Source organism: Hibiscus syriacus, unplaced genomic scaffold (assembly GCF_006381635.1).
Source record: "Hibiscus syriacus cultivar Baekdansim isolate YM2019G1 unplaced genomic scaffold, ASM638163v2 tig00110785_pilon, whole genome shotgun sequence".
NCBI lineage: Eukaryota > Viridiplantae > Streptophyta > Magnoliopsida > Malvales > Malvaceae > Hibiscus > Hibiscus syriacus.
In genome coordinates, this window is record NW_024062862.1 from 506,550 (window position 1) to 629,030 (window position 122,481).

General features: G+C 33.5%; 13 protein-coding genes and 2 pseudogenes across 17 annotated transcripts; 6 read left to right on the top strand and 9 right to left on the bottom strand.

The window, feature by feature from the left end:
• The first annotated feature begins 5,332 nt into the window (after positions 1-5,332).
• LOC120140472 (protein PSK SIMULATOR 1-like) lies at positions 5,333-6,767 on the top strand. The gene has a single exon (XM_039155459.1). It carries the CDS (start codon positions 5,391-5,393, stop codon positions 6,729-6,731), a length of 1,341 nt encoding a protein of 446 aa, XP_039011390.1. The 5' UTR covers positions 5,333-5,390; the 3' UTR covers positions 6,732-6,767.
• Positions 6,768-12,115: 5,348 nt separating this feature from the next.
• Positions 12,116-12,720, top strand: LOC120140554 (CDGSH iron-sulfur domain-containing protein NEET). Its single transcript, XM_039155526.1, has 2 exons — positions 12,116-12,452; positions 12,535-12,720. Exons 1-2 carry the CDS (start codon positions 12,214-12,216, stop codon positions 12,635-12,637), a joined length of 342 nt encoding a protein of 113 aa, XP_039011457.1. The 5' UTR covers positions 12,116-12,213; the 3' UTR covers positions 12,638-12,720.
• An 11,364-nt stretch (positions 12,721-24,084) lies between these two features.
• Positions 24,085-25,765, top strand: LOC120140399 (xyloglucan galactosyltransferase XLT2-like). The gene has a single exon (XM_039155387.1). It carries the CDS (start codon positions 24,253-24,255, stop codon positions 25,678-25,680), a length of 1,428 nt encoding a protein of 475 aa, XP_039011318.1. The 5' UTR covers positions 24,085-24,252; the 3' UTR covers positions 25,681-25,765.
• A 1,517-nt stretch (positions 25,766-27,282) lies between these two features.
• On the bottom strand, positions 27,283-30,453 carry LOC120140427 (MADS-box protein AGL42-like). 2 transcript variants are annotated; one of them, XM_039155415.1, is made up of 8 exons: positions 30,349-30,453; positions 29,943-30,186; positions 28,446-28,530; positions 28,252-28,313; positions 27,992-28,091; positions 27,854-27,895; positions 27,726-27,767; positions 27,283-27,577 (listed from the first exon to the last, which is right to left on the bottom strand). In XM_039155415.1, exons 2-8 carry the CDS (start codon positions 30,122-30,124, stop codon positions 27,488-27,490), a joined length of 603 nt encoding a protein of 200 aa, XP_039011346.1. In that variant the 5' UTR covers positions 30,125-30,186; positions 30,349-30,453; the 3' UTR covers positions 27,283-27,487. The 2 variants fall into 2 exon arrangements, with proteins under 2 accessions (XP_039011346.1, XP_039011347.1); XM_039155416.1 differs by having other exon boundaries at positions 29,943-30,127; positions 30,349-30,446.
• A 4,392-nt stretch (positions 30,454-34,845) lies between these two features.
• On the bottom strand, positions 34,846-37,192 carry LOC120140447 (protein HOTHEAD-like). Its single transcript, XM_039155436.1, has 5 exons — positions 37,050-37,192; positions 36,323-36,964; positions 35,827-36,224; positions 35,206-35,747; positions 34,846-35,135 (listed from the first exon to the last, which is right to left on the bottom strand). The coding sequence occupies exons 1-5, from the start codon at positions 37,129-37,131 to the stop codon at positions 35,078-35,080; spliced, it is 1,722 nt and encodes a 573-aa protein (XP_039011367.1). The 5' UTR covers positions 37,132-37,192; the 3' UTR covers positions 34,846-35,077.
• Positions 37,193-51,676: 14,484 nt separating this feature from the next.
• LOC120140434 lies at positions 51,677-52,576 on the bottom strand (annotated as a pseudogene).
• A 3,507-nt stretch (positions 52,577-56,083) lies between these two features.
• Positions 56,084-56,804, bottom strand: LOC120140411 (ethylene-responsive transcription factor ERF027-like). Its single transcript, XM_039155396.1, has one exon. It carries the CDS (start codon positions 56,802-56,804, stop codon positions 56,118-56,120), a length of 687 nt encoding a protein of 228 aa, XP_039011327.1. The 3' UTR covers positions 56,084-56,117.
• Positions 56,805-62,673: 5,869 nt separating this feature from the next.
• LOC120140412 (ethylene-responsive transcription factor ERF027-like) lies at positions 62,674-63,415 on the bottom strand. The gene has a single exon (XM_039155397.1). It carries the CDS (start codon positions 63,398-63,400, stop codon positions 62,726-62,728), a length of 675 nt encoding a protein of 224 aa, XP_039011328.1. The 5' UTR covers positions 63,401-63,415; the 3' UTR covers positions 62,674-62,725.
• A 7,610-nt stretch (positions 63,416-71,025) lies between these two features.
• Positions 71,026-72,714, top strand: LOC120140542 (protein DETOXIFICATION 49-like). Its single transcript, XM_039155511.1, has 2 exons — positions 71,026-72,595; positions 72,626-72,714. Exons 1-2 carry the CDS (start codon positions 71,057-71,059, stop codon positions 72,674-72,676), a joined length of 1,590 nt encoding a protein of 529 aa, XP_039011442.1. The 5' UTR covers positions 71,026-71,056; the 3' UTR covers positions 72,677-72,714.
• A 6,544-nt stretch (positions 72,715-79,258) lies between these two features.
• On the bottom strand, positions 79,259-85,631 carry LOC120140547 (BAG family molecular chaperone regulator 1-like). Of its 4 annotated transcripts, none has more exons than XM_039155517.1 (5): positions 84,754-85,000; positions 84,417-84,673; positions 84,176-84,322; positions 83,781-84,078; positions 79,259-79,283 (listed from the first exon to the last, which is right to left on the bottom strand). In XM_039155517.1, exons 1-4 carry the CDS (start codon positions 84,998-85,000, stop codon positions 83,782-83,784), a joined length of 948 nt encoding a protein of 315 aa, XP_039011448.1. In that variant the 3' UTR covers positions 79,259-79,283; position 83,781. The 4 variants fall into 4 exon arrangements, with proteins under 4 accessions (XP_039011448.1, XP_039011450.1, XP_039011447.1 ...); XM_039155519.1 differs by lacking the exon at positions 79,259-79,283 and having other exon boundaries at positions 83,563-83,937; positions 84,004-84,078; positions 84,754-85,631; XM_039155518.1 differs by lacking the exon at positions 79,259-79,283 and adding an exon at positions 85,290-85,631 and having other exon boundaries at positions 83,782-84,078; positions 84,754-85,090.
• A 4,831-nt stretch (positions 85,632-90,462) lies between these two features.
• On the bottom strand, positions 90,463-92,328 carry LOC120140403 (DNA-directed RNA polymerases II, IV and V subunit 6A-like). Its single transcript, XM_039155389.1, has 6 exons — positions 92,208-92,328; positions 91,837-91,870; positions 91,581-91,756; positions 91,444-91,495; positions 90,835-90,902; positions 90,463-90,717 (listed from the first exon to the last, which is right to left on the bottom strand). Exons 1-6 carry the CDS (start codon positions 92,240-92,242, stop codon positions 90,648-90,650), a joined length of 435 nt encoding a protein of 144 aa, XP_039011320.1. The 5' UTR covers positions 92,243-92,328; the 3' UTR covers positions 90,463-90,647.
• Positions 92,329-92,711: 383 nt separating this feature from the next.
• On the top strand, positions 92,712-93,736 carry LOC120140519. Its single transcript, XM_039155491.1, has 2 exons — positions 92,712-93,089; positions 93,656-93,736. Exons 1-2 carry the CDS (start codon positions 92,712-92,714, stop codon positions 93,734-93,736), a joined length of 459 nt encoding a protein of 152 aa, XP_039011422.1.
• A 5,210-nt stretch (positions 93,737-98,946) lies between these two features.
• On the top strand, positions 98,947-99,382 carry LOC120140451 (protein 108-like). Its single transcript, XM_039155439.1, has one exon. It carries the CDS (start codon positions 98,947-98,949, stop codon positions 99,247-99,249), a length of 303 nt encoding a protein of 100 aa, XP_039011370.1. The 3' UTR covers positions 99,250-99,382.
• Positions 99,383-99,720: 338 nt separating this feature from the next.
• On the bottom strand, positions 99,721-103,366 carry LOC120140499 (CEN-like protein 1). Its single transcript, XM_039155478.1, has 4 exons — positions 103,125-103,366; positions 102,986-103,047; positions 102,791-102,831; positions 99,721-99,992 (listed from the first exon to the last, which is right to left on the bottom strand). The coding sequence occupies exons 1-4, from the start codon at positions 103,323-103,325 to the stop codon at positions 99,775-99,777; spliced, it is 522 nt and encodes a 173-aa protein (XP_039011409.1). The 5' UTR covers positions 103,326-103,366; the 3' UTR covers positions 99,721-99,774.
• A 4,614-nt stretch (positions 103,367-107,980) lies between these two features.
• Positions 107,981-109,159, bottom strand: LOC120140498 (annotated as a pseudogene).
• Between the last annotated feature and the right edge of the window lie 13,322 nt (positions 109,160-122,481).

Sequence of the window (122,481 nt, forward strand, 5' to 3'; positions counted from 1 at the left end):
TTGGTGAGAGGCGAAAGGCCATAGAAGTCTCGATGGCAGTTCCCAAAAGTTGAAATAGCCGGTGTCTACCCTTCGACGAAGTTCTCGACTGATTTTTATGGAAGGAATAAAAATTGTGTAGTGGATTGAACTGATGATGGCAACTAGCGATGGAACTAGTGGTGGGTGGGTGTTCGTTGCCGGTGGTGACAACCGATGGCGATAATGGACTTTGGGTTAGAGATTTGGAAGTATTTAGGGTTTTATGATTTCTGGGTGTTTCGTAAAAGATAGGAAAAGATAAGGGTATTTTATTATTATTGTTTTGAAAATTTATAAAATTTATTTTTTAATTAAAGAAAAGTAAGAATTAGGCCACATATCAAACATTGATTAGTTGACTAATTTTAGTGGATTTTTTTAACGATCGTTATAACTTAAACATTTAATCGTATAAAAAAATGTTAGACATTTATTTTAATGAAATTTTTTAAATACTCAAAATTAAGTTAAGATATAATTTGAACACTTAATTTTATATTAACCAAAAATGAGAAAGATCCGCCCTTCCAAAGATTAAACAAGAAATTGTTGCAGGGATTTTATAAATGGCGATTGCCAAATCTCAGGCTGTCTCTCTAGTCTTTGATAAGTGATGACCCCCACACCCAACCCATGTGATTCAATGAGTTTTAGGTAGAGTACACCCAAGTTATTAACTTATATTTATGTTATTGTTTGGATCATTGAATTTTTAATAATTATAAAATAATTATTTTAATATTATAAAAAATATAAAAAATTAATGATATGTAATGTTTATTAATACTAGTCCACTGTGGAGCCATATTATCCAACTTTTACCATTTTCCTCGCCTGAGATTGAAAATAATTACTTGGTTATTTTCATTAAAAGAAAAGATGCTTCTCACATCGGATGCTTGTGATCCCGAATTTTCGGGCAGAAATAAATAATTATTTGTAAATGATGAAAAAAGGGAAATATTTGAAATAATTAACAACATTATAAAAAATTCTCAAAAGTATGCGTTCAAGATCCACTCATTCCTTTTTAAACTATAATAATCATTTTAAAGTATTCTGATTTCTAATTCAACCCTTTCAATCTTTTGTTTAATTACAGTAAATACAACATACACATAATTCATCATTAACAGTTTATCATGTAATCACATACTTTTATGGTTAACCTTTTCAATCAAACACTATACACACACAACATCATATCATTTCTATAACATCTATCATACCACTAACATATATTTGTTCATATCTCTGGATTAGCCCATGTACATATGTGAGAACTATCGATATGTGAGTCTATAGAGGTTGTGCACTAATGTTTCACCACAGCTCGTATAATTGCACCGAAGTACCGCGTTAGAATTGCACCGTAGTGCCATATAAATGTCCATAAGGACCACATATTATCCTTAAGAATCAATACATATACTAGGGATCATTGTGTCTTTCAAGACTTCACACATGTTCCAAAGAATATACATATGTCCCGAAGGACCGCGTAGAATTGCACCGTAGTGCCATATAATGATGTCCATAAGGACCACATATATTCCTTAAGAATCATATACATATCTAGGGATCAAGTATGTGTCTTTCAAGACTTCACACATGTTCCAAAGAATATACATATGTCCTGAAGGACCGCGTAGACCCTCGCTCTTGGCATGCCAACTATACCCTAGCTCTCATGACATAACATGGGCGTTATTATTTATTTCATTTCAAATATTCACATAAACTTGTAATTCACGTATCACATATCACGTATCACACAGCTTCTTTTCATATTATCACATAGTCACGTAGTTCACTTACACGTAGATCATTCCATATAATTCAGAACACCTTCACGTAGCTTATAGTCATAGGTCTTATCTCATAACATATACTTGTTTTCACATATATTTCATATCATTTCTTATACCCTCACATAATTCATTTAACATACATAACATATCATGTAACATTATAATAGAAATACCTATAAGTCATATCACTTAGAGCACATATACTTATATTCACATTGCTTATATCTTAATCTTATGCCTCTCTTAGACATATATATATATTCACATGTTCAGGTAATCCACCATTTCATCACATAATTATGTCATATAACTCATTTCATTTCATTCATATCTATCTATATATATATATATATATATATATAATATATCTCAAGATTTATCCTAATATAAATCATATAGCACTCTTATAATTCATATTCATATTCATCTATGTCAGACTTATAAACACATCTCACTTCTATATTTCTTTATATATATAATCTAATATGTTTACTTAATTCAATTTCATATAACTCTTATAATCTTCTCATATAGCTTCATAATTTCTATCATACAACCCTGTGTTATAGTTTTATTTAAACATATGAATCTTTCCCATCTAGCTTATCTTATATGCTCATATTATCATTTATGTTCAAATCTCCTAGTTAGTGTACTATTCTCACATTATCCTATAGATCAATATTATCTAGCTTATTTCACTTATCATTAATAATATAATTATATTTACTATGATCACATAGTTAATCTCATATAATTCATAACCTTTCTTATGTAATCACTTATACTTTATCACCTAACACATAAAAGAACAGATCAATCCATATAACAAGCATACATGCATATTCAACTCATGCCTTTAATCATGAATTCATGTGTAACACTTCAGGAAATAGACTCATCGCAAGTCTTATTCCCATCGCACATCATATACTATTGAATATGCACTCACCTGGCCTCACTAGTCAATTCCAATCTCTTATCTTTCCCCTTGATCGATCTTACTTGTCAATGATTCCGGAACTTGATTAGGCTCTGAATCTACATGATTATACATTTTGAGGCAATCATTAGATACCTACACCTTGTAATTGGATACTAGCAACTTAAACGAACTTATTAAACCAATATTCCCATTTTTCCTTTAGGGGGAATCGGTTCCCTACTATGGGGGTATCGATTCCCTAATGAATTCTGGAAATGTTGTTCGTTTGAAGGGGTATCGGTTCCCCTTGAATGGGTACCGATTCCCCTTGCCCAGAATCATATTCAGCCCGAAAATTACTTCATTTTCTCTCAAACACTTCATATATCATCCCCTTTTTCATTCTTAACTCTAGTACACATACTTAAACCAATCTATATTCATTTATTTCATCTTAAACCTCAAAATCCTATCTTCCATATGAGATTCAAAAATCATACCAAATTTTCAATGTGTTCTAATTCCAATTCTAACACTTCATACTTCTTAATTAGATTGATGACAAGTCAAATTCATCCATAAAACTTCAACAACCATACCATATCAAAATTTCATCTTAAAACTCATATTGCAAATTCCTTCATAATTCTTTTATCTTATTGTTTAAATCCCATATAAGCTTTCCTTAAGCTTATTTAATACCCAAAGAATCAAAACTAAGCTTAAAACTCAAGAATTAACCAACTGAAATTAAACTTACCTTTGCCTTGCTCTCCCACGTATGAAGAAGAAGAAAGGAGAAGAGAACTCTGGATGTTTCTCATATTTCCCCACGTTTATATACCTTTAAAAGGAATATAAAATCTTTCTGGTCAAATGACCATTAACCCTTAATTTCCTTTAATAATTACTAATTAACCTTCATCGTATATATCCAATAATCATTGAACTATTTCATTCTTATACTTTAGTCACCAAATTCTGAAACTTTACAATTTGGTCACTAACCCGGTATTGAGGATGTTACAGTACACCCAAGTTATTACCTTATATTTATGTTATTGTTTGGATCATTGAATTTTTAATAATTATAAAATAATTATTTTAATATTATAAAAATATAAAAAAAATTAATGATAATGTAATGTTTATTTAATACTAGTCCACTGTGGAGCCATATTATCCAACTTTTACCATTTTCCTCGCCTGAGATTGAAAATAATTACTTGGTTATTTTCATTAAAAGAAAAGATGCTTCTCACATCGGATGCTTGTGATCCCGAATTTTCGGGCAGAAATAAATAATTATTTGTAAATGATGAAAAAAGGGAAATATTTGAAATAAATTAACAACATTATATAAAAAATTCTCAAAAGTAGTGCGTTCAAGATCCACTCCCTTTTTAAACTATAATAATCATTTTAAAGTATTCTGATTTCTAATTTCAACCCTTTCAATCTTTTGTTATATTTTCGTTAATACATATATATAATAAAACAAATCCTATAGTTAGAGATGATCAAAAAATTTAAAACAAATTTCAATTCGATTTTATAAGATTAAATTCCTTTTGACGTTTTTCAATTCAATTTATCTAATTGATGAGAAAGTTATTTTAAATTTTTAAGAAGTGCGATCCATCTATGACATGAAATTAGTAAGAATTAAACGGGAAAAAAGTCTTTTTTCCAAATCAGGGCTAAGACCGTTAAAAATCTATTTTCATTCTATGACTAGAAATATCTACATTTCATAGACATATAAAGTCGGAATTAAATTTAAATAATATTTTTTTTTGAATAAATGTTACATTTTATGTTCAAACGAATGAAATCACTGTACAATTGGTCTAAATAATAAGCAAACACCATAAACATTTAGATAATAATAAACTTACATTGTAGAGTAGAATTAGGGTTTTATATATCCTTCCGGAATAATGGAAAATTAATGCAATTCATTAAAAAAATATTTGGATTGTGAGTCCACAGAAGATAAGATAAGTGGTGTATTTTTGTTGTGACCAAACAGTATAATGCAACAAAAACAAAGCAGCTAATAAGGAAAAGGCTACGCTTGTAAAAATTCAAAAAGGAAAAGGCCAATAATCATTGGCACAATCATTTAAAAAGGAAAAGACCTTAAAAAAAATCATGTAATCACAATCGTTTAGAAGATATATTTTAAAGAAAAATTCATGTCGACATTTTAATCGAAATAATTAACCGTTTAAATTAACTTATAACATTATAAAAAATAAAGGATTTAACTTGTGTTGAATTAAAGTATAAAGATTGCATCCCTAATTTGAGCATAATAGAAGGACTATATTTTGAATTTTACCTGAAAATGTCACACGCGCTGTCAATGTATCTCTCTATTACTCTCTTTATATTTTTAATTAAAAAAGTGAACTGTTTATAATGGCATTGCTATTTGTATAATGGTCTCAACATCCCACGAGCTTCACATCTGCAAAAAATTCAAGCTTCGGTCTCTTTCTCATTATCCTTATCTCTCTGCAACCTTCATTCTTCAATTATCTCTCTTTATACAATCTGTGAGGCGTGCTTTTCATTTGTTTCAGTTTGATCTTCACCTTCAAATCTCTTTTTCCCAGGAACTGGAATCCATGGCACTTGAAACTTGGCTGATTAAAGTGAAAAAATCCATATCCAACAGCTTAGATACTGCAAGAATTTCAGTCCCGAACTCGAAAACTTCGAAGCATAAATCCACCGTTGGTGTTTTATCCTTTGAAATCGCTGGTCTTATGTCAAAGCTTCTCCATTTATGGAATTCACTTTCAGACAGGACCGTAATTCGTCTTCGTGACGAATCAATATCTCTCGAAGGTGTCCGCAAGATCGTGTCCAACGACGAGTCTTTCCTGCAGGGACTGGCGTGTGCCGAGATGGCGGAGAACGTTAGGGTGGTGGCTAAGCATGTTTCCAGGCTAAGCAAGCGGTGCCAGGACTCGAATCTTCAGTGTTTCGATCGGTGGTTCGATGAGTTCGCCAACTCGGGTCACGATTCCCATGGCTGGGTTCTGAGTTCAAAAGAGATAGAAGCTAAGAACAAGAAGATGGATCGGTACGTGACGATCACGGCGACTTTGTATAAAGAAATGGAGGAGTTGTCGACGATCGAGAACAACCTGAGGAAGTGTTTTCAGTGTAAAGAAGCGATCAAAGAGCAAAAGATTATCGATCTACAGCAGAAGCTTTTATGGCAAAGGCAAGAGATTAAGTATTTAAAAGAAAGATCCTTATGGAACAGAAGCTTTGACATGGTTGTTTCCATGGTCGTCAGATCGATCTTCACTATTTTAGCCAGGATCAAGCTTGTTTTCGGCATCGGTCCTTCGTTATTACCTCGAAGCCTCTCCGCTTCCGCCACCGTTCATCCCACCGATAACCCTAAACCTGAAGAAAACAAAGACTCGATGCTCCAGTTCTTCGAGTCGAACTCGAAACTTCTCAAGCCACCACCGAGCACGTTAGGTGCGGCGGCGTTAGCCTTACACTACTCGAATTTGATTATAGTCATGGAGAAAATGATCAAGTCGCCACAACTGGTGGGCGTCGACGCAAGAGACGATCTTTACTGCATGTTACCGAACAGTATCCGATCATCTCTAAGGGGTAGGCTAAAAGGAGTCGGGTTTTCGGCCAGTGATCCGGTGCTCGCCGGTGAATGGAGAACAGCTCTGGGAAGGATCTTGGGCTGGTTATCTCCATTAGCACACAACATGATCAAATGGCAAAACGAAAGGAACTTCGAACAGCAGAATCTGTTGCCCAAAACGAATGTTCTTCTTTTGCAAACTCTTTTCTTTGCGAACAAAGACAAGACCGAAGCAGCCATTACCGAGCTGTTGGTGGGTTTGGATTACATTTGGAGATTTGAAAGGGAAATGACAGCCAAAGCATTGTTCGAGTGTAGCAACTTTAACGTGCAAAGTTGCAGTTAATTTGCTTTACTGTTTCTCTTCCCTTTCTGGGAATTTTTTTTTATTTTAATTTCTCTGCAAATTTGTATGTCAATGGCTTCGGATCTTTCAGGGTTTGTTTCACAATCTGTAAACTGTATAATTAAATATTACAGAAATGAATGCAATTGTCATGAATGAATACTGCATGGCGTTTCATTATCATGTGAAAATATTCCTCTTATATTAGTCATACACAGACTTGTTTTGTTTTGTTGTTGTTATTGGAATAAAATATGTGGATCCAGATTCACTTAGCTTAATTATTAGATTATGTTAACTATTTCTATTTCGTCATGGCATGGCTTGACTCATTGTATTGAGCATATAGCTAGGATGGTGGATACTCAAATTAAATTAGTTTTATATATTCGGATGTAGCTAAGCTTAAACTATGAAAATGACTCCATTATTCTAATACACATATATCTCTATGGACCATTTTGTTCGTGTCTTTTTATATATGTACTTTGTTAGTTATACAACTCATAGTTTCACATATGGCTAGTTAAGTTTTCTCGTAAATGTTGCCACCTTTTCTCTCGTATTTTAAATACAATTAAGATTTATTTCAATAATAGCAGTGTTAAAGAGATGAGATGTGATGCGCATCTTATGATACACATTTGCCCCACCCCCCATTCCATGAATTCTTTTTGCTTGCTTTATGGATATAAATATTATAGTTGAAATGGATGAGTTACTTTTTGGGGTTATTTAATACTAAAAGTTGAAAGCCAGCCAACCGGCAAAGATATATCTGGACCAATTCCAATTTCCATGGGACATACAAATTTGATTGCGAGCGTCCACCAGGGGCTGAAGCAGCGTAACCCTTGCTTCGTTGGATCTTTCATGTGAATTATTAATACCATCTTGTACGGTTGTGAAAAGTTAAAGTTACATTTCCAATTGTGGGAACTAAGAGAGATTTTTCAACTTGAGGCCAGAAATGGCATTGCCGGTGAAGGATGTTGGTAATAAGTTGGACAAAATCTGTAATGGGAAGATGGGAACTCAGAATTCGAGGGTGGGGATGTTCATCATAAGTAAAGGATGGACCAGATCCCAACATTCATGCCATAAGGCTACAATTTGCGTTTAAAATAATACCCTTAAGCTCTTGCCAAACTGTCTTGTACCTTCATCGGAAACTGCTTGTACAAGCAGCTATGCAACTGCCACTTCTTCAAGCATTGTAGCTATGCAACTGCCATTGCTTCTACCTCAGCTTGTGCTGGTTGGAGTTATAAATCACAAGCACGGTCATAGCTACGAATGCGATGAAGCCAGAAATCATATAAGCTACCACAACCCTCGAAATCATTTAAAGACAATCAGAAACAAACTGGAATATACGTAGAATGAAGTAAAGTGGATGAAAAACTCTTACAGATCAATCTTGAGCTTCAAAGTGATCAAACTTGAATGTGGGCTGCTAAACCTAAACAAGCCATTCAAATTTGGGCTCAAGGTTCATCTATGTGTCCCCAGTCACGACTCAGAGTCCAAATGGTCCAAAATATCATCAGTGTAATCGACTATAAAGAAACCAAACCATTTGGAGGTAATTTTGATGATTAAGTGGTATTGAAACTTTTTATACAAGATTTAAACATAAACTCCTCCTCTCGTGGTAAAAAACCGAATGTTTTTTCTGTTACACCCCAATTTAGGGGCTAAAATTTATTAATTTTAAAGTATCGAATTAAAGTCGTATCAAGGGAGAAATTGAGGACCAAATTGTAAAATTTTCAAAGTTTCAGTTCGTTTTAGAACTTGTGGAAAATTCAAGGACTTGAACCTGAATTATCCCATTTTTGTTGGGTAGTGAAAAATAACCCCATCGGTGATACTCGAAAATGCCCAAGAACCCAAGCCTCCCTTTCGCCCCTTTCCCAAACCAACTTCGACCAGCCTCCTCTGGCTGACGGTGCTCGACACCGCTAAGATCAATTGGCGCGCCTGGTCGTCGCGAACTAACCCCTCTCCGGTTGGTCTCAACGTTCACCGTGAGAGATGCTCGATGCTTCGCCGAACCCATTCCCGATACCCCTCGGATTTTTCGACCTTTCCGGCCGTTCTAGGTGTCGGTTAGATGCACCGCCCACATCGGTGTATCCCCCTCGCGATTCCGGTCAAAACCCAAGTAAGTTCGTCGTTCCTCCATCGCTCCTCCGTTCGGTCATCGAGAATAAGTCGTCGGTCACCTTCTTAATTAGTTTTAAATTCAATTTTGGCCTAGATTGGATTAAATGGTGTTGTTTGGATGTTTCGAAGCAGTTGGAGAAATCGACCGACCCTCGACCTCTGTCATCGTTGCACGCGCCACCACGAAGGAATTTTCCAGAACCAGGTCGACCCGCCTGTCTGATCCGATCCGACTGGTTCGGTTCAATCACTGGTCAACTCACTGGGTCAATTCGTTGACTTTGACCGAGTCAACACGTTGATTGTTGACTTTGATCGGCATAACTGTTGACTTTGACTGGTATGACCGTTGACTTTGCCGAAAAAGTCAAATTTTCCAAAAAAACCCTATTTTATATTTTTATACGTCCTGAGTCTGAATCCGAAGTCTGTTTTACCAAATTCGCACCCGGTAAGCCGTTCTTCAATGTTTTATCTTCGGATTCAAGTTGGTTTCTCATTTAAGTTCAGTTTTGACGTAAATTTGTTTGCTATGTTTCCGAAGAATTATTGGACATTGAATTAAAGTTCGAGGAAGATAGAATGGAGTTTAAATGGTCAATCAATATGACACAAAATCCGAGGTAATACTTTACTACCTTTTATATGATTTTCGAAACTCACTGATAAAATGGTAAATGTATGAATGGAAATGATCGGTTCATTTGGGTAGTTAACTATCTATGGACTCATATGGAAATTCGATTAAAGATGGAACACCATATATGACTTAGACGGCTCGTAAAAGAAATTGGTAGATCGATCAGAAACAAATCTCAATTCAAAGATTCAATCAGTAAATCAATAAATCTCAAAACGCGTAAATTCTTATTAATATCCTTAAAGGTTAAATGTTGGAAATATTTTAGAAAGAAATTTATCAAAAATAACACCATGAGATAAAATTAAAAAAATGCCCTTGTACTGAAAAAGGATCAAGACTTCCCCTAGTGGTAAATTTAACCTCTAGTGAGTAAATGAGAAAAGTACTCTGAACTCTAAAGGAACTAGAATACTTTCAAGCCTAAGTTATCAGAAGTAATGCCACTGACAGAATTGAATGAAAGGACGATAATACATTTAAAGAGTAAAAAGGACTATGGATGAATATGATAATGAAAACTACTTGAGAACTTAAATTATGATCCACTTGAATATTGGAATTACCGAGTAAATTCCTAATTTAGTTGGAATGCCCCTGAAGTGTAATATGATTCAAAGCACGTCCAAGATCTGGAATAATTAATTACCCTCAACTCTGAAATGAACAAATCAACCTCGTATATTATATGACCAAGTTAAACGGAATGGAAGTAATGTATGTAATCAAATTTGCGGAAACGACCGAATTACTCAGGAAACTTCTAAGCGACCGAGATAACTTGAATAATAATTGAATTAAAATGAATAACTTGGATAAGTCTGGAACATTGATGATCTTATAAGTTGTACTGTCTATAAGGGTTTGAAACCATGAATCAAGCACGTCGACAATTCTTAATAGCGTTGCAATGCCGAATTGGAATAAAGACCATTAGAATACATATTCGTCTCCCTAAGATCCATTCCGCGATGATTCTGAAGATGATCAATTCGATAAGAATTGTTTTTATTAAAAGTGAATACTCTAGAAGTGCAACAAATTGATCGGTTGACAGGTATCATTGACGAGACTTGTACAGTTCGAGTTAACTCTATATTCTGATAGATTGACACAAATCGTAAATGCCCTGAATCTTCGTTTCTCCCTTATTAGCTCAAATCACTAAGAATTCTCTAAGAACCTAATACCCAAAAATGCCTCTGATTTCCTGGATAATGAAATTACTCTTGTCATATATGAAAACACGAGCTGATGCAAAAGATTTTGAATACCCTTTTCTGATTACATAGTGCCTCTGAAAAATATTCGAATACTATATAATCCTGATAAATTAAGTTCTGAATAACTGATGAATCTGTCAACTATCAAACCCTTTTATGGGGATCTCGTTTCTGAATTTAATCAGTTTACAAAAGTTTCATGACTCTCTATTTGAAAAATATCAATCACCTCTGAATAATATCTGGAACCTCTAGTGTGTTCCCTGATCATCATGGATGTTTTCTATGATTTTAAAAGTATGACTCTTTTATCTGGAATAAGTCTAATCTCTGATCTCTGCTCATATTACTGATATCTCTATTTTACTGATTGAAATTATTTTTATACGAGGTACTCTGGGACTCTGGTATGACTGAAGATATTGGCAGGTTCAATCGTTGTTGGTAATTCCTTGTATAGGTTCAACAACGACTGGTAATTCCTTATGGACCTAAGGCGACACTTTGGATGGGCTCCTGGGCCTAATAGGTCTAGTGGTAAGACCTTATGGACCCTAAGGCACTCCCTTAGGGATGGCACCATTGTTATGTGCTTTTGGGCAAGACCTTATGGACATGAGGGCACTCCCCTCAGGTGGGCACCTATGTTGCTAGGGTAAGGCCTTATGGACCCAAGGTGTTCCCTTAGATTGGCTCATACGCCCTTTTGGGCCTAGGGTAAGTCCTTATGGATGCAGTTCTGGGGAACTGCATATGGCTTTCGGTTGGAGGGTTTTACTATGGTTTTTAAAAATAAGTTTTAAACTGCTACTGTTTTAAAAAGATCTGTATATTTTCACTAGATTTGTGGGAACACACTAGACACCCTGTTCTAATCTCCTGAACCTAGTCCTCCGAACGTTTACTCTGAACGGAAAGTTTTATGTCTTTTACTACCTGAAATATCCATGGAACCTCAACTCATTCCGAAAACCTGTAGATGTTTGGATCGATAAAGAAGTTTCGCCGGCGTTGCTTGGAGAGTACGGTGCATGTGATTAGGGGGCATGTAGGTTGTATTATATTTTATATACGAGTCTGAACTCTGTTTTATTTCTGAATATTGATAAATTTTACTTTTGTATTTATAAATTATTTTATGATTTTATATATTTTAATAAAAAAATTGATTTTTTCGAGATTTTACAGTGGGAATAGCACCGGGTACCAAGCATATAAAAGGTAATTCAGTAAATTCAATAACAAAAGGTAAGATTTTTAAGAACCCGTACAAAACAACGTGTCACTACTTGCAATCACAGCATTTAGGGAGTGCGTGTTCACCACAAGTTCGTCACCTACTTTCGATCCCCAAAAGATAACCCCTCTCATCTCTCATCTGCTAACGCAATTCCAGATTTCTCTAAAGCAATCCAACGCAGTCTGAAAAACACTTTCAGTGGCGTCCACTATGAGCACATTCGGGTCTGGCATCTGCCAAAACGTATCCACAACTGCTTTGGGGATGAACCCCAAGCCAAGACTCGCTTTTGGTGTCGCTACCATCAATCCAAGGCCTCGGCCATCATCGGCTTTGGTGGTCAGGGCTGAGGGACAAACCATAAATCCAGAAATTAGAAAGACTGAGGAGAAAGTGGTTGACTCAGTCGTCGTCTCAGAACTCTCCAAGCCGCTTACCCCTTATTGCAGGTTGGTTCTCTCTGTTTTATATATTTAATTTTTCTCTCTTGAAGGTTTGTTTATTTGGTTTTTGCACTTTGTTTAAACTTAGATGTTGGAGGTCTGGTACTTTCCCTCTTTGCGATGGAAGCCATGTGAAACACAACAAGGCTACAGGGGACAACGTTGGCCCTTTGCTCTTGAAGAAGCAGTGATCATAATCTCTTTAATTTTGATTTGGTTTCTCCATCATGACTTCGGTCTTTTATTTTGATTCCCGTAATGTAGAAACCGTTTTAAGTTTGTGTCTTTTGGTTTATGTGAATGAATGAATGTGTTATTTTCCATACGGTTTGAAGTGTTATCCATACCTTGTTTCAAGCAAATCCCTAACCATAATCGAGAACGCCATAATCATGACAGAAACTAAAGTGTTTGGCTGTGTTTGTTTTTTCATATTGTTTGAATTCGATTCACATTACCATCAGCTGTTGTCAAAGTTAAACTAATCAGATGTTAGTTTATACCTCTGTTATTAGTGTTAGAAAAGAGTGATGAATCAACTGTGTATCAGAGTTTAACTAATCCTACAAGTGTTCACGCCATTTGTGAACAAGCCTAACTAAAGTATAACCTTGAAAACCATAATCATGACAGAAATAAAAGTGTTCGACGTAATGGTCCTCCACCTTGAATCTGATTACGAGAAATAAACCTCATCCGCCGTATGCCGATGATGTCTAGACCTACATACCGTCACAGTTGAGATCCGATCCTTAATTATTGCTCCGTTTTTGAACTATTCAAATTTATGGTCCTTTTTGTTAATAACACAAAAATGAAATATTTTTCCATGTATAGAGTAGGAATTATTAACGTTTTAATTTTTGTAGTTAATAAAATATTAACTTAATTGGTATAATTGTTGTAATAACTGAGAAAATTATGGATTTGAGTGTGTTTACGCATATATTATCATTTGTAGAAGAATTTAAAGTACAAATTATTTATGTATTATATCGAGTATATATTTAGTTTAATAATAAACCTAAGAATCACCTAAGCCCCTCGTACTAATTCGCTCCTCAACTAACATCTTGATGTAATTTAATTTATTATTTAGGGTTTTATTCTTTCCAAAAACAAATACAAATGCAGGGTTTTGAATGTTTGGAACTCGATGCATTATTCTGGAAGGAAAAAAAGATGAAAATGTCATATTAATATTTTTAGGGTAAAGTCAAAGTGTGGTTATTGAATTATGTTAAATATGATATTTTAGTGTTAAAATTTTGAAAGTTACAAAATAATCATTAAATTTATTGAACAATTATAAAAAAAAAATTGAATTGAAAGAGGATAAAAATTACATTAAGCTCGGAGGACCTTTTATGTCCCTGACAATAAGATGTTGAATCAACGATGGAGCGACGTGAAGTAAGGTAACACCGGCAGCATCTGAGGTTCTTGATTTGGCGAGAACATCCGCTATCATGTTTGCTTCACGGGGAATTCACTGAACAAGCGTTTCCCAGTGTCGTCCTCGAATATTAGCAGTAGCCCTAACCAGCGAACAATGACTTGTATCGCTAGGGACAGGTTCAACAAGCTTTATAGATTCAATGCAATCAGACTGAATAACGACCTTCCCATAATCAAGATTCTATGCAATATTAAGGCCTGTGTATATTCCCCAAAGCTCAGACTCAAGTGAAGTACAGCAACCCCTGTAACGTTGAAATCCCAAGATCCAAGACCCGCCGCAATCCGAAGAACTCCTCCAGCAGAACTGTAGTTCGTTAATGGCGAATTGGAAAAATAATTATTTAAACCTAATTTAATGAATTTAGAAAATTAAAATTAATCCCAATAATTGAGGAGCAAATTGTTGATTAGCATATAACATAATATAGGGAGCAAAAGCATGTGCAACATCGATGATGTTTCAAAGGGTATGGGCAATCCACCATTTATATTAATCCAAGTGTCACAAATATAAGGCACGCATCCAATAATCTGTCTTCACTGTCAGCTTCACAAAATTTGTGGCCATTGAATTCCATATGAAACAAATAATGCTAAAGGTCCCATCCGTCCTTTGGAACACATCTCATTCATGGTCATCTCATACAAGCTACAGCTAGCCGCCGCTCCGACGGATGCGCGTAATCGGATTGTCCAAACCCACTAAAGTTGGTTCAACGACTGAATTTAACAGGGTGTAAGGCCTTCGCTATGCCCCACCTTTCGAACTTTACGCATATGTCGGTGCAAGTGTTTTTTACCGGCAAAACTCACGACATAATGGATTCAAAAAAAATATTTTACGAGATGATGCACTAGGCAGATTAATTGCTCGAATGGGGTGAATTCTACAGTGGCAACATAGGTCGCCATGCACGCCCGGCGTCCTTATAGGTCGCCATGCACGCACAGCGTCCTTATAGGTCGCCATGCACGCCCGGCGTCCTATAAGGACGCCATGCACGCCCGGCGTCCTATAAGTTATTTGCTTGGGGTGGCCGCTGTTGTGGCCGCTGCTTTGGGGTGGCCGCTGTTGGTGGCCGCTGTTGCTCGTCCATCATTATTTGCTGCTTTGGTGGCCGTTGTTGCTCGCTGATGCTGCTTTGGTGCTATGCATGGGCCATGCACGAGGCATGGGATAGGTCGCATGCGCTTTGTTCACGTGGTCTGATCTCGGCAAACCTCTGCATGGGCCATGCACCAAGGATGACCAAGGATCAGTTCATGCATGGGGCACTCGGGGCGACCAAGGATCGGTTCTAGGTTGCCGGCGACATCGCGACATGGTAGGTCGCCATGGAGTCCCGACGACATGGTAGGTGGTAGGGTAGGTGGTAGGTCGCCATGGAGTCTCCATAGGGAGATTCCTGCATCGCGACCCAGCTTTAACTGTAGCACTCATGCATGCAACGACCAAGCTTTAACTGTATCACTCATGCATGCGTTGCATCCATAGCTAGCTGGGAGATTCCTGCATCCGTAGCTGCATGCGTTGCATCCATAGCTGTATGATGGCAGCGTTAATTTAGCTGTTAAATACAGCAAATATTGCTGTTCAATTGAAGACTTTCAATGCTCAATAGTTATACGATTCAATCCTAATAATATTTTATTCAATAGTCAAATTTTAAAGACTTTGTACAACGATTTTTGCTTTATATAAATGATATGGGGTTTAGGATAGAAGGAGAAGAACAACCAGGAGTATAAGCATAAGCACGTATAAACTTTGCCGAGAGAAGGAAAAGGAAGAAGAAGAAAATAAGATAAAGGATCAAACATAGTTTGTGAGGTAATTTTTTATTGTTTAATTTAGTTTATTATATGAATTATTAGTTTGTTAGTTTAGGGTTTAGGGTAAAACTAAAATCTAGTTAATTAGTTTGTTAGTATAAATTATTAGTTGGTTAGTTTAAGTTATATATTATATTATATAAAAAATTAGTTAATTAGTTAATTAGTTTAAGTTATTAAGTATAAAAATATTAATTAATTTGTTAGTGTCTTTAAACATATATTAGATTGTTCATTGAAGTTGAAGTTATATTATAAAAAAATTAATTAGTGCTTAATTAGTGTGTTATTTTAACTAAGTTATATTATAATAAAGAAATAGTTTATTAGTTTAAGTTATATTATAATATATTAGATTATATAAAATTAATTTGTGGGAGTTATTGCTGTTTAAATAAATTAAACGGTTTACACATACAGGGCATTATTCCACAACATTTGCCCATGTTGAAATTGATTCGAATAAAGAAACAAAGAAGGAAAAGAAAGGAAAGGAGGAAGGCATAAATACGTGAGTAATTTATTATTTTTGTTGTCTATTTTTGTTGTTGTGTATGTGTAAATTAGTTAGATAGTAAGTTTATATTAGATTATATAAACTAATTTGTGCGAGATAATTTTTGTTTAAAAATTATATTGTGTTTAAAAATATTTAGTGTTGTTTAAAAAAATATTTTGTTTTATTTATATTGTATGTGTAAATTAGTAAGGAGTAAAAATTAATTGAATGAAATAATCCGGCCAACGAATTATTACGATATTTTGCCTAACAAATTTGTTTGATATTTTTAAAAAATAAAAAAATTATCAAACTAATCATGATTATTAGTAATAATAACTAAATAATTAGTATCAAATCTAAATCATTAAATATTTATAATAAATAATTATTAGTAATCATGACTAAATCATATTATTATTAAATCATTAAATATCAAATCATTAGATTAATAATAATTATTAAATCATTATAATATTAGTAATTAATCAATTAATCAAGTTAAAATAACAAATTTATTTGATCATTAATATAATATAATAGTATATTATATATTTTAATGATTTAATGTTTTATGAAATTATCTTATATAATATTTTAATCTAAATTAATTTATTTTTTTATTTGTAGAGAAAATGAGCAACAACTTTTTCACGATTGTCCATTATAATGGACAGATTATGGAAAATGAGGTCGGAGTAGCTTTTCAGTCTGAAAAACCAATAAATATGATGTTCAAAAAAGACATCACATTTATAGAAATGAAGCATAAGATAGAAAGAAAAATTCGAGCTGCAGTTGATGGTTTGAGGTATAGGTTTATGATATGCCCCAACCCAGTCAGATATGCTGCAGTTCCACTTGAAGAAGATGATGATATTGGAACCATGGTTGGATTGCATGAGTCAACCAATATAGCAGTTATTGAGTTATTTGTTGATGTGTAACATATGTGATGTTCATGGGTCATCAAGAGGTGTGGCTCAAAATCCATCTGAAATGGCTTTATATAGTCAGTTTGAGGAGCCGACGTACAGGTTCCCGAACAGTTTTATGGCACTATTGGAAAGTGTAAATGAAGTCGGCGGGACATCTGCAACAGCAGAGTATGAGACGAGAAACATATCGAAATTGGTTGTTAATATTGACGCTGAAAATCGATGGGGAGAAATTCACGATGATTCAAGCGAAGATGAAGAAACCGAAGAACCCGTTTTGGGCGACGACGAAAATATTTTTGGTGGAGGTGCAATTGATGAAGTTTCGGCACCGTATGAAGCTACTCCTCACATGTACGAGATAGACTATGATGCAATGAGGGCACCTGAATTCCCAGACATGCCACATTTACCTCCGTACCAAATGACTGAATCATTCGATAATTCTGGTGAATTTTCAGTTGGGGTGCAATTCAGAGGAAAAAATGAAGCTACGCTGGCGATTAAAGAGTACTGCATCAAATGCCATGTTGATGTCCATGTTGCAGAGTCCAACCAGAAAACCCTATACGCAAAGTGTGTAAAATATGGCCCAGAGTGCAAGTGGAAGATCAGAGTGTCGAAAAATCAAAGGCACGATGTTTGGGTCATCACGAGGTACAATGGTTCGCACACATGTTTGCGAAACTCCATCGAACAAGACCACCGACTATTGGACTCCGATGTAATATGTGAATACGTGAAGGCGATGGTTGAAAAGGATCCAAGGATATCTTGTTCAGTGTTAGCTGCATCTATTCGAAGCCAATTTGGATATCAAGTAAAATATGGCAAGGTGTGGAATGCGAAAATGAAGGCAATGAAGTTGACGTATGGAGATTGGGATACATCGTACAATGAGCTACCACATTTGCTACAAGCAATGAAGCGATTTATCCCAGGAACTATAGTGAAGTCTCAAACCATGCCCGCATATGACGAAGAAGGTCAACTTCTGCCAGGGAAGAAAATATTTCATAGACTATTTTGGGCATTCAAGGCATGTATTGAAGGATTTCCATTTTGCAAACGTATGATCCAAGTAGATGGTACGTGGTTGTATGGTCAATATAGGCATGTACTTTTGATGGCAGTTGCTCAAGATGGTGAGCGAAATATCTTCCCAATTGCATTCGCCATTGTTGAGGGAGAGACAACAGAGGCTTGGGATTTCTTTCTGACCAATCTACGTCAATATGTCGTTCGTGAAGATGGAGTTTGCTTGATATCCGATAGAGGAACGGGTATTTTGGCGGCAATTGAACGACCAGGAAGTCGTTGGATACCTCCGTATGCATATCCGACATTTTGTATCCGTCATATTGGCAAGAATAGTATCGACCAGTTTCATAACGCACATATTCGTAGCGAGATAGTCAGCATGGGTAAGTTTTAATTTCAATATTTGTGTATTTTTTACGTGGTTTTTTAATTGCGGTTTAACAATATATTATGGAACAGGATACGAACTACGTCGACCAAATTTTGACAAGAGATTGGAGAATTTGAAGGTATTTTACGATGATCAGCGTGTTTGGAAGTGGGCTTCAAAAATACCGCGGGAAAAATGGTCGCAAGCATACGATGAAGGTCGGAGATACGGACATATGACCACAAACCTTGTTGAGGCCATTAATTCGGTACTAAAAGGTACACGCCATCTCCCAATAGCGAGTGTGGTGAAAGAGACGTACTTTAGACTGAGTAAAGTTTGGTCGGACAAAGGCAAGGAAATTGAGAGTCTCATAAATAGAGGTAAAACTTGGGCTCCTACAGTGGTGGAATCAATGGAAGCAAATGAGCGATTGGCAACATCAATGGTTGTTCATAATTTCGACCGAGTTGGTCATACTTTTGTCGTGTCGTGCATACGTCGTAACGTCGGAGGAGAAGACCAAACATTTAGAGTTGATTTACGACACAAATGGTGTGATTGTGGTCGTTTTCAGGCATGGAAATATCCATGTGCTCATGCAGTCGCTGCATGTATGTATGCTGGTGTAAGCGCATACACTTATGTTGATGAATGCTTCCACCTACGTAGGATATTAAATGTCTACAGCTATGTGTTCAGACAGATCCCGAATGAATCATATTGGCCCAAAAAGGATCATGATGAATGGCTACCAAATCCAATGCTTCGCAGAAGTCCAAAGGGTCGACCTGAGTCCACTCGAATTCATACCAGTATGGATTTTCATGCTAAAGAGAGAGGTCAAGCAAAGAGATGCGGATTATGTAGAGGTGAAGGCCATTCAAAAAACAATTGTCCTAATTTACCAAGATATAGGCCTCATCATTAGTAATCATATATGTATTTCTATGTATTTATTAATCATTATAAAAATGATTTAATAATGATTTAAATATTTAATGATTTGATGATTTAGTAATGATTTGATAATAATCATTATAGTAATGATTTGATAATAATCATTATAATAATGATTTAGTAATAATCATTATAAAAATGATTTAATAATGATTTAAATATTTAATGATTTGATGATTTAGTAATGATTTGATAATAATCATTATAGTAATGATTTAGTAATAATCATTATAAAAATGATTTAATAATGATTTAATATTTAATGATTTGATGATTTAGTAATGATTTGATAATAATCATTATAATGATTTTATAATAATTATTATGTTATTATTTAGTAATTATTTATAATAATGATTTAATACTAATGATTTAATAATTATTACTAATAATTATAGAATACTAACAAAGTAGTGTACAAGTGTGGATTACTGAGTTTAAATTTATACATAGTCGAATTTATTAATGATTTTTAAATATTTAATGATTTGATACTAATGATTTACTAATTATTACTAATGATTTAATACTAATTATTTGATACTAGTAATTATTTGATACTAAACATCATTGTTAAGGTTAAAAAAAGTAGTCTAATTTCAATAAATAATTTGTAATAAATAGCAAACGAGTTTACAATTGTTGTCGATGTCGGGGTGTTGTTGAATGATAATGTCGTGGCGGACGTCTGATACGTTGTGGCCGTTGTGGCTCAGGAGTATTGTACTCATCCCCCTCATTCATTGGGGTATTTGAACTGTCATGTGTTCAAAGTCATACGTCGACGAAAACGTAGGAGAATAGATGGGTGCCTCAGGCTGCACAAACTCTGGTATGTATGCCGGGCCAGTAGAGTCATCAACTGCGTGATGCAACGATTGTGGTGCACTATTATCCACATCGGTCATTTCCGCTTCAGTTTGTAGAGATGAACTCCCACTCCCACTCGGTAGAGAGTATTCAGCTTTACCAAATCTTTTCTTAAACCTCAAAAATTGTCGCCTCTCTACTATTGTTGTGAGGAACGGCTTTCCATTATCCAAAAAATAAGCAAGGTAAGCCGAAGTCTCAAAATTAAAGTCGTCGTCTTGAATGGCGTCAAGAGTTGGCATGAATGAAGCCCTATTGTTCCAAGCATTAATGTAGGTTGCATGCTTCTCAACCCAATTAACGCTTTCTTTACGACGACCATCAAATCTGTGCAGGTCGTCATGCGTCTCAACCCAATTCACTGGACGACGACCATCTAAGTTTTGGAGGAGGTCATGATCCCATGGACTCCGCGGAATAGGTTGGTGGAAGTGGAATTGCCTCAGCACTCTATCCCCAAATTGGATCTCAACAAAAGCAAAATTGATCAATGGTGTAACAGCACACCAATATTGAAACCCATCTAAAATATCGTGCGGTATCAACGCAAATAATTCTTCATTCATGTATGGTCTCCAATTAAACTGTAAAATTACAAAAACAATAAAATTTATTTAAATTAGATAATATAGTTAATTAATAATAATTAAAAAATACAAATTATGCATACCTCCTTTTTGGCCTTAATGTCTATCTTCAACCTGAACTCTTTAATGTTGTTGTGCACCAACCCTGTGCCTTCAATTTTATGCCTCCATCTGTATATCAATCAAAACAAAAATAGAGACATTTTGTTCAATAATTTTAATCAAAATAAATATTTTTAATTAATATTTTATATTAAAATAGAGGATTCATATTACCTTCCGGCAAGTGGAAAGTCAACCGCAGTCCGACTAATCGGTGTCAAAAACGGAAGTCTATGCCAAGCCCATGATTGTAGAAGCAACAGACATCCACCGATTTCTACTGTATTATTATCATTCACGACTAATGACGCCTTGCACATCTCACGATACAAGAACGCCAATATCGCCGAACCCCAGCTATATTGCCTACAATTCTCAAAATTTGTTAAAAAAAGAAGATACTGAGTGTGAACATAACTACCGGATTTATCAGGCATCAAAATTCCCCCAATCAATTGTAATATATATGCTCGTGTTGCATATATAATTTCGTGCTCCGTACTATTTGATTGAAGTTGAAATTCATTCTTCAACCATGACAACCTCACCCGCCACCCTTTACACTCTGGTGGTACGGGCGCTTTCCCAAGAAACAAGTTGCAAAGTTGTTCCACCTTATTAAACTCATGTGACATTACCACCGGCATCCCATTAGTTTGGACCCCGAGTTGCATTGCCACATCCTCCAAAGTTATCGTGCATTCGCCACACGGCAAATGAAACGTGTGCGTTTCTGGTCTCCAGCGTTCAATCAACGCACTGATCAAACCTGGGACCAACTTGTAATCTCGCACAAATGTGATATACCAAAATCCAGCCTCTTGCAAATTTTCTTCTATTAGTGGGTGTGGCTTGGGCACTTTATGTAGTCGAAGACGAAGGACTCGCTGCTCGTCCTCCTACAATTAAATATTTCAAAAAAATTATCACAATCATAAAAATATTTAAATATTTATTAATTATAATTCATTAAACAAATATTTATTCACCATTATTCCCAAATGACTTGAAATATGTTCATTGTCAAGCCTCAACAGTGGAATTTGGTCAGCCATTGGAATGAATCTGTAAAAAAAATTAAACAACAATATTTAAAAAATCATTTAATATAATCTAATATAAACTAACTAACTAATTTACAACACTAAACTTTAATATAATAACTTATAATATAATAAACTAATAAACTAACAAACTAAATTTTTAAAATATAAGTTAAACGTAAACACCAAACCCTTAAACAACTAATAAAATATTTTTTTATATAACTAAAACTAACTAATAAACTATTTTTTCATTATAATATACTACTAATAAACTTACTAACTAATTTTTTATATAATATATTCAACAAACAAATATAACTTAACTATTTAACTAACAAAACTAATTAAATAATTTTTTTTATATAACTAACTATTAACAAAACAAACTAATTAATTATTTTTAACTATATAACTATCAAACATATACTAATTAAATAATTTTTAATTTATGTATACTATAACTTAAACTAACAATCATATAACCCTAAACTAATAAACTAATTAACATTTATAATAATAAACTAATTTAAATATAAACAAATTTACCTTATCTCCCTTTCTTCTTCTTACTTTCCTTTCTTTCTCCCTTTCTTTCTTTCTCGGCTGCAATCTCTTCTCCCTTTCTTTCTTTCTTTTATGTGTGATCTTTCTTTTATGTTCTTGCAATTTGCACACCCATATATAACCGGCTGCCTCAATTATTTCACCAACAATGGTTCAATTATTGTGCATGCATGGTCTCGTGAGCTAGGATCACATGGCATGCTGTAGGCATGCAGCGGGGAGCAGGAGCACGTGAAGTTATCTTGGCATGCATGCAGGCATGCAGCGGGGAGCAGGAGCACGTGAAGTTATTTGGCTGCATGTGCATGCATGGTCTCGGGAGGCAGGGGATGCCGGGGCGACCTACAAGGTCGCCGGGACTACATGGCGACCTACAAGGTCGCCGGGACTACATGGCGACCTACAAGGTCGCCCAGACTGCATGGCGACCTCTCTATTGGCTGGCTCGTTTGCATGGCGACCTCTCCGTTGGCTGGCTCGTCTGCATGGTGAGTATATGGCTTGTATGGCTCGTCTGCATGGGTATGGCTCGTCTGCATGGTGAGTATATGGCTTGTATGGCTCGTATGTCACTCGTATGTCTCCCGTATGTCGCCTGGATTGCATGGCGTCCTACAAGGTCGCCTGGATTGCATGGCGTCCTACGAGATCACTGTAGAATTCACCCCATACCAGCAATTAATCTGAAATGTGCATTATATCGTGAATAAAAAAAATCGAGAACATTATCTCGTGAATTCACCCGTTTTTTACCTATCCCTAGATACAATCATAAATAAAATTACCTTATAAAGTAATTAAAATAAAATATACTACAAATCATTTCATTATCTTTTCATTTACAAATAATTTTTTTAAAAATTTATAATTTAATCATTTTATTAAAATATTATTACAAATAAATTATTATATATTTAAAATTAAAATGACGTCTAATGTGTTGTAGCTCAAAAAATTTATATATTTTATCAAATTAGTAATGAAACAAACGACCTTAATGATTAAAGATTATTATTATTCTTTAAATTCTTGAGTTCGAATATAACACTTACAATGATGTATGAACATACGTAATCAAATAATTAAATCTTTCAAATATATTCTACTTTGTATTCATCCTAAATTAACTGTTACGGCAAAAAAACAAAATTAGTTTTGGTGCAATACCCTGAACCGAAATACTTGCAACTTAAAAACGCTTTCCAGTTAATGTACAACCAGGTGTGAGACCACTGATTATTCAACATCCACACACTGTCGGTAGCCATTGTTGATTTCTTAAGCTTTCAAAGTTGAAACTTCCCCTTTACACATACCTTTCTCGATTATCCTCTCGCTTGCCATTGTTGATTTTCATTATTTATTAGTCTTCAAGGTTGAAACCCCACCTTTAATTTATACAAATACAGTTCCCTTGTCTTCCTTCTCCACTCAAAAGCTCCAACTGATAAACAAAACTGCAGTCTCCACCTTCTTTTCCGGTCACTTACATCCGCCGAAAACTTTCAAAAAAGGCTGCGTCCGTTAAGATCTTAATGCTTCCAAAATCCAGCACCGTCTCTGCAAAGCTGAACTCAATCGAACGCACAAGCTCCTCCAACACACAACAAACGCCACCTTTTTCCTTTGTATCACGCATAAATCGCTTATGGCTACTCCTTTTCATCGTCTCGCTCCAGATAACCATCCTCTTCATGGCTCGTTCCCTCCCTTTTCACCACCGCCGAACCCACCTCGCCGACCCTGAACCCGACCCGTGCTCCTCCGGTCGTATCTATGTCTACAACTTGCCGCCTGTTTTCAACCAAGAGTTGTTGAATAGTTGCGATGAGCTGAACCCATGGAGTTCGAGTTGCGAAGCATTATCCAACGGTGGGTTAGGAAGGAAGGCCGTCGGATTATCCGGCGTTGTACCGGAGGAGTTGATCCCCGCTTGGTATTTGACTGATCAGTTCGCCATGGAAATTATTTACCACAACCGTATCTTAAACCACAAGTGCCGTACCATAGATCCTAATTCCGCGACGGCGTTTTATATTCCGTTTTACGCCGGACTCGCCGTTGGGAAATACTTGTGGTCCAATTATAGTTGGAAGGATCGTGATAGGTACTGCGACATGATACTGAAGTGGGTGCAGGATCAACCGTATTGGAACGAATCCGACGGATGGGATCATTTCATGACGATGGGGCGCATCACATGGGATTTCCGGCGAACCAAAAACGAAGACTGGGGCACTAAATGCATCTACATACCGGGCATGAGAAACATCACGCGTCTCTTGATCGAACGGAACCCCTGGGACTATTTCGACGTCGGTGTGCCTTACCCCAGCGGATTCCATCCTAGGTCAGACTCCGACATCTTCCGATGGCAGCACTTCGTCCGCAACCGCCGCCGCAAAACCCTCTTCTGCTTCGCAGGAGCGCCGCGTGGGGCGGTGAAGAACGATTTCCGAGGCTTGCTGTTGAGCCAATGCAAGAACGCGTCCGGGTTATGTCGGGCGGTGGACTGCACGAGTGCTCGCTGCTCCAACGGCACGTCGGCGATCCTCGAAACGTTTCTGGATTCGGATTTCTGCTTGCAACCCAGAGGCGACAGTTTCACCCGCAGGTCGATTTTCGATTGCATGATCGCCGGGTCCATCCCAGTTTTCTTCTGGCATCGATCGGCTTATCTCCAGTACCAATGGTTTTTACCGAGTGAACCGAAGAGTTACTCGGTTTTTATCCACCGGGACGAGGTGAAAAGCGGGACGAGTATTAAAAACGTGCTTGAAAGTTACAGCAGAGACGAGGTGAAGAAAATGAGGGAGAAAGTGATTGAATACATTCCTAAATTAGTTTATGCAAAACCCGAAAAGGGTTTGGAGAGTATAAAGGATGCTTTCGATGTCGCCATTGATGGAGTTTTGAAGAGAAACAAGGAGCACGAGCAGCCCGGTTACAAGTGGAGACGATGATCATTGAAGCTCACGGTGAAAAATAACAAGCGTGGAGAATATACAGAATTATATAGATTTTATTTATTTGTTCATTTTTAAAGAACGACACAGAGGCATATCTTTATTCGACATTGTTGCATTTATATTCGTGTATATAATAATAATAATAAACACCCGTAATATTATATTATTTTCATTAAACTCATCGGGTATAGGTGGTTGTTGAGGCATGGGAAAGTGTTGGGTAAATTTTGTATATAGAAAGAATTGAAAGAAGAAGCTTTGAACATCTTTAATGGCGGACCTCTAAGGAAGAAAGAAAGGAATCTTTAATTGCATTAGCTTTGTTTTAAATAATTAGTGAATCAAATCCACCCCAAAAAGGAAAAGAGAGTAATATTAAAATACAATCTCTTTGATGGAGTCATCGTTTATTGAAGCAACGACAATCCATGAGCCTGACTTGTAAACGACAAATGTTTTTATTGCAAATGACAATAATTCAGAGTTCAAGTACCATTTCAAGGGATAAGACATTAGAATGATAGTTGTTAAAAAACAAGATCAGCCATCTCTCTCCATTCATGTGCTAAATAGGATGGTTGGTTGTCATCTGCAAGTGAAAGGAGATCGATGAATCTATTTGTCTTAAATGTGTGTCGAGAGATGAAAGCCACATTGTTTCTCTACCTTTGAGAATAAAATTATCAAATATTGTATTACTTGACATATTAATGAGAATGTTGTGTTACATTGTTTGGTTTATCTAAGAGGGAGACAAGACTACATTGTTTGGTTAGAGAAATAAAATATTACTAGAATGTATATTTTATCAAATTATCCTTGTGACATGTTTTCTGTTTAACAAGTTAAATTATTAATATTAAAATAAAAATATTTATATAATAAAAAATATAAAATATATTATTTCATTATTTTTTAAATAGAATTGTTAAATATTGAAGTTAGTGATGGGAATGGAATTCTCCAGAATTTAAGAAAAAATATTATAAGTAATGCTCCATTACCTCTTAGAAAGAATGTTTTTAAATTAAATATGAGTATGTGATTCCGAAAAAAATTATTCGTTTCATAATAATTTTTTATCCGTACGCCCTTTTGGTGACATGTTGTCTAGTAGGCCGTTGTTTGCTTTCTCTTTCTCGGTGCGTAAGGCCTTGTAGGCTGTGTAACTCTTTGGGCTTTAAGCATAAGGCAATCTATGTAATTATTTAATAATTAGATTTTAAATAAGATGTTATTTCACATTCTTCATTTTTAAATAAGAAAAAATGATTTTTTTTCTTGAAAATAAAAATAGAAAACGTTTTCAACAAATCAAACGGGCCTTAATATCATCAATTAGATGTTCCAAGATTGACACTAATTGATTAGTCCCTCTAAGACACGTAATAACCATAAACGAGTTATTCTCAATTCCAGCTTTTGGAACTCAAGGTTCAATTAATCGTCTAAGCATCCCAAAAGCATATCTGTGGTCCATACGGCAAACAAATCGAATTTGTTCTGTGTGCAACAGAACTGTTACTTCCTGATCCTATAATTTATGTGAACTTTCAGTTTCATGAATTCCCACACACACGAATGTACCATTTATGCGAACCTCCAAGTATGCGAATTTTCAGACACACGAAGCGTACACGCTTCCATGATGATATATATATATATACACACACGCTTATAAGTTACAACAGGAACTAAAATAAGCACATCAATGTAACACTAGCAGTGATAGTGGATACAACATACAAACAACATTATTCCTGCAAGGAATACCATTTCAGCACCGCAATTCTACCTGCTGCTAGGAACAGCGATTTTCCGGCAATCCCAATCCCAGGAACAGTTCAGTTTCTACCTCTGAATTCTGCCTGCTGCATGTTAGAGCTTCGTTCTGTTCAGGTGAATATGCGTTAGATACAGGCATGCTTCTGAATATGTTGGGTTTAAGCGTTCGAATAATTTGATACCAGTAGTTTAAGAGAAATAAAAAGCCCGGATAACTAGACTATATGATGTTTTTGGAGTGAAATAAAGATCACCTTTGCAGATAACTTTGCATTCTCTTCTCGCATAAATCTTTCCTGGATTGAGATGAGAACAGGAAACATTATCACATAAGACTGCCTTATAAACATGTAACTGTTGCATGTTTGTATAGCCAGCACACCTTATCTTTTAGTTTCTCTATCTGCTCCTGGAATAAATGGCCCTGGAACATATATGACATCACAAAATCATTATCTTAGTTCGATTAGGGTTTCCATTCATATATATAGTATAAGGTATAACATGTTGCAGAGCTAACCTTTCTTGCCCTAATGCTTCTTAAGCTTCGTTCGAGCTGGCTTTCAACTTCCTTAAGTTCCTCTATAGAGCACGAACCAAGATTTTGACCCAACAGCTTTCTGAGACGACAAAAATCCAAAGTTCAGACAATCTCTTTATCTGTAAGAACTAAGAATTGGTTAATAAAGAATATGTAAAAGCCTAATGAAGCTTTAGCCTAATTGTAATTATACATGTAACTTAAAGAAGCAGGAAGAAACATTTGATTAAATGATTTACTTTCGAGAAACTTCAAGATACTCGATCTTCTTAGCCATGCTTTCTGCTTCAAGCCTTAGTTGCTGCATGTTAAAACGCATAGGTAAACTAACAAGTCCGTATTTATTCTTCTTTATATTAAAACAAATCAATTTTAAAATTCATGTTAATATTTATGTTTCATATACAGAAATTGAATAACAATGAGGTCTAACCTGAACGTATAGTTCCATGTCAGGGACGTCAGTTTGGACTTCTTTAATACAATTGTGATATCGTTCTATAGTCTTCTGCATGTTGCTACACCCGAAATACAAAAGAAAAATCAGTTCTTGAAACTAATATACATACAAATACAACCCGAAATACATGATTATTATATACACGAAAGCACCGTGGTACTTAAGTTACCTGAGAGATTTTGTTGTATATCTCTTTTCTAGCTATTGCATTCCTTCTTTTCTAGATATGATTTGCTAACTTAGTGTGCATGCGGTGAGAATGCATTTAAGACAACTTTAAATATGATCGGAGTAATAGTAATCAAGTCAGTATATGTCTTCCCTATATTTCGAAATGTTAGTTTATTCTCAACATAAAATCTTATGTTCGTCCTTATAAATAATCGCTTGTGAAACTCCAAAGCAAGGATGGGTAAGTTGAAGGAGAGAATTTCAAGTTAGAAAGAAAATCAGATAGGAACAACTAATGAACTTGACAGCACACAAGTTGAGAACTTGGAGATAAAGTGCAAACAGTATTAAATTGCGGTCACAAACGTAATGTAACAATTGCATCGTAACATTTTCAAGGTCACTACGACACAGCAAACCACATTCGCAATATAAAATTATTGTTATTTTTAGGAAATAAATCACGTCGTAACATCCGTAACCATGACACCGTAACCGCAATTTAGTACTATACAATGAAGTTATTGTGAAGTATTTAGAGAGGATTATGGCCATTATCAATAGCAAAGAAGTGTAAACCAAGTAGGAAGAACATGCTAATTAGGGTGCATTTCAAGCTAAGAGAAAAGAAAAGGCAACTTGAATAACTACAGAAACAAGAACCTATGTTGCTCTGGACTCTATATTTTTCTCCAAGTACCCATGTCCGACACATGTATACGAACATAAGATGTATTTATTGAAAATCTAGTCATTGAACCAGAACCATATCAATTTTGTGACTTGGTTCCAAGAACCACTTGCTAGGCTTGGAAACCCTAAAAGACAATCATAGACAGAAAAGTAAAAACATATGAATATAATAAGGATTCCTAGGACTTGATCATAGAACTCATATACCCTTTTGCTTTTGTTCTTTCCAAAAAAACCAACAACAAACACACACCAAGTGTAAGATTGCCAAATAAGGTAGTCATGTCAAAGCCGAAAACATCCACCATAAATGTGCAGATTTCGAAGATTGTTCATAAAATCAATGACAGAATAAACAATATAAAACGTAACCGGCGGTAAAGATTGAGAAGGACCACACGAGAAAATTTCTTACTTTCATGGAACAACTACTGTATATCAAAGACATCATGGTCCATCCATCATCATCATCATCATCATCGTACACTAGCCCTCAACAAATGCAACTAACCATACTTTATTGCTACAACAAGCATTCCAGCAAATTTCTTGAAAATCTAGTGAGGAAATACAAAAAAAAAAAGGAAAATTAATGAGGGAACATACTTAGAACTTGAGAACTCATAGAGTATTCCTTTGTGTGAAAATATGATGACAGCAACTTCAGCATCGCAGAGAACATAAAGCTCGTAAGCCTTCTTCAACAGCCCGTTTCGACGCTTGGTGAAGGTCACTTGCCGGCTTGTTGCATTTTCAATTCGCTTCATCTGAATTTTTCCTCTCACCATTTCCTACTTTTTCACCATGAGAACTCAAGCGTTTAAAACAATGCTGCAAAAACCCTAAAAAGCTGAAAACAGATAGAGATTAAGAAGAGAAGTACTTCAATACTTCTTCTAGATGAACCCAGATATAAAGGCCAAGTACGTATAGATATTCAATAATACCCAGAGATATATAAATGGAGAAAATAACACAATTTTTTAGAGACAGATAGATAAGAACCCAGTACCTCACCAGGGAAATTTTTTCCAGTGGAATCAAAACTTAAGAAGAAGAAGAAGAAGAGGAGGAGGAAAGGAATAATCAGAAACCCTAAAAAGATTAAAAGAACAAAAAAGACGATAAATTTTCAATTTTTGATATATCAATCTCTTTCGTTTCAAACCACAAACTCAAGCATAGTTCTCTTTATGTCTACAAATATTTCTTTAGGGTTTGAAAACAGAAACAATAGAATGATGATTGATCTCTAAATCCCAACCTTTTTTTGAAAAAAAGTGTATGATTAATCACAAAGCAAGACAAGAGAAAGACTGGGTCAGGGGTTCATCTTTGTGGGTTTTTTTAGTAAAACTAAGGAAGAAGAAGGGAAGCTAAAAATATTAGGGAAAAATAAATAAAAGGTCCCTCAATTATAGGGTATTATTTTTTAGAGTTTTCTGATTATTAAAAATTACAAAATGATTATCTAACTACATGATTTGCTTTGTTGAGTATTTTGATTATTAAAAGTTATAAAATGATCACTCTACTATTCATATATTCTAAACTCATCATTTTTTGGTAAAAAATTCACAGTCATCTGAGCTGGACGTTAACATGCTAACTGAGATATGGTAATCGTTTGAGATTTTGGGATCATTTTTTAACATATATCAATGAGTAATTTAACGTCCAGTTCAGACTACCATCATTTTTTTAACGAAAAAGTACGAGTTTGAAATATATGAATAGTTCAATAACTATTTTGTAACTTTTAATAATCTGATAAATCAATAAAATGACATCTTATAATCAAAAAACTATTTTATAACTTTTAATATTCAATTCACTTAATAAAATAACACCTATAATCCGGAGACTATTTGTGTTGTTTTCCAAAAGATCAAAAGAGTATCTAGCAAAATAGTTAATAATGCTACTAATGTTTTTAAGAAGTATTCGGACAGAACAAAACAGGGAAGACACTAGGGAAAAAAAAACATCATCGTACATCGACGTGCGGATTCCACCAATGGCGTCTCGAAACCTCAACGTTTCTTCAGTGGGAAACGGGGGCCTGGTGGCAGACATGTCACGTGTCTCATCCAGAAAGAGTTGCTTTTGTTGGCCTTTTTAATGCATTTTATTAATTTAATTAACTTTCTTCCGGTTTATTTTGCTACCTATGGTTATAAGGATTTTGTAAAATGATCACTGAATGTCATAAAATAGTGACAAATCTCAAAAAGGTTAAGGATTGTTTTATAATAGTATGATAAATTGAATGATCATTTTTTAATAGTTTGATAAAGTTTAATGACCACTTTATAATAGTTTGATACATTTTATTATTTTATAACTGATTGAGAAACTGAATGATTGTTTTGAAATTTTTTAAACTTTAATGATATAATTTAATGATCAAATATATATTTTACTCTCTTTTATTTAGGGAAAAATAAAGTGTGGGACAATTCCTAACCGAAAGGGAAACTGTGATTGGTTAAGAAAATAAAGGAAATTAATTGGGTGGAATAATATAGTCGAATGTGGTCGTGAGATCGAGTCTCACTGAGGGCAATTCATAACGGAGGTCTTCCACGGAAGCTGCCCTCAATCTGGCGTTGAGGGCAGACTACTATCCTAGCTCCCCTTACCTCATTACATATGAAAATAGGGTCAACTAATTTTTTAATATAATCGAATGTGGGAATGACGTTGTGGCAGATTATTGGGGGCAAAAGTGCCCAGATAACGCTACAGGGAGTGTTTAATTCCCAAACTAACGTGCTCATCCGATTAATTTCTCAAATGGGGTGTTTTATACAGTAAATTTGAGATCTCTCGACGTCTTCAAGGTTGAACCAGATTTTTTTGGCGTCTTGCTTGAGATCTCCCGGCGTCTTCAAGCTTCTTGTTTGGAATCTCCCGGCTTGAGGGTGTTATCAAAGAAAAACTTTAGCTTTTTTACACAAATATCACTTTAACATAAATTAATTACATGTTAGACAATGTTTAAGAATATTTTACGGATCTAGCAAATTTTTAAATACTTTCAATAAATTTTTTATAAATTTTATATAAATTTACTCAGTATATAATTCACCTAAAATATCAGTGGCACAACACTTAATGATGTTTCTATTATAGCCCATTCTCTTTCTTTTTTACAATAATATTTTAACACCAAAAAGTATCGGTCAAAAATATACCGAAACTTTAGTATAATGTATGATAAAATATATAAGTTTTTATTTTGTACAATTTAATATTAAATTTCAATTTAATTTAAATTTATAAATTATTAAATCGCTATTGTCGTGCTATTATTTTATGAGTGTCTAAGAAAAAAGAAAAAATATCTCAAAATTATATACAACTTAAATTAAAATTAAATAAAAAATAGTTAAGATATATTTACATATAATATATCGATAAGTGTATTTTACATAAATTTAATGAAAATGAAAGTGTCTTTTATCATTAATTCCATACGTTGTAAGATCGATGTTTATAAGTTCATCTTAAAAGATGTGTATGTCTTGTGTTATATTTTAAAATAATATTTTTTAAAATATTTTATAATTAAATAAATTTATAAAATATCAAAACTTTTCATATTATTTAAAATGGTATTCTTAAAATTTTGTTAGATCCGTAAAATATTCTTAAATAGTGTCTAATAAGTAATTACTTTATGTTAAGTGATATTTGTGTAAGAAAGCCAAAATTTTTTCTTGATTTCACTCATCCAACATCCTCAAGACACCGAAAATCTCAAATAAGACGCCGGGAGATCCCAAGCAAGACAAAAAAAATCTGGTTCAACCTTGAAGACGCAGAGAGATTCAAAATTTACCGTAGAAAACACTCCATTTAAAAAATTAATCAAATAAACATATTAATTTAGAAATTAAACACTCTGTGTAACGTTATCCGGGCACTTTCGCCGATTATTGGGTGTTGAGTCTGATTTGCCATCAGCGCGGAACTTAAGTACAAAGTGGGCCATGGCCCCAAAAGATTTTAATAATTTATTAACAGATCCTTTAAATTTTATTTCTTTTAACAAAATGTATGTACTATATCTAAGGAGAATCACTACAATTTCAAGAGTACTTATACAAAAGAAGATACTCGATCCTTAATACCTGAAGCAATACACAATTGGGGATTCAATCAGTCTTTACAAATGCTATGAATTTTAGTTTGTGCACGCCCAAGCCACCTTACGATCCTAATCCAACACTGGTTGATTAATCCTGCAGATGGTAAGAAGCTCTCCGAGCAACAACTGAGTAGGGACACTCAAAGAAAATGAGATCAAGACTCATCTCTTCCCAACCCCCCCCCCCCCACCACAACAGACAGACACAAGGAACAGAAAGTTCCATGCGGAACAGTCGGTCACGAGTGGGGTCAACCTATCCACCAATGTCATCCACACAATTACATCATGCCTTGAGACATGCATTGCAAAACATATCAGTATGTGCCACACGACCTAGTCCTTTATCATGTTCTCATCCCAAATCTATCGAGTAATGGACCCCCAATCTCTCACCATACCAAAGATGCGAGCTACCTCTTTCTTGAAAACGAAGACCTTCTTCAAGCTCCAACTCACCAACCCTCTCGGCTCAAAACTCCACATATTCGCGCCCTTAATAACATAAACTTTAACCCCCCAAGCAACCCACAAAGAGCCCTCAACCGTAAGCAGCTTTCTCAACAACTAGAAGAAGCATGTTTTATTCCAACAAGCTAAGTCTTTTAATCTCAAATCACCTTTTGACTTGGGGAGTAAATTTGATTCCACCCTACAATAGCCCTCGAATCAACCACATCATGCCCCTTAAATAAAATCATACAAAGATGGTTAATCTGCTTCATCACTATTTTCGGAATAATAAGTTGCCTACACCAAAAATTGACAATACTAAAGAGAATCGAAGGGATCGATTGTAACTTACCCGTTAAAGTGAGTATTCTACTCAATCAATGCTCTAATCTCTCCTTCACACTCTCAATCAAGCTATGGCAGTCTCTATAAATTAACAATACTAAGAGAATCGAAAGGATCAATTGTAACTTGCTCGTAAAACTGATCCTTCTATCTAATCAATTGTAATTATGACCGTCTCTATTCGAGAGCTTTCTCGTAAATAGGAAAACCCCAAGATATCTAATTGGAAGGTGCCCATACTTAAAGCCCGAGCTTCCTTCAATTCTACTTAAGTACTCCTCATTGGAGACACCAGATGTGATGACAAAAGCTATGGGAGTTCCCTGAATTATGTTAAGATGTATCATTAGTTTTAACTCGTTCTATTCACAATTAGCCACGCCATTGGGAATAATACCCTTTAGAGGGCCTACTTAAATGATTTAGGCAATCTTCTACATTGCCTAACATCTGCATATGTTGTGCATCACCACACGTATAGATTTAAACCTTAATCGGTAATAGAAATTAACGAGTCACACCACCCAAGTACAAACTCTTTCTTCTACTTCTTTTATTACTTAATGAGTAGAATATTACAAAGCTCACTGCTTATGATTCTTACATTCAATACCAAACCAACCAACACTATAACAACACACGACACGAGTCAAAACAGCACAAATCAAGCAGAACTTGTCTTGCCTGCTTCAAACCATGAAATATATTTAGCTATCAAAACCAGTGGTTTGGTCCCCTCTCAGCCAAATCAGCACTGCACACACTGTCACATAATCCCACTGTGTTCCAACTATTTCTTCCGGTGCTTTCCGAAATATCTCTCCTGGAGAATCTTCAATCCCATATATCTGCATGCCAATGATTTAATTCAGAAAGCCCCATGATTTATACATACATAAAATCTGCTAGTATTTTTACCTTCCAAGCATCATAACCGTTGATTGAGGATTGGTCCCAGGCGAGGAAGTAAACGTAGATCCATCGACAACCCTTAAGGCATCAACACCGTAAACCTTGTAATCGTAATCGACAACTTTGCCCATACGGCAGCCTCCGTGATAATGCCAAATAGTCATCACGGTGTCCATGCAGAATTTTTCCAAAGATAACGATGAAGCAATGTGTCTCGGTCTCTCATTAAGGGGCAGCATCACTATGAGGTCTAGCAGCGCCTGAGCTGATAAAATTTCGTACCGGAAATTCGAGAACGATGTTGAATATATAGCATCTATAACTGTTCTCATGCCTTTGACACACTTCATCAAGTCCTCTGGTGCCTGGAAATAGTTAAAGATCACCTTCGGGGTGTCATGTGGATTTGTACTTCGAAGCTCGAGATAGCCTGTGGACTTGGGGTCTTTCACTTTCTCGAAAATAATGCCACCTCTTATTCTTGTGTCGAGGAGCGACTCGGGTCTCGGCATCCCTTCTTGAAACAATTTAGTACTGCTCTGCTCAGTCTACATGCTCACCCATGGTAATGGTGTGAGATTTAAACTCAAATATGCAGAGATTTACAGAGGGTGAAAAGTAAAAAACCTTGTTTAAGATAGAGGCTAGTGCTCTAGCAATACTACGGGACCAAGCCGGAGTGAAACTGATTCCACTGCAACCTTCTATGTAGCTACCGAATTTGGTGATGGCAGCGAACGAAACGAGTGAGAGCTCGACAGGGTTCGGAGATGGAACCAAAAGAACATTGAGCGGATTATCGACCAGACTTTGACCCACCATGGAATGGTCCATCACCACTTTGATACCAAATTTCTTAAGCTGCTGAGAAGGGCCTATACCACTTAACATCAGCAACTGTGGGCTTCCGATGGCACCTGCTGATAAGATTACCTCGCTCTTAAGATCTTTCGTCAACAACGCCCAATGTTTCTTCCCCAATTCATCTTCGAAAACGACCCCTTGAGCTCTTGGTTTCGAGAACACTGCGTCGAAAACACATCGTTTTATGCACCAGAAACAATGAGAAATCAGACATATTCTAGGGTAACATAAATAAGAACAAAGTAAGTTGCATGCATACCTTTTGTTTCGAATAGAATCTTTTCTACCGTGGCATGCAAGTACACTTTAATCTTGAATGGATTACCGTACTCAAGCAAATCAGCCGCTGAATGTCTGTGATCATCCCCGTCAAAAATAGTCCCACCAACTTTGGTCCCATAAATATGATCGAAGGTGAACCCGTTATTCGGTAAAACTCCAGCTTCGAGCATCCCGTCTCGCAGAGCCGATTGCCACTGCAACATAGGTGGCCTAAAAGCAACCTTCTTTTCAACCCACCGGTAAGAATAATTAACCAAACCTTCGTTCAAACCAGCTTGTATCAAGAACTGGGGTTCGGCATGCGAGTAAAACCCCGCGTTAATAACCGAACCACCACCGAGAACGCGTGCTCGGGTGTTGGAAACGCCATCTTCCGAGGTGAACTCTTGCGAATACGAACCAGGGGTGTTGTCCAACATATTTGGGAAGAAATTCCCTTTGTCCGGCTTGCCAGGACTTTCGTAGGGAGACCCTCCTCTTTCTAAGATCAAAACACTCGCCCTCTCGGACAATGTCGCCGCCAAGGGACAACCGGCAGTCCCTCCTCCGACGATTATGTAGTCAAAAAACGACACCTCCGGAGCCACCGCTGCTTCATGAACAAAGCTGTAATATGGAGCTGCAAGAAACACAGCAGTTGTTTACGTATTACCATCAAACGCTTACACACACATATATATACTAGTATGGTACTAGGATAATACCTTTCTCTGCGAGAGAGAAGCCATGAAAATGGAAAAGGGAGACATAAACAAGTGGAAGAAACATCCACAGTTCCAAACCCATGTTTTTCCTAACAGCTTGCAGCTCACTAAAACATGGAATATCTATCAATCTACTCTGCTTTTAAATATTCGCAAATAGAAAAAGAGAAAGCTCGATGCACTCTCATTTCCTCTTACTACAAGCCTAACATTCTTTAGGTGCAAAGACTGCCCCCACTGCGTTTTAAGAATTCTAGGTCAACAACAATTAATGTTTTGTGCCTAATGGTAATATAAACTTGTGATAAAAAAGGCTTGTACGAGGCCTGAATTTAATCGCACCCTTAATATAGGCTGCAATTGGCGGTTGAAAGGTATTATAAAGGGTGTTGATGCACGCTGCTCTTACTATTATTCACTAATGGAAACCACAGTAATTCCACCCTGATCCAATTTCTTGGTGTTTTTGGTATGCTCCGCTTATGATCCAAGTCTTATTATATAGAGGAACCAAGCATTATCTGTATTATCAGGTGGATTGTAGGTTCGATTTTATTACGGATACTTTATATATATAAATATTTATTAAAATAACAAATCTTTTGTCATTGGATAATCCGTCAAAGCATGAAAAATTCAGGTGAGGTTAGTTAATACCATGTTATAATACTTAAATATGATTAGCTGGAGGACATGATTTTAAAGGTTGTCTTAATTACATGCAAGAAAACTACTTCTAATCAATATAAGCGGCTGACTATTAATTTGATTAAAAAATAATTTTCAATTTAGTTTCAAAAAGCTTAAATTTCTAATTTTTGCCGTGAAAGATCCTTTTGAGATAAATTATATTTTTATCTTTTATATTATATTTTCAATTTATAATATTTTATCTTTAAAAATTACTCTTTAACAATAATCTCAAACAATAAAACTTTAAATTGTAACTCTCAAAACAATTCTAAAAATACTTTTTATAACCCTTTTTAAAATCAATTTTCAAAATTAATACTAAATTGATTAAAAAATATCTAAAATTGACTTAAGCAGATAAATGGGCCCGGTGGGACCGCATTCGCTTCCATGAGAATTGAGATTACACGAGGTGATACATGTGCGTCTGTTACACCTGCCTCCAGTACAATTATTTAATTTTTGACGTAATTTTTTTTAATTTTTTACATTTCCAATTTCGTATATGAAATGGTATTTCTCAAATTTGTGACAGTAAAATTTGATTTGACTTATTAATCAACTGTTTACTCAGTAATTAAAAATCAAATTTTAAAAAAAATGAGTACAGAAAATAATTATATCTATAATTTAATATTTCAATATATTGAAAATTCTGAGACACTCCATTTATCTATACAAAATACTAGATCCTAAGTTCTTAACTCTCAATCTTTTTATAATAAATAATCCGATACTCGAACTCATAATATTAAGGAATTACAATAAATATTTTAAATATTAAAATCCTTAGACCCGTGCACTAAAGCGTAAATATACGAGTATTCCGTGTCATAAATATATTTATAACCTAAAAGACGAAAACATAAATGTGGCTAATTACATGGGGACCATTAGTAACCTTACGATATCTATTTATGATGAATTATTAGTCCCAAATATGGTAAAACTGTGTTTAAGTCTTTTAAAGTTTATAAATTTATGGTAATGGTTAAATTACATTTTGGTCCTATAAGTTCATTTCATCTCCCTGAAACCTTAAAAATTTACAATTTAAGTTCATCCCAAATTTAATTTTCAATGTTGTTAATGCTCTTAAATTAAATATGGTCATGTGATTCCGAAAAAGATTAGTAATCTAATAATGACCTTTTCTATGAAACAAACACCTCCTGCTTATATTCACTTTCTAAATCAACTTCTAAAACGTAAAAATTGTTCATTAATCCCTAAATTGAAGATAATTTTTTTATAATTCGGGTTGATTACAAAATAATCTTTATTCATAATATTTTTAACAATTGACAACATACACATCTTATAACGTAATTCTTATATCTAGAACCTCAAAACAAAATAATGTTCTCTTTAACAACTGCAACCACTTGATAAATTATGAAGTCAATTTTTGATATGTTTTATGCAGGTTATATTTCATATTCTACCAACAACGACAAACGTGGTTTCCTTTCGCCACATATAATTCAACTGGTGGACCCATATTTTTATGCAAAAAATGTAATATGCCGGCGGTATATGCAATTGCCAACGTTTTGATTTTCGTTCGTTGCCTTAATTTCCCCTCTTTAACTTTAAATAGAAATGAGTTGAAGCGCTTTATTATGATATTTGCTCAAATCTTACTTCTCTAACATTGAACGGAGAGCTATGAAATGAAAACTAAATGCACCAAAATGCCATTAAGGATAAGGAATATGGTTTGATCTCTGTCAACGATAAATATGTGAATAGTCTTCGATGGACGTTAAATCAAACAATTTAAAGATCATATTTTTCTTCTTTAAATCTCTTTCGATATCTTTGTAAGGGTTGGAAGACAAAATCCTGAAACTAAAATAGCACACATGTATTTGAGAAAAATAATAACATTCTAATTGTTAAAAGTTTTAATCAAACAATCGAAAATCCCTCGATTAATGTCGGATCTGTCGATAGTTTCACTCTAACAACTAGTGGTTGCCGACCCAATAGGCAATAGTGCTATTGGGCTTTCGCTTGAACTAATTAGACTATTGAACAGTCAGAGTTGTGCATGTTAAGAGTCAAATTAAGAATTTCCATATAGAATAGCATCTTGGGGTACGTACAAAGTTTGCTATTAACACTTCAAGGATAAGAAATACGTACCCGAAAACAGTATGTAAGCAGCTGGGATCAGGAGATTCAATGGGCTTTAAAGGTAAAAGCTATTGATGGTGTGCTTGCATATAAAATATGGAAAGACAGAAATAATCGTCAGTTTGATAGTTAACAACTTACAGAAATTGAGATCATCCAAATATTAATTGTGCAGATAATGTTAATAGCAAACTCTTTACATATTGGGGTATGATACAGGTTAATACTTGTAGATAGAAATGGATACCCTTGTTTAATTTCTTGTTTCTGAAGGGTATTATATGTTCAAAAATAACTCTCAACCATTTGACATTAAAGGTTCACACCTTTGATATTTCTGATGCTCGAACCGAGACCTCAAGAAATGATAACAATTCAGTTACCACCGAGGTCGTTTGGTTCGTGTGATCAGTTTAAATTCGATTTTCACAATTGGTGACAGTCGATACTTAATATAAGAATGTTCTTATGGTGTTTGAAATTACTGTATTTAGAATATTATTGTTTGGTTTAGTTTTGATGAACTTATCGTTTCCTGGTAACTTTAACTGAATTGTGACTTTTCATTAGGTGTTGATGGTTATTCTTTTTGCGGTTGGTGTTTGGAGGAATGTGAGAAAAGTGGGTGCGTGGGGGAAAAGTGCTTTCAACACTGTAAATTCTCTTCCGATGGGAAACCGATTGATGGGTCGTGGTATTTATAAGAGCCCCTTTAGCAGAGATGGAAACAGTGGGACTGTTATTCCGATTGCCGGAACCATTGTATGGCTGCTAGAGAGGAAGAGAGACGGAAACTCGGTGGAAAACCGGTTAAATATCATGGAAAATGGCCTTTTAAACTTGTCTTTGCGATCCAGGTCCTTGCTGTTTCACCTCTTAGCTTAGTATACTCTCAATTCCATTAGTGAATTGCCTATCAATCTCTAGACTGTGTTGGTTTTTTAGATTGTTGTTCTTGTTACTGATGGTTTTGTTCTGGTGATTTTCAGAACCTGTTGCTGTAGCTTTCTCTGCAACAAGCCTTGCTTTACAGTTTCATGGTTGGATCACCTTTTTTATCCTTCTGAACTATAAGTTGCCTTTGAGGCCTGATAAAAGGCCTTACTATGAATATACTGGCATGTAGCACATCTACATCATCCTTGCGATGAACTTCTGGTTCTGGAGTGCTGTTTGACACATTCGGTGAGCACTACTCTTCGTATTAGTGTAATTTTAGCACACAATGATCCTGAATTGGAAGCTTAGAGAATGTTGACAGTCGTTAAATTTCACTTTATCGATTAGGAGAAAATTTCTTGCCACCAGAGTCCGTGTTAGGTTCTTAGTCATGTAAACATTTTTTGACGACTTTAGGAAGTAAGTTGAGAGATAAGGGTTTGACCATGTTTTCACCATAGCTTGTATAGTTTAACTCGTGGTAACAATAATAGTTCCAATCATGTAAGATGTCGAGTTGACGGGAAGCTAGATTATTCAGCTGCTACCGCGCTCATTGGCTTCAGTTTTATTCTAACAATACTTCAAGCCTTTAATGTGAGAGATGAAGCTTCGAGAGTCATGGTTGCAGCTCCACTGATTGCATTTGTGACAACACATCTTGTATCTGAACTTCTACAAGCTTGATTACAGTAATCCTTTCCTAATTAACCAGTATCTGCCAGACAACATTATTAACAATCTACTAGCCTCGCCACTAGGGCCATGCATTAAGTAAAATTGTGCGAGTGCTGAATCCATTCGATTCGACTAAATTCAGAATTGCATTCCTCAAATGCCTTAAAACTATTCAGGATCTACCTGAACTTTCTTCATGCTCTGTCAGGGACAATGCCGAGTTCAGGACCTTGACACTCCTCAAGAAAATAAAGTGATACTTTTTTTTCATGGAGACGAGTGCTTATTTACCAAATGATGAAATTGTATCGAGTAACAGGACTCACCCATGGTGTAAACACTCATTTTTTTAAAAGATAGAACTAGCAAGAGTTCATTCCTAAGAGGACTCTTCCACTACCATATCTTTTAAAGCAACAACCACACCAACAAACGTGCAACAACAGAACAAGGAGTCTAGTTGCATTAGGATTCTATTGTTAATAGGATTCTAAAAATAGTTAGTTTTTTTTCACTATAAATACATGTAATTCTCCCCATTTGTAAAACACGATTTACATAGAAGATACAGAGGAAAGCACGAAAAAATACAAAGACAAAACTATTGTAAACGATTCGAAAATGAAATAAAAGGTAGCATCTTTTTTTACATTGATTCGTTCATTTATCGCATGTGCATGTTATTTTTCTTGAGATTTGGTTTGAATAACCCAAAGCGTGGGTTGCGCCGATGACCAAAAAGGGGTAGGGTTTCGAAGTTTCGAACCTAGATCTACTCCCGAGGCATGTTCATTTTTTAAAGTATTTAATATTCCCCCTAAGTCAATCTTATCTTTAATTTACCTTGAAATTTACCCTTTAATTTTACTTTTATATTAATTTCGTCCCATATATATTTATTTATTTATTTACTATATTTCTTTTTATATTTATATTATATTATTTTTATTATATATATCTTATATCATTCTATATATATATATATATATATATATGTGTATAGATGTATTAATTTTTCTCCATTTACTATGTATATATATTTTTTCTTAATATTATATTTTATATGTTTTTATATATATATTTTTTAATATTCTATTTTTGTTTTTATTTATTTATATATATATATTATTTTTACTTTATTTTATTTTTTTCTATTATTTTTTTCTTAATATCATATATCTTTATTTTTTTTTACTTAGTATTATATATTTATTATTTTTATTTGTTTTAGTCAATACTACTTTATATGTACACATTATTTTTATTCATTTTTAATTTCTTTTACCTTTTTTATTTTTTTTACTCCATTAATATTTTCTCTTTATCTATGTCTTTGTTTTTTTAACATTTTATTCATTTTGTTTATTTTTGTTTATTTTTATTATTTTTTACGTGTTTTGTTATTTTTCATTTTTTCTTGTTTTATTTATTATTCTCACGTTTGCACACTTGCTATCCTAATTCGATTTTATACTCCGCTACGAGTCAAACGTTTTTATCTTTTAAAGGTATTAAATCAATCAATTGTAAGTAATTTGAATCGGGTCTGTCAAATTTTAATTTAAATTTCAAATTTTCGCAACTAAGGCAACCGACAAATTAATTGGTACCGAAAGGGCGGTTCAAGGGTGCTAATCCTTCCTTGACCGTAACCGACTCCCGAACCCGACACATTTCTGGTAAAAACGCAAATCAGATAAGATGGTTTTCCACCCACCTAAATTCGTTTTAAAATGGTCGGTGGCGACTCCAATCCACATTTTTCAAGTCGAAGCCCAATTCCGGGGCCCAACCGAAAGACGGTTACGACAGCTTGGCGACTCCCCTTGGGACATGTAAGTGAGTCATGCCGAAATTAATTTTCGGTTATCTTTTTTTTAGCGAAAATTACAAGTTTAAATTTTAATTCATTTATTTGATTCCAATTATTTATCTTTGATTATTTTTTTCAAGTAAATAGTTGTACTGACGTTTTTTCAATGATTTCAGATTTTTGAAAAAGTTTTCATCTTAGCTCTATACCCGAGCTCCGAACCCTTTTAAGTGGGGGTGAAAGTGACGCCTTCGTGTGAATTTAGTCACCGTGTGGGCCTAGCAAGTAGCCTTCGGGATTCATATACCTTATGTCTTCGTGTGAATTTATTCACCGTGCGGGCATAAGGGAATGTTTCCTCTCGAGTTTAACTTAGTCCACATAAGCTTGTAATGAGCTTAGGACTAAGGGTCTGGTAAACCCAAGGGGGCACCAGCAAGGAGAACTCGGGTCCCGTTTTTTAGAACCTAAACCGGGAGGCTATGGAGAATTAGAGCCCACCCCAAAACCTCATTCCAAACCCTAGGCTGCTTTGTTTCATGCTTTACTTTCTGTTCAAAGCATGCGAACTAGACAAATATGCGGTTAGGATTTGTGTGGAATTAGCATGCGGGATAGAGATCATGTCCGGGTAGGAATTAAAGCATGAGGGGTAGATATCATGTGGGGTAGGACCTTTTATTTTCATTATTATTATCTTTACCTTACTAACTCTTTTCAATTTTTCTCTCTTTTATTTTATTTCCATCATCTGCATCATTCAAAACAGGTGTTGATCCACACAAAAAACGTGTTCGTTAACCATAAATAATTTGCATTAATGGACAAAGGGGTTGTAATACAAGAGATGAGAAACGCAGGGGTCTGACTATGGTTAGAAAGACTCAGAAAGAAAATGAGGACAATTTGCAAGACAATTATGTGTCACATTCGATCAAGAAGACATGATGCCCACAATCAAGTACATCAAAAGTTAACTTTTCAAAAATGGGTTGACAAAGGTGGCAGGGCAAGACGAGAAAAAGGTTACTGACCTCGAGAGTCCATTCAAAGACAACAAGATCAAGATGGCAAGTCACTTTCGACAAATTCAAGAAACAAGCAAATGAACTTCGGATAATCCCTTTGATGGAGGATTTCAATGGAATTTCCGATTCAGTAAAGGATAAAAGCCAGAGATGCAGTCATTCGACATTTTTTGGGAACCAATACAAAAAAACAACTCAATATTTTCAAGGTTTAGCCAGAGAAGTCGGGAGCGGTTCGGCAGGGTATTCGACCGGTGACACACGAAGGCAGAAGACTAGTCAACTTGTTTCGAGGTCTAGAGGATTTAGTCCAGATGTACCTTTAAATATGTTTATTGTCTCTTAAAAGATATAACACTTTTGTCCCAATAAAGATTATTTATAATAACATACATGTTTTTGGATCAATGCCTCGAACATTTCATGCATTTTTGCATTTTGTATCTGCATTTCATTTTTAAGCATTTTCATAAACATGAAATTTATTCATGAAGGATTCGATGAAGTGGTTTTAACCACATGACACCACATGGAAGCAAGATTGTAACATTAAAAGAAAAAATTGAAATCGGTACAGTGGGAGCTCGATCAGTTGGTTATATGACTAAGCTTGCCATGATGATATGAGAAAAGAGTCCACATATCCTGAGGGCTACGATGTTGAAGCTGTTTGTAGTTGTCACATAGAATGCTCCAAATATTCCTCTGAGAACTATAAGGCGCTGAAGTGCAAGATCCAAAACCTGATTGATTCAGGGGTATGGATAGCCGAAGAAGGGGGAATTGCATATACCATTTGCACCTAGAGGATTGTTTTGTTTGAACACGTCTTTGATATTTTGCTTAATCTTTTAAACGATTGAATTTATGCTACTTTCTAAGGTGGAGCAATTGAACAAATTTTAATCTTTAGTTCTTCGAATATTAAATGAATTAAGGATTCTTTTAATTCTTCAAGAATTATAAATTTTTGACATATGTCAAGATTAGACCTTTCTTATCCTGTCTCAAACCCCAAAATAAAATACCTTCATTCTTTACCCAAAATAACTCATGGTCATTACCAAAAAGACCAAGTTTTGACGTTACCACCCCTTTGAAACTTTTTCATACCATACCTTTCTTTGAGTCGATAAAGTCACACCATTGTCTTTTTAGACTAAAAATTGACATTTTTATGTCATCAAAACCCAAGGCATTGAGTTGTTCGTTTGAACATGAGCATTCTTCTAAGACACAACTTGGGGCATCTCGCAGAGAGCCTGAACATTGAGACATGTTGGGGGCAAGAAGCAGAAAGAAGAATTCACTCGAAATAATTCTATCATGCATTAATTACACTGTTTTCATGAGAATAAAATTAATCCTGAAAATCTATCCCCTGGGGATACCTCTTCTGTGAAAGCTTCTATGTATGAAATGATGAACGACTTTCTTTCTTTACCCCTTCACAACAGGAGAAAATATATATCTTTTGTGTCCCCTTTTGAGCCTATAGTATTTTTCTTCTGATTCAACCCTAACCAAGGATCACCCTCCACACTGGGGGGCAAGGTGGAGAAAATATGCTCGCATGAGTGAAGACATTGATTCAAATGAGATACCGAAAGGTGAACCAAATGCCCAATGCGAAGATTCAATCAGAACAAAAAGAGAAAAAAAGCAAAGAGGAAATAAAAAGAGGAAAAACAAAGGAAAATTGAAGAAAAAAGAAGACAATATGCACATGCAAAGATTCTCTCGATTCAAACGACGCATCGAGATTCAAACTATGAGATTGATCAAATCACTGAACCACTTCACTCGAAGATCATAGAGCATCAAATGAGATTGATCAAGCACAATCATTTCTGAATTACTGAATCACTCCACTCGAAGATCATAGAGCATCAAAAGAGACACACATATGAGCAGATTCAAATTTAGCAAGATATGATTAAGACATCAGAATGAATTGATCCCTGGTTCAATCACCCTTAAACACTTGTTTGAGACTTTTATCCCTTTATTTCATAACCATGAACCATGACCTACATTAAGTGCCTTAAAAGTCCCTTCTAATCATCATGGATTTCTAAACAGAAGAGACTATCTTCAATTTCATCCCGCCCATCAGGACTAATCGTTATTTGCAAAAAAATAGTGTAATTAATGTATGATAGAGAAAAATAACAAAGGGGGGTTCAAGACGTAAATTACGAATAACATCTTGAAACCAAAGAGGATTTGAGTTGAAAACCTGAAAAGGCGGCTCGAATACGAAAATTGGGCAGCTGAGGCGATCGCACAAATTCCTTGATAAGGCATCGCACAATCCGAGCATGACCATGAAAGTTGGGAGTCGAGAACACTTCCAGTAGAGGAGCATATAAGATACCCCATCAAACCTTTGAGCATCAAATAAACAAAAATGTCAAACCTTTGACCAAACACAATAACTGAGACTTTTTATCCTTTCCTTACTTAACCATTTCCCAAAAATAGCTTTGATCTTGGCACGTGTCAAATAGCTATAATTTATTGAAGGATTAACATTGTAATTAATTCTTTGATATCCAATGAACTCTAGTTTTATGATTCGTCTCAATTGTAAAACCGTGAAAGGGGAAATTTTTTCAAAACTTCTGATTAAACATTTTTCGAAACTCTTTTAATTGATATTTTCAGAACTTTGAAAATAAAAGAGAAACATTTTTTCAAACAGGACAATCTCTCTAGAGTGAATCTTGGTAAATGACATGTGGCTCTCAGACAGTAATCTCATGCTTAGAATTAATGTTGAAGCAAGAAATGAGGAACAATAGGGGCACTTTTAATGTTGGGGCATTTTTGGAGATTCAACATTGAATATTGGGGCATCTCCGGGATTCAAAATCCTGATGCGAATGATCAGATCTTCCGAAGGCTTTTCCTCCACATGTAGGAACCAACAGGCAAAAAATGAGATTCTGTCCAAGGAATAAAACAAGAACTCATTCATTATGCATACATTTTAGAGCATCATATTTATCATTTTTTTCACATACATAAGTTTTGCAGCTTTAGAGTCAAGTTTCAACTTCAAGGCGAAAGATACTTGATTCAAAAGAGTTTGTAAAAATCGATGGTGGTTGCTTAACTCAGCAGCAAGAAGTCACACTTCAACCAACTCGACATATTGAAAGATCGATATTCATCTTCAGATTCAACATTTCCAATATAATTTTGTCTCGCTTGAGATAGTCTCATTTAATGCAGATGATTATCTCACTTGAGATTGTTTTTCTTAAAACAGACTTTGTCTCACTTGAGACTGTTTCACTCGAAAAAGGCATTTCATTTCATTCAAGACTGTTTTTAAAAAGAAGTTTTATCTCGCTTGAGATAGTTTCCCTTGAAACAAAATTTTGTCTCCTTGATACAGTTTCTCTTGAAACATAAACATTGAAAACATTTCTTTGAAATGAATTTTGTCTCTCTTGAGATAGTTTCCCTTGAAACAAAATTTTGCCTCCTTTGAGACAGTTTCTCTTGAAACATAAAATTGAAAACATTTCCCTTGAAATAAATTTCGTCTCTCTTGAGACAGTTTCCCTTGAAACAAATTTTCTCTCTCTTGAGACAGTTTTCCTTGAAACAAATTATTTGAATATGTTTTATTTGAAACAAATTTCATCTCCCTTGAATAGTTTCTTTTGGAACTAAGTTTTGTCTCTCTTGAGACAGTTTCTCTTGAAATAAATTTCGTCTCTCTTGAGACAGTTTCCCTTGAAACAAAATATTCGAATTTATTTCCCCTAAAACAAATTTTGTCTCCCTTGAGACAATTTCTCTTGAAACACAAAATCTTCAAATTTATTTCCCTTAAAACAAAATTTTGTTTCCCTTGACACCGTTTTCATGAAACAACAGATATCTTTGAGATCGTTTCCCTTGAAATGAATTATATCTCTTTCGAGACAACTTCTCTTGAAGCATCATCTGAACCGTTACACTCAGCTCAGACACATACTTGAGATGGTCGAAAAGCATTTCTCAAATCAAAAATAGAATGTGCACATCATATTTAACATTTGAAGAATTTAAGATCAGGGATCTGAACTTGAAGATTCAAGAATCAAGATTCCAGATAGGCAACCGGAGATCGAGATTTCTCTCCATAGCCCCAAGATAACATATGTTGCATATGCATTTTAGGCATACCTAAGAGCATTGCATCCATAGCATCACATATATGCATAACTTTTTCAGGTTTTAGCTAGAGTCAATTTCAACTTCGCAGCGAAGGATATTGAACTCAAAGCGACACAATTTGCTCGAGAGTAGATTTCAACTTCACGACGGAGAATATCTAACTCGAAGCTAAACTTCACAATAAAGGGTTATCCACGGTTTCAACTTCACGGCGAAGGGAATCGTGTCCACCCGCAACATACAATACTTGGATTTCAACTTCACGACGAAGGATATTCAAGTCAAGGCTGAACTTCACGACGAAGGAGCCATCCGCGATTTCAACTCCACGACGGAGGATATCGTACCCGTACATCCACGATTTCAACTCTACGACGGAGGATATCGTGCCATTTGAGGCTCAACTTCACGACGAAGGGGCTTCCCAGTTTCAGAGCCAATTTCAACTTCACAACAAGAGATATTGGACTCAAGACAACACAAGCTCAACTTCACAACGAAGGGGCGACTGATTGTCAACAAACAACTTTTCAGTTTCAGAGCGAAGGGGCGGCTGGCTGTCAACAAACAATTTCCAAGTTCCATAGCCAATTTCAACTTCACAACGGAGGATATTGGACTCGGAATAATACTACCCACATGGATTTCAACTTCACGATGAAGGATCAACTTCACGACGAAGGGGCCACCCGCGATTTCAACTTCACGACGAAGGGGAATCGTGCACACAAGCAGCATCCATCTCTAGATTGGATTTCAACTTCATGACGAAGGATATCCAACTAAAGAAGGGTTATCTATCACCAAAGACCTTCGAGTTCGATTACATTCAACTCAGAGGTAAATCAAATTTACAGCATAGCTCAAGGCAAGAAGGGTTATCTATCAACGAAAATTGTCGAGTTCGATTCCATTTAGCTCGATGACACCTCAATCACATTATTTTCCGGCTGCAATCGAGGTTTTCAAACCGAGAAGAATATCTGGGTTAATCGTCCTTAGTAGCAAGAAGCCTTTTTTCCGTCAGCATAGCTTAAGTCGAGAAAAACTATCTGTCAACGAAGACTTTTCAAGTTCAGTTTCATTCAGCTCGAGGGCATATCAACCATATTGTGGAGTCAAGGGATTACTTTCCAGTCGAATTTTTAGCGAAGGTCTTTAAACCGAGAAGAATACCAAAGAGGACTACAACGAGAAGCCACATTCTGATTCAAATCATTTCAAGATGGACTCGATTTCGTGACGGAGGAGCCATCCGCAACTCAATTCGACAGGGAGTTATTCTTCAACTCCATTGAACGAAAATTTGTGTCTTTTTATCTTGTCATATTTTTCGTTCCACGAAAAATGACAAAGAGGGGCAGCTGTAGACACCTATTTTCTTAAAAGATAGAACTAGCAAGAGTTCATCTCCTAAGAGGACTCTTCACCACCATATCTTTTAAAGCAACAACCACACCAACAAACGTGCAACAACCGAGCAAGGAGTCTAGTTGTATTAGGATTCTATTGTTAATAGGATTCTAAAAATAGTTAGTTTTTTCACTATAAATACATGTGATCCTCCCCATTTGTAAAACACGATTTACATAGAAGATACAGAGGAAAACACGAAAAAATACAAAGGCAAAGCTATTGTAAACGATTCAAAAAGGAAATAAAAGGTAGCATATTTTTTTACATTGATTCGTTCATTTCTCGCATGTGCATGTTCTTTTTCTTGAGATTTGGTTTGAATAACCCAAAGTGTGGGTTGCGCCGATGACCAAAAAAGGGTGGGGTTTCGAAGTTTCGAACCTAGATCTACTCCCGAGGCATGTTCATTTTTTAAAGTATTTAATATTCCCCCTAAGTCAATCTTAATCTTTAATTTACCTTGAAATTTACCCTTTAATTTTACTTTTATATTAATTTCGTCCCCTATATATATATTTTTAATTATATATATTTTTTATTTACTATATTCCTTTTTTTATTTATATTATATTATTTTTATTATATATATCTTATATCATTATATATATATATGTATAGATGTATTAATTTTTCTCCATTTACTATGTATATATATTTTTTCTTAATATTATATTTTATACATTTTTATATATATTTTTCTTAATATTCTATTTTTGTTTTTATTTATTTATATATATATATTATATTTTTACTTTATTTTATTTTCTCTATTTTTTTTTCTTAATATCATGTATATATTTATTTTTATTTGTTTTACTTAGTATTATATATTTATTATTTTTATTTGTTTTAGTAAATATTACTTTATATGTACACATTATTTTTATTATTTTTTAATTTCTTTTACCTATTTTATTTTTTTACTCTATTAATATTTTCCTTTATCTGTGTATTTATTTTTTAATATTTTATTCATTTTGTTTATTTTTATTATTTTTATTATTTTTTACGTATTTTGTTATTTTTCATTATTTTTTGTTTTATTTATTATTCTCACGTTTGCACACTTGCTATCCTAATTCGATTTTATACTTCGCTACGAGTCAAACGTTTTTATCTTTTAAGGGTATTCAAATTAATCAATTGTAACTAATTTGAATCGGGTCTGTCAAATTTTAATTTAAATTTCGAATTTTCGCAACTAAGACAACCGACAAATTAATTGGTACCGAAAAGGCGGTTCAATGGTGCTAATCCTTCCTTGACCGTAACCGACTCCCGAACCCGACACATTTCTGGTAAAACGCAGATCAGATAAGATGGTGTCCGACCCACTAAATTCGTTTTAGTCGGTGGCGACTCCAAACCACATTTTTCAAATCGAATCCCAATTTCGGAGCCCAACCGAAAGATGGTTACGACAAATGGTCGAGCCAAACCGGTGCATAGAACATCGATGGCTCATGTCTTTATGCGTTTCTGTAGAATCTGCTTTAAAATGTCCCGTTTCTGCAATTTGAAGTCCAGTTTTTTAGACTCTCAAGTCTTTTCTTTTTGGGAAAATCTGTATGTCCAGAAAGACAATACAATTTGAATGTAAATCATTGTGTTGTATCTTTTAAGTTTCAAGTAGCTTGTTTTGAATGCTAATTAATTATGACAATCTATTTAATTAGGATAAGAGCTTGATTGGAGAATCTTAATTACTCTTTATTACTACTTAAAACAACACATATACATACTCCGGTCAGAATCAAATTTTGGTCCCACTTTAAGACCATCCGTACTTGCCAAAAATACGAAGTACGGATCAATGTTGTCGGTTCCTAAATATACTAAAAATAGTATTCCTGTGTAATTATACTCGAAGCTGAACTCGATTAAATCGAGTAGCTCCAGAGAGGTACATAATCATCGGAAGCATCGAATTCTTGTTCATCCCCTGTATATCCACAACGAGGAGGAGACATCATCATCCCCGCCGCCATGTTTGCGAAATACTTGTTGGTCCCAAACACTGCCTCCTCGTCCAAATAGAACTCATTTTCCGGCATTTCATTTCCTCCGCCTCCGTGTTTTCACCTCTCTTTGCGTCGTCTGAATGCGATGGCTCAGAGGGTCGAAATATCTCCGCCGCCTCTGCTGCTGCCTTCTGGATGTCTTTTGGATCAGTAGAAGCAGGTACCGGAAGCCTCCAAGCAGAGTCTGCGAAGTTCAGACAAGCCAACTTTCCTCTCAGAGCTAACGCCGCCACGTCGTGTGCACGTGCCGCCATCTCCTCGGTCGGAAATGTCCCCAGCCAGATCCTCGATTTCTTGTTAGGCTCCCTCACTTCGCATACCCACTTACCGGAATCCCTCCGGCGGACTCCTCTGAATACCGGGTGTCGTGTCTCCCGGAATTTCTTCCTCCCAGCTCGTTTTTTCGGGTAACACGAAGCTAGCATCACATCTTCATCGGAGAAATTCGTCGGACGACAGCTTCCACTTCCACTATCCGACATCGGTGACGAAACAAACCCAGAAGTGATCATCTCATAATCTTGACCGAGAAAATCAATTCCAAAACGAAGCAATAATGAATTAAAACGGTAAAGTCAAAGAAGTTGAAGATTCAGTTAATTAAACATTTGAGTTGGACAGTTCCAACAGTGAACTTGGGAGCTGAGTTGGAGTAAGCTAAAGAAAAACTTTTTAGGAATAAAAGGATGAGACTTGGATTTGACTTTTGAGTGAATGTGAAAGACAATTATGAAATGAAATGGCTTTAAATATATATAAGAAGTTGTGGAGATCAAAAGTGTGGATTTAAAGAAGGGGGACGAACACGGGAAGTTGAAGAGGATCCAGGCTGTAGGTCTTTTGTGGAGTGAAGAGGAGGATGGGGATCCACGCTTGGGTTTTGCTTAGCCAGCTGTACCATTTTTCAAACAACTTCTCATACTTGAGGGGACGACACGTGTGGTTTTGAGGATTTGACTTATGAAGCTTCTGGAGAAAATTATTATTTCTCTAGCTGTCGGAGTCAAAAGCGACACCTTCTGTATTATCTCTTTACAAGTATGGCGGACGATTTCCTTTCAGCGTCCTTTGACCCTTTCCTAAGTACTCAAATCGGCGATGAATTGGAGGTGAGAGTGACGGGGACAGTTCAAAAGGAACTTTCAAACAGATGATGAGGTGGTAGCTGGCAAAGACCAAACCCCCGTATCTTTCACTTCAGAGTGACGTGACACGATTTTCATAATACACGGTTGACAGTTGAAATACTTGCTAACTCCCATTTTTACACTACACGACAAAGGGACACGCACACGACAGAGACGGCGGCGGTGGTGATGACTGATGATGGGTTAGAGCGTCTGTAGAATATTTTATTTTATTTGTTTTGCCGCGTTAGAGCGCGTGTACGGCGCGACCCATAGCCCATCCCCCACTCCTCCGCCTATTCTTTCACTTCTGACTTTTTCTTCCTTCCAAGTGTATTTTATCCCCACAATATCCATTGAAGTTTTTGCATAAGTTCCATGTTTTCCGTAAGCTCCCCATATTTTGTAGGTAAACTATACTATTATTAATTTATATGACCATTTTTAAATTTATATTATTATTTAAGAGTTTGAATGAGTTAAGATAATATTAAAACATCCTTCTTTAAATATTTTAATGACAATTTTAATTGTTCATACTTCTAAATAACTTTAAATAGGGTCACCCAAAAAAAATTAAACAAAATAATTAAAATATTTATCTAAGAATCAAATTCGTGTCTAATACAATAATATATTAATTTATTATCACTCAACTTAAAATTAATTCTAAATTTTTTAAGAAAATAATATTTTATTTTCTTCCACTCATGATATGAATGTGACAAAATCCATGTATCAATTAAAGATACACATGCTTCTTAACTTCACTTTAAGAACTAGAAAAAAAAACTATCATGAATTATCAAATAATCTATTCAAATTATTTTCTATAATCTTTAATATTCAAATACTATGGATTTCTCGTCTAGCTCAGTTGGTAGAGCGCGAGGCTCTTAACCTTGTGGTTGTGGGATCGAGTCCCACTGAGGTAATTCATAACGGAGGTCTTCTATGGAAGCTGCTCTCAACCTAACGTTGGGGACATCCTACTACCCTACCTCCCCCTTACCCCATTACATATGGGAATAGAGTCAGCTAATTTTTAATATTCAAATACTATACAAATTTATCACAATAAAATATTTAAATTTAATTTATTTTATTCATAAATTAAGGCAAAAACTCTCATTTTTATTTAATAAAAGGGTTATTAAAATATCAAATTTTATATCCGATATTTTTTTAACTCTATATTTGTAATGGGCTGAACGGACCCTTGCCCGTTGGTTATTCGGAAAGACGGGGTTTTGGGTCTTGGATAAGCCTTTCTTTCTTTGTATTTGGGTAACTTACACAGGATTCTAGCCTGGTTGATTTAGCTTTTGAATTTAACTATTTGTTCTCACATTCATCTTTATTTATTTTTTATTATATGATTCTCTAAATTCATATTTCTAACATAAGTTAAATCTTTGTCTTAATATTTTTGGTTTATAATTTTTTTAGTTGACATGAGATCCCTCAAATTTTATATTTATTATTCTATTCTTTAATTTAAAAAAAACCACATGTCCCACTTCCGCTATACAAATGATTTATCCTTGTCCATGGAACGAAGATCATTAAAGGAAAAACCTAATGATTCCATTCTTAATATTTATATAATTTATGCACATTATTGCTTTCATATCGCCATATAATCATTTACCCCATTAATTTCTGGAAAAAATTATTCATGTCGCACATGAAACACAGTTGCCGAATTTATAAAAAGTGTAAGCAAGATTGAGTGATATCAACATCACTATAATTAAATACTATTGTTATCGTAATTCTTCAACAATTATCATCCCATCCACTTTTGGAAAGACACAAATTCATCTTTTTATCTTTCTAAAATAAGGTCCATTTAAACATGAACAAAGGTTCCACCATTTTTTTATATTTCCTAAAACATTCTTAATTTTAAATATATATATTATTTTAAAATATGAGAATTTTGAAAAAAAATGAATTTTATAATAAATATAAAATTTAAATTCTTTAAGTATATATAAAATTCTATATATATTTTTAAAAAAATACTAAATATATATTAAATTTTTAAATTTTAACAAGTTACGCATTTCGAATTTCAAGACATACAAAAAGGGATGAACAGTAGTTTTCATGGTACAATGTAAACAAGGCAAGAATCTTTGAACATATAATCAATGATATGATTTCTTAACATAAATGTATCACCTAAATTTTGTTTTTGTTTTTGTTTTTAGTGCTTGAAGAATGTCTTAATTGTTGACGATTACATCTTTAACGTTATCGGCGCCTTTTAAGTTAATTATAATATATATTTATATATTAATTTTTTTAAAAATATTATTATTGTTCGTTCTTATAACATACTTGATTATTTGTTGTTATATTAAAATTATTACTTTAATTAATTTTACCTTTTCATATCATTCTTTATTTCCTTAAAAAAAACAATGTGCATATATAGATATCTTAATGAGAGCATGACGTGATAATTTGATCAATATTAAATTTTATCACATTTATAATGAGTAAAAAGATATATATGTATATAATTTATTCAATGGTGATAAAAAATGAAACGATAAAAGGATTCATGTAGTGGTGTTTGTTTTTTCTCTTTAGGGAAAGAAAGTTGTTGAGTTTTGAGCATCAAAATCTGTTCATATCAGTTAAAGAATTAAGATATGTGTAGTAATAAGTAGGCATATCCCAGTTTAATATTCATGCTAGCTATGGCCTATGGTGGAATGTGATTGAAACTTTACGAATTTAAAATTTCATCTGCTAAATTAACTTGCTTGGTAAAAAATGGGAATTGGTGGTACTACACAGACACCTCTGGGAGGGACCCCAATGCCTTTTAGCTTAGAAATAGGCTTTTTTTCATAGCCACTAACGTAAGAAAAATACCAGAGGGGGAAGAGTGAACAGTGAAAACTCTAAAATTCTGAGGACAACGAGCAAGCTATCGCCCACCACCAAGGGGGAAACGATCGTCCAAAACTTTGTATTCCTAAAAAAAGAAAACAGAGAAAACAAACACTTTATGTAGAAATATCAGTTTAAGGGTAAGTCCATAGGCTTTCTACATGTGAATTATTTGATGAATCATCAGAAGGTGGTGAGTTTATCCAGCTGGGAGGGCTTACAAGCATTCCTCCTGCCATATCCACCACCAAATTGGGGAAGTTTAAGAGCTCATCCTCGTCAATATATTCCTGACATGAACCAGAAGGCTGCATACTAGGACCTGACGTGGTACCCTCGTTTTCTGGCTTGCCCTCGTCTTTTGATGTGCGGCCGGTATTACTATATCGGTTGGGTGACCTGGCAGCGGCGGCAAGCGCAGCCACTTCCCTAATATCGGTTGGGGACGTAGAAGCCACTTGGGGATACGAAAGAACCATATCGGGGAAGTTGAGATTGGTGTCGGGACCTTTTAGGGCAATAGCAGCCACATCATACGCGGCGGCTGCCATTTCGGGTGTAGGGTACGTCCCGAGCCATATACGCGTCGTTTTACGGGGCTCCCTTATCTCGGACACCCACTTGCCGCTCCTGCTTCGTACACCGCGGTAAATGGCTGGCCGCTTTCTTGCCGATGGGGGGTTCCTGCCTGGAGATTGAACAAGCTCTGGCGACTGGCTTTGTGGCTGCTGCACTGGCACAAGAGGGTCAGTTATTTGGATAGGGTTCGGGGTGGGTGGTGGCTGCTCTTCTGAGGGCACATTCATTGAAGGATTCACCATATTTGTGTTATAGTTATGAATTGGTTGAAGGGTTTTAAAGGTTACTTTGTTTAGGGGATGTATTTATAGGGGAGAACTAAAAGAACGGGGAAAGGGTTTATTTAACAGGTATTTTCTGATCATAACATACCTTAGTTTATTAATATCATACGTATATCTTACCGATGCAATTATTTATATTCGAGATTTCTAAGAGAGAACAACATTTTTTTACTACTAAAACCACTCAATGAATTATGTCGTTGTTAAGGGTTGAAAAATTATTTCTATAATGAATCTTTATAACACTTAATCTAAATTAGTCAATGTATTAAACATCAATAATTATACTCAAATATTTATAAATTACAAACATATCAAATAAATTATGAATTGCTATTTAAAATGTTAATATCAAAACCATTAAGCAGTCTTAATAGTTGAAATGAATGTTGTTCTTTCTTAAGATTTTAAGTTAGTCATTGGGTAAGAAAAATTATGATTATATATTATATTATAATCATTTCTATTAAAAAGTCATGTTAATATTGGATTTTTTTATTTCACAAGTGAAATTAAGAAACCGTCACATATCTTATTTATTTATTAAAATATTAATTAAAAGTGAATAATTTAAAACTATGCTTATGAAATTAGAAAAAATACTATGGATAACTTTTTTTTAGATTATTAATGTATAAAATTTTATATCGATTGGATATTTATTTTAACTCTGGTTTTTACCATTGTACGTAATCGGGCTGAATGGATCCTTGCGCTTCGATTATTCAGAAAGACTTGTCTCACGGTCTTTGTTAAGCCTATTTTGTATGCATTTGGGGAAATTTGAGTAGGGCGAGCGTTTGATTGAGTTAAATTGAGTAAATTTTTTTGATATATTCCCTTTGATGGGTTTTATTTTATAACTTGAAGTTAACTTGATAATTTTTCAAGTTGAGTCAATTTTTTTTTAGTTTATATTTAAATTTAATTATAAATATTTATAATATTATAATATTATTTGATTTTAATTTAAATGATTTTTTATAATAATATATATATATATATATATTTCTTCATATATGATATACATATATCATATAGAGTTGAGGACACTATTTAAACTTGAAATTCAATATACTAATTACTAAAAATTGAGTTATTCGAGTTGAATTTTACAACTCAATTTGGACTTGAAATTTTTTTGAGTCGAGCTGAGTTTATGAAATTGTAGCTCAAAGTCAATTTGAGTCGAGTCGAATAAAAAATATCAATTTTTCGAGTCGAATCGAATTTTGTTCACCCCTAATTATAACTTTACGAGCATTATGCACCCACGGTGGAGGCACGTATATTGGGTTTGTTCAAACCAGAGTCTTTCAAGCAGGGGAGGGAGGGATATGATTCATGACGCCACAATTGAGGTGTTTATGTCCGGGTTCGAATTAAAAGTAGGTTTAGATTCGGGTCAATTTATTTTAAATCCACAAATTTAAACTTTTTATTTAAAATTTAGTCTGAATCGAACAGACACTCCTGACATAGATTGGTCTACATATGAGTGTCTGAATAAGGAGGGGATGGTTAACACAAGCTACAAAGGATTAACCTTGGTTTACAATCATTTCATTTCTATAAATGTTGTGATCATTTACCCCATTAATTTATGAACAAATCTGTAGAATAAACCCAATCATAAAACACAGTGACCAGCATTCAAACGGATGACAACCTACATTGACTGATAATTCAACATTGTAATCTTCATCCACTTTTGGAAAGACCCAAATTCTTCTTCTTCTTTTCTCCTTTCTAAAAGAAGGTCCATTCTTCCTAGAAAGAATGAATGCATATAAACTAATTGAAGGCTCCACCATTCTTGTAACCTCTTCATGAAATGCGACCAACTGAAGATTCAAATCTAAAGCATGCAACAAAAGAGAGGAACCAAAATCTGTAATTTTGACTTGAATTATTAATTTTGAAAGTTTTCAACTTAGATCTCACCTCCTTTTCCTAAATATTAATTTTGCCAATTCATCTAAACCTTGACTAAAATAAATATCGACAGAAAATCATATATTATAAAAAAATTATTAATTTGGAATAAATATCGATACAGAATCATGTATTATAGAACTTATATCAGAATAAATTTAAATTAAAAACATACATGATACCTACACTTGGTGCGACTTAAATTTAAGTACTCTAGATCTCAAGACCTTAACTTTTTTTTTTTTGGAAAAAATACACTATTAATAAACTTTTTTTTATAATAAATACGAGATAAGTCCAGAGCAATATTTGTTTGAAGATGACTTTAAAATCATTTGACAGTGAACATTCATACCCTTGACACTCGTGGTACTAGAACTCGGGACCTCATATGTATATTGGTTGATTCATGCACTGTATATAAACCTATATAAGAATTAGACCTAACATATGTTGGTTGCCATATATGTTCATAGTCTATGCTGACTTTTCTAACATATATTTCATTGAAAGAAAAAAACAAATCTGGAAAAAAGCTCAAAAGGTGTAAGAAGGTGAAGACATAGTTGATGGTCTCTTTTCAGGCAAGTTGGGCAACTTGACCACACAGCATTTGAACTTTTAATTTGGACTACCCTTTACTTATTACAGTAATAGTTTTCTCCCATTCCATCACACAAAAGTTTTGACAGTGTAAATAAAGCAGTAATTGTCATAGTACAACGATGTGTGGTCACTTTCGAGCCCCAAAAAATTAAAATTACCCGAGAGTTGTAAACAGTAGTTCTCATAGTACTATGATTGTCCCACTTATCAGTTGGTTTATTGTTACAGGCTTGCATGTCCCACCATGAACTACCCAAAACAACTAAAGATTTAACGAGCCGGGTTTCTAGTCGGATGCTATTACACCATTGTTCCATTTTGTAATCGATGGTATGGTTAGGTTAACCCCACAAACATATAGGAAAGAGAGCTTGCTGATTGATTGATTAAGTTCAGACTCTGCTCGTTGATTGCAATAATAATCAGAGTTAATTGATGTGGAAGAACACAGTGCGGAGAACATTGTAAAAACTATTGGGAGTTATGTCGGCCGTTCCGTAATTCATACCCTTATTCTGTTGATGAGGTGAGCCTCTTTCTGCGACTAATTTGACCCTCTTTTTATGCTTTTTTAAGTTGCGGACTCTTTTCAAATTTTGGGAACAAACTTCGTCTTCGCCTACACCCATATTCCATTGCCGACTTATGCCCAATGCATATACATCTTCTTTGCACATAGATAAAAAAAAATCATAAGGTCTAATTCTGAATTGTATCCCTCCATTTATGGAAAATTTTAAATTAGTCCTACTTTATTTTGGTTCTTATATTTTATAGAGCTAAGAAATTAGTTTAGTTGCTGATTATGACATCAACTTGAATATTATGAACTAATAATGATAGTATTATTGAATAAAAATATATATAATATAATTATAAGAAGAGTCCATAAAATTAGGATAGATTAATCACAAAAGTCTATCATTTTTCTTTAAACCATCATAGTGTACAAATTAGTCACTGAATAGTAGTGTATTATCATATAAAGAAATTATTAAAAATTCAACCAAACAACTTAAAAAAAATGATAGATACAAATATCATTGTCGACGGTGAAGGATAAACACCATCAATAATAACATAAAAAAAATAATATAACAATAATGACACATTGACAAACTCATTTTATCGCAACTTAATATTGACTTATAATTAGTTATTACGAACGTCTATCAATATAAAAGAGTCAGTCTAAAAGTTTAAAGTTAAAATATATTAATAAAATAATCAAATAAACGTCAACTATAAATACTACCTTTAAAAAGATTAAAAAAACTACAAGAACAAAAAAATGTTAAAGTACAGAAAAAAATAGGAAGAAATAAAACAATAAGAAATATAGTAAAATATGGATCGAAGTGTTTGGTCAAAATTAAGTCGGCAAACATCTTCAGTCCTCCTAAACAATTAAAGGAATAAAAAGGTAACTTTTTTTTCTTCTAATTTCTGCACATAAGTAAAAGATTTTAGTTTCTCAAAATTCTTAAAATTAGGGATGAAATTAATAATTAGAGTAGTTATCAATGCCCAAGATTGTAAAATGTTTGAGTCGGTAATACAATATTGATATCGTGGATGAGACTTGACCGATTGGGACCCAAAGATGAAACATATAATCTATTTGCTAATATATATACAAGTTTATTCAAACTGCAAAAACGATCCATGTGGAAATGTGATCCCTTGGAAGAAAACGCCTTCTCCAAAAGCATCACTGATTTCTCTTTCCATGACTTTCGCCTCAAATCTTGCCATTTTCATACCATTCTTCGTATTTGAGATTTTAGAGATGTTGCTCGTCACATCATCATGGTTAATTATGATTAATTAATTGATGAGAGTTTTTATTATATAAATAAATTATACAAAGAAATACCCTATGTTGTCTTAACACTTCGAATGGTTTGCAATATCACATATTCTATTTCCTAGAAAAAGTATCACACAATTGATAATCGGAGTGATTAATGAGTTGAGTCATTCGTGAATTGTTCGAATCCAACTCGGTTAATGCTCGCCTTAAGTTGACTCGACTCGTACTCAAATTCGACTCTAAATTTTAATGAGTTGAGTCAAGCAATATCCAATTCGAATCGATAAGTTTGTGAACAATTTGTTATTTTTTTTATAATATTTTAGTAGTTACCTTAAAAAAATATTGCATTAAACAAAAGAAAATTTAAATAATAATTATCAATTTACTAATAGATAATAAAAAAGATGTTAAATTATTAATTAATAATTACTACTAATTTATTAATATATTGATTTTATAATAAAATAATAAAATATTAAATATTAAATTAATAATTATTAATTTATTACACACACAAAAATACCCTAATTACTTTCCTTAAAAATTATTATAAGTTTAACGAGTAACGAGTTAAGCACTATCTAAGTCGTGATTAACTCGCTGATAAACGCTCCTAATCGATAATACTCTCTTTGAATTTATACGATTATTGATTTATATTTGCAAATATTGTCTTTATGATTATAACTACTCTAAGGTTTTATTTTTTATATAATACCTAAGTACTTATAACTTCCCAAATCTCAGAATCGAGTGTAGATACTTTTCAGTATATTGAATCTTTCTCGTTTTAGATATATGCAAACGCGTACTTAACACACATTTTCCCCAAATGTACCAATCTGCAGTAGTATATACCAACTAACAAGAAAAGCTGGTTTAAGTTGTGAATACAAACAGACAAATCAAAGAATCAATAAACAAATAAATAAACAAAAACGTGTTTCTAAAACAGTTTATACCGTTAACACGATATATATATATATATATTGTTTCCGCTTTTTGTGATTACACAGTGGTTCTCTAGAGAAAGAAAGCTATGGAGTTTCGATCATCAAAATCCGTGCATATGAGTTAAGAAATTCAGAGGATTGATAGTTGGTATATCCCAGTTCAGAATCTCCATCATACAAGACCTCTCAAGTTAATCGCAATTTCTACTTCAAATCTGATTCCCCACATTAACTTTCCTGGAAAAAAGAAGGATGGCTGGTACCACACAGACATACTTTTTAGCTTAGAAATAGGCTTTTTTTCATAGGCACTAACGTAAGAAAACACCAGAAAGAAAAAAGTGAAAAACTCTAAATTCTGAGGATGACAAGCAAGCTATCGTACGACTAGGAAGAGAAAAACATTCTGAGTCGTCCAACTCCAGGGGGGATCGATCGACCAACACTTTGTATTACTGGAAAAACAAGAGAGAAAACAAACAGTTTGTTGACCATCATCAACAACTAGCTCACAAGATTTGCAACAGATAAACAGCACTTGATCACTCTTATTAATGTAGACTTAGTCTTTAAGGGTAAACCCATAGGCTTTCTGCATCTGAATTATCCGGTGAATCATCGGAGGGAGGTGAGTTTATCCAGCTGGGAGGGCTTACTAGCATTCCTCCTGCCATATCCACCATCAAATTGGGGAAGTTTAGAAGCTCTTCTTCGTCAATATATTCCTGACCTGCTGAACCAGAAGGCTGCATACTAGTACTTGACGTGGTACCCTCATTTCCAGACTTACCTTCGTCTTTTGATGTAGGCTTGGGTAATCGGGCAGCAGCGGCTTGCGCGGCAGCTGCCCGAATATCGGTCGCGGAAGTAGAAACCGCTTGGGGATACGAAAGAATCATATCGGGAAAGTTCAGATCGGTGTTGGGACCTTTTAGGGCAATAGCAGCCACATCATACGCGGCGGCTGCCATTTCGGGTGTAGGGTACGTTCCGAGCCATATACGCTTGGTTTTACGCGGCTCCCGTATTTCGGACACCCATTTGCCGCTCCTGCTTCGCACTCCCCGAAAAGTGGCCGGCTGCTTTTTGGCCGATGTGGGATTACCGCCTGGAGATAGAACAGGCGTCGGGAAACCAGGTGTAGGCGATTGTTCTGATCGCTCTGGAGGGTCTGGGATTTTGATAGGTGTCGGGGCGGGTGAAATCTGCTCTTTTGGGGACTCATTGGTTGAAGGATCGGCCATGGTTGTGTTATAAACTTAAAAGTAACGTGATCGTTGAAGGAGTAATTTGTTGGGGGGGATGGATTTATAAGGTAGGAATAAAACAACGGGGGAAATTGCGTGGCCGTGTCGGGGGAAAGGGCGGAACCCTTTTCATTGTTACGAGAGATGGTGATAAGATGAGTGATGTGATGGTTTAGAAAGTTAAGAAATGGAGAAAAAGAAAGAGGCTAAACAGCGCACACGTATTGGGCGTATAGACGGCTGGCGCAGGCGCAGCACTTAAAACCCGATTAGCTGTATATTAACTGGTTCTTCTCCACCTCCAATGCCACTCTTGCTATATCCCATTATCCAATGGATTAATCCATAGTATGAGATGAGACGATAATTGTGAATCATTATTCTCATTATAATTATAAATACATTATTTAATTAAAATATCATTATAAATTAATTATTTCATTATTAAATTTAAAAAATATATTCAATATAATTTACTACAATAATATTTTTAGTTTTTAAAATTATATATTCTGTTATAAAACAGTTATATATTATTGTTAAATTGTTATTATATTAAAAAATAAAGTTAATGCTATTATAATATTTATTGTAGAAGAATAAATAATTAATAAAAGAACAAAGATTACGATAATAATTTTTTTAAATATGAATGATTAAATTTATCGAGTTAATTTGAATTTAGATCAAATCGATAGAATGTATAAATTTTAATGATTAAAATTATTATTATACCATATCACTATTCTGCCTAATATTTTAAATTAATAACATAATTTTAATAATATTTTAATTAAATAATATGCTTGTAACTTTTAAGAAAAAATGACTTTTATTATCAAATACATGATCAAATGACATGTAGTGTATTTTATTCTTATACTAATACAGTACTTTAATGTTAAATTATACCTAAATCTAAGAATAATATACACTCAAATTCACATCCAGATATTATATAAATATAATAAGGTTTTTATTACAAATAAGTATTTAAAATATACACTCAAATTCACATCCAGATAATGCAGCTATCGATAAATTTCAATGCAACTATATAAAAAAAACTAGCTGACCCTTATTCCCATATGTAATGGGGTAAGGGGGAAACTATAAAAAGAAAAGATTGGTCCAATTATATATATGTAGCGTTTGACTAGGGAAATTGATGAAAGCTAAAATACTCTACAAACAAATTAACTTAATAAATAAAATGTAGTAATCAATCAAATAATTATTACATTAAAATTTTTATTGATTCAAATACGATGACTTTTAAAATTATCATCCTACGTAAGAATTGACTGACCCACATACGTATAATAAAGAGATGTCCACAGTACAATCGACATTGACCCATCAATAGTTAAAAACCAATTAATAGGCTCTTCCATTCTCCATTAAAATGTAAGGTCCCATCCGGCCCATTGCCAAAAAGCAATATGTATATTGTTAGGAACGAATATAAAAATCTTATATCAAGATGAGATTTTAAAATTTTAAAAATATTTTAGAAATAAGTAAATTTATAAAATTTTAATGAGAGAAAATAGATTTTTAATTGAAAATATAGAAAAAATATTTAAAATATTTAGGGAGATAATTGTCCTCAGCGACCCTCTTCGATCTATCATATATCACTATATTTTTATTTTTTATTAATCTGACGTACGTAAGTACAAGGTAGCATATGTTAAAAGATAAGTCTCAACCATTTGATAGTGAATGTTCACACTCTTAAATTCATAATAGGGATGGCAAACGGGTACAATTTCGTGGATTCCACACCGCACCCGCTCTACTTGGGGCGGGGATGTGTATAATTTTATTGGGTAGTGGGCGAGTGTGGATTTAGAAAGTGGTACCCGTCGCGGGTAATGGTTTGAGACCTTACCCGCCCCACATCTGCTCGCCCCACTCCGCTCACCCAGCTAAATATCCATTAAATTTTGGACCATTATGAATTTATGTGTAATTTTAAAGACTAATTTATAAATCCTAATATTGTATATGATATAACTTGTAATTTAACCAAATATTAGAGACAAGTTTATGCATAAATTTTTTTCTTTCAAACCTCTCGTTACTGTGCCGATCTTTCAAACGTCTGGTCTCTACTCTCCAGCTTATTCAGGTACGTTTCTTCCCTTTTTACTTGAAATTTAATTTTTGCAAGAGCCATTTCCATAGTCATTTCGTTTTAAGCTCCTTTGCATTTCATTTTAAGAGTTTAAATTTTATTTGCTCGTACTGATTTTTAATTATTTTTTAGATTCATCTCAATGTTTGTTTTAAGCTTAATTTCTTAATGTTCTGCAAATCAGTATCTTGTCACTGAGCACCCACGTTTTAGGCCAACAGAGTAAGACCGTTGCTTCTCAAACCTCCATTTTTAACGCCACTGAATAGAATTAAGTGTTTCACTCGTGCTTTCTCTAGTACTCTGTTTAGCTACGGGGAAAAAGATACGGAGGTTAAATATGCTAACTTTGAAACTGACTTTTTCAAATTCAAATTTCAACCGAATATTTTGTAATTTTCTAATTTTTCGAAGTGCTAAAAGTATTTTAAATTAAAAATTGCTCGTAACTTCCGTTCTTTAATTACTGAGTTTCCTGGTCCTTACATTTGTTGAATTTTATTTTATTTATTTCTAAAATTTTTAAATTTATTAAGCTAAGGTTACATCTTACATTTTCCTAAAACATAATCTTCGGAAACTAATCTTCTTTTGTACTTAAAAGTTTTTCATATGTTTAGAGATTCAATGTCTTCCTTGTGCTTTATTACTTTCCCATGTTCTTGTCCCCTAAATTATATTTATATTCTCCTTTCTGGAGAGCTACTATTTTAGGAGGTCTTAAATCATCTTAGTTTGCTTCGACAAAACTTAACTGTTCTCAGTTTTTGTTTTGGTTAAATTCGATGATATTTTCTCAGATGATAGGGAAATATAAATGTATAATGTCCTTGAATCATATGCTTGTAATTCAATTGTCCTTTCCTGTTTTACTAAAAAACATAGTGTTTGTCATTTATGTTTCTAGGCTTTAATTATGTCTTTTATTATGGTGTTTTATGAGAATGATGATTGTAATATTGGAGTATCAGATGTCACAAGTATTGCCTGAAATTTTAGAATGTTGTACCAAAGAACAAAAACATTATGTGTTTGTCATTTATGTTTCTAGACTTTAATTATGTCTTTTATTATGGTGTTTTATGTATTTTAAAATCTATATTAACACTTAACTCAGATAATCCTTGGTTTATTTTATTATGTTTCTTAATGGACGTGTTTGTTTTATGTTTGTTGCTTATGTATAACTTAAGTTTGCTGTCAGGGGGGTCTAGCCGGGTACGTCTCCAGTGGGTAGTGGGTGTGGGGATGGATTTGAGAATGTACCCGCGTGGGCGGGTGTGGATTTGAAAATTTTTACCCATCATGGGTGGTGGGCGGGTGGTGGATTGAAAAATATTAGATGGGTATGGGGATGGGGGAGGGGGTATCCGCACCCAACCCACCCGTTTGCCATCCCTAATTCATAATGCTCGAACCCAAAACCTCAAAGCAGTGGCAGATCCAGAAATTTTTTTCAGGATGGACACATACTACTAATATAAATAATTTCGGATTTCAGTGTCCACCCTAAACAATACATGCATCCGCCACTGCCTCAAAAAATAACAACAATTTATTTATCATCGATGTCTTTTGGTTCACGCCAACCCTCATTGAACTTATATGAGATTTTGATTTAATATTGTAATTTTAAAATTTTTGAGATCTTCTATTTAAAAATTATTGTATAAGTGTTATATATAATTTTTAGATTTAATTTAATTTTAATTTAATTATAAAAATTTTAGTGAAGGTATGCTTCATATCTCAATGATATACCATTTCTAAACCAGTGGCAGTTCGGGTTAGATCTTGTTACCTGAGCTATATAAGAATGTATGCTTCATATGTCAATGATATACCATTATTGCTTCTTTGTTATCATTTGTTGTAAGCTTCTTCATAAACCCTAGTTACACAACATATATAAATGGCTCCTGGACGATGTTTTTGAGTTAATGAATGGTACTCAAATGCAGATAAAATTTATGTATTAATTTACAGAAAATATGTAAGACGATTCTAAACAAGGTACCTGTGAAGTCTCTGCTAGTATCCTCTGTATATAGTTTGGTTCGATAGATAATAATCTTGGGCATGGGCTTTATTGATAAGAATATATATGTATATATTGTTATATGGTTTTAGATTAATAGTCCAATGGCAATTGGGTGATATTAAAACCCTATATCTGGCTGTGCTGGACACATATCTCAGCAGCAAGAAATACACAAAGCAGAGAACCATATAAGTAATCAAGACACACCGCGGTTGAAGTTTTGATATTATTTGCCCAGCAAACTCAAATATAATTTAATCTCATTTAAACAGTTTTTGTTGATCAGGAATAGGGTTGTAAATGAGACAGACAGATCGTGAACGACTCGAGATCGATTCGATCAAAACTCAATAAATACAAAATTCGAGTTCTTAACGAGTCAAAACGAGCTGCTTGATACTCGACTTGAAAAGCTCACAAGCAACTCGAAAAAAATAATATATTAAAATTTTGTTTTTTTAAATATTAAATTATTAATAATATTAACATTTGTGTTGATTTTTTTTTAAAATGCAATATAAGGTTTTTATGTATTTAAGGTTCAGATTCGAGTTTGAACTTCAACCGAGTTAAGTTTAATTTTTTTTTTTGATTTCAAGCTTTTCGAGCTTTAATTCATGGTTTCGAATTTAAGTTGAGCTTGGAAATTTTAGGTTCGTGAGTTTTCAAGTCGAATCGAGCTCAATAATACTTAAATTCGACTTGACTGGTTGGCCATGATCAAGAGTCGGGAGGTATATGTTGTAGGTTCGGACCCTTGACACAATGTCATCCAAGGTTTAAAAGTAAGGTAAATCTTTTGCCGCTATGCTAATGGCTTTGGTGACATAACATTTCTACACCCCTTTCAGAAATACAATACTGAACGTGTTGGGGTTCGAAATTCTCACAGTTTTTGGATTCTATAAGCAAATCCGACGTGTTTTATAATTAGCTTATGGATCAAGTTGAGAGCAAATATGATTAGACACAGGGACGAAGCCATTTAGGAACAGCCCCTCTCAAATGTTTTGGCATAATAGTATTTTAGGTTCTTTTTTGTTTAAATATTAGTCTAATAAAATCTTTATCCTTCCCAATTTTTAGATTTAAATACTTAATATACCATTATTCTTTCTCAATATTTGATCCTAACCTTCCTCTCTGATTAGATCCTTTTCTTCAACTTGAAAATTAGCCATCTCTATCATTCGGTTAGGCATAATTAAGTTTTATAACTTGGTAGCGATAGCATATATCTATAGCTTTCAGTGGTTGAAGAAACTGGATGCTTTTTCTTGAATATTTTCCTTCAACATACTGACAAACATCTACAATTACTCATGTTTGCCCACTGGTGTCGTCCCAATCACTTGAGCCATCAACCTTAAACATACCCACGTTATTCTGTGTTAGAATTCATAAGGTTGCATGCGTGCAAAATGTATATACAATGTGAAAAGAAGGAAAATCAAAAGGTCTTCCCATTTTCAAACCGACAGGAATGTGAGAAAAAGTCTTGGGCAGACCCATTCAAACAAAGATTGATGTCCGGCCATGAATTCAACGGAGTATTGTGACAGTGGTTGATGGTGCTTGGGATGCAGCCCCATTGAGGATTAATCAAACCATCACATCGTTCCACCACTGATTTTTTCAGCAAAAGAGGCTCATTGTCTTTTCCCTCATCATTCTGAACGCCAGTCTTTTCTAGGTTTCCACCAGAAGCTTCTTGTCGTTTATTTAACTGAAATTTTACTTCCATCGACCATTTTTTGAAAATGTTAATCTGACTATGTTCCGTCGATTGTAATCAGGTTCAAGTCCCGCCAGCAATATCATTTGATAGATGATACGTAAGTCGGGAATTTAAATTGCAGTTGTGATTGCGTTTTCAATTACATTTCGTTTATCAAGATTGCGAACATAACAGACGTTATTATAATAATGATTGCAGATATCACGGTTATACAATAACGGTATTGGATGCCACCGCTACTGTTATATAATGGGTGTTATTATAATAGTGGACCATTATTTAAATCTTTGATGTAAGTATTATTTTTGATTTTTTTTATGAGATCATCAAATCGACGACATGTCTTGACCTGTACCGGAATAATATTGTGTTGTTTTATTTGAATACTATGAGCCGAAAGGTGGAAGACGCCCCTAGCCACACAATTCGAGATGCGGCCAAAATGGTGGTGGTGGGTCATCATTCATGAATAAGAAAAGTTAATGCATTGGACTGGGTCTTAAAGGTAACACTTTGGGAAAGAAAATGAGAAACTCAATTTCTGGACAATCAAGTAAGGTATCAAACAACGAAGCTTTTAAGTGCGCCATATATAGTTCTCAATCTTTCCATTTATAGATTTTTCCATGCATAACCATATATAGCAGACTACATATACTCGTTTATTTTTTAATTTTAGATTTTTTTGAGTCAAATTTTGTAATTAATTAGTCTATTATGTGTAAGTTATTGATTTAATTTATGTTTTTGAATATGATAATTTTAAATCTTATAATTTAATTATATTGTTCGGGGTAAAATTAATTTTTTAAAAAAGTAAAAAAAAAAGTATATGATTAAAATGGACAAAACTAAAGTACATGAATATGTATTGTTTAAGTATAATATAGGGAACGATGACATAAATTAACCTCTACTCTAGAAACCAACCTACACATCATTGTTAGCCTGCCACTGGACAATGTTCCCTTTGTTTATAGGATATTTGTAGTACTTCATTTCATTCAAATCTCCCGCAACAAAAGGTTACTTTGACTTTTATAACCACCAAAACACAATCCCAAATGGGTTTTCAAGAACCAATAGAAAGACAACAAACTGAACTAAAAAGTTACCCCTGAGGGCCCCTTCCCGGCATGCACTTTCAATTCACAAATACAACATTAGTAGTCCTCTAGGTTTTTTTTATGTATGGAAACCCAATATTCATTTTTTGGTCCTTGTTATTAGTTTATTAAAAAATTCAAAAATTAAATTTAAAAAACCAGATATTAAAATAATAATGAGATATAATTTAAAAAATCAAAATATGTTACTATTGAGAAGTTTTATAATTTTTACTCTTTGAAAAAATAATAGTTTAATTTAAACCATTCTTAAGAAAAAGAAGGGATTGCTTCTAATATCAATCAATAATTCATTTTAAGAAAAATCTTTTATCATTATAGACCGGTTTAAATAATTATTCTATCTTTAACCATCGCAGACTAGTGTGCACTTCTCTCGATGGTTGGTAGCACAAGACGACATGTACACGTACCAGATTTCAAAAGAGAAGTGGGTTAGTGTCAACTTGAGTAAAAATGCGTGTTAAGTAGTTTAAAATTTTAAATCAAGTTTGAAATGATGGAGTCGACCGCCGCCCCCCCCCCCCCAAAACCCACTATAAAAACCCTCCACTTTCTTCAAATCCTCCACACAAGCTCTCTCCCTCAATTCCAAGACCAAAAAGAAATGTGCCAGCTTACTCCCTCTAATCACACTTGCAATTGCAGTTGCAATTCAAACGTGCCATACCTTGTTCCTTTTAAAAATTCCAAATGCTCCAACCTATACGAACCCTTAACCCCCAAAGGTTCCAACATAAAAATCTCCACCCAAAAGCTTGAAAGTGCCCCTTTGGTCGCTCTTGCACTCGAGGAAGCCTTTTCCATAGCTAAGATTGCTCTTCCCATGATACTAACGGGCCTCATGTTGTACTCCCGCTCATTGATTTCCATGCTCTTTCTCGGCCGCCTCGGCGAGCTTGCGTTGGCTGGTGGTTCGCTCGCCATTGGTTTTGCTAACATCACTGGTTACTCTATCCTTTCGGGTCTCGCCATGGGAATGGAATCCATTTGTGGACAGGCCTTCGGTGCTCGAAAGTACACCCTTCTCGGCATCACTTTGCAAAGAACGGTGCTCTTGCTTTTGGCTACCTCGTTGCCCATTTCTCTTATGTGGATGAACATGAGGAAAATACTCATAGTTTGTGGCCAAGATGAAGCTATAGCCATTGAAGCACAGTCTTATCTGGTTTACTCCATCCCTGACCTCTTTGCACAGTCCCTTTTGCACCCATTAAGAATCTATCTTAGAACACAATCCATAACTTTACCTCTAACATGTTGCGCCGTTTTATCGATTCTTCTTCACGTACCGATCAATTACCTTCTCGTATCGCACCTGGAGTTAGGAATCAAGGGCGTTGCTCTTAGCGGCGTGTGGACCAACATCAACCTTGTATGCTCGTTGATGATTTATATTCTCTGCTTTAAGGTTCAAGAAAAGACATGGGGTGGATTTTCAATGGAGTGCTTTAAAGAGTGGAAACCACTGTTGAATTTGGCCATTCCGAGCTGCGTTTCCGTCTGCCTCGAATGGTGGTGGTACGAGATCATGATTCTTCTCTGCGGGTTGTTGTTGAACCCCAGAGCCACCGTTGCTTCGATGGGCATTTTGATTCAAACGACAGCGTTGATCTACATATTCCCGTCTTCGTTAAGCTTCAGTGTGTCGACAAGGGTTGGGAACGAACTCGGCGCCAACCGCCCCAAGACGGCAAAACTCGCGGCCGTTGTAGGTCTCCATTGTGGGTTCATGCTGGGGTTTTCGGCACTCGTGTTTGCCGTAATTGTTAGGAACGTATGGACAAGCATGTTTACAGATGATAGAGAGATCATAGCATTAACCTCTCTTGTTTTGCCTGTAATCGGTTTATGTGAGCTCGGAAACTGCCCGCAAACCACGGGGTGCGGCGTGCTGAGAGGCACTGCCAGGCCGAAAGTAGGAGCGAACATAAACCTCGGTTGCTTTTACCTTGTGGGCATGCCGGTAGCGGTTTGGCTTGCGTTCTTTGCCGGGTTTGATTTCAAGGGATTGTGGCTCGGATTATTGGCTGCACAGGGCTCGTGTATGGTGACGATGATGGTGGTGTTGCTTAGAACGGATTGGGATTTGGAGGCTGTAAAGGCTAAGGAGCTGACTGGAGCAGAGGAGATTGCTGGTGACAGTGAAGAATCCGAGTACAGGGCAGAATTCAAGGAGGAATCTCGTTCTTTATTAAGCGATTCAAATCATTATTGCCTCGTTTAATTAACTTTTTTTCGAATTTATCGCATCTACTGCTTAACTTATTCCACGGATGAACTATAGCAAATGTCAGAAAAGGATAAACTATAGTAATTGTCACTTCTGTTTCGCTATCTTCTGATTTCGGTCTCCCAATTTTCAATTATTAATTTTGGTCACTTGCATTATTGATTAGCTATAATTTAGCCACTAAGACGTTTACTTCTATTATATTAATGACGTGGGCATGTTAAAAAAATGATTAATTTCTAATTTGATTCTTAAGCTTTCTAAAATCTCTTAATAAAACTTTTAAGCACATGACACCACCACAAGCCTTTCTTAAATAACCATTGTTCAACCAATTACTCCTTGTCACCACTCGAGATGCAAATCCAAATCAAAGACATCAAACGGCAAAAGCCTTTACCCAAATGAACCCAAAAACTATCGACCCGACGACCTTTACCACTGCCACACACCTACCATCTCCCGCCGTAGTCAGTATTATAAATTTTAACTTGAAATCATCCACCACTCACCGCAAGACACCAATGCAAACAAGAGAAGAAGGGTAACATAGTTTGGTCTTGGTGAGCTAGCCATGATTGGAGTAGCCACCGAAGAACTGCAACAGTGAATCAAGGAGAGTAACATAGTTTGATTTCGAGTTGATATGACGACCGATGATGGTGGATCATAAAATTTTAGAATTTAGTTTCATTTTAGGATTTGAGGTGTTTGGAACATTTTTTTTTGACAAGTGTAAATACACACATACATATTTGTAGAGGAAGAAATGAGGAGTTGAACGACACTACTCTTACCTGAAAGTGATGTTAGATGATGGTGGTTTGACAAATTACAACACCAACACAAATTTTTTCACGAATCAAGTTTAAGGAAATAAGGATAGATTTTTGTTTTGGTGCCATCGTTTGTTAAAGAAGGTGGTTGGATCTATTTTGATAGTGAACAACAATAATGTAAACTAAAAGAGAAATTGAAAAAGCTTTTAGGATTTCTTTAAAGAATATAAAATGAATGAAATAAAAATTAAGGGCTAAAAGAGTGTTTTTAAAAAAGTAGGGCTATAATTTATATTTTGTTTAAAGTTCAGAGATCAAATTAAAAATTAATTATTTTTATTAATTTCGCATATCATCAATATAATGAGAGTTAACGTTCAGTGAACAAAATTATTGATAGCGTAAATGAACAAATCAAAGTTGAATGACAAAAGTAAGTAACATGTACTATAGTTTTGCTATTATTTAAACTGTATACAAAAACATCATAAACAAATTGAAATCAAAATCATAATATCCACACAACTAGAATAATAGAATTGTTATTGTTGAGAGTAAAGATTAGAATTGAAGTCGAGTGATTTATGTAACATCACGAAACCAAAGGAACATATGCAGATGGAGTGGTATAGGCTCAAATTGCAGAATCCTTTGTGATGGAAGTCAATCGCACTAACCATGAGTTTGAAAATCAAAGTTCCCACTTGATAAAGCTATGTTTCTTTTCATGCATTAAAGTTAGAAGCATGTGGTTTTGTGTCTCCGAACTTGAAAATTCCTTCCTTCTAAAAATGAAAATAATTTATAGCATGACATATAGTATATCAGCATGGGGATTTTGATGTATAAGTAGGCAAAGATGGTCAGAGTCAAATACATTAGTTTCATTCCCTCGTCCATGGCAGTGGCTGAAGGAGACAAGACAGGCACAGGACCAAAGCTGTGGGATTGAAAGAGACCGAGCCTTGGTTTCGGATAAGTGTTTGGTATTTACATATAAACTGTTGAAAATGAAGATTGTGGGTTGATATTGCTTGAATTATGGGCATTATTCCCTGTTCAAAAAGCCACATACATCTCCCTCAGGATCAGTGAATTCCCAATAAAATAATACTTGAACATTTTTCACCCATTTCGGCTTTGGGAAACAAAGAATTTGTTCTTAATCGTCTCTCTGTTTCAGGGAACAAAATCTTTTATCTTCATTATGCATGGAACTCAATTCCTGCAATTTATCAAGGTTTACATGTCTTCTTGGGATTGATGATTATTCTTTTTATAACAGAAAACGAATAAAATAAATTTGAACTACCTATTAAATATTAATTTTCATTTAAGACTAAAGCAATCCAAAGATATCAAATATTCTACCAATGCACGTCATAGCTCTATTACTTATCTTCTAGGGCTATATTTATACCAAATATAACATTATTATTATTAACATTCTTGTTAGAGTTTTTTTTCCTTCATAAATATGTTATTAATTAATATTTATATCAATAAGAATGTATCAAATAATTTTTATATAAAATAATTTCTTTTATTAAAGATCAAGATCTAAAAAAGGAAGCATCTTTGCCTATTCAATGTGCTTTTTATTCTATGCAAATATGCTAAATTGTCACGCTAAGAATATTACGTTTGAAGGCAACGCAAATATATAATTCTTTTCAGAGCTAGTACAAATAAAATTATCTCAGTGGTTAAAAGATCGTTGTTATAATTAGAAATTTTAAATTTAAGAACCAAAACAGCATTGGTGTTTGAGCTTTATTGTCAAATGATTGAAAATCTTTAAAATAAATATTATCCTATAATTACTCTAAATTAATAAAAAAAATCTATTCGATACAAATATATATAAAAATTTAGATCGAACCAATGAATTATACCTCAATACATCATTAATAAATATGTATTTTAAAATTTATTAAAATAAATAAGATAATGATATATTTTAACAAGTGATATATTTATATGAATTTTAATACAATCTACCTGTATATTAATGTTAAAGCCCCATATTCTGCTGAGTCACAGTCACCACTTTCCGAATATGTCACGCGTCGACTTGGTCTACATTCTTTTTTTATTTAATCTTTTTGGCTCTTTTTATTAATTTTGTAGAATGTTTCCATTGTGGCACGACTGTACTGCCGAACATTCCACTGTTCTGAGTTTGATTTTGTATAATATTCATTATAATTGTACAGTGGAATAAAATTTAGATAAGACATTTATGTATATAGTGATATTTATTGCTTCAACTAGGAAAATTTATTATCCAATATTTCAGTTTTCTTATGAGAGGGGATAAACAATTGTTTGGGATTGACATTTAATTTTAATTTTGTCTCTTTATTAAGTAGAAAGGTATTATAATTCTAAGTCAAATATCGGGATTTGAACTACATAAAATAGAATAATATTAGAATCACTCGACTAATTTATGGCTCTCATTCTAATTTTTTCTTTGATTGAAAATAAAATCTTTTATCGTTGGATCCCGAAATTAATTGATCACTTTGATTAGAGTTGAAGTTGCAACTTTTTGTTTTAAATGCAATTTTCATTGCACAAGATAGGATATGTACAAGAAAGCAATGTGGATGAAAAAGTGAAAAAACGAAATGAATAATAGGGTATTGATGTCCATGAAATGGGCAAGTAAGTCGTGCCCCATTGTTATTCGTTTTCCTAAATAAAAAGATGATAGATAAGAGTATCCTATGGGTGGGGATAAGATCCCACATATTGGAGATAAAAGAAGAAAAACCCATTGTTCCTTCAACAGTTCAAAAGCAGGCAAAATATATAATATTAGATTGCAGGTGAGACTATTGGGGAAGATAACTATGTGACGCATTGCTTCCAGGCAAAGAAGCACTTTAGAGAATATTAGAACGTTGATTTCCAGATGAGATAGTTGTCGTTTTCAGAGAATGGACCACCGTCCCCTTGATGAATGCAAAGCAGAAGGAATATAATATTTTATCATATTCGGAGATAATGGGAATACTACGGGGATAATGGCAACAGCAGAGACAGTGGTGCCCTCTCATGGAGACAACCCTCGGATTCTGACTCAATGCCCAAACAAAGGCTGCGCTTTGGCAACCCGGGATCGGCGGCTTGGCTCCATCATCCTGCATTTCTCAGACACACTTGGCTGCTCAAATGCCGACGAATCCGTGTCAATTTTGAACTCTCCCTTAAAGCACGGAATAACTACATTCAAAAAGTTACGCTACTAAAACTATTCAACTGTCATTCACTGGATGGGACAATCTCTTTTTCTCTAACCTAAAATTTTCTTTCAATATTGGTGTGCTATTTTCTTTTTTACTTTTTACTTTTTGTTTAATCTAATGACGTTACTAATTTTATGGCACGCATTTTATTTGCTCTTATGACATGTTTTTTTATGGTGTTTGGTATGATTTTCACATACTTATGTGGTTGTGTTGGTGCTCGTATAAAAACCATCACAACAATTATTTTCTAATTGGTTTGTTTGTGGTCATATATTGTCAGATCTCCGATTTGATAAAAGGTTGTCTGACAATATAATCAAAGTTATGTAACGAAATTGTAACATCCTCAATACCGGGTTAGTGACTAAATTGTAAGACTTCAGAATTTGGTGATTAAAGTAGAATAATTGAATAGTTCAATGACTTATTTGAAAATAATTCCTGAAGGGTTATTAGTAATTATTAAAAGAATTAAAGGCAATAGTCATTTGACAAGAAAGATTTTTATTTCTTTATAAGATAAGGAAACCCACTGGTAATGAAGAAGGAAAATAAGCTTCCATAGTCTTCTCCTTTCTTCTCCCTGCGTGAAAGCTCAAGGTAAAGGTGAGTTTTCTGATTTCTTGATTGTTTTGTTAATTTTAAGTATGGGTTTTGATCCTTAGGTGATACTTAAGCTTAAGTAAAGCTTAAGTTGTCTTAAAAATCAAAAGATGAAAAAGTTATGAAAGATTAAAGAGAATGTGGTTTTAAGTGAATTTATGGAAAAGAGTTAATAAAGGAACTTTGAGATGGAATTTGACTTGTCATAGGTGTGAATAAGAAGTTATAAGTATTAGAAATAAGTTTGGATTACACGGAAAATTTAGTTAGATTCTTAGTTCTAAGAATCTGAATGATATATGGGAGACAATAAAGTGTTGGAATGATAAAAGTTAGTTAAAATGGTTGTAGTTGAGTTTGATGGTATGAAAGGAGCTTTGTATGAGGAAATTCAGAGAAGAGTTAATGAATTTTCTGGTGAAAAAGCCTAATTTGGACAGAGTGTATCGGTACCCTATGTATGTGTATCGATACCCTATTGAACGAAAAATCACAAAATACATTAAGGGTGCCGATACCTTAAGGAGTGTATCGATACCCCCTAAAGGAAAAATTTAATATTGATTCATTAAATTCGTTTAAGTTAATAGCATAGAAGTATAAGGTTTAGGCTTCTGATAATTGTCTTGAAATTATATTTATGTGGATACAGAGCCTAAACGAGTTCCGGAACAATTGACAAGTAGGATTGATTGAGGGAAAGACAAAGAGATATAGGTGAGTACATTTTATTTTGATATAGAATTATATGGAAATTGAACTTACGATAAGTCTATTTTCTATAATTATAGTACATGAAGTCATAAATATAAGCATGTGAATTATATGATTTGTATGATGGATGAATTCATGAGTAAAGGCATGTGTGAATATGATTTGTATGCATTATATGTCATGTAATATAAGAAGACAAAACATAAATTATATGATATGAGATAAGTGAAGGTATGCATATATGATTATATGAGATATATGAGAAAAGGTACACGTGACATGTGATTCTTATGTGTGCATGAATACATGAAAACAAATATATGTTATTATATATGACATGATCTACATGAATATGCAATATATGATACATGTTATATGATATGAGATAGATGGTTACACATACATGTGGTATGTGACAGAAGAAAAGAAATATGTGATCATAAGAGTAATGATATGAATCATAATGATAGTGCCCATGTTATGTGATATGAGAGCTAGGAATATAGTTGGCATGCCAAGAGTCGAGAATTACCTATGTCTTTCGGGACATATGGACAATATTACCTATGTCTTTTGGGACATATGGACAGAATTACCTATGTTTTTCGGGACATATGGACATTATTACCTATGTCTTTTGGGACATATGGACAGAATTACCTATGTTTTTCGGGACATATGGACAGTATTACCTATGTCTTTCGGGACATATGGACAAAATTACCTGTCTTTCGGGACATATGGACAAAATTACCTATATCTTTCGGGATACATGGACAATATTATATACGTCTTTCGGGACATATGGACATAATTACCTATGTCTTTCGACACATATGGACAGAATTACCTATGTCTTTCGGGGCATATGGACAGTGACCTATGTTCTTAGGAACATATGGATAGGTCCTTCGGGACATTGATTGAGCTGTGTTGACAACATAATAGTGCACAACCTCAATGTACTCACGTACCTTAAAATTCTCGGAAATGTACATGTTAGCATGCTATTATCATTTACACTGAATTATCTGTGACATGATAGAATAATTAGATTATATGTTCATATTTATAGGAGATACATTATTATTATTATTATTATATTTTATGCCTTACTAAGTCAATGACTTAGCGTGTGATTGTTTTACACGTAGGTTCCGATCGAGAAAAGGAAGACTGATAAAAGTTAAGCAAGACATGTCAGTTTCTCCTTTCCAAAGATCATATCAGAAAAGAATTGAATAGTTGTATTTTGTAATACTGATGGTGGTTGGCATGTAAATAAAGATTTGAATCCGATATGCTCTAATCGGTTTTGTAAAATCATATGATTGAGTTTTGTAATGTTTTAAACGTATTTATGTAAATGGTAACTTTATAGTGATGAAATGTTAAGTTTTTATCAGTTTTAGGTATGTTTTGCTGAAATTACTGTAGCAGTGTATCGGTACACTGTAGCAGTGCATCGCTACACATTTTAAATTCGATGTTTTTGTGCATCGGTATACTGTTCATGGCACTGTAGCAGTGCATCGATATACTATTCATGATACTATTCATTATTGTTCACGGTACTATTTAAACAGTATCGATACTATTCATACGGTATAGTATTATTCATAAAAACATTTTTTTCCTTAAATTTGTTATAACGAAACATAATTTAACAGTATATTATCGTATTTTTTTAATATAAATCCAAATGTTTTGTTATTTTGTAAAAATATTGTTTTAAAAAGTTAATGTGACATCTCAAACTTGTATCCGGGTCGGGTACGGGTTGGGGGTGTTACAGAAATAGCCTACCAAATTGTTTAGTTCGCTCACTGCTCCTTTATCACTTCATAAAGTGTCTCGATTGACAGACAGAAGAAGTTTTATGAATATTATTGGATTTTTTTTATGTTGGACGTCATTTTCAATGAAGACTTCGTTTATCATCGTATCTTTGGATTTAATATTTTTATTTTATGAATATTTATTTTAAAGATTATTGTCTCCATTTTTATTTCTATGTTTAGGTGTATTGTAATTTAATTCATTTTATTGTTTTTATTAATAAAATATAGTTTACATTTCTGGAAAAAAAACTGTCATTCACTCGAATATAATATTATTACATTATGATATTGTAAGTTTTTAGATGATATGAATTTGAGTGTATATCAATACCGATAAAGTATTTATACTAAAAATCTTTTTATAATAAAATTTAAATTACAAAATATTTAAATAAAAAGCTTACACATTATATTTATACCGACGTACAAATCCTAGAACTCAAGACTCTAAAGGCATCAACCTTTATAGAGGGAAATGCAAAGTATTTAGTAGATGGATGAAGGTAATTTTGTAAAGAGAAAACGTAAAACTTGGATTCTGAATAGGCAACCACAAACATCAACATATTGCAATCTACAAAGCAATTGCGGAAAGTGTATGCAATTTTACCTATAAAGAAGATAGTGATGATGTTCGGGAAAAGATGCTTCTTTTTGAAATCAACACAACCCCTCTTTATTTACCCTTCTTTAACCAATGTGGGTTCACACGAAAAGTATAGCCCTCGACAAGGACAGTAAGTAAAAGTTTTCAAGCCTAAAGTACCTTATAATTGTTAAATTATATAAAAATGATCTTTCAATTGTTTTATAATGATCATTAAATTTTATCGACCGAGATAAAATGATCATTAAAATTCATTATTATTTTAACATCGTTGTAACTGTTTAAAATTTTATTGATAATTTTATAACAATTAAAAATCGAGTAACCAAAAAATTATGTTTGTATTGTTGGGTGATATATGACGTGCTTCATTATTTTTAATAAATTTTTATTAGGGTTAAAGCTAAGTTGGGGCAACCCTCACTAAATATAATTTATGGTTTTATTAGATTTAGTAGGCCGTTATAGCGACATACCCCAAAGCCATTTTGTACAGAGTGAGATATACATACACCTACCAATTAAATTATAATTACACTTGTTTACTTTTGTTCTTTTAATTATGCCTTTCAACTTTATATTGGTGTCTTAAAGATTGAATCAGCACACCTTAGTTGGGTACATCCACAATATTAATCAAACTAAAGATAAATATGATTAAGACACTAAAGATTAACATCAAATGGAGAAAGTGATCAGGCTGTTAAACTTTAAAATTAATAAATATTTAAAGCTTAAAATTAAGACAAAAAGACTTAATTTAACGTTCTCAATAATAATGTACGGTTAGGTTTGAGAAACTCTCTTGGGCTTCCAATAACAATCAGGTGGTCGTAGAATGTGGGCTTAGTTGTTTTAGCCCATTTGTTCCATTTGCTGGACTCAAATGCTATAGGTTTTCCTTTGTGACCCCAAAATAGAATATTATAAAATTTAGGGATTTTAATTAGGGGTTCAAAAATACCCTATTCGAATTATCCGATCTGTTGAACCGATTAAAAATATTATGTATTTATAATGAAAATACTTGGTTTTTCAGGTCAGGTACTCAGCCTGTTATTTTTCTCGATTTTCTGAGCCAGGCCCATGTCACAAAATATCTTTTAATATGGTAGCCGCCGACTGGTACCAAATTTCTTTTATATTTTTATTTTTTATTCCTAATTCCCAAATTATTTTACCTAACATTCTAAATTCTTAATTTCTTAAATTATTTCACTGTAAAATTCTAAATTATTAATTTCTTAAATTATTTTACTCTAACCATTTAAATTATTTCTCAAATTATTTTTTTAACTTCAAAATATTTTAAATTTAATTGGATTTCTTATTTTTATTTTAATAAGTTTTATCTCTTAGTTATATAATTTAAATTTTTAAAATTTATGGGTGAATTATGTATTATAGACCTTTAAGTTTGAAGTTTAAGATTTTTTTTTTCTATGTAATTTTTTAAAAAGTAATATAGCTTAAAGGAAAAAATAAAAGAAAATGAATCAGGTAGCTGTGATTATAAAATACGGAAACAAAGGCTTAACGGACCGGACACGAACCAACATTTTAATATTCGGAATCTTCGGATACCAAAATACGGTCACATCACGTAAACATTGAAATAAAAAACAGTTGAAATTTAACTCAAATTTTTAAATATAAAATTAATTTGATTGAATTATTTAAAATTAATAATAATTGTAATTGCAATTTTCCATAAAATAGAGTTGGAACTTGGAAGATAGCCTTTGTATACAATGAACATGTAGCAGAACACTGGTTTCATTTGTCTGCAACTCTGTATACGAAGGAAATTGAGAAATTTTGTTCATTCAATAATAATTTAATTTTTAAAATCCAATTATTAACAAGAATTATTATTGTTTTTATTATCATTATCTGCACTAACAGACTGCTCGATCAATTATGATGTGTAACCAATCCTTTTATTAAATACAATAATATTCGACTGTATTATATGAATATTTCTCAAGCAATTATTTGATGTTCTCTGTCACTAACCTTCCATGTTTAATGCACACATATTTATATATATATATTGGCATGGAAATTAAGATATGTCGACATCTTTGAAGCGCAAATGAGTTGCCTGATTGCAACTTCTGCTCCTGATGGTTATGTCGGCACTAAATGAATTTCAAATTTCTAACTTGGAACAATACTTTCACCTATTTGCTAGTTTTGTTGATTCTTGAATATATATCAAATAGGGTTTTAACTGATCCAATTCGAATGTTACCAATTTAGGACACGTTGAGATAGTCTACTTTGAGTAGTTTCTTTCCCAAGGTCTAAGCAAAAGGATAATCATTTATCATGTTTTTTCGCCAAGCAATGAAACCTCACTTACCTTATTCTTTACTCATTCTCAATATGCTCCCTTGCTTTCTCTCTCTTTATATTCAGTAGGCCAAAGGTATATGATTGCCTTACCCACAATCCAATCACTTAGGTTTGATCCAGTTATCACAACTTTAATCTATTTTTTTAATTTAGATTTGTATATAAAAATGTTATTAAAGTTTTGTTTTCAGAGATCTCACCCCATCTAAATCTAAATATAATCGGGATCCATATTATTACTGAACATCAAAATGTCTTCTAAGGACCAAATATGGAAGGTTTTTCTCTTTTTCGAATCACTGGACATTTGTAAGAAAACGATGCAACCCCAATCATTTCCTTGATACCTTTTCATGATACTTTTTGTCAGTTTAATGTTAGATGTTGCCCCCACTGTAAGTAAGGAACAAGGATTAACATACTTTGTCTTCAACCTCGTCCCCCAATGGACTATTTTTAGATCAATTAATATCCATGTCCATAAATTTTTATACACAACTTTAAGTTTAAATATATATTTAAGGGTTAGGATACATTTACACTAATCTCCGAGAGCCGGAAAAAGTAGTTTACAATCATTGAAACTTTGTTCTTCCGGTATATTATAACGATTGATTCTGATTATATTTAATCAAATCAAACACTAATGTTTTCAAAAATAAACACAAAAACCAAATAAGTGTTTGTCACCATCAAATGTAGGAAAGTACAAATTGGGATATGAATAAAAATGGGGAGAATTAGCAGTTCCTTTTTTACTATAATCATAACTGTGGTGGAAGGCCCCCATTTATTTTCGTGAACTAAATGAGAGGTTTAACACAAAGGGGGGATTTGCCCAATAAAAATATAAGCACATAAAGAATGAAGCACGTACCAAAAGAAGAAAAAGATTGCAAACCACATCCAACGCACACAGTAAAGTAACACAGACAATGGCTTAGTCAAAGAACTCCCAAGGGAACTTTGGCTGGACTGAATTATTGGCTTTCGAGGTAGATGTCGAGGAGACCGCCAACAACGCCGGTGAAGAATCAAACGTCTCCCAATTCGTTGTAACCACAACCCCTTCCGAACCCGAATGCTTACATTGCTGCTCTTGAATTGGGGCTAGGTTCTGCCCATTGGTGTGCTTATGTTGAGTCTGCATTTTTGCTTGAGCTCCATTGTTGCTTGGCATAGAGTTTTTTATCTTCAACGTATCCAATGTTTCAACGTATTTTTGAACTCTTTTGACCTAACAAAAGCAATGACAAATAATGAAGCCTCTAAATACCATAAATTAACATATACTATGAGTAAGTGTATCAAATATTAACCCTTTTCCCCATTACCTGCATTTTTCTTTGCAATTTGACATCTCCATCAGCCATAATCCCATCTAATTTGAGCAACTGGTTCATCAAAAGCTCAATCAAATTGACCACATCTTTCTCACCTACTCTCCCACCCTTTGAAATGATTGATTCAAAAGCCGAAACCTAAGATAACGGACAAAAAAAATGTAATTCAAACCTTAACCAAAACCCAGAATAAAGACTGCATGATCATACGAGAATTTGAACGTAATCTTACCCGGCCGGCGAGCCTATCGACTTCCAAGCTGATTTCGGAGATGGATTTTGAAGCCTTCTCCATCTTAGCATTCTTTCTCATCTCCAATAATCGTTTTTCTTGACTAATCGGGTCTTCGATTAGAACAATCTTGGATTTGTCCTTCACACCCGCCATATCCAGAAACGCCTTCGAATCCCTCTCTTTATCTTTGTATAACAGCTTTTGATCTTGATGGTGTAATCCGGTTGGTCCGGTCAACATCTTCTTCAATTCCCCTGCAAGAAAAAACCCAAATTGATTTGATTAATTCACTGGAATTAAACTGGTTTTTTTCTGGGGAAAAAGATTTTTTTACCAAATGTAGCTTGCGAGTTGATGTGGATTTCGTGGTAGATGGAACCATATTTGACTCTAACTCTAATAGTCGGTGGTGGGATTGAGATTCGATCGGAATCTGGAGTTCGCTTCTGAACCAACATGCCTCCGGGTCTAAGCTCCCATTCACGGGCGGCCGGTTCACCTCCACCGCCAGAGGCTGAGCTGCCGTGTGTCGCCGCCGCCGCTGTCGGCAGCGCTGTCGTTTTAGTCTTCATTCGCATCATTTTTTTTAATAGTAAACGAAAAATATTTACGAAGACAAGGGAGAGTGAGATTCGTTTTAGATCTCTACGAAGACTGAAAGTGAGCGATCTCTGTAACAGAAATCATATAGAAAAACAGTTTTCAGACAAAAAAACAAGGTAGTTAAAGGACGGACATATTACGAGTCCAATTCCTACGGCCACGCGTGTTTACGACGACAAATGAAACTGAACTGGAAGACCCTGGTTCTTCTTCGCCTTGTTTGTATCCTTTTTCTACTTTTTTTTTCCCTTTCCAATGGCGTCTTACCAAAGGCAAGAAAAATAACAGAACAACACCTTCGATCCTTTCGCTGCAAGAAAACCAAACACCCAGATCGCTGGCTATGACAAAACAAAACCTTAACCTCAGATCTCTTCCGGCATTAATGTACCCGAAATAGCTCGGAATTTACTGGGAGGCATGTATTGACGCTTTGAGAATCTGGAATTTCCCCACCGAGATAATTACCGGAGAAATTCAAATGTGAAGCAGTTGGAGAAAAAGATAATCCAGAGAAAATAAATTCTCAGGGGTACTGCTGGGGATAACTAAATAAACAAAGCAAGGGAAAATGAATAAAAAAACGAGTGGACAGCTAACTAAGCAGTTGTTGTGTTCTGACTTGAGACATTGTAATGTATGCAGCATATATATATATTATTAATATTTTACATTTTACGTATTTCTATAAATTCACATGTAATGTTTTCTTTTCTAAAAAGTAGGTTTAAGATTTACATTATATCATTGAAAATATATTTTAACTTATGCAAAAAAATGTTATTTTTCAAATAATGCATTTATTTTAAATTTATTTTATATATTAAATTTTTGATGATTTAACTTAAAATTTTCATCAATAATTTGAGCACAGAATAAAATCGACTTTTCATCTATATATTGTTAGTTACATATTTTTTAAATCCGTGTTTGATATAATATATATTACATGACATTAAAATTATTAGAAGGGTGTGTTGATTATAGGATCAAATTGGAAAAACAAAGTCTGCGAGAAAATATACAAGTTTTTTTTTTAAAAAAATACACAAGGTATGTGTTAGCATGCGTTAAATAGGATGATGATGGTAACTTGTGTTAGATATTTGTTTTGTCGTGTATAAATATAATATTCAAAACATGTATATATTTATTGAGTGATTGAACATAAGATTTATATATGTGCCGTTGTTTTGATTCGTGTTAATACGTATATTTAACACATACTGCAATTTTTTTTGATCGAATTCAATTATTATTATTTTGTTTATTTTTTTCATTTTAACTTTTGACAAATGTGTACTACCCAAAATAAATGAAAGATGTACTTCGTTCGCTACATATTTTATAAAATCTTCTATGTTAATAAAAACATACTCTGTCGATCGCGTATTTTTTAAAATTTGGGTGTTACATAAAATAAAAACATCCAATCATTGATATATTTTTTAGTTTCAATTAAAATTTGTTATTTTAATAAATAACTATATTTTAATATTTAATTTTAAAAATAACATGTTTACGTAAAAAAATATCTTTATATAAATCTGAGATAAATATAAAATATTGTCTGTTCAAAGATATTTAATCATTTGACAATAAGCATTCATAATCTTAATATATGCCATGATTAAACTTAAAATCTCTAAAAATAATTAAAAATCTCTTAATCGGATATTTGGTTAGTGCAAAAATAAATAAATTTTATATGAACATATAATTATTTTAATAAATATCGAATGTCAAAATATATAATAAAATGAAAAATAAGTAAATAAACCTCCTCCCAAATTCTTCGTGCTTAGGGTACTATTCCCACTGCAACACGGTTTTACTAATAGAAGTAGGGCCATAAATGCTGCGGACGCACACCTATGGTCTTGAGGGCATATCGGGGACTTCGTGATATTTTCAATCATTGAATTGATCATTTGATGGATTGTCTTTATAAATGTGGATAGGATGTTTGACACGTGGCATACGTATTATATTCACAAATAAAGCAAGCCACCCATTTTTTTCAGGTAACTTCTCACACGTTGACAGATCCTCGATTTACTGTGAGAAATAATTACTAATTTACTGCCGCATCCGATGATGTCAAACGAAAGGAAACAATTAAATACATGATTGAGTCGAGTTACCCGTGATTAATTTTGTAGACTGGTTTAAAAAAATTTAAGTAATATTTAAAAATATTTAATGAATTATTGTTATTAAACATGCTTTTGATAAAATTGATAACAAATTTAAAATTTATTGTTGAGAAACGATCAATAATAATAAATACAAAATAAAATAATTATTTTATAAAAATTGAGGGGTGACACTTTTATACTTGAAAAAAAAAACTATAATGTTACCATGAACCGTAATTTATTTAGGACATAACAGGAAAAAATAAACAAGGATTTGGAAGTAGGGATTCCTACAGCGGCGGATGTAGGTCTTATTTAGGTAATTACGTAGTCTTAAATTTTAATTTTTTTATGTTAATTTTTTATTTTATTTATGAAGTTTATTCTAAAAATTTATTAGTATTCAACTTGTACGAAAAATTGTTATTAATAGGCTTAATGTAAAATTAAATGTCCAAACTATATCAAAATTAACTTTAGGTGCTTAAAGAATTTTTCTTTAAAAATAAGTATCAATATGACGTTACACTTTTAAGTGTATGTCTTTAAATTCAACCGTTAAGTGACACATGTAAGACTTATAAAAATTTAAAAAAATTATTTAAAAAGTTTGAAATTTTATATGTCTAGCACGTGTCATTTAACGGTCGAATGTAACGGTGTTAACAATCTAAACTCCTATAACTGTAACGTTGAAAAAGTAGACACTTAAAATTAACTTTAAGTATAATTCAAACATTTACTTCTACATTAAACTTTATTAATATATAAGTATTCACCTTAAAAAATATTTATAAATTCATAACTAAATTCCCGGGAGGGTTGCCTTGTCATTTACTACAACAACAACAAGAGTTAGACCAAATCTCATTGGCTTCATACGCAAGTGAAAAACTTATAACAAATCCAAATTAAGTAGTTTGGTCGTAGGCAGATCTGCAAGTCATAGATGTATCACTTGTTCAAGCATAAAAATATCATAAAACCGTCCACCACCGACGCTACCCCATGCGTGTGACGGACGCGTGGGATGGATAAGTGATGTTCTCCAAGCCGGTCGCATAGAGCACTTGAAGACGGCCGCTTCTTGTTTTTTGTTGTTGTATTTATTTGTTTAAACTTTAAAAGGATATTCGTTAAGTTTAAATTCGATAACTATTTGTTTTTATAAACATTCGATCGTTTTTATTTTATATAATTAAATTTATTTATTTATACCCAAAAAATTATATATTTTACAAATTAAATTAACAGAGCGATAGGTATCTCTGAATGTATTTGAATACAGAGGCATTGGGAATAACAAACCGACCAAGTGGCATATAAAATTTGGTAAAACTAACAAATGTAACAATATTTATAAATTTGTGGGTATAATAAATAGTGCATTTGGGTCACATTTAATAGGGGACAAGATACCGACCAAATGGCATATAAAATTTGGGGTAATGGGATGACCAAAAGCATTTGTTCCTAACATTTATGTGAGACTTTTGGTCCATGTGGGGGCGATAATTAAAATAAACCCTTCTTCAAATATATATATATATATACACACACACAAATTGATAATTGACATATATGATTTCATATAATTTGGGATTGCTTGGCATTGTGGTGAGGTGACATTTGGTGTTTAGCTTTGAAATGTTTTGAAGTATTTATGGTGGTTGTGTGGTCTCCTTCGAATCGATAGAGGACATCACAGCCGTTGAGCTTTAGAAGCGCCCCCCCCCCCCAAACAAAGCAAGCTAACGTGATCAAACACCCGGCATGGCATGTCTTGTAAATTCCACTCTCTAATCATTCAATCTTATTTTATTTTTATAATGTTTTATGTTTTGGTTTTGGTTTTGGTTCCTTACCATACTCAAATTCTTATTTTCAAATAAAAGGTAATATATATATACATTTACATGAGTAATATTAATTTAATTATATTTCCCCCTCGCATATTTTTTATATATAGAAGTTTAGTTGTTTTTTTAGCATATAAAACTTCATTGTTTTTCTTAAGCAAACGCTCATTTTTCGCATGTTTAATTATCATTATTTTAATTGAATTTCAAAGAATGAAAAAGATATTGGGATGGTAGAAGGTCTCTATAGTGTAACTTAATTATATTAATTTCGAAAATGAATATCTAACTACTAATTAATCATATAATAAAGATATATATATATATATATATATATATATATATATAATTATAACAGATATATATCGGTACCTGCACTAATGTTGACCTAACGTGTATAATATTCAATCAATAATGATAATATAATTATGATGAAATAATTTCATCTATTATTATTTCAATCCCTTCCATGATATAGTCCGTATGTGTCGACAATATAAATAAGATAAATAAAGGTAGCTAAAAATGGAACTGCTCACTGTGCTTTGGAATCAAAGAGGCATAGGGAAATAGGTAATGCCATGGCTCACAAGCAACCCCAAGAATCACACGTTGTTTGTCTTCCAAGTCAAGCGCTTGCCTGCCGCTCCTTTCTCTCTCGACAATCTTCACACATTTTTATTTATTTATTTATGTTATTCGGATTTAAATGTGTCGTATTCAACATAAATATAAATATTTTTTTTTCTATAACGAAATAATATTTAAAATTTATATCCTCGTATTGAAATATCAGATACAAATATTTCATAACAAAAATGTATGAACAACATAATTTGTACATGATTTTGAGCCTATTGGGTAAGCACCTACGTTAGTGTGGGAGAGGGAGCTAGAAGGATAATTACGGTGTGGAGGGCAGCCAATGGTAGTTGAAGTTGAGGCAAAAGTGCATAGATTTCACCACAACAACCAGACTTTATTAGCAAGGATGAGTCTCATCATGAAGTTTCATAGCTAGTGTTGGTAGATCCAATGGAACAAGAAAGGAACCAAACATACGATATCATGATAAACCTCAATCTATAAGGTATTTTACTAGATTTTCGTAAATGTCAAAGGCTTCAAGCAAAATGCAAATGGTTGCTCATGTATACAAAGATGATAAAAACAATACATACATATTTTATGATAAATAACGTAATTAATGGTAGTAGATCATCTCAACTCCAAAGCTGGCATGGGACTTTCATTACAGAACCAGAACCCATGTCATTTTCTTAACAACCTATTTAATTTGCAATTTAATACAAATTATTGAAATTTTGGCATCAGTTTTCATCAATGCATATTAATTTCACGATCTCATGAGTGAGTTGGGCACAATAGGAAGGGAAACCTAACAATTATATGCAAAACAACCAAGTTCCTAACAAATTTCAATGGCCAAGTGCCTTTTGAAGGCTACATTCTTGCCGTTCGAAACCAAAAGGAGAACAGGGCTTCAAACGAGTCAACTAACATAGGTTTGAAAGGCGTCATTCTAGATAAGTCTCTTTACATTACTAGACCAAATCTCAGCGTTATAACTCTTACAGACCACAATCACACACTCGATCGACAAGTAATCAATCGCCTCCAACTTGTCTCTTCCATGAGTCTTCGACAATCAACTCATCAACTCCCCAGTCTTCATAACTGAAATGATATGTCAAATGTTAATCGGCTAGAAATGATAAAAGGAAAACTAGTAAATCAAGACATGATCATGGTCCCCATTGTTTAACATATAGAAATCTAGAAACAAAATCTCACCTTCCATCGGGCAAGTAGCGGCGTATGGTGAAGGGTATTTTCCGCTCTCGAAGCTCCTTCATGGCAATCTAATATAAATGCAAAATACGAGAGTTTAGAGCAAAGAAAAGAAACATAATATCAGTGTAACTGGCACTGGTCATGTAATATACAGATCGATATAGATTATAGAAAGTTGACCATAAAGGCGTAAACAAATTGCTTACGAGTTTAAGATATTCAAGGTCAAGCATGGGATGTTGGTACGAAGCAGATTAAGTAAAGAAGATAGATTAAAACGTTTGTGACAAATAAAGAAACTCTCACAAGGTTTCTTATCTGGTTGTTAAATTATGATAGAACACGTTTGCTTATGTATGTATATATATCAGACACCAAACAAAACATGCACCTAGAGTCCCATACCCTGTATACAATCCGAAAACTTCCTTCAAAAATGAAAGAACAGAACCAAATAGAGTCCGTTTTACGCATATTGTGATATTCAAAACATGTATTGTCAAAATAGGTGAGTAAAGTGGTGGTCTCGTATCTTTATACCAGGCTAAGCTACAACACCATCAAATTTTCTTGTTGAATCAACACAAAATGCAATAAACATAATCATACCTCTAGCGGGTCAGTCTCGCCCTCCAACTCGACCATAACAGGAGCATTCATACTAGTAGGGACAAACAACATAAATAGAGTTATTGAAGCATATCATAAAACAAATAAGAAAGAATCTAAAGTTATACTAAGCTAACCTGATTTGCAGGGCTCGGGTACCCAAGATTCTAGCACGCTCGTATTTAGTCATGTACTTTGATGTTTTGCGAGTAGTTTTGTCTTTAGCTTCTTGGCCTCCGATGTCATCGGTTTCAATAGGTTCCAAAGGAACATCATCATTGTTAGGGTTTTCCAAATCCTCCTCTGGTCCTTCCTGACCATACAGAAAATTCGGTAAGTAACTTCAGCAATTACATTAAACTTCTTACAGCCAACAATGTTAAAAAAACTTACTTCAATCTCAGGCTCTGGTGGCTCATCCTCATATCTACAGCAACAATTTCAACAATCCAGGGTTAAGTTATTGAGAAGCAAAAAGAAACACAAAAAGATTTCAATTTTGAAGAAAAGAAAAACCGAAACCGAGATAAGATAAATAATCTGCCCCTCTGTTTGGTTGTTTAGAAAAATTAGGGTTCGTTCTCATGTCCTGATTTTAAACAGAAAAATACAACAAATTGGTAATTGATGAGCAAACACTAAAAAAAACCCAAATCATGGATTTGCTTTGTTTATCCCATTTTCAACAGCAACAAGTATAAAGATTATCGAATTGACTACATAAACACAAAATAGAAGAGCATATTAGTGAAAAAAGAGAGAACCCCATGTCCATGTCATTATAGTCTTCGTCCGCCATTGTAGGTTCTTCCCAAAGAAAGCTTAGAGTGTCTGGATTGTCGCAGGCTTTTGGTCAAAGCTTCACTTCGGTGCTTCCTCGCTGTAATTGTAAAGCCCTAAATAAAGAAGGGTTTATGTTATAGAGTTCTAAATCACAGCCGATTTAAAAGAGGATTAATGGTACTTTTCCCCTTGCACTTATATCTTATTATCACTTTGATGTTTAAAGATATTTTTTATTCAATTTAACCCTTAAATTTTTCAATAATAATGAATATCATCCTAATTTATTTTTTCATAAAAAAATGTGCGAAGTAAAATTATAATATTTAGATCATAAAATACATTAAGCATAAAATGGACATATGTCATCCTATAATCTTTAAGATTGTTTGCAAATGGAAAACAAAATCAATTTTAAATCAGTACACTACTGGGAGGTTGATAGTAAAGCTCAATTCAGTTGGACTCTCCGCAAGCTGATCAAAATGAGAGAGGAAGCTAGAAGACTTTTTTGTTCTATTGCCAATCTGTCACAGATTAAGGGCAGTTGGATTTGGGAAAATATTAGACAAAGGAGAGAAAAGGTTGACTGGCATCGGCTGATCTGGTTCCCAGCTCATGTTCCTAAATTCTCTGTGGTTGCTTGGATGGTGATGCTGGATAGACTGACAACAAAGGACAGACTTGGGCGTTTTGGTATTATGACTGACAATCTATGTGGTCTGGGTGGGGCTAGTCAGGAAACTCGTAACCATCTGTTCCTGGAATATTCCTATTCTTGTGAGGTTTGGCGCTCCATTATGAACTTTTGTGGTTTGCATTACCAACTGTCGAGTTGCTGGGATGATGCTATACGCTGGATGGTCCTGAACTTTAAAGGTAAATCCCTCTTGATTTATATTCTCAAGTTAGCTTGGACTAGTTTTGTCTACTTTATCTGGGAGGAGCGAAATCACAGATGTTTTAGAGGAGTGACTCGCTCGACTGACTTAATTGTAAATAGAATTAGTGAGACTGATAGAATCAAGCTTCATAGATGTCATATGAATAGGTCTGATGCTGTAAATAGTCAGTTGTGCCTCAATTGGGGCTGATATTGTAGTCATATTGTTCTTTGTAGCAGCCCTGCTGCTTTCTTTAGATGAATAAAATTTTACTTATCCAAAAAAAAAATTATTTGGTGCTTCAGGAAATTATTGAAATTGAGAGATGAAGCTCTTCTTCTATTCTCATTGACTGTGTGTTGAATAAGGTTAAAGCAAAGTGGTTTTGGTCGGAGCTCCATTTGAAATACTTTAAAGTGACTTGGCATAAGATTCACATACCCAAACATGTTATCATTGCATGAGTTGTCATCTTGGGGAGACTTGCAACTAAGGATAGATTGTTGCAGATGAGAATGATCAATGACTATTGTGTGGAACTGCAGCTGAAAGCAAGGATTGCTTATTCTTTGAGTGCTCCTTCTCGAGGAAAATTTAGGTTTCTATTTGGAGAATTTGTGGTATAATGAGGGGTGCTGAATATTGGGAGGAGGAGATAGATTGAATGATTTGTAACACCCCAATTTAGGGGCTAAAAGTAAGAAATTATAAAGTGGTGAATTTAATTTGTATTTTGAAAGAAACGGTGGATTTAATTCTAAAATTTCTAAGTTGACAGACTGTTTTATGAAGTGTAGGAAATTTAGTGGCTAAACTCATAGTTTAACCATTTTTCTTTTGGAGATATTTTAAACCCATTTCCCGTGTGTTCTGCAGATTATTTCCAAGTTTCCCTCCCCCGTTCATCCTACTTCAATCTCCGATCTATTCGTCGTCCGACCTCCGATCGATGAACCGAAACCACCATCGTGTTCGTTGTCAACCGAGGAACAAAAGCCCTCAAACCTTTCATCGTGAATCGTCTTCAATCGTCGTTAATTTCAGTCGTAAGTATCGTCGGTAATAACTCAATTTCAATTGGTTTTTCATCGATTCACGACGATCCGATGATCCGTTTACGACACCTCCCGCACCATTGTGTTCCTTGCATCATTCCGAGTTCGCCGGTGTCATCCTTAGTCTCCGCCGACGGCGGTGCGTGAGGAGGTGAAGCGGTCAAAGTTTATGATTTGTTGAAATCGAGCTCTCCGCCGTTCAAAATTATGAACCGAGCTTTGTAAGTGTCTTAAAATCGTTTAAAATAATTTTTAGGAATTTTTATGGGAATTTTCTGACACCGTATCACTGTTCACGCGCCACCCCCGAGAGTAGGCATCGTCTGGGTGATAATTTAGTAATTAATTTATGTTTGGGTGCTATTTGTGTAAAATTCGGGTGTTAGTTTAGTAAATATTTGCATAATGTGGCTGATTTGGTAATTAATTTCCGTTAGGGTGATATTTGTGTAAAATGGTCGAATGTTTACTGTTCATGTGTTGACAGACCGGCGTTGACCACAGTTGACCAAAACTTTGACCGGCGTTGACCAGGCATTAAACGACCTTTGACTTTGACCAAGTATACATATCCTAACGTTTTTCGACGTTCCAAATCCGATTTCGCAGTCCGTTTTTCGAAATTCGGAACCGAAGGCCTCAAAATTGCCAGTCAAACCCGTTGACTTAGATTTTGATCGAAAATTCCAAATTTTCGAAAAGTCATATTTTATGTTTTTGACGTCCTGAATCCGAAGTCCGTTTCGCCAAATTCGAACCTGGTAAGCTGTTTTTGACTGATTTATCACCCGATTCGATTCGTTTGTCGCAATTAAGCTCCGTTTTTGATGTAATTTATGTTGATATGGATCCGAGGAAATTGGAAGATGATTTCAAGATCAAGGGCGTTCGAATGGAATTTAATGGTCGATCAATATTGCACGGAAATCGAGGTAATACTTACTACCTCTTTATGCTTTATGGAACATGTGAATATTGGTAAATGCATGAATAAGATAATGTTGCTCTCAATTGTGTAGTAATTAATTTCTACACTCGATCCGAACACAGTAGAAATTTGGCAACTGATTATGGTTCAGATGATTAATATAGGAGATTGAGAGATTATTAGAATTAAATTACAAGTTATGTGCTTAGTGATAAAGAAATCAGCCTTGACATGTAATTTATAATTTATTTCATCAAAGGTTAAATGTTAAAGGTACTTGGAAGCGAAATTATGAGAATACTCCGGTAGGGTAAAATTACGAAAATACCGTTATGTTATAAAAAGACAAGATTTGAATATGGAAGTTGAATAAGAGGTTTTTACAGACATATTGATCTGATAAAAATATTGATGTGCATAAGAAATGTTAGTTTTACTTGGAAATTATGGATAACCGGTTTTTAATCATTTGAGGGTTTGTGAAGGATACTATAAGTCTGTTAAGGGAATCATTTCAAGATCAGAAAGTGTTCAAGAAAGCAATTAATCATAGGATCTCTAATTATAATTATTTTTGTTACGAGGTAATACCAAAATTATCTGGTTAAGAAATTACAAAAATGCCCTTGAGAGATAAAATAGTCTGAGTTGACCCTGAATGAGAAAGTATTTTGAGGATTTGTACTTAACTCGATTAAGTAAGAATTTAATTATTAAGATTTGTCTTTGTACATAAAATATTCGAGTAATGAGTAAATACCTGAAGAATAATTTATTGGGGGTATTCTGCTATCAGAATTATTCGAAATGACTGAAATAAATGATAAGATTGAATTTAATAGTAAGATCGGACGGAAGAAAGGATTAAAATACACCGAATCTGTAAAATGACCAAAATACCCCTGTAATAGAAATGACCCAAGAATACCACCAAGCTCAAGAATGATTGGATATCCTCGAGCGATGAAATGAATGGAATAAAACTGAACACCAAAATTACCAAAATACCTTATGACCTAGAATAAGTAAATGTCTTGGATTAATTAAGGAATCCAAATAAGCATAGGTATTGGACTACCTTTAAAAGTAATGGAACATAATTTAAGTGAGTGGATCAACCCTAAAGCTATGTCAATACCTGAACGACATAGATATTATTGGAATACGTGTTCGTCTTTTCGAGTTTGGCTCGATGATAGTTTTTGAAGTATTCAGCTCAACTCAACTCTAGAACGCATTCAGTAGTAAGGATTTGATCTTTGTTAGACAAATCGACCACGAAGACCAAATTGAATTGAACGAAAGTACAATATGTATCCGAAATTCAGAAACATCTGGATTACCCTGAAAAACCTCGAATATTACGGAAATGGACATGACTGCTAAATGAATTAGGTAACCTCAATGACTGAGGATTTAGTAAGTGATTTGGATAAGTCTGAAAACTCTGATGAGTTTACATAGTGTACAATTACGATGGTTTATAATTAAAACAATAAAGTACGTCAATATTACATGATTTTGCGGGAGCGTGAAAATGAAATGAAGACATTGGAAGATCTATTCAGTGATGATTCCGAAAATGATCTATGAACAAGAATTTGTGGTATTAAAGAGTAAATACCATGGAAGAACAATGAATTGATCAATCGACAAGCATTAGTTTTGGGAGTTATTCATCTAAGAGTTGCTTGATAATCCGATCAATCGACATAGATTGTAAATATCCTGAACCTTCATTTCTTCCTTACCAGCTCAAGTCATATTCTGAATAATTGATGATTTTGTCAGTTATTCAACTCTTCCAATAGTGATTCTGAATTCCCGATATTCTATCGGTATACTGAAGATCTGTGTTCCTTTACCTGCTAAGATTATCCAGTACCTCTGAATAATTTCTGTAAACTCTGGTGTGTTCCCTAATCACCTGGATATTTTACCTGATTTCCGATTTGATTTCTATTATAATACCTGACCTTGATTCTGATCGGATACTTGACCTGGATTCTGATTGAATACTTGACATGGATTTTGATCTGATACTTGACCTGGATTATTTTATGATTTTTGATATATCCGTTTACGGACGGAACATATTTTACTTGGGGGGTAATGTTGGAGGAAGTATACCTGGAGGCTCCTCGGCTGTGTGCTCAGGGCCTTACTTACCGGCTCCTCGGCTGTGTGCTCAGGGCCTACTGGACTTGACGGTGGGTGTATGGTTCTGGGGAACCTACACATTTTGGACTTGACGGATGGGGGTATATATATATGTTTTTAAAAAGATCTGAAAAGTTACATGATTTTTGGGAACACACTAGAAAACCTGTTCCGATCTCCTGAACCTAGACATCCGAAATATTTCCATCTGAAATGAATACTATTTGTTACTACATGCGATATCAATGGATCTCAGCTCAACATAAAGATCTGTAAATATCTGAACCAATAAGGAAATATGTTTATCTGTATTTGCACGTTTTTCAGCATCATCTGGTAGTTCTGTATTACTGAGCTTTCTGAAGCTCACTCTATTACTCACCATTGCAGGTTAAAAGAATTGTACCAGTGCAGTTATCGACATCAGTAAAGGAATTCTTCCGGCGTTGTTTCCAGAGAATGATACATGTGATTAGGAGGCATGTAATTGAATTTTGTTTTATGTACGAGTCTGAAAATCTATATTTTATTTTTTTCTGTATACTGATAAATCATTTTATGAGTTAAATGTTCTGATAAAAAGTTTTAAATTTTCCGCTATTTTTATAGTGGGTCGCTCCAGTGGCCCTAATGTGACACTCCAGATCGGATCGGGTTATCCGTATCGGTCTGAGGGGGTTACATGATTGGTCATTTGTGAGGTAAGCCCTTGATTGTTTTTATCTTTAAATTGGCTTGGAATGCATTTATTTATTGTGTTTGGGAGGAGATAAATGCTAGATTGTTTGATAGATCTCATAGAGATTATAATGATATATTGGATGCTACTAAAAGGGTGATTGACATTAGAGTACAAGGCAGATGCGCTGACAGGGGAGACTCTATGAATGTAATGCTTTGCTTTAGGTGGGGATTTCTCTTTAGTATTGGCTGGAGGATTGTTTTGTAATGGTGCATATGTGCTTTGTTGTTATAAAAAGCTTATTAAAAGAAATCTATAGGATTGTTTTAATACATAGAGGTATAAACATGATTATAATATCATACTTAGATCTTGTACATATTAATTTTAAATCCGTATAAATATTTAAGTTTAGTTTGATCAAAACTTTGGTATCTCTCAAATCTTAATTCATTTTGATTAATATTGATATAGAATTTTTTTTTAGCGGCACACCTCTACAAGAACTTGAACTCGAGGCCTTGCTTAAGTGATATCAGACTGCTTAACACTTGAACAAATCCATGTTGGTAATATTGATATAGATCTTTGAAGATTCATCTTAATTGATTAGAATAAATTTTAATATTTTAAATTGATTTTTAAAATATTATTTTTCTTAATTATTTTAATTATGTTTAAAAATTAATATAGTTATTAAATTAAATTATTAAACATAATTAATAGTCTTATTATTTATATTTTATATCAATATATTTTTGTATATATAACTGATGTATATTTACACCATATATAATATATGTGAAAAAGACTGTAAAATTCGTTCCAAGTTATACATACACGAGAAATGAATCCTTCAACTGTTCTGAAATGAACAAAGTTATGATGTGCTAAAAACCTTAAGACAGGTAACTCACACAATCAACATCTAATTTTTCCAACTATAAATACTCTAAGATCTCATTGGATAAATCTCACAACTGATCAAGACATCAATAGAGATCATAAATCATGGTAAGTCTCAAGTCACAGATATCTCTCAGTTCGCATTCCTCCGCTGCAGCGCTACTCATGTTGGTGGTTGCAACGGCGGTGCTGCAGAGCCAGACGGCAGAGTCACAAAGCTGCCCGACCGAGCTGACGAGCCTGAACGTGTGCGCACCGTTCGTGGTGCCTGGTGCGGCCGTGACCGCCCCGAGCATTGACTGCTGCAATGCGCTCCAATCAGTGCACCATGACTGCCTCTGCAGCACTCTCCAGATCGCCTCCCGACTGCCTTCTCAATGCAATATCCCACCACTCACTTGTGCTTGATGGACCGATGTGCAAAACAGTCCTGCATAATGGGTAGAAATAAGGTCATGGTTTTAATCTTGTCTGTTTTTGCTTTAATTGGTAGCAATGGAGCTCAAAGTGAACTTTATTAGCATTGAAAAATAAGAATACCTTTGGGTTTAATAATAATAATAAGTGTTTAATTCACACTAATATCAAATTTAAAGTAAATACTTATCAGAAAATACAATGGCACCCACAAGGCAGTAACGCGACAAAATCTGCATTTGAGCATTATATCTGAAAGCAGACAGGCAGAATCGAAACCTAGTTCTTACATAATGACTGTCACCGAACCTAGCAGACAACAGCGTACAAGATTGATTCTTATATATTTGTAAAATAATCTCACAGGAAACATACGTGTCAAATCCTAAATCCAGGAGAGATCTATAATGTTTAATTCTTAATATTAGTAATTTTTTCTTCCTTTTTCTGATCTGTATTTATATATCTATATATTATTATGTATGGACTATGGACCACGGATGCCGCCTGCCATAGTCATTTTCTTCTTGCGGCAGTTTCTCTATGGGCATTGAAGTACACCGCTTCCACTGGGAGGCCCAAACCGTTCTCGATTGAGAACCTTCTGGTGTTGAAGTAATCCCTCGAAGACGGTGGACTCACCGCTCTTCTTCCTAACTGTTTGAACAGTACGAATATGTATCTGTGGATGCCGACTGCCGGATTTGGGCTCTCGTAGCTAACAACTTCCTTCCCTGCACTCGTCGTTTAAAATCGATTTGAGCCCCGAAATTATGTAGGTTTTATAGGATAAAAAGTACAAATGCATATTTTGAAACTCACCAAATGAAGCATCGGTAATACCAGGGATGTCGGTCACCATCCTGCAACACAAACATACGTGAATGGAATACGTTTTAGAAATCACTGACTTTATATGTAACTATATAATGTCATAACCATTTTTCGTAAAACAAATAAATATTATTTTAAAAAACGATTATGACTTTAATTTGAATAAATTAGGTGATTTTGGATTAATTATAATTAAATTGAAAGGAGTCGCCATCAACATTTGGGTTAGGTAGGTCGAATAACCTAAAAACGTCTTTTAGAAACAATTTTAAGGAAAATCATTTTTATAAGACAAAAATTGGTCTGTAACCAAAGATTCGATTTAAAACGGGTTCAGGAGTCGGTTACATATGGGGAAAGATTAGCACCCCCACAACGCCCAAAAATTGGTACTGTGTCGCTTACACGTTGTCGTAAATAGTGAAAATAATGAATTCACATCGACAATTAAAATATGATTCATTTATCGAAATTAATTAATTTGCTTTGAATTATTTAATTAGGAAAAATTCTTTAACTTGAAAAGAAACTTCGAGATTAACAATCCTCCATCGGGAAAGTTATCTCGTCTATTTCTTATCCGTAAAAAATATTTCCTCATCTATTAAAAAATACAAATTGAATATAAATTAAATACGGACAACTTGTATGAAATAAAATAAATTGTTATTTACAACAATACTCATTGCATCATTTGAATTACAATAGAAACAAATTAATTAGTAAAACATAAATTGATTTATTTCAAATTTTCCTTTCGTTTGAATGTTGTATTGAATCGCACCTCCTCCGTAAGGTGATACTTTTCACACCCATTTTACGACGAATGTTCTTGAAAAACTCGAATAAATAACATAAAATGTTGGCAATTAGATATTTTACAAATTAGTCATATGTAATCACATTGAATAAAATGGAATAAACATTAATAATACATTTTCATACATGAATATACAAAGGCAAAAATTAAATTTAATTAATAAGTATATAATTGTATATGATACAACATGTGTATGAAATAAAATAAAAATAAATTAGTATATGTATAAGTATATTTGAAACATGATATATGTACATAAATATTATAGCATATGTTAAAATATATACATGAAAATATGACATACAAATAACATAAAATAAATAAACTTTATAGACAAGTGACTAAAATGCATAAATCTAAAATACAATATCAGAATCATAAAATAAAATAAAAAGAATCAATCGGTGACTAAAATAAAAAAGAATAAAATCAGTAGTTAAATTCATAATAAGCAAAATAATATACATATTGACCAAATTGAAACAAGATAAAACATAATGTCCATATCAAAACAAACTAAGAAAACGAGTCATCTAGGGACTATAATATAAACGATCGAAAAGTAAAGACTTGAAATAGGATAACATAACTTTTCATTTAATGGCTACAATAGAATGTTACAAATACACGGGGACCTATAGTGCGATTTACCCTAAAAATATGAGAAACACGGGTGAGTTTCTTAACCTGTAGGGACTAAATATGCCATTAGCCCCTTAAAACTCAGAAAACACGGGAATATGGTGCCCAAAACGACTGCGTTTTGCGTTATATATATATATATATATAATTTAAAGGCCAAAAGGCCATCCCCTTTCATTTGCATCGGTTTCAAACCGAGTGAGGGGAGAGAGAGCTTCAAACGCTCTCAACTCTCTCCTCCACAGAGAGAAGAAGCAATGGCCACCGGCGGAACTCAAGGCGGAGTTCACGGTGGCCGGCGGTGGTTGGAGAGAGGAAATCACCTCAAAAGCATTCTCTCCTTACTCTCATCTCGAAACCCGACTCCCCTTAGCCTAAAACATCCCCTAAAGCCACGAATCTAGAGGGTTTACCTCTCGGGAAATGGCGGCTCCAGCGACCTTATGGATTCCACGGCCTCGAACCAAAGTAAGAACCCCCTCTCTTTATTTTTCTCCTTGGTTTTGTATTTTCTTGTTTGGTTCGAGTAGTTCTCTTTTTCCTTGTTTTTTTTTTCTGGTTTTTTCGTTCCTCCCCCTGAACCCGAATGCCCTCTCTATCTTTTCTTTTTTTCCTTTTATCTTGCTTTGCATGTTGATTTGTTGATGGATTTGAGTGATTGGTAGGGGAATGATACCCTATAATATATGATAAGATTTGTTTTGATTTCTATCTCTGTTTTCTGACTTGATTTGCTACATGTTACTGTTTGATGGGTTTGGTGTCACTGTTGATGACAAAACTGGACGATGAGATGTTCGTCGGCGGCTTGGGAGTCAATGACGCGACTTGGGGTCGATGGCGGCATTCACTCGGCTGGGAGGCTAAAAGACGGCGGTAGCTTGATATCATTTAGGGTTAAAACCCTAATCTGGGTTACTTGTGGGCCGTTAATCTTTCTCCAGATCTAACAGCTGGTGTTAAAGGCGGCTAGGGAGAATAGGGTGAAACCCTAGCTGAGTTGGGTCCTTTGTTTGGGCCTGTCTGAGTAGGCTGGGTAGACTAGGTCTTGGGCTTTTGTAATTTGGGCTTCAAGGCCTGCAAAATTGTAATATGTAAATTTCAAAATAATAATAATAATAATAATAATAATAATAATAATAATAATAAATTAAAAATAAAATAAAGACCCGAACAAAAACGAGTGTCTACAGGTTTTATAGGATAAAAAGTACAAATGCATATTTTAAAACTCACCAAATGAAGCATCGGTAATACCAGGGATGTCAGTCACCATCCTGCAACACAAACATATGTGAATGGAATACGTTTTAGAAATCACTGACTTTATATGTAACTATATATACATATTGAAGAATATATGTATATATATATATATATAGAGAGAGAGAGAGAGAGAGAGAGAAAGATAGAGTTGATATTGATGCAAACCAGAGCAAGTGTTCTCTCAAGAAGGGGTTACTAGGGCTTGGAGCATCAAGATCTGTCATGATCTTCAAAGGTAGAAAAGAAGATAAAAAAAATGCATATATAACCGTACAGTGCTAGGGTTTTTTTTGGTGGGACTTACTAATGTGAAAGCAGCTCTCAAATCGTCACCGCCGATATTGACCCGAGGTCGAGCAGCGATGACTGGAGGCATAAGCTCATGGCCATTGGCGAGTTGTTTGTTGGTGTTGTAAGTTACATCCATTTGAACACTTGGGGTGAAGTTGTCCACCACTTCTCCTATAACTCTTCCAACGGTTAGTGGGTCGGGAACTCTTGACATGATGAAGTCGAGACTGGAGAACTAGAGAGAAAGTTATTTATGTTTTGAAGGGGATTCGATGCGATGAGTTTAGAAGATACATGAGAGGTTTTATAGATAAAAATAAGAGTGAAAGAGATATGAAGTGAGCTTATGTTTGAAGCAGGGTTTTAAATAGCAGAATACAAATGCTATAGCGGCCACTATTTTGCGGTTGCGTCGCCGTCCAAAATCGATATTGAAGATTTTAACCGTGGATAACGGATGCACATCGATAGCGGTCCGTCGCGCCCGTAATTTAACAGGTAAAGGTGTATAACACCAATATTAGGATGTTAATAGCGTTATTCTACAATTACCCGAAAAAACTTTAAAAAACTGAAACGTTCACCCAAAATACAAAGGTAAACAATCCCTAGATCTAAGTTTAGAAGAGAATAGATGATTTTTTCTTTAATTACACGTGTTTATCATTGCACGGTGGCCATTACCGTTGAATATGATCGACGCTCAAAGAAGTTTTTGAGATGGTCCACATTTGGACTTTTCTTAACATATTAAAATATGGTTTTCAATTCAAGAAAAATATAGATTTTTAAAAAAAAAAATTAATAAATTTTAAAATATATTTTCAAGGGATATATTAATTTGTCATCCTCTCACCTTTAAAATTTTATAATTTAATCCTAACTTTAGAATGTAAGCTTTAATTTTTTTTAATTTAGTCCTAATTTCAGTAATTTAAATTTCTACAATTTAAATTTTATACTTTTATTTTAATTATATTTAATTTAGTTATTTTGTGTTCTTTAAGTTTATTCAAATTCCATTCAACATTTCAACCTTCATTTTTATATTCTATTACATTTTATTATCATGTTAAACTAATGTAATTAAATAATAATTCAAATTCAATAATACATTAATTTTTTTAAACTTTATGTATATATAAATTTCAAATTTTATTGAAATTGAAGCATTCTAAAAATCATAAAAAATGTCTCCTTATAATAATAATTATAATTATTATTTTTTTAGGATAAGTTGTGTGAAATTTAAAAAAAATTCACAATCGCAACACCTATAGTGACCGCGATGGCATACGTTATGTCCGTAAACGCGATAAACGCGACGCGACCGAAAACGCGGCCGCAAGCGCTATTTAAATCACTGGTTTGAAGCTTAATGATTCGAAGATGCTTCATCATTACCGACACGTGTTGGATTAAGTGTCGATGAATTATACATTACCGAGAGTGCTTTCCCGTTCAATCGGAATTCAATATTACTACAAATATACAAGGAACCTGGAGCAAAAGCAATGCTTCAACATTTATGAAGAAGACGTGTACATTTCGGGAGACATCAAGAAATTAACAGCTGGACGGTTCGGATTGCTTGTTAGGATACAAAAATGCTTATTTCGTGACAATATTTGGAATCTAACACGTAGTTGGCTTATCGGGTTCATTAGAATGAAGAATATTAACTTTTTTTCCCCACTTGAATATAATATCTTCCAACAAATGGGATTATCTTAATAGAATTATCTTATAATGAATATATATTCTTATACAAATAATGATTCATTATATCTACTATTATTAAACAAATAATTATTATACATCTAACTATATATATAGTTTCAAACTAATGAATGAAATTAAGGGAAAAGAGTTGTTTTAATGTTATTCTAAACGGAAAGATTATGAAATAGAGGATGATCGGTTCATTTACAAGCTCTTCACACTTGGGATACAATAGAGGATGATTATGAAATTCCTCCATTTGGGAAAATTAGTAATGAGCAACATATAAGTTTACAGGGACCAAGTCAGGAATTTGTGTTAGACTAAAATATAAAATCATAAAATTTGGGAGCTTAAAGTTTAAAATTTTGAGATAAAAATATTTAAAATCAATTATTAACCCCCCGGGGGCGAAAAATACGAGTTACTTTGAAGGTTCTAAAAGACGTCGTCTCGAGAGCTGATATAGAAGGATCTAAAAGGCTAGAAGCTGCCATGTTATTTTCATGGCTGTCCCGTAAGTGTTGTTGTAAAATCTAAGCTTACTATATATATATATATACCAATCATACTTTGAAAATAAAATAAATTAATATATGATGTTAGATGTAGATTTTAACAGTTAATTAAGTTGTGATATATGATATTTAATTCCGTTGTCTTTTTTATCAATCAATATCGTAATAATAATTTGATTGACTATGAAAGTATTAAGTCAATAAATGTATCAATTTAATAATTATTTCTAAATTTAAATAGAGTAAATTACCGAAATAGTCATTTGACTATAGAATATTGTTATGTTGAGTCCTCGATAATTAAAAATTATAAAATGATTATTTGATTATAAGGAGTTGCTTTGTCGAGTCCCTCAACTATTAAAAGTTAGAAAATGATCATCCGACTATTCATTATGTTCCAAACTCGTCCTATTCCATTAAAATTTTAATTGTCTTCTGAGCTTAGACTTTAACATGTTGATTGAAATATGATAATTGTTTGAGATTATGAGATCATATTTTATCATATCTCAGTCAGTAGGTTAACGTACAACTCATATTGTATTTAATTTTTTAACGGAAAAGGATAAGTTTGAAACATAATGAATAGTCGGATAAACATTTTATAACTTTTAATAGTTGAGGGACCTAACAAAGCAACTCCCAATGGTAAGAGGACCATTTTGTAAGTTTCAATAGTTGAGAGACTCAACAAAGAATTATCTTATAGTCAGAAGACCATTTGTGTGCTTTATCCATTTAAATATTACTTTTAAAAAATAGATATCGGTTATTAAATTTAAGTGTTAATTTATGTAGTGAACCTAAAATCTATGAGCACTATTTGTAAACGAATTTAGGGTGCGTTTGGTTCACGGAATGTAAGATTACCAGTGGGAATAAAAGATTACCAGTGAATAGGATTATTGAGAATGTTGTATTTTGTGTTTGGTTGGTTTAGCAGGAATGTAAGATTACCGTGTTTGGTTAAAGGAATAAAAGATTATTGAAATGTATATTTGACCAAATTGTCCTTATTATATATTTGTATAAAATTACAAATTGTAAAATATTTATATATTTTATTTAAAAAATTAAATTCATAATATTTATATAATTTTTTTACAAAATAAAAATATAAAAAAGGTTTAATGAAAGGGTAAATTTTTTAACCTCTGAACTTCATATAAAATTTTTAATTATAGACACCTTTTTTGTAAATCTAAAATAATTTAAGGATAAATTTGTAATTTAACCTTCGTAGAATTTTTATTATTCAAAGACAGAAGAATGATATTTTTGAAAAAAAATAAAAATTTAAGGGCATTTTAGTCTAAAACGCCGGTAATGTTACAATACCTAAGGGAATGGAGGTAATGACATTCCCAGTAATATACTCCAAAAAATCTACTATTGATAATAAAACATTACCGGGAATGAGATTCCCGGTCAACCAAACATGGGAATATGAGATTCTCATCCCATGAAAATCTTACAATCCTTGAATCAAACACCCCCTTAGGGTATTATAGGAGTGAGATGGATCAAACAGAATTGGGCGCATGGACCCAGAATCTTACTCTCAAGAAATTGGGCCTCCACCTTTAATTGATTTGTAGGGTTGGAGTTCAAATAATCTCTTAGCCATTTTAGTCAACGCCAAGAATAGAGAGTATAAGATAACCCTTTGGATCCTTGTGGGGATGTCTATGTTGAAAGCCCCATGTGCTTTATAAAATATTACCTGAAGAGCTAGTTGAACTGCAGCAAATCATGACCATCTTTTAAAGCTCTTCAGCCTCAGTTTCAACGCCCTTTACATTATCTACAGATTCCCCCCTTCAATCATGGAGCTACCCCACGATTTCTTGTTACGCCCCAATGGCCAAGGCTGCTACACTTTCCCCCTATAGATAACTTCAACATCCACTTACGATATTATCCCCTTATCCTAATATAAGTTTAAAAATATTCCGTCAATCACTCAGAATATGACACGTGACACTTTTATAAATTGTTAAATTTATTATTTTCTAAAAACACATAGAATTATTATTATTTAAAAAAAACCTTAAAATATTTTTAAACTCTCAAACTCCTTAATCCCAAAACATCTATCCCACCAATCACCTACCCAAATCATAACTTTAAACTCCCAAAATCTCTAAACCATGATTCCTAAATCTAACCCCAAATTTCTAAATTTCAACAAATATTTTTCTCAATCGACGTGTGAACTATCGATGAATGGTTGGTGAGTGAATGGATGGTTGCTTATGGGTGAATTGGAATTCTTGTGTGTTTTATGAAAAAATGAAAAAATTGAAATTTTTTGGGAAAATTTATGAATTATATTTTTTATAAAAAAATAAAAGAATTAAAAAATCAAATTACATATCAAATATTGATTGATTAACTTATTTTTAATGAAATTTTTAACGACCGATACATCACATAGATATTTAAATAACAATATTACAAACATTAGGCACTTAAATTAAAAGAAAAATTAAATACCTAAAATGACAAAAAGCGATATAATTTGTACATTTACTTTTATATTAAAAAAATTAGGAAAATATTATACTAAAACATGGATTTTTAATTTTTATTTTTACTTTAGAGTGTAGATTTTAAGGAAAAGAAAATATATATAGGGAAAGATGTCCCACTAAAGTTCTTGAAGTGGGGGTGGGTCCCGGTTTCAAAGTTTTTTAGAAAGCATGTGTGTTTCATTCGCACGGGAACATTCCGTTAGGATCCACAACCTATACCCGACCTAAAAGCCTGAACCAAAATTCAATTACAGACCCTCTGATTTGCTCGGTGCAACTGTCGAAGCCACGTCGCGTCTCACTCCCACCAGGCTGCTGCAGCTGTAAATGCGTCTCGTCCACCCCCTCCGACGGTGCTGCTGCCGGCGTTAAGCCTTCCCCTAATTCCCTTGCGCGTTTCGCCTCTCCTCCGATTGGAACGCCGAACAACCTCGGACTCATTTCTTCCTCCATCGATCCTTCTCCTTCGCACGATAACCGCTTTGACGGCAACAAGTCCAACTGTTTCGTTGCCGGAGAACTGCTCTTAGACTGAGAAGCGTAATTCGACATCAGACTGAATATATTATTGCACAAGCTCTGCATCTCTGCTAATTGTTTGTTGAGCTGCACGTTCTGTTTCCTCAATTTTTCGTTTTCTTTCATGAGCTCGGCCATATCGGCCCCTGCTTGGCTCAGCCTGGAAGGCGATAAGCCTGATGAAATAACCCGAGATTGCTCGTCTCCGGAATTTGAAGGAGATATAATAGGTTTTGCCACTGGAATCGCCGCAGCTGTAACGGACGCCACCGTAACAGCCCCTGCAGTTGGGGACGACATCTTCCGACGTTGGATTTCGCACAAAAGTCGCTTTTCACCTCGTTGGACATAATCGTTGGAGAATTCCCATCGATCCGGTACCACTTTTTTATATCCCTAAAACAAAGCAACAATAAAATCAACAAAAATATTTCCAAAAAAGAAATTGAACTCTAAGAATTAAAATCGAGAGATTCTTTTGTTTGGCTCACATAAGTATTGAGCTGACGAACGAAACTAGAGAAATTGTTATGCTTGAAATATTTAGGAAGCAAATCTCGAGCGAAGACCGTGGGGTTCCAAACGATGAAAGTATATCCGTCGTCGTTCCACGAAATCACGTCATCGATCGTATGATCATCGACTAATTGATAAGTTTAAGTCAAGAACGGTTTGAGGCTAGACCTTTGCAAGTCCGTCGCGGCGTTTCCGTTCTGCTCCACCGGTGGCGGAGCCATCAATGAAACGATGATAATAATAATAACTCCTCAAAGAAGATTCCTTGTGACAACTGCTTGTATCCGGATGTGAGAAATCTGGTTGTTAATTTCTAGAATGTTCCGATTTCATGAGGGATCTGGATAAGTGAAATTGAATTAAAATAAAATAAAAATAAAATTATAAAGGAAGAAAAACCAAAGGAAAAGTTAAGGGTAGTTCTGCGGTGCGGCATCTAAAAAACGGTTAATATACGGCGTGATTTGGTTAAATAAGTGACATATTAAAATTTTGATCGGTTATGTTATATTATTTAACCGGAAATATTATAAAGTACAATAACATATTAGGTAGCGCTTATATAATGTAATAGGTAGAACTTATATCGACCTATTTTATAAGTAAATCGGTATATTTATACCGATAACATTGTAAATTTACCTATTACATTATAATATGTTGAAAGTGTTCATACTTTTTTATAAAAAGGATCGATACTTTTTTTAAAATTATGTAATTTATGTTTTAATTTTTTTAATAGTGTTTCATGTTTTCCACCTACAATATTAATTTAATAATTTCATTTGCACAAAAATTATTTGATTGTTTTGATATTTTATAAAATAATATTTAGAATTTAAATTTAACAATATTAACCAAAGATAATAATAAATATGTAATATATATGTTTATTGTTTTTAATTTAATGATAATATATACCGTAACATAACAAATAAATCATTAGATACAAATAATTACTAAATTGATATCTTAAAACTCACTCAAAAGATAACCTTAAATTAATGTTTTTCACAGTGAAAAAAGTATGGACACTTTTATAAAAAGAATATATATTTTACAATATAAACACTACCTATTACATTATATAAACGCTACCTATTACATTATATAAGCGCTACCTATTATATCATATTTTTACCTATTATATTGAAAGTGTCCATACTTTTTATAAAAAGGATCGATATTTTTTTTAAAGTTATGTAATTTATGTTTCAATTTTTTTAACAGTGTTTCATGTTTTCCACCTACAATATTAATTTAATAATTTCATTTACACAAAAAATTATTTGATTGTTTTGATATTTTATAAAATATTATTTAACATTTAAATTTAACAATATTAACTAAAGATAATAATAAATATGTAATATATATGTTTATTGTTTTTAATTTAATAATAATATATACCGTAACGTAAAAAATAAATTATTAGACGCCTATAATTACTAAATTAATATCTTAAAACTCACTCAAAATATAACCTTAAATTAATGTTTTCCACAGTGAAAAAAGTATGGACATTTTTATAAAAATGATAGATACTTTACAATATAAGCACTACCTATTACATTATATAAACGCTACCTATTACATTATATAAGTGCTACCTATTACATCATATTTTTACCTATTATATTGAAAGTGTCGATACTTTTTATAAAGTTATGTAATTTATGTTTTAATTTTTTTAATAGTGTTTCATGTTTTCAACCTACAATATTAATTTAATAATTTCATTTACACAAAAATTATTTGATCGTTTTGATATTTTATAAAATATTATTTAGAATTTAAATTTAACAATATTAACCAAAGATAATAATAAATATGTAATATATATGTTTATTGTTTTTAATTTAATAATAATATATACCGTAACATAAAAAATAAATCATTAGACACCTATAATAACTAAATTAATATCTTAATACTAACCTTAAATTAATGTTTTCTACAGTGAAAAAAGTATGGACACATTTATAAAAAGGATAGATACTTTACAATATAAGCACTACCTATTACATTATATAAACGCTACCTATTACATTATATAAGCGCTACCTATTACATCATATTTTTACCTATTATATTGAAAGTGTCCATACTTTTTATAAAAATGATCGACACTTTTTTTAAAGTTATGTAATTTATGTTTCAATTTTTTAATAGTGTTTCATGTTTTCTACATACAATATTAATTTAATAATTTTATTTACACAAAAAATTATTTGATTGTTTTGATATTTTAAAAATATTATTTAGAATTTAAATTTAACAATATTAACCAAAGATAATAATAAATATTTAATATATATGTTTATTGTTTTTAATTTAATAATAATATATATCGTAACGTAAAAAATAAATCATTAGACGCCTATAATTACTAAATTAATATCTTAAAACTAACCTTAAATTAATGTTTTCCACAGTGAAAAAAGTATGGACACTTTTATAAAAAGGATAGATACTTTACAATATAAGCACTACCTATTACATTATATAAACGCTACCTATTACATTATATAAGGGCTATCTATTACATTATATTTTTACCTATTATATTGAAAGTGTCCATATTTTTTATAAAAATGATCGATATTTTTTTAAAAGTTATGTAATTTATGTTTTAATTTTTTTAATAGTGTTTCATGTTTTCTACCTACAATATTAATTTAATAATTTCATTTACACAAAAAATTATTTGATTGTTTTGATATTTTATAAAATATTATTTAGAATTTAAATTTAATAATATTAACCAAAAATAATAATAAATATGTAATATATATGTTTATTGTTTTTAATTTAATAATAATATATATCGTAACGTAAAAAATAAATCATTAGACGCCTATAATTACTAAATTAATATCTTAAAACTCACTCAAAAGATAACCTTAAATTAATGTTTTCCACAGTGAAAAAAGTATGAACACTTTTATAAAAATGATAGATATTTTACAATATAACAGATAAAAATATGATAAAACCAGTTTCATTATGACAAAACCGATAAAATTTACCTAATATGTTGAAAGTATGGACACTTTTATAAAAATGATAGATACTTACCGATAACCAAAGTTTACCGGTTACCAATTTTTTTAATAGTTTTTCATATTTTCTACCTAAAACATTATTAGTCTGTCAACATAATATGTAGCGCTAAACCGAATTTATTAAATATCTTTTAATGTATTCGATAATACCATATATTAATCGTATATTAACCCGCCTTTCCTGAGACAATAGAGGAGAAGAAGAGATGAAACAACGAGAAGCTACGTTACGTCTCATAGAGAAACTTCTTTGTCGATGTTATTCTTTATACGTGGCACTGCATGAGTGGGTACCAGCCCTTTTTTCTTGAAAATATCATTTTGTTACCAATGGATCAGACCAAGTTACTACTATTTAATGTTCTTTTAAAAAGTAAATTATAAGGATGATATTTTATAATTTTAGTTTAATTAATTTGGTGATTGATTTAAAAAAATAATTTTAATTATTTAAGTTATCAATTCATTTAATTTTAATTCATCGAGATTAACAATTAAAAGTTAAAAAATAATTCACAGGACTGCCTTATCCGGTAACTCTTCCATGAAATTTAACCAATGATAACATACCACAAAGAAATGGAGGTCCATTACCTCCAATATAAGGCATTAGAGCTTCGGCAGCCATGAAGAGCTTGAAAGTATGCTCTTTGAACCGTAACATGCACCGTAAAGCAAGCACGTCAATTTTGAAGCTCGGCTTCGAGTGGAAGCGTAGCAAGCCGGTGAGAATCTTTCAAACGAAGGGCAGGCGAAAGATTTCACTTCAGAAAGAATTTCTGCTTGTGCTAAACTGAAATTCTTCCATCGTTACACCATTGATGAACTGCAAGTGCTTGTAGAAGCTTTGGAGGGAGGAGTAGATGCTGTTATGGCCGTTTGGATAAAGGATTTTAGGATTCCTGTCATGCATATTTTTTTCCTAACTAAGGATACCCATGTTTGGTTGGGTATTATTTCCGAAGTGATAATAATATTTCTTTTCCAAGTGTTTTTATTTCTAGGAATGTTATTCTCACACACCCGTTAGGTATTCTTTTATTCCCGTGTACTAGGGGTTAAATTACCCTTCTTTTTCCCGTTTACCTTTGTGATATCATCTTCTCCCTCTGAGAGTTTGTCTCTACGAAAAAATTCATCCTTTTCATGATAAGATTTATTCTCCTCTCCCTTTCTTTACAATTTTTTACTTATTTAATTTTTCTAGAAAAATGGTTTCGGGTAATGGTCTTAAGACCGCGTGCTTTGGACAAGTCTCTGATAACTTTCCCTTCACTAAAATGGATGCCTTGCCAGAGCTGGGGTTTCCTTAGGTGGCCTGGTATTGGTGGGTTCTTTAGGTTCTTAGTCATCGCTCTTTTGTGGACCACGTTTTCAGAGATTCATTTTATCCTTTCTTCTTCCATGTACCCTACTCTTCATGTTGGTGATCAGATCATTGTCGAAAAGGTAAAAAAAAATTAGTCTTTCATTTCTATTGGTGGTTTTGTTTGTTTAGTAATTGTTAATTCTAGGAGATCTCTGCAGCTAAACTCAGTTTATGGATTTGTAGCTTTAGAAATCATGGAGATATGTGGCTATTTAAATCCCATTTCTGCCTTTCTTCAGATTGAATTTTGTGGATGGTCTCGGTTTTGGTTAATTGTGCTATCATTTTTTTTGTTTTTTGTTTTTAACTTATGGGTAGCAGTTTTTTCGAATTTGTGAGTTCTTTGAACAACGACTTGATCTAGAGCGTGATTGAAATTATTTTATTCGTTGTTCAATGGGCTTTCTTATAGGAGATTTCAGTAATGTTTTGTCCAAATATGTGGCTATTTTAATGTTGAAGGCTCTTCATCTTCTTCTAAAATGTCCTCTTACGCTATGCAGGTTCATCATGGGTCACTCTATGTCAATGGTGTTGAACAACAGGAAAATTTCATAGCTGAACGACCATCATACACATCAGACTTAAAGGTAAGTCCCCTTTGTTGTCTCTCCATGTATTCCTGAGTTCTCCAACATTTCCTTTACTTTTTTGCATTAAATGTGAGTCCTGGTGGACTCCATAACCCGAATCATTTTAGTTTTGGGTTTATCATAGGACTTCGGGTGGTGCACTTATTTAGAATTGTTGTTTCATACTGACTGCATTGTGTTTCTTGGATATGTAGTATGTTCCGAATGGTCATGTTTATGTAGGGGACAACCGTAATAACAGTTACAACTCTCATAACTAGTAAATTAGCTAGAACCTCCTTTTGTTTTTTAGTTTCTTTGTGTTCAGCTCTATTTTCTTTTGTTCTTTATGATTCTTGGTACATGGATATAGTTTAGAACATACTTTATCCCTGAAAGACTCCTGCAGAGCTTAACGATCTGTGAGAGCATCTTCTTGAACGTTTTGATTTGGCTATGATATTCTTTGTTCCTCTTTTTGTACATCATTTGAAATGTGAATTCATGATGTAATGCAATCATGTCATCGATGTTGATCGATAACCAGGTGCCCTCTACCTGTGGAAAACATTATTGGAAGATATGTGATGTGTTGTTATAGACCTTCCAACCATAGACCTGCTGCACGTTCAGGGATGAAGTAGACAGACCAAACTTTCTCCAACTCTTGGCAAAGCTCGGATGTAGATGCACGGAGTCGTGTTTTTCAGTGATCTTGTCGCTAGTTCTTTTCAATGAATTTTCATACCTATGCAATCGATATAAGCTTGTTTAGTATGATTGTGGATTGTTGAGAGTTCAGCTGCAACTGTAATAGATGGTGTGTTTATTTTATACTTCCTAAGTAAGATGGGGCGTAGGGCTCAACCTTAGAATCCAGGTTAGAGTTAATTAAATTGAACACATGATGAAATTTAGAGGTTAAAATATGAAGCTTGAAAAGTTTTCACTAGAAACATAATTTTACAAAATGAATATGTTCGTGAACATATAAACGAACATTAAATGAATATATTCGTAAGCAATATACGAACGAACACTAACACCTTAAAAAAATAAATAAGTGAATATAAATACATTCAAAAATAAATAAACGAATACAAATACAACACTAAAAATTAAATGAATACAAATTAAACATAAATATTTATATAAATAAATAAACAAATACAAATAGGGCATCATTGGTTTTCGCTACATCTTCTATTGTTAAACAGGGCATCATTTTTACCCTACAAATAGTCTAAATAATTTGGAAATAAGTCAAATTTCAGACATGCTTACAATAATTTGACAAAGCCGAATTAACAACCTCATGACCGATATCTTAGAATAATTCGGACATGGCCGAATTAGCAGCCACTTAAAATTGTTTTAGAATTCTCTTTAGATACAAGTAAGCTATTTTACTTGTCCTTTGTGTATGATCTGAAAGAAATTAACGGTCTAGTATGTTCAAAGTTTGGCCTTTGTCGGTTTTTGTATGTTCTGAGAGAAATTACAAGTTGGGAAACATGAATTATTGGGTTGCTTGCTTTTCGTAATCAAGAGTTAAGTACAAATCATATTAGAAATGAGTATTAATAATTTTATTAAAATATTAGCAAATATAATGATGAATGACGGTGAAATATAAAATTATAGACAATATGATTTTTAGTGTTATATTTTATTACTTATTTGAATTATGTTTTTGTAATATAAATTCATGGGATAAATAATAATGATAAAGTATGCAAAATTAAGTATAAATATAAAAGATAAATAAATAAATTATTGTATATAGAAGATATAATAAATATTATATATTAGATAACAAGAATAATTTACATATTTTTATTATTATGAATATCTATGAAGAATTTTCACGATGTAAATATTTAGTTAAATGTTGATGTAAAATGTTAATATATTTTTACATAAATTATATAAAATTTAATATTAATATTAATTAAAATTAAAATAATATATTTAAATATTCAAGTAATATATTATCAACAAATAGAATTTTTATATAAATAATTTTTATTTAAATATTTAGAATTTCACTTGTTAAAAAATATAGAACAAAGACAATTTGATAAAATATACATTCTAGTAATATTTTATTTATTCAACCAAACAATGTAATCTTACATTCCTGTCAAATCAACCAAACACAGTAATGTAACATTCCTAGTAATCCTATTCCCTGTTAATCTTTTATTCCCACTGGTAATCTTACATTCTATGAACCAAACACACCTTAAAGAATGGGCATGAACAAATATTAAAGGTTGTGATGCTCATGTGTGTCTAATTTGGTTCATGATTGTGAGGTAGTAAAAGTAGAACCTTCTACTAAGTGTAAGTTTCTCTTGTTTCCCGGGAATACACATGTATTTGCAGGTATTGGAAAATCTTTAGGGGGTGTTTGGTTTAAGGAATGTGGGATTTTTCATGTTTGGTTGGCCGGGAATCTCATTCACGGTAATGTTTTATTATTAATAGTAGATTTTTTGGGGTATATTACCGGAAATGTCATTACCTCCATTCCCTTAGGTATTGTAACATTATCGTCGTTTTGGACTAATATGCCCTTAAATTTTTATTTTTTTCAAAAATATCATTCTTCTGTCATTGAATAATAAAAATTATACGAAGGTTAAATTACAAATTTATCCTTAAATTATTTTAGATTTTAAAAAAAGGTCTATAATTAAAATTTTATATAAAGTTCAGGGGTTAAATTTTTTTTACCCTTTCATTAAATCTTTTTTATATTTTTAATTTTGTAAAAAATTATATAAATATTATGAATTTAATTTTTTAAAGAAAATATATAAATATTTTACAATTTGTAATATTATACATATATATATATATAATAATAAGGACAATTTGGTCAAATATACATTCCAATAATCTTTTATTCCTTTAACAAAACACGGTAATCTTACATTCCTGCTAAACCAACCAAACACAAAATATAACATTTTCAGTAATCCTATTCTCTGGTAATCTTTTATTCCCACTGGTAATCTTACATTCTGTGAACCAAACGCACCCTTAAAGAAACCCTACATTTCTTCTAGGAGACAGTGTTTTTAATAATATATATATATAAATCAATTAATTTCTTTAGTCCCACGTGTAAAAGACGTTGGGTGACTAATGTGAATTTTTTTTTTATTTTTTAATTGTCCCATAATATTTGTGTAAATGGTTGAAATAATTTAACGATCGAGTAATTAAAATCTAACAAATTGATAATATAAGAGATTAAAATCACTTTTTTTTATCAATGACCAAAGTCAATCAGACCGAAAACATAAGCGATCATCATAGGTTTGTAAACGAATCGAACGTTCAGTAAACCGTTCGTGAACCGTACGGCGGGAAGTTCGTTTATTTATTAAACTAACTAACATGAACAATATTTTGTGTTAGTTTAATTAAATGAACGAACATAAATAGAGGATTCGTTCATTCATTTACATTCGTGAACGTTCGGTAATATGTTCGTTTATATGCGTTCATTTATGTTTAGCTCAATCTCTCTATACCCATTTAAAATATTAAGTCCAATAAATTTTAATATGATACCTATAAATATTTTAAAATTCAATTAATTTTAAATACAAATAAACAAAACTCAAAACAATTAAATAAAATATAATCCTAAAATTGTTAGGAAAGAAAAAATATATATTTTCATTTGTGTTAATTTATTGTGTTCGTTTACGTTCGTTCATTTGTGTTTGTTTATGTTCTTTTATTGTGTTCGTTTATGTTAGTTTACATCCGTTCGTTTATGTTCGTTCATTTGTGTTCGTTTATCATTTAAATTAGCGAACATGAACGAACACGAACAAGCTACATTCCTTAATGAGCGAACACGAACAAGAAATTTTTCGTTCGTATATGTTCATGTTCAGTTAAAGTTAAACGAACGAACATAAACATATTCCGTTCGTATTCGTTCGGTTCGTTTACAAGCCTAAATCATCCTTATAGTTTACCATTTTAAAAAACTTATTTAATAAAAAATTCAAATACTTAATTTTATATATTAGATAATTTATATCACAATAATTGATTGAATAATATATATTACATAATAATTGAACATATATAATATTATTGTTTAACATAAAATAAATGTTTAAATAATGTTTAAAATTTTAAAATAAATATAAACTAGTATAATTTAAATTAAATAATATAATCTATTTAATCTAATTATCAATTTAATCGAGTCACTTGAAATTGGGAAACAAACTAACAAAAACTATATTTAATCTATTTAATAATTGGTGAAGATATTCTCAAAAGTGAAAGAGTCGTTTAGTTCTTCTGACCATCGTTCTGCTTTCTCCTTTAGATTGGTGAGATCGTTTCTGTCTCTTCCAGTTGTGATGTTTCTTTCTGTTATAGCTTGTGTTCTCGATTGTGTTTGAATTTAGGTTTAATTATGAACTTGTTTTAGTTAGTTTACGGTATCAAACTGTGATAGCCAGTTCTGCCTGTAAGATGTTTGTGAAAATGCCTCAGTAATCCAGTCTTTAATTCTATCAAATCAGTGGTAGTAATTAATTTTAGGCATTTAGTCTTCTTGATATCTTCTCCTTCTAGCGGTAGTCAAATTTTTATTATGGAGAAGAGGAGAATTTCAGTAGTGGAGAGGTCACTCCGAGTCTTGTTAGGGAGGAGAAGTGAGACGGAGAGAGCAGCTCGTTCGTTTAAATCGTATTCGGTCTTTGTCATAATGAGAGTAAAAGGATTCGTCCGACAACGCTAAAGAACGCATTCCAGGAGTACGGAGCAGTCACTGATGTGTTCATTGTATTCAAAAACAGAAAGAGAGCTTCAAATGCCTCTACTTTTGCTTTTATCAGGTTCAGAAGTAAGGAAGAAGCTAATTCAGCGGTTCGAAGGGCGGATGGGAGAGTGTTGGATGGATACAGGATAAGAGTTTTTCACGACAAAGCAGTGGAGGTCATTAGTAAGAGGTCCGAGCCTGACTTATCGGTAACTAAAGTGTGGAAACCAACTTTTAGGGATTCAAGGTCTTTTAAGGATGTTCTGGGTGTTCGACATGCAGATATTGGGTTGTCTCAGAGAAATGTTATAGTAAATCAGCCGTATAGATCAGTGGAGTCAGGAGCGTTAATTCACGTTAGTTTTTCGGAGAACTGCTACTCGAATTTAGATCAGATTAGTCAGACAGGGAGATCGAGTATTGTTGTCTCAAAGAATGAGGTACAGTGGAGAGATAACTGCTTGGTTGGAAAAATTAAAAGAATGTACAATGAAGACATTATTCAAACAACCTTTGAAGCTGAAGGATTTGATGTGAGGGTTAGCTTCTGGCATGATCTCCTGGTGGTTATTCAATTCAGTGGGGTTTCGGAGCGTCAGGTATGTTGGAATAGAAGAGAAGAATGGATTCGCTCATGGTTTGACGATCTGGAAATCTTAGAAGTTTATGAGCAAAAATTAAAAGTTAAAATATGGGTTGTGTTGAAAGACGTTTCATTGATAGTTTGGAGTAATAAGTTTTTTAGAGATTTAGGTAGCTTGTGGGGTTCAGTAGTTTTGATCCATGAAGAAACCACCAAAAGAAAAAGATTCGATGAAGCTATAATTCTTCTTGAAGTTCAGTATGGTTCGACTATCCCTGAGAAATATGGTATTATCATCAATGGTAGGGCTTAATCTATCAAAATTATTTCGGAGGTCCATGAAGAGAGCAAATTGTTCATTGATGGCACCTCGGCCGACGGAGAAGGGTGGCAATCTATTGCTAACGGAGAGGAGATAGATCCAAGGCTGTAAGAGGTATGTGTTATTGGAGTTGGTCCAGAAGAGGGTATAAACGATAAAAGGAATGTTGATTCGATTAGCCAGAGTAGGGAGATCGATAGTCAGATAGTTAGAAATTTGCATATTGTCCCTAATGTGGATAATTTATCTGATGTATGTATTGGCCTATTCGACGTTCCTATTATTTCTAATGATGGGCCTGTTAATATGTTTGAAGATGAAAGTATTGAATTTGTGGATATCAACAGAGATACAGACCATTTTGGATTGTCCCAATCTATTTCTAGTAGTTCTAGGCTATTAGAAGTGCCTATTGAACAAGTATCCTCTCTTCTTATTAGGATTGTGGATAATTGGGCAGTAGATTCTCTGGTCAACAAAGATAAATGTTTTGTTAATATGGAAAGAGGTTCTTATTCTAAGTTGGGCAATCCAGGTAATTGTGTTATTAAGGGTTCAAATTCGATGAGTGATAGGCAAGCCAAGGCTAAAAACATCTCCTTAAAGAAGAAGAAGAATGCGAAAGGTAAGAGTGAAGCTTTTTGATGGAAAAGTTCAAAAGGGGGCGGTACATCCAATGGGGTTAATTTCGGGCAGTCGTTGGGGGGGAAGGTAATGAAGCAGAGGCTACATTAGCGATGGCGGATTCTCTGGGTGTTCAGTTTGTAGTTCCAAGGAAGAGGGTTCTTGATATATTAGATGCTCTTGAGTTATCGGGTAAGCCGTGATATTGTGATCGTTTTGTGGGAGTGTGTTGTTTGTGGGTTTTAAGTATTTCATTATGGATTTTGGACTTTCTGTTTTAACGTGGAATATTAGAGGGTCGGGGAAGAAGGAAAAGATTAGAGCGGTTAGTCGGGTTATTGATTCAAATAGTGTCAGTGTTGCGTTACTACAGGAATATAAAACTGTGGATATCCCTGGTTCTGTTGAGAGAAAGATAAAGGGTAGGTTTGATAGGGATATTGTGTTTGCTCCAGATGAAGGTTCCTCAGGTGGACTGATTACATTGTGGGATTAGAATGTTTTTAATAAGTATAGTCTTACTATTTCCAGGAGATTTATAGTGCTAGAAGGTTCACTTGTATTTCATAATTTGGAAATCGGTATTATTAATGTTTATGGGCTGAACGTTTATGGAGAGAGAGTAAGTTTTTTTGAACAGTTGAACAACGTTATTCAAAATCTGAAGTTACCGGTGATAGTGGGTGGGGACTTTAATATAGTTAGAAAGGAATTTGAAATAACAGGGGTCCACAATATTTCGGCTTCAATGTTGCTCTTTGAAGATTTCATATCTAAATGGGACTTGGTAGAAGTTCCTATTTCTGGCAGTGTCTATACTTGGTTTAGGGAAGGGTTGAATATGGCGGCAAGTAGACTCGATAGATTTTTAATTTCTCCAGAAATTGTGTGCTTATGTCCAAATCTGCTGCAAATTACTCTACCAAGAAGCCTCTCTGATCATAACTGTAACATCCTCAATACATAGTTTGTGATCAAATTGTAAAGTTTCAGAATTTGGTGACTAGAGTATAACCATGAATTAGTTCAATGATTTATTTGGAAATAAATCATAAAAGTTGTTAGTAATTATAAGATGAATTGAAGGGCAAAAGGGTCATTTGACAAGGAAGATTTTTATTTTTTCCTTATAAGATAAGGAAATCACGTGGGAAGAGAGAAAAAGTTCCAGGGTTCTCTTCTCTTCTTCCTTCTTCATACGTGAAGGCTTGACTCAAAAGTGAGTTTCTTTGTTTGTTGATTAATTATTGATTTTAAGGTTGTGTTATGATCATTAGATGATAATTAAGCTTAAGGAAAGCTTAATTTGTTCTAAAACAACAAGATGAAAGATATAGAAGAGATTAAAGAAAATGAGTTTTTAGATAAATTTTTGGAAAATAGTTCATATGTGAAATTTGAGAAGGAATTTGACTTGTCATCACTAAGAATAAGAGATATATGAATTTAGAAAAGATTAATAATAACGTTGAAAGTTTAGTAAAGTTTATGAATCATGATGAGATGTGGAAGATAAAGATGGTTTTCATGGATATAAGTTGGTTTAAGTAATGGTAGTGGAATTTAATGACATAATAGGGGCTTAAATAGAAGAATTGAATGAATAATTGATGATTTTCGGGCTTAAAAATGAATTGTGGGCTATGTGCATCGATGCACATTCCATGTGCACCGATGCATCAAGGGTAAATCTCCAGAAATTGTTCAGTGTGTCGAATGCAATTAATGCATCAATGCATAAGGAGTGCATCGATGCACACGTTAAGGGATGCATCGATACACGGTAGGATGCATCGATGCACTTCAAGGGAAAATAGAAATAAACCTTTCTTTTGGTCTAAGAAATGATAGATTAGTGTATATTAATTGAATATTGTTATGTATCAATGTATGATCATATAGATTTCGAGCACGAACAAAGTTCCAGAACGATTATCAAGTTAAGATTCGATCGAAAGAGATGAAAGCATAAAAGTGGATTGAACATTAGTGAGGCCAAGGTGAGTGCATATGCATTAATATATGATATGTGTGGAAAAGACTCGCGATGAGTCTACTTCCAACATTTGATTACATGATTTTATGAATATTAATATGGGTGATATGATTATTATTTATGCATGAATATAGTCATAGGTGTTATATGTGAACATGTGAATTATATGAAAAGTTATATGAATTACATGAAACGAAGCTATATGTCTACATGTATATGTGAAAGA

What these genes read in the sequence shown, in the direction of transcription:
- LOC120140399 (XM_039155387.1), top strand. Translation starts at nt 24,253, where the DNA reads ATGCTTCCAAAATCCAGCACCGTCTCTGCAAAGCTGAACTCAATCGAA.
- LOC120140451 (XM_039155439.1), top strand. Translation starts at nt 98,947, where the DNA reads ATGGTAAGTCTCAAGTCACAGATATCTCTCAGTTCGCATTCCTCCGCT.
- LOC120140472 (XM_039155459.1), top strand. Translation starts at nt 5,391, where the DNA reads ATGGCACTTGAAACTTGGCTGATTAAAGTGAAAAAATCCATATCCAAC.
- LOC120140427 (XM_039155415.1), bottom strand. Translation starts at nt 30,124, where the DNA reads ATGGTGAGAGGAAAAATTCAGATGAAGCGAATTGAAAATGCAACAAGC. An exon ending in GAAGCATTAGGGCAAGAAAG is followed by an intron (nt 27,896 to 27,991) that starts GTTAGCTCTGCA and finishes TATATGTTCCAG; the next exon opens with GGCCATTTATTCCAGGAGCA. An exon ending in TAGAGAAACTAAAAGATAAG is followed by an intron (nt 27,768 to 27,853) that starts GTGTGCTGGCTA and finishes ATCTCAATCCAG; the next exon opens with GAAAGATTTATGCGAGAAGA.
- LOC120140447 (XM_039155436.1), bottom strand. Translation starts at nt 37,131, where the DNA reads ATGGGTTTGGAACTGTGGATGTTTCTTCCACTTGTTTATGTCTCCCTT. An exon ending in GATTCTATTCGAAACAAAAG is followed by an intron (nt 36,225 to 36,322) that starts GTATGCATGCAA and finishes TTTTCGACGCAG; the next exon opens with TGTTCTCGAAACCAAGAGCT. An exon ending in ACGGTTATGATGCTTGGAAG is followed by an intron (nt 35,136 to 35,205) that starts GTAAAAATACTA and finishes ATTGGCATGCAG; the next exon opens with ATATATGGGATTGAAGATTC.
- LOC120140554 (XM_039155526.1), top strand. Translation starts at nt 12,214, where the DNA reads ATGAGCACATTCGGGTCTGGCATCTGCCAAAACGTATCCACAACTGCT. An exon ending in CCGCTTACCCCTTATTGCAG is followed by an intron (nt 12,453 to 12,534) that starts GTTGGTTCTCTC and finishes GTTTAAACTTAG; the next exon opens with ATGTTGGAGGTCTGGTACTT.
- LOC120140403 (XM_039155389.1), bottom strand. Translation starts at nt 92,242, where the DNA reads ATGGCGGACGAAGACTATAATGACATGGACATGGG. An exon ending in TATAATGACATGGACATGGG is followed by an intron (nt 91,871 to 92,207) that starts GTTCTCTCTTTT and finishes TTGTTGCTGTAG; the next exon opens with ATATGAGGATGAGCCACCAG. An exon ending in CACCAGAGCCTGAGATTGAA is followed by an intron (nt 91,757 to 91,836) that starts GTAAGTTTTTTT and finishes CTGTATGGTCAG; the next exon opens with GAAGGACCAGAGGAGGATTT.
- LOC120140412 (XM_039155397.1), bottom strand. Translation starts at nt 63,400, where the DNA reads ATGGCCGATCCTTCAACCAATGAGTCCCCAAAAGAGCAGATTTCACCC.
- LOC120140547 (XM_039155517.1), bottom strand. Translation starts at nt 85,000, where the DNA reads ATGATGCGAATGAAGACTAAAACGACAGCGCTGCCGACAGCGGCGGCG. An exon ending in TCGATAGGCTCGCCGGCCGG is followed by an intron (nt 84,323 to 84,416) that starts GTAAGATTACGT and finishes CCGTTATCTTAG; the next exon opens with GTTTCGGCTTTTGAATCAAT. An exon ending in AATTGCAAAGAAAAATGCAG is followed by an intron (nt 84,079 to 84,175) that starts GTAATGGGGAAA and finishes TGCTTTTGTTAG; the next exon opens with GTCAAAAGAGTTCAAAAATA.
- LOC120140542 (XM_039155511.1), top strand. Translation starts at nt 71,057, where the DNA reads ATGTGCCAGCTTACTCCCTCTAATCACACTTGCAATTGCAGTTGCAAT. An exon ending in AGGAGATTGCTGGTGACAGT is followed by an intron (nt 72,596 to 72,625) that starts GAAGAATCCGAG and finishes GCAGAATTCAAG; the next exon opens with GAGGAATCTCGTTCTTTATT.
- LOC120140499 (XM_039155478.1), bottom strand. Translation starts at nt 103,325, where the DNA reads ATGTCAAGAGTTCCCGACCCACTAACCGTTGGAAGAGTTATAGGAGAA. An exon ending in TGAGAGCTGCTTTCACATTA is followed by an intron (nt 103,048 to 103,124) that starts GTAAGTCCCACC and finishes CTACCTTTGAAG; the next exon opens with ATCATGACAGATCTTGATGC. An exon ending in TATTACCGATGCTTCATTTG is followed by an intron (nt 99,993 to 102,790) that starts GTGAGTTTTAAA and finishes CGACGAGTGCAG; the next exon opens with GGAAGGAAGTTGTTAGCTAC.
- LOC120140411 (XM_039155396.1), bottom strand. Translation starts at nt 56,804, where the DNA reads ATGGTGAATCCTTCAATGAATGTGCCCTCAGAAGAGCAGCCACCACCC.
- LOC120140519 (XM_039155491.1), top strand. Translation starts at nt 92,712, where the DNA reads ATGAGAGAGGAAGCTAGAAGACTTTTTTGTTCTATTGCCAATCTGTCA. An exon ending in ATGATGCTATACGCTGGATG is followed by an intron (nt 93,090 to 93,655) that starts GTCCTGAACTTT and finishes GTGGAACTGCAG; the next exon opens with CTGAAAGCAAGGATTGCTTA.